The sequence below is a fragment of the Dromiciops gliroides genome, chromosome 3 (genome assembly GCF_019393635.1).
Source record: "Dromiciops gliroides isolate mDroGli1 chromosome 3, mDroGli1.pri, whole genome shotgun sequence".
Taxonomy (NCBI): domain Eukaryota; kingdom Metazoa; phylum Chordata; class Mammalia; order Microbiotheria; family Microbiotheriidae; genus Dromiciops; species Dromiciops gliroides.
In genome coordinates this window covers 520,630,933-520,775,111 of record NC_057863.1, presented here as the reverse complement: position 1 = coordinate 520,775,111, position 144,179 = coordinate 520,630,933, and the positions used below count along the sequence as shown (strand labels likewise).

At 35.3% G+C, this 144,179-nt stretch overlaps 1 protein-coding gene across 5 annotated transcripts; it reads left to right on the top strand.

Annotated features, from left to right (window-relative positions):
• The first annotated feature begins 67,078 nt into the window (after window positions 1–67,078).
• Window positions 67,079–143,547, top strand: PGR (progesterone receptor). Of its 5 annotated transcripts, XM_043995102.1 has the most exons (8): window positions 67,079–68,810; window positions 70,189–70,340; window positions 100,453–100,569; window positions 117,727–118,032; window positions 134,430–134,574; window positions 136,231–136,361; window positions 142,399–142,556; window positions 142,942–143,544. In XM_043995102.1, the coding sequence occupies exons 1-8, from the start codon at window positions 67,132–67,134 to the stop codon at window positions 143,095–143,097; spliced, it is 2,844 nt and encodes a 947-aa protein (XP_043851037.1). In that variant the 5' UTR covers window positions 67,079–67,131; the 3' UTR covers window positions 143,098–143,544. The 5 variants fall into 5 exon arrangements, with proteins under 5 accessions (XP_043851037.1, XP_043851038.1, XP_043851041.1 ...); XM_043995103.1 differs by lacking the exon at window positions 117,727–118,032 and having other exon boundaries at window positions 142,942–143,547; XM_043995106.1 differs by lacking the exons at window positions 134,430–134,574; window positions 142,942–143,544 and having other exon boundaries at window positions 136,235–136,361; window positions 142,399–142,538.
• Window positions 143,548–144,179: the final 632 nt, after the last annotated feature.

Below are 144,179 nucleotides of genomic sequence, written 5' to 3'. Positions count from 1 at the left end.
TTGTTTAGCCATTCCCCAGCTGAAGGGTATTCCCTCAATTTCCAATTCTTTGCCACAACAAAAAGAGCTGCTATAAATATTTTTTCTACATGTGGGTATTTTTCCCTTTTCTATCCTCAGGTCTAGTAGAGCTTATCAAGGGGATCATTAAGGTTCAGCTTGGCAAGTTTGGATGATTTGGGTCTGTCATTGCCAAAATCCTTTTTCCTAGTTCTTCTGAACCTCAGGGCAACTCCTTTTGTCAGCGTGCATCATTTCTCCCTCCAGGGACTCCCTCACCACCAAGGCCTCCCTTCTGCTCTGTTGCAAAGGACTTACCCAAACTCTTCATCACCATAACCATCTTGTCTCAGTCATTTTCTAGATGATCAACCTTAAATCAGTCTACCCTACAGTTACAACCTGGAGACTAGGTCTTTTGGAAAAGGCACCTACACAAGGATTCCCTACAGCCCAGATGGAAAGGTGCCTACCAAGTTCTGTTGACCAACCCTTCTACTGCAAATCTGAAGCTAAGTTGACAACTGGATATTCCTCTCACCTGAAGAGAAGCTCCAAATGGATCACCAGTGACCTGGAAAAAGAATCAGATAACAGCAGTGTAGATTACTTTCCCAAGATGCTGGAAGTAGCCTGAGAATCCTGTGTTTCATGCATCTCCCCCAAACAATCCCCTCACAAAGATTCCCCAGCTTACTTCCTGGACTTTAGGTTATTATGTAAAAAGTTTCATTTACATTAAGTAGTTTCTATTTAGAGTTAAGTTGTTTCTATTTAGAGTTAAGTTGTTTCTATTTAGAGTTAAGTAGTTTCTATACTTACCCCAAGAGCAGTCTCATAGCTCCCTTTGTCCTGTTACCTCATATAAACCCTGTCCCCATCTTTGGGTATTCCTAGCATCCTTGCTTTGTGATGCTCTAAGTTATAGGTCCTCTGCCCCAATTAAAGACCTTAATTCTCCTATATTGATTGTTTCATTAATTTTCAGGTTCACAGGGTGAATTAGCTAACATGTTGTGTGGCATTCAGGATCCAAAAAACATCTCAAAAGACTAAAACATTTAGCTAGATCTAACAAAATAAATGTAATAAGGACAAAGATAAAGGCAACTAGGTGGCTCCTGGGCCTGGAATCAGGAAGTCCTGAGTTTAAATCTAGCCTCAGACACTTACTAGCTATATAAGCCTGGACAAGGCACCAAAGTTGTTTGCTTTAATCCACTGGAAAATGAAATGGCAAACCACTACAGTATTTTTACACAGAAAACTTCATGGACATTATAGTCCATGGGGTTATGAAGAGTCAGTCACAATGAAACAATAATAACTTTTTTTTTGAATTGGGAAATAGAAAATAAATGGAAAGAATGTGAAGTTCCCACCCCCAGTGCCCATTTGTCAAAGACCCACTTTTTCTCTGTTTTGGGGAGTTGTAGATAATGAAGCAACAATTCTCTTTTTGGAAGGCAGCTAGGTCATACAGTGGATAGAGTTCCAGGCCTTGGGTCAGGAAGACTCATCTTCTTGAATTCAAATCTAGCCTCAGATACTTAGTAGCTGGGAAAGTCATTTAACCTTCTTTGCCTCAGTTCTTTATCTGTAAATGAACTAAAGAAGAAAATGGCAAAGTACTCTAGTATCTGTGAGGAAAATAATTATTAATAATGGATTCCTTTGGGGGACCCAGAGATCAGTTTCTCAGTCCTTTCTCCTCCCACCCCCCAATTCCTACTTCAAAAAGTACAGTTCTACTTTATCTGAGACAAACCCTAGGGAACAAAAGAAATGGATATGAATTCTTTTGTCTGGCCTGGTGAAGGACTGATGGGATCAAAAGGTACCTAGACTTTTCCTTAAGCAACTTGAGGAGGGTCTTTTGCATTCTCTTCTCTGAAGTCATCTGTAGAGTTCATTTTAATTTAGACCACTGTCATATGATGTCAAGGAATGGAACTGAATGATGCTAAATAATTAGCTTTGATCAATAAATAATGACCTGCCTCTATTGAAAAAGGATAAATACTCTGGGAAGACAGCAGGAGCCTCTCTTGGCTTTCTTTTTTAGGACAGCTTAGGTCTTGTAGGTCTTCTGAACTCTCTTGGGTCTCCTTGACACCATGTGCTCTCTCTCTGGAAGATAGCATAGGTCTTTGGACTATTCTCCTGATCATACTAACTGTCATGCTGACATTCTCTCCCTGCTTTCTCTGCCACATGGCGTGAGACCATGAGAAGTTAGGGAGACACATGGTCAATTCTTTACTGGTATACAATATTAACAAATTAAAATATGCTTTCCCCAAACTGGAATCTATAGCAATAGTAATTATTTTATAAAACACATATCCCTTCTAAGAAAACTCCAAATGGGGTCATGAAGAGTTGCATACAACTGAAACGATTAAATAACAAAATTTTACACTTAGGTTCAAAAAATCAATTCCATGAGTATAAAATGAGAAAACCTTTACCAGCTAGTAATACATCTAGGGATTTTAATAAAGTGCAAGCTCAATCTGAGTGAAAAGTGTGTTATAAAAGAAATAAAAGGTACTTAGATGATACTAAGTGAAACAAATCATCCAGGACTAGGTCAATGATAGTTCTGTTTTATTATGCCCTAGTTAGACCACACTTTGGAGAAGGTTGATCGGTTCCAGTCTCTACATTTTTAGAGAGGACAACAATAAACTAGAGACTATACAGAGGAAAGAGGTCAAATGAAATACTATTTGGTGATGCCATATGAAGATTGACTGAAAGAACCAAGGGTATTTAGTCTAGAAAAAAGGAGATTAAGATGTACAAAACAGTTGCCTTCAGGTATTAGAAAGGCTGCCAAATTGAACTTCTGCTTTGCCCCCGGGGGCAGAAGTAGATCAATGGGGCAAAATTTGAAGCATGCAGATTTAAACTTGATAGGAAGAAAAACAGCCTGAAAACTGGACATTTCCAGTAGTAGAATATCTACTTCTGGAGATAGGGAATCCAGTCTTATTAGAAATCCAAACAAATGCTAGTTGATACCTTGTATCATTTAATTTAGTGCCAATTTTTGTTTGAGTACAGGTTAAACTGGGTAGCCTTCTGTGTTTTTTCCATCTCCAAGATTCTGTGATTCTGTAACCTAACAAATTATAAATAATAGTGAATACTGTTCTTTGAATAAGTTACAATTTTACATTTCAGTGATTAAACCAAATTCTTTCAGGATAACAGAACATGCATTTCTATGGCTAATCCTTAGTATTTATCTTCCAAGTCATGTTTTTTTTTCTTTTTTTAAATTGGATTTCTACATTATTCAAAAATGTTTTTGACTTTTTTGCATGGATGTGATTAAGATTATGTATAAACTTCAAAAAAGATCAAAAGCAGGCATTTTCATTATAATTCTATCAGTGACTTGTGAGTCTCATTCTACCTATCAGGTACTTGGTAATGTCCAGGTTAAAATTATTTCATCTTCAACACATAAACATCAAGCTTTGCTTCTGTAAGAGATGTTATTAAATATGTTAAATTTCTTTCAGTGCTGTATTATTGCTTAAAGATGATAAATGGTCTCATGTTAAAACAAATTCCTGGAAATATAATGATCTTTTAAATTACATAACCTTTGGGTATTTGAATGAGCTATCTAAAACTGATTCCATGCCTAAAATATAGAAATTTTCTTTAATCATTTTGACCCGAACCTTTGGTTAAATCTATAAATTGTGGTTTACAATGACATAATAGTTAGAAATACCAGTCACAACCACAATGGAGATATAATGAGATTGATTGATACTGTCCCCTTGTTTTTAAAATAGGCAGGAGACTATAGTCTCAGTATTTTGACTTTGGATTAACTTAGATTTCTTTCATTCTCTGGTCCTGTTATAAACAGTTTCTGTTTAACCACATTTGTAATCCTGTGTTTAAAATTTTGTGACCAAATTCTATAGACCCAAGGATCTTTTTTACTCTTTTTTTTTTTTTTCTGGTGAGGCAATTGAGGGTTAAGTGATTTGCCCAGGATCACACAGCTAGTAAGTGTGAAGTGTCTGAGGCCACATTTGAACTCAGGTCCTTCTGAATACAGGGCTGGTGCTCTATCCACTGGGCCACCTAGCTGCCCCCAAAGATCTTTTTTAAGAATTGTGGGGAACAATTTTTAATTGGGGAGTGTTAGCTAAGCAGCTCGCTGCAATATTGGAGCAAGGAAGGAGACAGGCAGCCTCCCTCAAAACAGAACAGGATTTATTTTAACAAGAACGAACTTAAAAACAAACAAACCCACAAACTGGATCAATAGGATCAAGGGAAAGGAAATAAAATGGGGAAAGAGAAATTATATAACCTCAAAAGATACCACCACCCAGGAATCACCTGAGAATATGCAACAGACCTCCTGTCTTTCCAGCATCCAGCTAGAATGCCCAATTCTTCTCCCCCAATCCCAGAAAAAACCCACACAGCCCCAGCCAATGGGATGGCTGCTCTGACAGTCACAAGACTGCCCTCACTAGGCTTCCAATCATTATAATTTTGCCAGGCCCATGTAGGCGTCGGCGACTGGTGATGATGTGAGATGCCAGCGCCATGGCAACAGCTACAACCAGTGGGTGGAGCACCATGAGGTTTGTGGAGCCCCAGGCCAGTGCACGCTGAGGCATAAAAACCTCAAATAACAATTAATTCTTTACAGAATTAAAAATTGCACATTGGCATACTGAATTCCACTTTATAAATAGTTTTGCTGTAGAAAGATTAAACACAGATGTATGAAAATAACATTATACAATTGAAAACATAATTCTTCACAGTAACCTTAAAGCTCATATCATCATATATAGAGAGCTGTACTTGACCTTTGAGGTCATATAATCTAATTCCTTCATTTTCTTTTACAAATGTGGAAACAGAGGCCCAGAGAAGCTAAATTGTATGCCCAAAGTCACATAAATATGAAGTGGCATAGGTAGTATCCAAACCTAATGTCTTTGACTCAAAATCCATCACTTTTTCTACTTCATAATGTACAAGACACAAATACACTGTGCTAAATAGAGGGGAATTAATTTATTATTTTTTGTTCAATTAAGACTACTGACAAAAAGTCACAAAGACTTCCAGACTCCTAGTGTGCTCCTAGTATAGAAATGAAAGGAGCAGATAGGCAGACAAGTTCCATGTTACTCTGCCTCCTATCTAGGGGAACCGTTCCTACATAGAATATATAAGGCACTACGGTTCCATCAAGATATCATTGAAAAAGAACATTGGTTTTGGAAGCAGAGTACCTGGTTTCAAACCCTGCCTCAGATACTTAATATTTTCGCGTTTTTGAACAAGTCATTTAACTTCTCTGGGCCTGTTTATCTATAAAATCATGAGGTTAGATCAAAAAGTCTCTGACATCTCTTCAGACCTAGTTCTATGGGTGCTCAAATCTTCATGCCTGCTTCTCTGTTTGCAAACAAGATAGTTAATTCCTCTCATTAAAGATGATTATCTGTAACTATGTTACCTTCTAGCTTTATCATCTTCTATATCTTTGCTCTTCTATTTTAAACATCACATATTAATATACTGCTGATTTTTAAAAAAAATGTTGCCTCTAGGAGCAGTGAATTTACCTTCCTTTCATTTGTTATGTTACTTAATTAAAAATTTCTAAATTTCCACCTGCCAAATTATGTAAATTGCCTATGAACAACCTTCAAGTTAAAGACTGGAGTATTCCCACTTTGTCCAATGTATTTCTGGTATACAGCAAGGTTTTAGAATTAAGTGATACCTATTAGGGGGTCAGGTAAGGAGATGTCTATTGTGAGCTTTAAAGGCAGCTAGATGACTCATAAATAGTAGCCATAGGATAAAGTCAGAAAGGAATTAAAACTGACCAGCTTAAGGATGCCATAACTTGGAGACAATATTGCAACTGTTCTATGCACAGAAAAGGGGGGTGGGGTGGGGGGAGAAATAGGAAGAGACAGAGACAAAGACAAAGAGAGATGGAATAATACTTCCCAGAAGTTTAGAGTTAGATGTAAAATGTCTCACAACTGGAAACTGCACTTAACAAAAAATCCCTTGGTACAAAAGGCCTAATCTTTACAGAAGTACTTTCTATTAGAGTGCATGTTTGGGGGGTCAAGTTTTATTGATATTTGTGTTCATCAAATGCCTAATTTAGAACCTTAAAAATGGAAAACTATATTTTGGAGTATACCTATCAAGACATACACAGAAATTATATAAATATGACTATGATCTCTACAGAAATAAAAACAAATTATGGGAAAACTATATATTGCTCATGGATAGGCCATTCGAATATAATACAAATAACAATACCATCTAAATTAAAGTGCCATACTAAAGGAACTACCAAGGAATCATTCTATAGAGCTAGAACAATATAACAAAATGAATTAGGAAGTAGCTAAATAAATTATGGTATATGAATTTACATTCTCAATAAATTATGAAAGAAACAATTTCAATAAAAAAGACTTCTGAGATGATAGTTAAATAAGCAGAATCCATAGAATAATTTTTATAATACTATCAGCATTATAAATAACTTTGAAAAATTTAAGAACTTAAATCCATGAAAAGACTAAGTATGACTGCAGAGGACAGATGAAGAAGTATGATACTGACCTCCTGAGAGAGTGGTAAGGGACTCAAGTCATAGAATGAGACATACATATTTGGACATTTACCACAGGGGATTTGTTTTGCTTAAATATACTTATTTTTTAAAAATAATAAACATTTTTCTTTATAGTTTTGGGTTCCAATTTTTATCCCTCTTTCCTTCCCTCTCCTCCTCCCTCCCTGAGGTGGCAAACAATCAGATATGGGTTATACATGTAAGATCATGTAAAACATTACCATATTTGTAATGTTATATAAGAAAACTTGATTAGAAGAAAAAATGAAAGAAAGCGAACTCTGTTCTATCAATATCAGTTCTTTCTTTGGAGGTGGTTAGTATGTTTCATCAATAGTCCTTTTGGATTGTCTTGGATCATTGTATTGTTGTGAATAGTCAAGTCATTCACAGTTCTTCATCAAAAAATATTGCTGTCTTTGTGCACAATGTTCTCTTGGTTCTGCTCATTTCACAATACATCATTTCATACATGTCTTTCCAGGCCTTTCTGAAGTCATCCTGCTTGTAATTTCTTATAGCACAATAATATTCCATCACTATCATATACCACATTTTGCTTAACCATTCCCCAATTGATGGGCATTCCTTTCATTTCCAATTCTTTGCCACCACAAAAAGAACTGCTATGAATATTATTGTACAAATAAGTATTTTTCCCTTTTTGGGGATGTCCTTGGGATATAAACCTAGCAGTGGATCAAAGGGTATGCACAGTTCTATAGCCCTTTGGGCATAGTTCCAAATTGCTCTCCAGAATAGTTGGATCTTTTCACAATTCTACCAACAGTGGATTAACATCCCAGCTTTCCCACATTCCTTCCAATATCCAATATTTTCTGTTTTTGTTATATTTGCCATTCGGATAGGTGTGAGGTGATAACTTAGAGTTGCTTTAATTTGCAATTGTCTGATCAATAATGATCTAGAGCATTTTTTCACATGATTATAGATAGCTTTGATTTCATTGTCTGAAAACTGTTCATATCATTTGACCATTTATTAATTGGGGAATGACTTGTATTTTTATAAATTTGACTCAGTTCTACATATATTTGAGAAATGAGGCCTTTATCAGAGATATCTATTTTCAAAAATTCTTTCCCAATTTTCTACTTCCCTTGTAATCTTGGTTACATTAGTTTTGTTTGTGGGAAAGGTTTTTTTTAAAATTTTATATAATCAAAATTATCTATTTTACATTTAATTTTATTCTCTATGTCTTCTTTGGTCATAAATTCTTCCCCTGATGTTTATTTTACAGATAAACAATTTCATACTCCCTTAATTTGCTTACGGTATCATCCTTTATGTGTATATCATGTACTTTTGACCTTATTTTAATATATGGTGTGAGATGTTGGTCTATACCTAGTTTCTGCCCTATTGTTTTCCAATTTTCCCAGTCATTTTTGTCAAATAATGAGTTTTTGTTCCAAAAGTTTGGAACTTTAGGTTTATCATATACTAGACTACTATAGTCATATACAATACTGTAATTTCTATCTATTCTATTCCATTTATCTACCTCTCTATTTTTTAGGCAGTACCAGATTGTTTTGATAATTACTGCTTTATAATATAGTTTGAGATCTGGTACTGCTTCTTTTGTATTTTTTTCATTGATTCCCGATATCCTTGAACTTTTGTTTTTCCAGATGAATTTTGTTATTATTTTTTCTAGCTCTATAAAATATTTTTGATAGTTTGATTGATATAGCACTAAATAAATAAACTAACTCAGGTAGGATTGCCATTTTTATTATGTTGGCTCTCCCTACCCATGGGCAATTAATATTTTTCCAATTGTTAAATCTGACTTTATTTCTGTGAAAAGTGTTTTGTAGTTCTGGTCATATAGTTGCTGTGTTTGTCTTGGGAGGTAGACTCCCAAGTATTTTATATTGGCCTCAGTTATTTTAAATGGATTTTCTCATTCTATCTGTTGTTGCTGGACTTTATTGGTCATATATAGAAATGCTGATGATTTATGCACATTTATTTTGTATCCTGCAACTTTGATAAAGTTGTTAATAATTTCAAATAGTTTTTTAGTTGACTCTCAATGATTTTCTAAGTATAACATCATATCATCTACAAAGAGTGATAGTTTTGGTTCCTCATTACCTATTCTAATTCCTTTGATTTATTTTTCTTCTCTTATTGCTATAGTTATGATTTCTAATACAATATTAAATAATAGAGATGATAATGGGCATCCTTGCTTCACCCCCTATTGTATTGGGAAGGCTTTTCGGTTATCCCAATTACAGATAATGCTTGCTGATGGTTTTAGATAAATAATACTTATCATTTTAAGGTAAGCTCCTTTTATTTCTATGCTCTCTAGTGTTTTTAATAGGAATGGGTGCTGTATTTTGTCAAAGGCCTTTTCTGTATCTATTGATATAACCATACAGTTTCTGTAACTTTTGTTATTAACATGGTCAAATACACTGATAGTTTTCCTTATATTGAACCAGCTCTGCATTCCTAGTATAAATCCCACTTGGTCATAGTGTATGATCCTTGTGATATATTTCTGTAATCTTTTTGCTAGTATTTTATTAAAATTTTTACATCAATATTCATTAGGGAAATTGGTCTATAATTTTGTTTCTCTGTTTTGTCTCTTTCTGGTTTGGTTATCAGCACCATATTTGTCTCATAAAATGAATTTGGTAAGAGTCCACTTATTTTTTCAAGTAATTTATATAGTATTGGGATTAATTGTTCTTTAAATGTTGTGACTCCATCTGTTCCTGGGTGTTTTTTCCTTAGGAAGTTCATTGATGGCTTCTTCAATTTCTTTTTCTAAAGTTCTGTCATTTAAATAGTTTATTTCTTCTTCTGCTAATCTGGGTAATTTATTCTTTTTAGATATTCATCCATTTCATTTAGATTGTCAAATTTATTGGCATATAATTAGGCAAAATAGTTACTGATATTTGCCTTAATTTCCACTTCTTTGGTGGTAAGTTCTTCCCTTTCATTTTTGTTTATTTGTTTTTTTTTTGTTTTTTTGTTTTTTTGCAGGGTGATGAGGGTTAAGTGACTTGCCCAGGGTCACACAGCTAGTAAGTGTCAAGTGTCTGATGCCTGATTTGAACTCAGGTCCTCCTGAATCCAGGGCCAGTGCTTTATCTACTGTGCCACCTAGCTGCCCCTCCCTTTCATTTTTGATACTAGTAATTTGGTTTTCTTTCTTTTTTTGGATCAAATTAAGCAATGGTTTATCTATTTTATTGGTTTTTCATAAAACCAACTTCTAGTTTTATTTATTAACTCAATATTTTTCTTACTTTCAATTTTATTAATCTCTTCTTTGATTTTTAGGATTTCTAATTTGGTGTTTAATTAGGGATTTTTAATTTGTTCATTTTCTATTTTTTTTAGTTGCATGACCCAAAATTTTTTCTGTTTTTTCTCTATTTTATTGACATAAGCAGTTAGGCATATAAATTTTCCCTAAGAACTGCTTTGTCTATATCCCATAATTTTGATATGTTGTCTCATCATTGACATTTTCTTTAATGAAATCATTGAGGTTTTTTTTCTATGATTTGTGTTCTTTGGCCCACTTGTTTTTTAGGATCAGATTATTTAATTTCCAATTGCTTTTTAATCTCTCTTTTAATTGTTCATTATTGAATGTAATTTTTATTGTGTTATGGTCTGAAAAGGATGTGTTTACTATTTCTGCTTTTCTGCATGTCATTGTAAGGTTTTTATGCCCTGATATATGGTCAATTTTCATGTAGGTGCCATGTATTACTGAGAAGAAGGTATGTTTCTTTCTATTCACATTCAGTTTTCTCCAGAGATTTATCATATCTAACTTTTCAAGAATTGTATTCATTTTCTTAACTTCTTTCTTGTTTATTTTTTGGTTAGATTTGTTCAGTTCTGAGAGGGAAAGGTTAAGGTCCCACACTAGGATAGTGTTATTATCTATTTCCTCCGGTAACCCAATCAACTTCTTCAAAAATTTAGATGCTGTACCATTTGGTGCATATATGTTAAGTATTGATATGAATTCACTGTCTATGGTGTCTTTCAGCAAGACATAGTTTCCTTATTTATCTCTTTTAACTAGAGCTATTTTTGCTTTTGCTTTTTCTGAAATCATAATTGCTAATCCTGCTTACTTTACTTCAGCTGAAGCATAATAGAATCTATTCCAGCCCCTTATCTGTACCCTGTGTGTATCTCTCTGGTTTAAATGTGTTTCTTCCAAACAACATATTGTAGGATTTTGTTTTTTGATCCAGTCTGCTATCCACTTCCGTTTAATGGGTGAGTCCATTATGATGACTGTTTATTTCTCTCCATTCTATTTTTCACCTGTTTATCCCCCACACTCTAACCCCTCATCTTTTCCCTTCTCACAAGTGTTTTACTTATGATCACCATCTTCCCCAATATCCCCTCTCTTGTATTTGTCCCCTTTCCCCCTTCTATTGTCACCATCCCTTTTTAAACTTCCTTATAGTGTAAGATAGATTTCCATATCCAATTGAGTGTGTTATTCCATGTTTGAGCCAATTTTGATGAGAGTAAGGTTTAATGTTTGCCCATGCCCCCCATCTTCCCCTCCATTATGATAGTTCTTTTATGGCTCTTTGTGTGTGTGTTGGTGGGGACGATTCACCCCATTCAATTTCTACCCTCCTCTTTCCATGCAATTTCTTTGTTTTTGTTTTGTTTTGTTTTGTTTTGCAGGGCAATAGGGGTTAAGTGACTTGCCCAGGGTCACACAGCTAGTAAGTGTCAAGTGTCTGAGGCCAGATTTGAACTCAGGTCCTCCTGAATTCAGGGCCGGTGCTTTATCCACTGTGCCACCTAGCTGCCCCCATGCAATTTCTTTTTGCTCCTTTATTTTCTGGTGTGTTGTTCGATCAATGTCACCTTAAGACCACATCCTCTTTACATATCCTCCTAATTGCTCCAATAATTGTTCTCATAATAAAGTTATTAAGACTTACAAATATTATCTTATCATATAGAACTAGAAACGGTTTAACCTTATTAAATTTCTTGCAGTTTTTCTTATTTCTTTTTTAACTTTCTATATTTCTCTTGAGTGTTGTATTTGGAGGTCAAATTTTTTATTCAGCTCTGACCCTTTAATCAGAAATGCTTGAAAGGGGGCAGAGCCAAGATGGCGGAGAAGTTATGACTCCCCCAGCTCTCAACAAATCCATCCATTTACTCCCAAATAATGCCATAAAATAAAAAAAAAACCCAAAGCAGCCTAACTCATATAAGAACAGAGTGAAACTATTTTCCAGCCAGAAACAGCAACTGAAATCACCTGTTGATCAGGCTGAAAGAGGAGCTCAGCATGTAGCCTAGACCCACCCAGCAACATACACCTCCAACTCTTCAGAACCAGCAGCCTCTTCTGAGGCTCAGCTCAAGGACCAGTGAGGGGGTTCAGTGGTTTACTAGGGTGAAGTAGCTGTAGTCTCTCCTGGAGTTGGGGTGAAGTGCCCTGTGTGATAATTGGAGTGACGCCCCCTGCTGGAGAGATACTGTAGGAAAACTCCGTCATGAGGACAAGGCATCTGAGGGCAAGCCATGTGGCTTGGAAGGTCAGTTCCTTGGTGTCAGGAAGTGACGTTTGTTCGTGGTACTGTTGATCAAAGCTACCATCCAATTAGTTTGGAGCTGTGTGTGTGTGTGTATAGGATGTTTCCAGTTTTCACAGGAGGTTTGTGGGACAAAGAAAGGAAGTCTCTCTCTCTCTCTCCCTCACCAGGACTTCATGGGGAGTAGAGGTAGAAATGCTGGCTCCCTGAGATAGATAGATGTAGGCATCTAGGCATCTTTCTCTCTCCTCACCAAATTCTTATGCTCCTTAATAAATGCTTAAAATTCTAAACTCTTGCTAAAGCTTCTAATTCACTGGTGACCACTCATTAGATTTTTAGACAGTAAACCTAAGAGTTTAGCCACATTACAGACAGCAACCATTCACCTGGTTCTGAACCAGTGGGCTGAATCAAGTGGTAGTGGGCCAGTGAAGGAAGGGCACAGGCACACCCAGCTTCCAACAATAGAGAATCAGATTTCAATCAGACATCTACTTCAGGCTTGAGATGAGTTGGCAAAGAAAACAGTGGACACTAGACAGCTTCTTTGGAGGAGGGGTAGACCAGAAAACACCCTCAGAAGAAGATAATAACAAAGTCAAAGCTATGCCATCCAAAGCTTCCAAGAAAAATATGAATTGGTCTCAAACCTTGGAAGCTCTCAAAAGGGACTCTGAAGAGAAAGTAGGAGAGATAGAAGGAAGATTTAGAGAGGTGGAGGAAAGAATGGAAAGAGAAATGAGAGTGATGCAGGAGAGTCTTGAGAAAAAAGTCAATAGCTTGAAAAGTCAAATGGGAAAGGAGATAGAAAAACTCCCTGAAGAAAATAATTGGTTAAGAATTGGGATTGAACAAATGGAAGCTAGTGACTTTATGAGAAACAAAGACACAGTAAAGCAAATCCAATTGAATGAAAAAATAGAGGGCAATATGAAATATCTCCTTGGAAAAATAGCTGACCTGGAAAATAGATCCAGGAGAGATAATTAAAAAATCATTGGTCTACCTGAAAACCATTACCAAAATAAAAGCCTAGACATCATCTTCCAAGAAATGGTATGGGGAAATTGCCCTGATATTCTAGATGCAGAGGGTAAAATGGAAATTGAAAGAATCCACTGATCCCCTCCAGAAAGAGATCCCCAAAGCAAAAGTTCCAGGAATATTATAGCCAAATTCCAGAGCTCCCAGGTCAAGGAGAAAATATTACAAGCAGCTAGAAAAAAGGAATTCAAATACTGTGGAGCCACAGTCAGGATAACACAGGATTTAGCAGCTTCTACATTAAAGGACTGAAGGGCATGGAATATGATATTCCAGAAGGGAAAAGAACTGAGACTACAATTTAAAATAACCTACCCAGCAAAACTGAGTATAATATTTCAAGGGGGAAAATGTGACATCAATGAAAAAGAGTACTTTCAGATATTTCTGATGAAAAGAACTGAATTGAGCAGAAAATTTGACTTTTGAATACAAGACCCTAGAGAAACATAAAAAGGTAAACACGAAAAAGAAAGCATAAGGGACATTAAAAGGTTAAACTGTTTACATTATTACTTGAGAAGACAATACTTCCAAGTCATAAGAACTCTATCAGTATTACAGCTACTAATACAGGAATACACATAGAGAGAGGGCACAGGTGTGAATTGAATATGAAGGGATGATATCTGTAAAGAATTTGTCCGTGTTTTTTATGAGGCAGGCAGGATGGGGTGGCTTATGTCTGGGGCCGGATTTGTTCTTGGGGCCTCCTGGATCCAGAGCTGGTGCTTTGTCCACTGTATCATTAAGCAGACCCATGATGACATCTTTAAAATAAGGTTAAGGGGTAAGAGAAATTGACTGGAAGAAAGGGAAAGGGAGAGGTGGAAGGGTATAAAATAGTTCACATAAAAGAAACAAGAAAAAGCTTATGGAGTGGAGGGGGAAATGGGGAAGGAGTGGGGGAGTTAGTGAGCCTTACTTTCATCAAAATTGGTTCAAAGAGGGAATAACATAAACACTCAAGTGGGTACAGTAATATATTTTGCCCTGAGGGAAAGTGGGAGGGGAAGGGGAAAAGGGGGAGATGAAGGAAAGGAGAGCAGACTGGGGCAGGGGGCAATAAAAAGTAAAACACTTTTGAGGATGGATAGGGTGAAAGAAGATAGAAAATGAAGTAAATATCAAGGGGAGGGAATAGGATGGAGGGTAATACAGTTAGCAATAGTAACTGTGAAAGAAATGATGAGCAGGATGATATCAGAAGGATATATGAAAAATGCAAACCATCAATAGAGGAAGAACTGATGGTATTTGAATACAGACTGAAGTATAATTTTATTTGTTAGTTCCTCTTATCAAAGTTAATCTGTCTATTTTCTTTCACAACTTGACTAATGTGAAGATGCTTGGCATAACTACATATGTATGACTTATATTTAATTGCTTGATTCCATAGGGAGGGTTGAGGAGTTTTTTTTAAAAAAATCAATGTGAAGAAATGATGAGCAGGCAGATTTCAGAGAAATCTGTAAGGACTCACATGAACTGATGCTGAGTGAGATGATCAGAACCAGAACATTGTACACAGTATCAACAACATTGTACCTTGATCAACTGTGAAAGACTTAACTCTTCTCAGCAATACAGTGGCCCAAGATAGTTCCAAAGGACTCATGATGGAAAATGCTCTCCAAATCAAACAAACAAACAAACAAAACTGTGGAATCTAGATGCAGATTGAATCGTACTATTTCTACTTTTTTTGTTTTCCTTTTGTGAGGTTTTTCACTTTTTACTCTGATTCTTCTTTCACAGCACGGCCAATGTGTTTAGTGTGATTGTACATATATAACCTATATCAAATTGCTTGCTTTCTTGGGGAAGGAGAGGGGAGGGGAGGGAAGGGAGAGAGGAAAAAAAAATTGAAACCAGAAATCTTATAAAAACAAATTTTGAAAATTATCTCTACAAATAACTAGAAAAAATTTAAAAATTTTTCAAAAAAGAAAGAAATGCTTGAAAGTCCTCTATTTCATTGAATGTCCATTCCACCCCCGCTGAAAGAATATGTTCAGTTTTGCTGGGTAGGTGATTCTTGATTGTAAACTTTACTCCTTTGCTTTCTAGTGTAATATATGCAATTCTTTAATGTGGAAGTTGCCAAATCCTGTGTAATTCTGACTAGAGCTCCACATTATTGGTATTATTTCTTTTTGACTGCTTTTAATAGTTTATTTTTTGATCTGTGAGCTTTGAAATTTGGCTATGATGTTTTGAGGAGTTTTCATTTTGGGATCTCCTCAGGAAGAGATCAATGGATTCTTTCAATTTCTACTTTGCTCTTTGATTCTAATGTTTCAGGGCAGTTTTCTTTGATAATTTCTTTAAAGATAATGTCCAGGTTTTTTATTTGGTCATGGATTTCAGGTAGTCCAATAATTCTTATATTATTCCTCCTAGATCTATTTTCTAGGTCAATTGTTTTTCCAATGAGAAATTTCACATTTTCTTCTATTTTTTTTTACTTTTTAAATTTTGTTTTATTGCATCTTGATGTCTCATAGAGTCATTATTTTCTATTTGTTCAGTTTTAAATTTTAAAGAATTATTTTCTTCAGTGACCCTTTATACTTCCTTTTCCACTTGGCTAAATCTGGTTTTAGGGAGTTATTTTCCTCATTAAATTTTTGTATTTTTTTTCATGGTTCTCTCGCATTATTTTTATTTCTTTCCCCATTTTTTTCTACTTCTCTAATTTGATTTTTAAAGAGCTTTTTAAGCCCTCCCAGGAATTCTTTTTGGTCCTGAGACCAATTTGCAGTTTTCTTTGAAGCTTCATCTGTCTCCATTTTGTTATTATTGTACCCCTCTATGTTCATGCCTTGATTTTCTCTATCACCATAGTAACTATCAATAGTCAAGCTTTTTGTTGTTGTTGTTGGTTTTTTCGCTCATTTTTGTGCCTTTTATGTGCCTTGATGTTTTTATTCGAGTTGGGTTCTATTCCTAAACTGTCCCAAGGTTTGTGCTGAGGTTCTTGGTCTTATTTGTGGTTTTCACTGGACCTCAGGGCTTAGCTGCTTGTTTTTGCGGGGTTGCTAAAGGAGTGATCTTATTGTTGGTTGGCTCCAGAGATGGTACCTTGCTGCTGGGTTATTCTGTTAGCAGGGCCTCTCTGTTAGGAGGCCCTGGAAGAATAATTTTGTTTCCAATCTCCCCAAGTGTATGTGTTGGGGGGAGGGTCCTGCTGCTGGGTTGCTATGGTAACCAGTCACTCTGCCAGCAGGCTCTGGAAAGGTAATTTTGTTGCAATCTGCTGAGTTCCTGCTGCTGGTTTGCCCTGGAAACAGTCTCTCTGCTGGGAGGTCTCAGGAGCGGGAACTTTTTGTTGACCTGCACGGGCAGGGCTTCACTACTGATCAGAATTGAGGTCAAAGCCTCCATGGGGGTCGCTGCTAGCTGTTGGGTGCCTGTTGAGGGTCCCTGCTATCCTACCCAGATGGCTCACCTGCCCAAGGTTTGCAGGTGCGTGGAGCTTCATTGGTGGAATGCCCCAGGGTCAGAGCTGTGCTTCAGGGGCTCCCTTCTGTGAGCCCAAAAACTGCTGATGCTGCTCTCCTGGACCTCACTTCTCTCCCATCCAGGTAAGACAGACTTTTCCTGCCAAGCTGGTAGGCTGTTTCCCTGCTCCTGGGACATTTCAGAGGCAGTTTTATGTCAGCTTGGAGGGGAAATCTGGGAGAGCTTCAGTGGGTTGCTTCCTCACTTAGCCATCTTGGCACAGGAAGAAATATTTTATGATGGTTTTATTTTACTGTTTTCAGTTTCATAGAAGGGGAATAAAAGGCAGGGGAGAGGGAGGTATATAATGATAGGTTTACCAAAAAAAAAGGAAAAGTGATCACTGGGGCATTTTCTAAAAATTCACAGAAAAGCACAAAACCCAGAAGGAAACACAAATAATCAGGACAGTTTCAAAAACCATATGATGAATTCATTTTATATTCGTAAGAAAAAGTAAGCCATATTTAAGAAAGATTAGAGGTTTTATGAAATATCAATCTTTCTGTTCTACTTTTTACACATAAATGCTCACTGTATTTGATATTTGTTAAGTTCAGAATTTTTTTAAATGGGCATTCAAGTGAATATATAAAGTTGTTGAATGAATGAATGAATGTGTGAATAGATTCTTCCATAGAAAGCTGATTTATGTGCTCTATGTGAGACCTGCTTAATTATACAATATAATATATATATCACCAGGTGTCAGTGTCAGTGGCAACATGGAGATGGCAGCAGCAGCCAGTGAATTCCCTCAGGAATTCCCACCCTGGTACCCAGGACCCCTAAGTGACAGGGAGCCTAGAAAGGATAGGAATAAGATACAGAGATTTAAAATCATGATGTTAAAACAATCAAAACTAAAAGAAAAAAGAACCAAAATGTTATCTACCAATTGGAGTGTAAGTATATTAGTTCAGGCAATACCAATTTCAAGTATTGCAGCAGAACATTTTCTCCAAATTTATGGGGGTATGGTGGTCAGTGTGGAAAAGCCACCTTGCTTCCTGAAAAAGTTTTCACCATTTGCTTGTTACTTTATTGCTTTCTCTTTGAATCAGATATCATTGGGGACCTATGAGTACCAGAACTGCCAGGCATAAGAGGATTGACTGTAGGGTTATAAAGAAAAAAGTTTGGCTGATGGCAATGATTAGCAGTTAGTCTATATTCCCAAAGGGCCTTTTGAAAGCTTCTTTGATTACCAACATGGCTGCTAATGATCTATACCTACATTTTTTTTTTGGTGTGAGGCAATTGGGATTAAGTGACTTGCCCAGAGTCACACAGCTAGTAAGTGTTAAGTGTCTGAGGCTGGATTTGAACTCAGGTCCTCCTGAATCCAGGGCTGGTGCTCTATCCACTGCACCACCTAGCTGCCCCTATACCTACATTTTTAAGGGAGGCTTTTCAGAGATCACTACTATTGTGTCGTTATAGGTTGAGCTACCTACTTTCCTGAGAAGCCCCACTCTCTTTTTCAAATGAAATATATCTCAATAGTAAATCTGTTGTATCTCATCTCCTTTCTCTGCTATTTTGAATAGGCTGTTCCCCATGCTTAGATAAGTCTTTTAAAGTTTACAAATTGCAGAGATGCAGGTCTGCATTAATAGAGGGAATTCCCTCAAACTTGTAATGAACTCAAGTTTAGTACCTATCTTCAAAGTTAATTTTATAAAAATTAATCAATATAATATAATATACTCTTTGACTTATGGACTATTATTGATTATTGTTGATCTTTAAATAAAGTAGCTAACAAAATTCACATGCTTGTCAACTACATATTAATTAATAGCTAAAACAATTATTACTTATATCTGGAAATACATTGCTTTTTTAAATAAAGTATATTTCATCATATTGTTCTCACTAAAGGAAAAGGTTTAGTGAGAATAAAGTTTTGTGCCATTAATAAAACATTAAATGTTTTAGTTTTATTTATATCTTTTGACATATTTTGTTCATGTAACATTTTATAACAGTATGTTTGATTTAAAAATTTTTTTTTATTTTAAAAAATCTTTCTTTAGCTTTTCTGAGAATTCTTGTTAGGCTTGTATCCAATATTGATTTTTCTTTGAGGATTTTCTTGTAGATGTTTTCACTTTGTTATTTTCTGAGTTTGTGTCATGAACTTCCTTATCACCATCATCATGTTCTTTTTTTTTAAAATTGGTGTTATTTGCTCATTTACCCAGACTATTTCTTGACTTTCAACTTTATGTTAAATTTGGACTCTGTTCATTTTGGGGGTGGAAGTAGGAAGCACTGTCCCAAGCTTCAAGATCTTTCATCCTTCTGTTTTCACAACTACTTTTAGGGGATCTGTAAATTTTAAGTGCTTCCCTGTTGGTGTGATCTGGAGAAAGGTTTGGTTATGTCTCTTCTAGTCTGCTTTCTGGTTCTTTCCTAGAAAAGGTACCTGCTGCCTTGTGACCATAAGTGTTCCTCTCTGTCCTGGAACTGAGACCCAGAATTGCATCATTGGAAATTGAATTGACATTTAGCACCTGGTTCTATGCCCAATGTCAACAAAGAGGTCCTCTCTAATTTTTCTCTGACAAGTTGTCCAATCCCTTTAACATCTCTGAGTGGTGAATGCTCCTAAAATTCCTACTGTTTCTGGTGCCACCAACTTGAAGGCCCATAGCTGGTGTTGCCACTGTTCTGTACTCCAGAGCAGCCTCCACCCCAGTATCACAGACCTCTCCTGAGATTTTAAATATTCTTATGCTGGAAAAATGTCTCATCCCAAATTTTTGTTAGCTGTGCTTCCCCAGAATATGTTTTGATGCATTATTTTAAAGTTATTTGGAAGGAAATGTTGGGAGAGTTATGTTACAATATTCTCTCTACTTTGCCATCTTTTGCAAAGTACAACATTGAATTATTATTTCTTTGAACTTATAAAACATTATTATGGGAGGTTTATTTATTTTTTTTGATGATTTATGTGAGCTTATTTTCTATCCTGCAACTGCTGAAGTTGTTAATTGTTTCAACAAGTTTTTTTTTTAGATAAAAGTATTTTATTATTTTCCAGTTACATGTAGAGATAGTTTTCAGATTTTGTTTATAAAAGATTTCAAATTTCAAATTTTTCTCCCTCCTTCCCCTCCCTCCCCCACTCACCTAGACAGCCGGCAATCCGATATAGGTTATATATGTGTGTATATATATATATACACACACATAACAACATTAAACATCTTTCTGCATCAGTCATGGTATAAGAGAAGAATCAGAGCAATAAGGAAAACCCTCAAAATAGAAAAACAACAGCACCAAAAACAAAATAGTATGGTTCAATCAGCATCCATATTCCACAGGTTTTTTTTTCTGGATTTGGAGAGCCTTTTCCATCATGAGTGCCCTGGACCTTTCTTGTACCATTGTATAGGTGAGAAGAATCCAGTGTATCACAGTTGATCAACATATAATATTGATGATACTGTGTGGTTCTGCTCATCTCACTCATCATCAGTTCATGCGAGTCCTTCCAGGTTTCTCTGAACTCCTCCTGCTCATCGTTTCTTACAGTACAATAGAGTTCCATTACATTCATATACCACAACTTGTTCAGCCATTCCCCAACTGATGGGCAAACCCTCAATTTCCAATTCCTTGCCACTACAAAAAGAGCAGCTATAAATATTTCTGAACAAGTGGGTCCTTTTCCCTTTTCTATGATCTCCTTGGAAAAAAGACCCAAAAGTGGTAGTGCTGGGTCAGAGGGTATACCAGCTTTATAGCCCTTTGGGCATAATTCCAAATTGCTCTCCAGAATGGTTGGATCAGTTCACAGCTCCAGCAACAATACATTAGTGTTCCTATTTTTTCCACAGCTTCTCCAGCATTTATTATTTTCCTTTTTTGTCATTTTAGCCAATCTGATAGGTTCCAGGTGGTACCTCAGAGTTGTTTTACTTTGCATTTCTCTACTCAATAGTGATTTAGAGCATTTTTTCATATGGGAATAGATAGCTTTGATTTCTTCTTCAGAAAACTGTCTGTTCATATCCTTTGACCATTTCACAATTGGGGAATGACTTAGATTCTTATAAATTTGATTTAGTTCCCTATATATTTTAGAAATGAGGCCTTTATCAGAAGTACTGGCCAAAAAATTATTTCCCAGCTTTCTGCATCCCTTCTAATTTTGGATGCATTGCTTCTGTTAATTTAATGTAATCAAAATCATCCATTTTGCATTTCATAATATTCTCTATCTCTTCTTTGGTCATAAACTGTTCTCCTTTCCAAAGATCTGAAAGGTAGACTGTTCCTTCCTCTCCTAATTTACCTATGGTATCACCTCATGTCTAAATCATGTACCCATTTTGACTTTATTTTAGTATAAGGTGTAAGATGTTTGTCTATGCCTAATTTCTGCCATACTATCTTCCAGTTTTCCCAGCAGTTTTTGTCAAATACTGAGTTCCTATCCCAGAAACTGGAGTCTTTGGTTTTATCAAACACTATATTACTAATGTCATTTACTATTGTGTCTCCTGTGCCTAGCCTATTCCATTACCAGTACCAGATAGTTTTGATGACTGCCGCTTTATAGTAAAGCTCCAGATTTGGTACAGCTAAGCCACCTTCCTGTGTATTTTTTTTTTCATTATTTCCCTTGATATTCTTGACTTTTTGTTTTTCCAGGTGAATTTTGTTATTATTTTTTCTAACTCCATAAAATAATTTTTAGCTAGTTTAATGATTGGAATGATGCCACCTACTGGAGACTTGCTGTGGGAAGACTCCACCATGAGGAGGATGCCTCTGAGGGCAAGGCCATGCGGCTTTTCCTTGGAGTCAGGAAGTGACGTTTGCTCATGGGTACTGTCTATCAAGGTTACCAGCTAATCAACTTGAGGAGCCTCCCATTTTCTGGGAGGGGACAGAAAGGAGGAAGGAGGGCCTGCATGAAGAGCTCTGTCTCTTTTTGGGTTCCTGACTTCACCATGGTGGAAGAGAGAGAGAGAGAGAGAGAGAGAGAGAGAGAGAGAGAGAGAGAGAGAGAGAGAGAGAGAGAGAGAGAGAGAGAGAGAGACTCCAGAGGACTTCACAGGAAAATTGAGGAAAGATGGGATTGCCAGGCTGTTGGAACTCTGTTCTCAATCTTTCTCTTTCTATCTTTCAATAAACCCTTAAAAACCTAAACTCGTTTTATCAGTGATTTTAGTCAGTTTCCCCAAAAACTGGGGGAACAGATTAGAATCCACATTTAGAATTTTAAACTACACAGTAGTCTGATTGATATGGCACTGAATAAGTAAATTAATTTAGGTAGAATTGTCATTTTTACTATATTAGCTCTGTCTATCCATGAGCAATTGATATCTTTCCAATTATTTAGATCTGATTTGATTTGTGTGAAAAGTGTTTTGTAATTGTGTTCATAGAGTTCCTGGGGTTTGTCTTGGCAAGTAGACTCCCAAATATTTTATATTATCTACCATGGCTTTAAATGGAATTTCTCTTTCTATCTCTTGCTGCTGGACTTTGTTGGTCATGTATAGAAACGCTGATGATTTATGTGGATTTATTTTATATCCTGCTACTTTGCTAAAGTTGTTAATTGTTTCAAGTAATTTTTAAGTTGATTCTCTAGGATTCTCTAAGTATACCATCATATCATCGGCAAAGAGTTTTGTTTCCTCCTTGCCTATTCTAATTCCTTCAATTCCTTTTTCTTCTCTGATTGCTAACGCTAACATTTCTAGTACAATATTAGATAATAGAGGTGATAATGGATATCCCTGTTTCACCCCTGATCTTATTGGGAAGACCTCTAACTTATCTCCATTACATATAATGCTTGCTGATGGTTTTAGGTAGATACTGCTTATTATTTGAAGGAAAGCTCCACCTATTCCTAAGCTCTCTAGTGTTTTTTATTAGGAGTGGGTGCTGTATTTTGTCAAAAGCTTTCTCTGCATCTTTTGAGATAATCATATGATTTTGGTTAGTTTTCTTATTGATGTGGTTGATTATGTTAATAGTTTTCCTAATGTTGAACCAGCCTTGCATTCACCACCATATTTGTGTCATAAAACGAATGTGGTAGAACTCCTTCACCTATTTTTCCAAATAATTTGTATAATATTGGAATTAATTGTTCTTTAAATGTTTGGTAGAATTCACCTGTAAACCCATCTGGCCCTGGGGATTTTTTCTTAGGGAGTTCATTAATGGCTTGTTCAATTCCTTTTTCTAATATGGGCTTATTTAGGGATTTTATTTCCTCTTCAGTTAACCTGGGCAGTTTGTATTTTTGTAAATATTTATCCATTTCATTTATATTGTCAAATTTATTGGCATACAGTTGTGCAAAATAATTCCTAATTTTTGATTTAATTTCCACTTCATTGGTTGTGACATCACCCCTTTCATTTTTGATACTGGTAATTTGGTTTTCTTCTTTCTTTTTTTTAAATCAAATTTACCAATGGTTTATCTATTTGATTGGTTTTTTCATAAAACCAGCTCTTAGTTTTATTGATTAATTCTATAGTTTTCTTGCTTCCAATTTTATTAATTTTTCCTTTAATTTTCAGGATTTCTAGTTTAGTCTCTGATTGGGGATTTCTAATTTGTTCTTTTTCTAGCTTTTTAAGTTGCATGCCCAATTCATTGATCTCCTCTTTCTCTTTTTTATTCATGTAAGCAGTTAGAGCTATAAATTTTCTCCTAAGCACTGCTTTGTCTGCATCCCCTAGATTTTGGTATGTTGTCTCATTATTGTCCTTCTCTTGGATAAAGTTATTGATTGTTTCTATGATTTGTTGTTTGACCCATTCATTCTTTATAATGAAATTATTTAATTTCCAATTGATTTTCAGTCTACTTTTCCATGGCTCTTTCTTACATGTAATTTTTATTGTATCATGGTCTGAGAAGGATGCATTTACTATTTCTGCCTTTCTACATTTGACTATGATTTTTTTGTGCCCTAATACATGGTCAGTTTTTGAAAATGTGCCATGTACTTCTGAGAAAAAGGTATATTCCTTTTTATCTCCATTCAATTTTCTCCAGACATCTATCATGTCTAACTTTTCTAGTATTCTATTCACCTCTTTCACTTCTTTCTTATTTATTTTGTGGCTAGATTTATCTAACTCTGAGAGGGGAAGATTCAGATCCCGCACTAGTATAGTATTACTGTCTAATTCCTCTTGTAACTCGTTTAACTTCTCCTCTAAGAATTTGGATGCTATACCACTTGGTGCATACATATTTAATATTGATATTACTTTATTATCTTTAGTACCTTTTAGCAATATGTAGTTTCCTTCCTTATCTCTTTTAATGAGATCTATTTTTGCCTGTGCTTTTTCTGAGATAAGGATTGCTACCCCTGTTTTTTTTTTTTTACTTTAGCTGAAGCATAATATATTCTGCTCCAGCCTTTTACCTTTACTCTGTGTGTATCTCTCTACTTCAAATATATTTCCTGTAAACAGCATATTGTAGGATTCTGGCTTTTAATCCACTCTGCAATTCGCTTCCATTTTATAACAGAGTTCATCCCATTCACATTCATGGTTATTATTACTAACTGTCTATTCCCCTCCATTTTATTTACCCCCTTTGTACTTTTCACCCTATTCCTCCTCACCAATGTTTTGCTTCTTACCCCTGCCTCCCCCAATCTGCTCTCCCCTTTTATGACTCCCCTCCCTTTTCTTTACCCTTTTCTCCCTTGCTTTTGCCCTCCCTTCTATTAGTCCCCCTTCCCCTTTTACTTCCTAAAGAATAAGCTAAGTTTCTTTATCCAAATGAACATGTAACATGTATACATATACATATACATGTAACAAATAACATGTATATGAGATTTTTTAAAAATCTCATGTAAATATCTATATAAAACCAAAAGAATTCATTATATGCAATGGGGAAAAGGCAGCAGAAGCCTTTCCAACAAATAAAGGAATAATGTAATTAATCTTAAACCAACATGTTATACCTTATTATAAAATAAATTCAATATGTATATGTGACTTAAATATTAAAGATCATACAATAAAACTAGACTATAGCAATTTATTAAAGAAAACATTTTTTCAAATGAGTTGATTTTATATCAGTGATGCAAATTTGGTTCAACCTTAGAAAATCAACATAATCAAAACAGAAACAATCAAATTCAAATGATTACTTCAATAAATGCAGAGAAAAGCTTTCCAAATTACATTAACTTGTGCTTAAAACAACAGCAACAACAACAACTACAAAGGATACTAATGCTACAGGGAGGGATTTTTTTAATGTCATAAAAAGTATCTAGAAACAAAAGGAAGCATCATATACAATGAGGATACATAAGAGTCTTTACCAATAAATACAAGGGTATTCCAAACATTCCTACTGTCCTCAATATTATTTGATATAGTTCTAGAAATGCTATCAATACACATAAGAAAAGATATTAAAGACAAAAACATAAAGAGGAAACAAAAGTACCCCTATTTGCTGGTGGCATGATGCTTTACTAAGAATAATCTGGGAAATCATCAAAGAATCTAATTGAGACAATTGCTTCAGCAACATTGCAAGTTTCAAAATCAATCCTCCCAAATCAACAAGACAGCTATTTAATAAAAACGAAATCCAAGGAAATAAAAAAGAAATCTCGTACAAGATAACTACAACATGCATAAATCATATAAGGATCATTCTATTAAAACACAATATTTGCATTGGAATGAAGGAAAATAATACTTCCAAACCCCAAACTATGTCATAAAGAAGCAATCACCAAGATTATTTGATACTAGCAGAAGCAGTAGAACATTGTACACAGAATCAGCAACATTGTGTGTTGATCAACTGTGATAGACTTGATTCTTCTCAGCAATACAATGGTACAAGATAGTTCCAAAAGACTCATGATGGAAAAGAGTCTCCAAATGCAGAAAAAAAGAACTGTGGAATATGGATGCAGATTGAACCATACTATTTCTTTTGTTTTTGGTGCTGTTGGTTTTCTTTTTTGAGGTTTTTCCTTTTTGCTCTGATTGTTCTCTTATAACATGACTAATGCAGAAATATGTTTAATGTTATTGTACATATATAACCTATATCAGATTATTGCTGTCTTGGGAAGGGGGGAGGGAGAGGTGGGAGGGAGAAAAATTTGAAACTAGAAATCTTATATAAACAAATGATGAAAACTATTTCTACATGTAACTGGAAAATAATAAAATACTTTTATAATTAAAAAAATTTTTTAAGTATTTGATACTGCTTAAAAACAGAAAAGTAGCTCAATGTGACAAGGAATCAGAAATGGAAATCAAACATTTATTGTATTATAAGCTTGAGAACAAATTTCATAGGAAAGAACTCTATTTGATCAGATAGGGAAACTGTTGGGAAAACTGCAAACCAGTTTGGCAGAATTTGGACTTAAACTAATATCTTACACCATTGCCTCAATAAGTAAAAACAATAGATATGTGACTTTAATACTAAAGAACATTAAAAATGTAGAAGAGACCTGGATGAATTAATTTTCACAGTAATAGGTAGGAGGTGAATTTTTATTACATGAAATTCAAAAGGTTGTTAAAAAAAACCCAATGTATCTAGTATAAAGGAAGTAATTGAATGGGAAAAATATTTGAATCATATATCTCTGATATATGGTATCCTGTACATATAGACAACTAACAAAAATATGTAAAGGTGAGGTCAATTGATTAAGTCTATCAAATTAACCCAGCTTATCTCAAGTAACTAATAAAATGTTACACCTTGATACCTTAAGAAGGTGGAAATACACGCTAAATGAAGCAAAACAAAGGCATTCCAACAAAGTATGAAAATTGTTTGGTTAATTAAGATATATCTGATGGTCCATTGTTTGAGCTAAACTAGTGCTGTACAGTAAAAGTGTTCAGATTGGCTGAAGAAATTTAGTAACAGCTTATGGGTCTTCTATGAAATAGCAGACCACTGCAAAATCAAGAAATTGAGATTTTAGTGAACAGTATATGAGGGGAGAACATTTCAGGTAAATCTCCTGAGGAGTCACTTGAAGGGAGAAGAGAACATTTTAGCTACAGGCTTGATCTCTAACTCCATCCCTGTTTTGGCTGGAGAAATTCCTAAGTGCCAAAAGGTCCAGATGATTTTGTACTTCTCATTAACCCCTGAAGATGGCAACTACTAGAAGCAATACAGGAATGCAAATTCCTGGCTCCACAATGAACAACACAAAGAAGCTGTATCATGACTAAGGAAAAGTTCTTGAGCACCCCAGAAAGAGGAGAAATGGACTTCTAGGCAATAGTACTTATAAGTTACACTTTTCCCACATGTACTCTGAGTTTGAGCCCAATTTCCCTGGGCCCCATTTGCTCTTGTGAAAGAGTGAGTTACAGACTTTTGGTAGGAAATTTTTTTGTTGTTACCAATTGTTCTTACTATGCCACTTGAAGCCATATCCCTTTGATGTAGCACATAAATGTAATGGGGTATTACTGTATTTTAAGAAATTATGAACATGATGAATACAAGGAAACGTGGAAAGACTTACTGATTAGATGAGGCAGAGCAAATTAAGGAGAGCCAGGACAACAAATAAACAGTTACTGCGTCAACGTAAGTGGATAAAACAACCAGAAAACAACTAAATATGACTATTATCAAATTATAAAGAACAAGCTTGGTCACAAATGTAAAGAAAAGGAGATACCTTTCCCTACTTTTTTTCAGAGGCACAGTGTAAAACATATGTGTTGAGTATTTGATACAACATAAGATTTTACTTTTTAATATATTGATCAGGAGGGCAGCTAGGTGGCACAGTGGATAAAGCACTGGCTTTGGATTCAGGAAGACCTGAGTTCAAATCTGGCCTCAGAAACTTGACACTTACTAGTTGTGGGACCCTGGGCAAGTCATTTAAACCCTGTTTCCCTGCCAAAAAGAAAATATATATATATATATATATATATATATATATGTATGTGTGTATGTATGTATGTATATAATCAGTTTTGCTGATTTTTTCTCTGCCTCAGTTTTTTTCTTGTTTCTTCCTTCCCTCTTTCTCTTGCCTTCCTTTTTTCCTTTATTCTTATGCAAAATTCTTATGAGGGATGGCTCTCTGAAAGAAAAGATGAGGAAATATACGGGGGAAATCTGGATGATATAAAAACAAAAGATATTAATACAAATCTTCTTAAAGAAAATGAGAAATTTGTACCGGAGTGTATTTAAATTTTATATGAAAGAAAACATGCCAGCATGGCATAGTAGAAAATAAAAGGAAGGTTGAGATCCTATCTCATATTTAGTAACTATGTGTCCATGGACATAACACTTAATCTTTCTGTGTTTTATTCTTCATCAGTACCAAACTCATAAGGTAGTTGTTGAGATTAAATGAGAAAATGTATATAAAGTACTTTGCAAACTTTAAAACACTACACAAATGTCAGAGTTGTTTTTTTAATAGGATAGGATATTTGAAGTAATTTTTTAAAACAACTCTTTCAATAGAGGCTCACCCTCATCCCCTAGAAGGTGCTGGTCAACATCTAAAATATCCCAAGCTATTTTTTTAAAAATCTAGTTCTTATGGGAATCATACTAGTTATATAATGAGGATCAAATAATGAAAACTTGCAAAGCACATTAGCAGCATATTATACTTAGGAGAAGGCAAGGGAATAAGAATTTATATAACACTTGCTATGTGTCAAGCACTATGCTAAGTGCTTTTTTTACAAATATTATCTCATTTGAGGTTCTTGCTATTACGTCCATTTTTAAATTCAGGAAAAGTCAGGCACTTGTATCCACTGTGCCACTAACTGTTCCTAGCAGACTCTAGCGTGAGAACATGGATATTTTACAATTAATTGGAAAGGTGTTAGAGAATTTTTATTCTATTAATATAAAATGATACACAATCAGGACAATTAGTTCAAATCTGGCCTCAGGGGAGCAGCTAGGTGGCACAGTAGATAGAGCACTGGCCCTGGATGCAGGAAGAACTGAGTTCAAATCTGGCCTCAGACATTTGACACTTACTAGCTGTGTGACCCTGGGCAAGTCACTTAACCCCCACTGCCCCGCAAAAACAAAACCAAAAAACAAATCTGGCCTCAGACACTTACTAACTGTTAAACCCCAAGCAAGTCACTTGACCTCTCTTTACCTCAGTTTCCTCATCTGTAAAATGGGAATAATAATAGCACCTACCTCCCAAGATTGTTTATGAGAATCAAATGAGATAATAATTGTAAAGCACTTGGTACAGTGCTTGACACATAACAAGCACTTTATAAATGTTACCTATTATCATATAATTATTAGTAGCTTATGGATCTGTTATGTAATCATAATTCATAAGGCAATATTTCAATAGACCTATGATCTTTTTTTGGTGTGGATATTCCCTTCATCACTTGCAAATTGAAAACCATCCACCCCTTCTCATCCTTTGTGATTCTTGTCCATGTTCTTCTCTTCTTCCACAGAGGATCCTCCCAATGTGCTAGATAATTTCCTCTAGGTTTTTTAAATTTAAATTTAATGATATCATTTCAATCTGGTTGTGTTACAGAGTTTTTCTGGCATGTGACTGAAGGGTCCCTCTTAGATATACTAGCTCATTGTAAAGACCATCAACTTGCATGTCTGGCAGTAATATTTCCCCCATCTTTTGATAACTTTCCTTCCAAAGATACTGGTAAGACAATATCTAAGTGCTTTCAAGATAATTTTGTCCCAGAATGGACCACCCCCTTCTCCTGACTTCATTTTCTTAAATTTCACTTTATCTTTCATATAAAAGACAGTAAAGTTCATAGGGTCCAGATATGACAGGTTCCATTTTCATTGCTGACAAAAATCTATTACAGAAACAGAAAATTCTATTCTATTTTCCATTTTTTTATCCTCCTATAAATTTCAGCTTTCAATATTCTCAAAATAATTTGAGTCAGTTGGGTCTCAGACCTAGATTTCTGTAGACCTATGTTCGCTTTTGTTGCTATTCATTGCTTTATGAGATGCTGCTGCTCTTAATATTCTCTTGTCTTTCTTCTTTTACAAATGAGTTTTGGAGGGGTTTTTTTTGGGGGGGGGAGACAAGGAGGGTTAGGTGACTTGCCCAGGGTCACATAGCTAGTAAGTGTCAAATGTCTGAAGCTGTATTTGAACTCCAGTCCTCCTGAATACAAGGTCGGTGCTTTATCTGATGTGCCACCTAGCTACCCCTTACAAATGAATTTTTATTCTAATCTGACGTCCTTATCTGTCATTTCTCTCTACTTGGAAAGGAGATCAACTATTTGCTGACTAAGGTGGTTTCTTGATTCCTTTGTCCTTCCTGAGGTGACTTCTTTGCATTTTTTGAGCTTTTCAAGAAATGATGGCAATCATCATTTTTTACCTTTTCCATTTTCTATTTTTGACGTTTTACTTGAATAATTGTTCATAATGTGCTCTCATCTTTGTTCTTTCTTTTAATTTGATATTGACTTTGATTATTGCTGTATTTAATGATCTGACTAAACACAATTAATTTTGATGTGTTTCAGTTCTTCCAACAGTGTCATTTTCTGTGATATTATTTAGTGCTCATTATAACAAACACCTGAATTTCTTCTGGAAGAGACTTCTGAGTAGTCCACCTGCCATTAGTCTCGTTTCTTAAACTTGAGCTATACCACCTTCATGTCCACCTTTGAATTGAAGTCACTGAGTATCACAGTATGTTTGAGGGTCTTATTAAATTCTTCATTGAGTTACTCTAACTACAGTTTCCACAAAAGATGAGGATGTATAAATGAAATACAAATATTCTTTTGTTCATCTTCATCATGAGAGAACTTTAGAAACATATGTCATATAGGATGTATTGTTGCCTCTAATGAAGCTACATTTTCTTCTTTGTCTCTCTAAAGGAAACCTGTATTACTTCCATATGGCTACAACTTCCCTTTGTTTCTTGGTTTTGCTGATAAAAGAATAATATGAATGTTTGATTTGTTTTGATTTAGTAATTTATTCTCAATTATTTTATCAAGCAATGTAGGATCAAACAAATGAGAATATAGATAAATGACTAAGGGCCTGTGACTTATAGTCCCAGTAGTTATGAATGTGACATATGAGGAGGTTCACAGTTTGTCACTTTGTTCAACATTGCCTCAGCTTTAATGTGCATTTGTCACATAACTTTTGATCATAGAGTTTTAATTTAAATATGACTGGGAATATAGACCAAAACTTTAGTAATCTAGAAACATCCCCCATTCATCATTTTAAAATGCATATTTTTAAAAATATCATCACTTTGATTCCAAGAAAGAAATTGAGGTTATTTTATGAAGCCACTGTGTTGAATTTTAATCTGCTTCTTCAGAGTCATGATAAGTCAAACAATACAAATTACCTCTAAAATCAAGCAACTGGAAACTGTGGGATTAGTGTATAAAGAAAGAGACAAAGCAGTTATATAAACATGTGTCCAGACAGAAATAATTGCTTGTCAAATGGTAAAGTACAGAAAAGTTTGTTGTATATATAACATCTAGAATATACTCACATATTTGGCATCCAGAAAAATTAACATATTTTACTACGTTCTGTGTCATTATCCATTAAAAAATAATATCAGTAAAAAGACAAAGACAGCAAATAAAAGGAAATAAAATATCCCCCTATAAACATGACACTTCCTTATAGGTTACTACATCACTGGTGGAGAAAGAGTAGACACAGAGAATATGTGTGACCAAGGAAAGATGCACATATTCATATTCCCTGTGGTCCCAGAATATATACGAACAGAGAAAATCTATATGCACTGTACTATAAAACAGCTGAAAATACTCTGGTGATAATATGTCTGCTTTCTGCTGCTCTCTACTGGACATTGTCTTTGCTGTCCTTTAAGTGTATCGTCTATGCTGAGTAATACATATCTATGCATTAGGAATGGCATTTCCAATATTCAGTGGACATTACTTTGTTTCTCCTGGTGTTTCTTGTTGCTAAACTGATATTTGCTACTTAGCTTCAGGCTACCCATAGATTCTCTGCTCTTTAGTTAGGTATGGAAATCAGAAAGCCTCTCCCTGGCATGGCTGAATACTTTTAGTTCATAACAACTGGGACTATAAGCCAACACATCTGGACAACCAATTCTAGCCAGCGTGTCCCAGACTAAGATTAAATCAATTCTTTTGACAGTTTTTACCTGATGGTAACTTGAAGTTCATTGTGCCAGACAGCTATCTAATTTAAGGTTAGAAAATTCCTCATAAATACACTTTAAACTTCTGATTATGTATCCTATACCTCCAAAACTCATTTTTAGGAATCTACCAAAAAATTAAAAAAAAAAAAGAAACCACAAATGTAAAGTGGAATCTGGCACTACAAAGTTCACCTATCCCCCAAGATCCTCCCAATCATCATGTAAATGAGAGTGAGCAGAAATTAAAGCTACCTGAAGGTGGTAAGGTCATTCCCTCCACCCTGATTTACATCCCTACCTTTCTTAAGTATATCCCCGAGAAACAAATCTCCTTTAGCTTTTATACTGTGTATTTCCAGTTACCTCTCATTTAAACACAATAAATCAAAGAACACAATAAAGGAAAGGAATAAGACAAACATTTTCCTAGTGCTGGAAAACCACAAAAATAAAATAGGGAAAGATTATTGAAAGAAGTAGAAATTAAAATAAGATTTAAATGACAGGAAGAAAATAAGTTGGCAGAATAAAGGATAATATTTCATCATCATCATCACCATTATCCCACTTCACATTTTTATGCTTTGCAATTTTCATAGGAATTTTACATCCATTGTCCTATTTGAATCAAAAAACAAGAAGATGGTTTGAGGACATGAGAGATGCCTAGAAAAGGTAGAGATGCAGAGCTAAAGAAAAGAGAGAAGATTCCACAGAGCTTTGAAGAAATTTTATAAAAGTTGAGGAGGAGGAAAGAACAAGTAATTTTACTTTTAAGTCCTGCAAAATTTCTCTCATCTTAGCCTGTAAATCCTTTTTTCTTTCTTCCCTTTTTTACCTTATTGGAGGCAGAGGAGGGAGAAGGCATAGAAAAAACCTAGTCTTGGGTCTGCCAAGCAACCACTTTCTATTGGCAAGGTCCTTTGCTCACCACCATCCATAAAACACATGAATTCCCTGAGAATGGGTAGGAAGACAGTTGCTATTTCGAATATTGGTGCAGGAAATAGAGACATTACAGAGGGATTTAGTATATTAACTTCCAAAACAACATTAGTTGTGGCAGTGTCTGTAAAGGGCATGGATTATTTGGAAGAAGGAACATAGATGAAAAATATTGAGGGAAAAAGTCATAAACTTTCCATAAAATATTAGAAAATCATCATTATTAACATATGCCTTATTAGTCTTCATAAGAGATGACAAAATTAATCTTGGCTGTACTTCCAAAAAGATCTCTCTGAAAAGAAAACTATATATATATACATACACATACATACATGTGTGTATATGTATATATAAATATATGTATAGTGTGTATGTATATATACATGTATATTTACACACACCACATATACATATATTGTGTAAATGCATATATGAATTTATATACTTTATGAGTATTTTTGTATTATATATATATAATTTTATATCTTTTATACCCCTAGATGTATATGTATGCTGTATGTAGATGTATGCAGTTGTTAAGGGCTAAAATTCTAGCTAGTCTGTCTAAAATATCCAATGAGTGGTCGCCAATAAATTATAAGCTTTAGCAAGAGTTAGACTTTTAAGCATTTATTAAGGAGAATAAGAATTTGGTAAAGAGAGAGAGAAAGGCCTAGATTCCTATCTATTAAAGGGAGAGCACATTTCTAGCTCCCTTCTCCGCCAGCGTCCTCAGGAAAGAGCCCCAGAGTCAGCGCCAGTCTCTTCCTTCCTCCTCCCACTAGTCCGCGTCACTTCCTCCCACCAAAGAAAAGACTCCTGGTCTTGCCCTCAAAGACCTTCGCTTCATGGGCAGAACTCTTCTACAGTAAGTATCCAGCAGGTGGCGTCATTCCAATCGTTACACAGTATATATGTGAGGTACTAGATAGAGAACTAGATTTTGAAAGACCTGTTCTAGAACCCGTTAAATTCTGGGCTCACACAGACTGGGTCATTTTTAGTAAGCTGAATCAAAAAAGATTATTTTTCTCTTTGGCTCATTTGTCCCCATCTCAGAAGGAAATACCTAACCATAAATTGTATCTGTATTTCCAAAAGTGGTTTCCATTTCTAATACAAGTGACCAAGTTTTAAAAAATGTGACAGGACAACCATTAAATTATCCACCAGAAAATACAATAATGCAAAGGAGTTACAACAGTCCCAAAACAGATATATCATATACATGAAATAACTGGAGTACTTTACAAGCTCCTTTCAGAAAGAAAGTAAACTTTGGATTATCTTCAGGACAATACCTTGGCATTCTAATAGATCAGTAGCTCTCCCACAGGGTCCTACAAACGACTTTCAAGTATTATAGTACCTCCTGTGGTTTGTCTCCTTTTCTAGAAAGTAAATACTTTTGGGCTACTGGAAGGCAATTTTTTTCTCATATCTATACCACCATCAGTAACAGTGAGGTGAAAGGGGTGGGTAGCAAGTTCCTTATGTGTTGTCATAACTTTAAACCCTATTTCATATTTAACTATAGGAGCCACACGAACCATCTTCTATTTAGGAAATCCTCTTCTTTCTCTAGAGGGTAAAATCAGAAAACATTTGACCTTGTGGTTACTATGGAAGGAATCTTTATGTCTAGGGCTACCCAAGAAATCTGGCTAGATTCTGGAGTCATACTACTGAAAAAATAAAATTTGTCTTCTCTACTACATAGGTTGGCGTTCAGGAACATTATCCATGAAATCCCCTATCAGATTGACTAGCCAAGCATATCTGCTACTGCTATGTGCTTTTGTAAAAAAAACAACAACAAAAAACAAACAAACAAACAAAAACTATTATAAATGCCCTATTTTCTGCCTTTTTTTGCACTGGGATAAGTAGATTATCCTATCTCCAGTTACTGACCTGTACTAGGAAAAGGAACCTGGAAGGTATAGAGTGTCCCGGAACATGAGGCCAAAATTTTCCTCTTTAAGAAATATATGTAGTCATATATTTCACCATTAGCTTCTACTCTAAGTCACCAGAAGTTGTTTCTAGATATCGTGAGTAGTAGGATTTAGGGGAGAGAAATTTTTTTTACATCTACTACACTTGGGAAGAAAGTCACATGTAAAAAGAAAGTGGACCAATCATGCTGATCATGTAATGAGAACAAAAGATAGGAAATGAACAATTCATTTGCTTCAAAAACACCCATAAATGTGGAGACCTAGAGCAAGATTCACAGGACCTTGGACAGAGTCAGTAACTGGCAGCTAGGTATAGTGGATGGAGAGCCTCGAGTCAAGAAGACCTGAGTTCAAATCCAGTCTCTGACAGTAACTGTGTGTTATTGGGGAAGGCATTTAACTGTTTGCCTTAGATTTCTCAACTGTAAATTAGGAATAATAATAGCACCCATTTCAAAAGATTGTTGTAAGAACCAAATGAGATATTTGTAAATGCACTTAGCAGTGTCTGGCACATAGGAGGCTCTATATAAAATGTAGTCATCATTGTCATCATCATTATCATCATTCTTTTTTTTCTTTATCTTAACTATTTCCCTCCATCCTATTTACTTCCAATGATATTTACTCTATTTTCTATCTTATTTTACCATATTCCTCCTCAAAAGTGTTTCACTACTGACTGCCCCTTCCCCTGTTCTACCCTCCCTTCATTCACCCTTCCCTCCTTATCCTCTTCCCCTCCTACTTTCCTGTAGGGTTAAATAGATTACTCCTCCCAATTGGGTGTGTATGTTATTCCATCCTTGAGCCCACTCTGATGAGGTTAAGGTCTTTGAGCTAATTCTGTTTTCTTAAATTTTTCTTCCTCCCTCCCTCCTCAACTCTCCCTATAAAATCAAGCAATTCAATATATGTCATACATGTGCTGTTATGCAGAACATCTTCACCTTCCTCAAAAGTGTTTTGCTTTTTACAGCTCCCTCCCCCCAACTTCCCTTCCCTCCTTCCCCTTTTCTCCCCCTCCCCCTGCCTTATCTCCTTCCCCACCTACTTTTCCACAGAGCAAAAATATATTACCATACCCACTTGAGTAAGTCTGTTATTCCCACTTTGAGACAATTCTGATGATAGTAAAGTTCACTCACTGCCCTATTCCTTCCCCCTCTTTCCCTCTTCTTCATAAGCTTTTTTCTTATTTCCTTCATGTGAGCTACCTCTCCAAAGTTTACTTCTCCCCTTCTCCCTTCCCCCTCCCCCAGTCTATTCCTCCTACCCCTCAATCCTATTTTAAAGATGTCATCATGGGTTAGCTAGGTGGCACAGTGGACAAAGCACCAGCCCTGGACCCAGGAGGCCCCAAGCCCAAATCTGGCCCCAGACATAAGACACCCCACACTGTTTGTCCCACAAAGAACAAGGATAATAAAAAAATGAAAACTTTACAGATATCATCCCTTCATATCCAGTTCAGACCTGTGTCCTCTGTGTATTCCTTACTGAGAAAATTCTTATGAATTGGAAGTATTATCTTCTCATGTAAGAATGTAAACAGTTTAACCTCTTAATGGCCCTTATGGTTTCTTTTTCCTGTTTACCTTTTTATGCTTCTCCAGGGTCTTGTATTTAAAAGTCAAATTTTCTATTCAGTTCAGGTCTTTTCATCACAAATGCCTGAAAGTCCTCTTTTTCATTGGAGTCCCATTTTTTCCTCTGAAAGATTATATACTGTTTGCTGGGTTCTTGATTGTTGGCTGTAGTCCCATGTGAGATTTAAAATTGGATATGAGCATTAAACTCCCCTTTAACCTTTCCCTTATATATCTCCAGACCAGTAAGAGAAAGAAACCTCCGAGCTTTAGTTAGAAATGGATTACTTAGCTTTTATTGTTTGGGAATTAATTAGCCAACAAACAAGGTGAAGCTGATTAGAGAAATAGGAAAGTAGAAATACAAATAAATAGTCTTAGATCTAAGCTTAGTCTATATTCCGTATAGAACTCACCAAAAACCCAAGGCCACCTCTGAGGCTGAGAACCGCGTCAAGCACATGCTATTTACAGAGGACCAGGCCGATCACCAAGGACCATGCTATCGAACCTGAGTCAGCGTGTGTGCGCAGAGCAAGCAAGTGAGGGAGGAGAGAAAAAGGGCACCACTTCCGTTCTCTCCTTGCCTTTAAGCTCGCACCCCGGAAGTGGAGTGCTTAGCAGACGCATGGGTGGTTTGTCACAGTCTCCTACCTGAAAGGGTGGTCCTTCAAAAACTGGCATCCTTCAGTTATCGCTAACCAACTGTTAAAAGCTTTCACTTTTTACCACACCCAGTTCCTTTGCCCTCTGGAATATCATATTCCATGCTCTCCAGTCCTTTAATGTAGATGCTGCTAGATCTTGTTTTATCCTTATTGGAGCTCCACTGCATTTGAATTCCTTTTTTTCTAGCTGCTTGCAATATTTTCTCCTTGACCTGGGAGCTCTGGAATTTGGCTATAATATTCCTGGGAGGTTTTCCTTTTGGGATCTCTTTCAGGAGGTGATGGGTGGCTTCTTTCAATTTCTATTTTCCCTTCTGCTTCTAGAATATCAGGGCAATTTTCCCTTACAATTTCTTGGAAGATGATGTCTAGGCTCTCATTTTGGTGCTGGTTTTCAGGTAGTCCAATGACTTTCAAATTATCTCTCCTGGATTTATTTTCCAGGTCAGGTGTCTTTCCAAGGAGATATTTCACATTGCCCTCTATTTTTTCATTCAATTGGATTTGCTTTAATGTGTCTTGGTTTCTCATAAGGTCACTAGCTTCCATTTGTTCAATCCTAATTCTTAGGCAATTATTTTCTTCAGACAGCTTTTTTATCTCCTTTTCCATTTGACTTTTCAAGCTGTTGACTTTTTTCTCATGAGTTTCCTGCATTGCTCTCATGTCTCTTTCCATTCTTTCCTCCCTCTCTTTAAATCTTCCTTCTATCTCTCCTACTTTCTCTTCAAAGTTCCTTTTGAGAGCTTCCATGGCCTGAGACCAGTTCATATTTTTCTTGGAAGCTTTGAGGTTATTGTCCTCTTCTAAGGGTGCACCTTGATCTTCCTTGTCACTGAAGAAACTTTCTATAGTTCTGAACTTTCTTTGCTTGTTCATCTTGCTGTCTTTTACTTGGCTTTTAACTCCCCACTGGGGGGCCCTGCTTCTATGCTACACTACTATTTCCAGCTTCAGAAGGTCCCAGGTGTTTTGGTTTGAAGGAGGGCAGGTTTTTCTCTTGCCTGGCCTGTTCTTTAGTCTGAAGATATCCTTATGCCTACTTACTAAACAACCAACCAGCAAAGATTTCTGTGGTGTGGTTCTTAGCTTCAATGAGGCACTACTCCCCCACTTGGGCCTCCCGTCACTCAGGATTTCTTCCTGGTTTCCTGTTGGGCAGGGACAGCCAAATTCCTCCCTGGGTCCCACTGACACCCCTGAACTTTACCCCCAGGCCAGCCATTCAGCCCTCTCACCTGACTGCAAGCTCAGTTCCAGAAGACACTGGTGCTACAACAGATTCGGAGACTCGGGGGTTAAATTCCTCTGGTGTGACATGCCTGGGGTCTCTGTTGGCACAATCACGGGGTTGGACTTTACTGGTAGCTCAGCACAGCCCCCTTTAATCATCTATGGCTGGAAAATAATCTCAGTCCATATTTTTGTGGGTTTTTCTGCTCCTGGGGTCCTTTTATTGCTGTTTTGGGGGTAATTATATCAAGAGCTCTGTGCATTTAATATCTTTCCTCTGCCATCTTGGTTCTGCCCCCATCATCATTTTTAATGGGAGAACAGGAACAAGAGTTTCTTGGGATGAAAATGTTTCGGTTGTGATCTGCATCACTAGAAATATCCATGTCCATAGATAACAGATTTATGGGTATATTGAAGAATTTATTATTCACCTCTTATAGTTATTAAGTTGAAATGAATAGCATTTTTTGTGAGGCAATTGGGGTTAAGTGACTTGCCCAGGGTCCCACAACTAGTAAGTGTTAAGTGTCTGAGGCCAGATTTGAACTCAGGTACTCCTGACTCCAGGGCCAGTGCTCTATCCCTGCACCATCTAGCTGACCCAAAATGAATAGCACTTTAAAATAGCAATTAATATATAAGAAAATGATACAAATTATTTAGACAAACTAAAACAAGCTGAAAATATTTTGTTTTACTTGATTTATAGATGCCTAATTTTTTTTGTTTTGGAAGCAGTGTGGCATAGTGGATTAATAAAAAAAAAGACTATGGAATTTAGAGGACTTAGGTTGCAGTTCTGCCTCTGACACATATGATTCCAGTGATCCTTGATAAATAACAACTTCTCAGAACTCAAAAAATCTTTTTAAAAACATAAGTTACCCAACGGATGGGTATTTTGCTTATAGGTGAGCCTAAGTTAACCATGTGAATCAGAGCAGGTGTTACCTAAACTGATGAAATTATAGATCTCAAAGCCAGAATATTTTGTTGGCACTTTTCATGTTAATTATAAAAAATTAAAATCTTCCCCAAACTATTTTAGATAAACCTTTATATCACCTGAAAAATTTTGTTAGTATTTATTTCATTTCTTAGAATTCCCATATTTCTACAAATATTAATATCAAACCACTACTCCCATAAAATTCATATCCAATCAAATCAAAATATCATGATGAACAATATAATACAATTCTTTACAAATTTACTTATAAATAATTGAAGGTAATAATGATTGAGATACTTGTAGGTGTGATAAAGTAATGTTAAATGACCATAATGGAGCATCAGTTTAGATAAGACCAGGGAAGAGCTATGAACAAAATAAGAGTATTGTATATTATATATTTTGCTTAATGGTCAAGAAGTAATTAGCACTGTCTTGGAAATATAAGTATGCTGATTATGGAATGGAAAAAGATTGATAAATTCAAAAGAAAGACAAGTTCTTATTTTTCCTGACAATTTGTAAGCTTTATAATTTTTGAAAATATTACATATGGGAACTAATTTAAAACATATTTAGAAAGTATTATACTACTTCCAAATAAAAAAGGAAATAAAATCTTTTATCTGATCTTTATAAAAAGTCAAATACACATGAATTACAATACATTTTGCATCTTACTGCCTCATGAAATAAGAATTCAAACAATAAAATTGTTTATTAAGGATCTATCATATTAGGTACTAGTGATACAAAAATGAATAAGAGGGGCGGCTAGGTGGTACAGTGGATAGAGCACCGGCCCTGGAGTCAGGAGTACCTGAGTTCAAATCCGGCCTCAGATACTTAACACTTACTAGCTGTGTGACCCTGGGCAAGTCACTTAACCCCAATTGCCTCACTAAAAAAACAAAACAAAAAACAAAACAAAACAAAAATGAATAAGACAAAGTCACTGCATTAAAGTAATTTAAAATCTAGTAGGAGAGATAATACAGACACAAATAACTATGATACAAATTGGATTACTGTAAAGAATAATGTGCCATGAAACAACCAAAAAAAGAGACTGATTACTTTCATCAGGAGTAAAGCTAAGAAGGCTTCATGGACTTTGGAGGTGGGAAGTATTTCAATAGGTATAGAGAGGACTGAGAATATATTCTAGCTGTAAAGGAATAGATGAGCTAGAAAGAAAAGGATAAGTTCAGGAAACTATGAGTATTCTAATATGGTTGGAACACAAAGTATGTGAAAAGCTAGATTGGAGAATTCCAGTGCAAAGATTGTGTAGTGAGGGAGAAACTCCTTGAAGTCCTGCCAAATTCTGCTCCAAACAACTCGACAACCACCTCAAAACTCATTTAGGAGTGGGTAAGTAGTTTATCAGCCCTATAGGAAAAGTCTGTCTCATTGAAGTGTGAGGGGAGTGAGAGCAGCTGCAGCCAGCTTCACAGCAGGGAGCCAGCAGCCAGGCTCCTACCCCTAGGGCAATACACCATCAATGTCCCTCCTTCCTGAAAACCAGCAGCCCCAGAGGGAAACCAGTGATTTTTAAAGCAAAGCAAGGTCCCCCACCCCAGCAACCCTACCCTCAGCACAGGCCCCCTTTGCTAAACAATAATGAGGCCTTGTCTCTGAGGCAGCCCAGCAGCAAGATCTCTCTCTCTCAGAGCCAGCCAGGAGAGGGGTCCTGTTTCCATTGCAACTCAGCAGCAAGGCCATATCTCTGGGGCAGGCCAGCAGCTAAACCCCCCATCCAGGGGAAGCCAACAGGGATGTCTCACCCCCAGTAGAAGTAAGCAGCCCCACCTCCCCCTTCCACTGCAAGCCAGCATCCAGGCCCTGAAGCCCAGTGAAAGCTAGCAGCAAGATCCTTGGAACAGTGAAGGAACAGAGCCCAACTTCCACATCAAAATACCAAATCACAAACTAGGCAGAAAAAAAAGTTAGCAAAAAAACCCCAAAACAAAACAAAAAAACCCCCAAACCCCCAAACCACACACACATACACACACAAACACACACAGAAAGAACTTGAATATAGAAAGTTACTATGGTGACAGGAAAGATCAAAGTACAAATTTAAAAGAGAACAACAGTGTCAAAATGGCCACATGTGAAGCCTCAAAAAATGTGATTCAGTCTCAGGTCCAAAAAGAACTCCCACAAGAGCTTTAAAAGAATTTTTCAAAGCAAATTAGATAAATAGAAGAAAATTATGAAAAGAGTGAGCAGCTAGGTGGTGCATAGGATAAAGCACTGGCCCTGTCTTCAAGAGGACCTGAGTTCAAATCTGGCCTCAGACACTTGACATTTACTAGCTGTGTGACCTTGGGCAAGTCACTTAACCTTCATTGCCCTGAGAAAAAAAAGAAAAGAAATGGAAGTAATACAAGGGGTCAATAGCATGGGAAAAGATATATAAACAAAGAAAAAACTCCTTAAAAAATAGGATTGGCCAAATGGAAAAGGAGATATGGAAGCTCACTGAAGAAAACAATTCCTTACAAACTAGAATTGGGCAAGTGGAAGTTAATGATACCATGATAAATCAAGTTACAATAAAACAAAATCAAAAGAAGAAAAAAGAGAAGAAAATGTGAAATTTCTTATTGGAAAAACAACCAATCTGGAAAATAGAATCAGGAAAGATAATTTAAGAATCACTGGACTACCTGAAAATTATTTTTAAAAAGCCTGGACAACATCTTTCAAAAATTATTAAGGAAAATCGGCCCAATATCCTAGAACCAGAGGGCAAAATAGAAATCAAAAGAATTCACCAGTCACCATTTGAAAGAAATCCCAAAAGGAAAACTTCCAGGAACATTATAGCCAAATTCTAGACCTCCCAGGTTAAGAAGATAGTGATACAAACAGCTAAAAAGAATTAATTAAAATATTATGGAGCTACAAAAAGGATTACATAGGATTCAACAGTTTCTCTATTAAAGAACCACAGGGTTTGGAATATGATATTTTGGAAAGCAAAAAATTAGGAATACAACCAAGATTCACATACACAGCAAAACTGAGTATAATGCTTCAGGAGGAAAATGGTCATTTAACAAAATAGATTACTTTTAAGAGTTCATAATTACAAAGCCAAAGCTGAATTTTTTAAAAAAATCTTCAAATATAAGATTCAAGAGAAACAGAAAAAGTTAAAAAAAGAAACAAGAAAGAGAAAACATAAGAGATTCAACAAGGTCAAGCTGTTTATATCATTATATGGCAAGATAATATTTCTAACTTTTTTTTTAATTAATTTTTTTATTTTTTACTGAGGCAATTGGGGTTAAGTGGCTTGCCCAGGGTCACACAGCTAGGAAGTGTTAAGTGTCTGAGGCTGGATTTGAACTCAGGTACTCCTGACTCCAGGGCCAGTGCTCTATCCATTGTACCACCTAACTGCCCCTTATTTAAAAAAAATTTTTTTTTAATATTTCTAACTTTTAAGAACTTTATTCCTATAAGGTCAATTAGGAGTACACATAGACAGAAAGTACAAATATAAGTTGACTTTGATGGGATGATACCAAAAAAAAAGTGAAAATGAAGATTGCATGGGGAGAAGTGTGTGGGGAAATAGAACAGAGTAAGTTATCTAACATAAAATAGGTGTGAAAGAGCTTTTATAATGGAGGGGAAGAAGACAGGGTGGCAGGCAAAGATTGAACATTACTCTAATTATAATTGGCTCTAAGAGCAAACATCATACACACTCATTTGGATATAGAAATCTACCTTACCTTACAAGGTAGTAAAAAGGGACAAAGGTAAGAGAACGGGGGCTGATAGAAGAAAGAATGGATTGGGGGAGGAGGAGATTAGAAGTAAAACACTTGTGAGGAGGAAAAGGGTAAAGGTAAAAGAGAGAGAAGGATAAACAAGGGGAAAATGGTATGGACAGAAATAAACAGTTATCATAACTATAAATGTGAATGGGATGAACTCACACATAAAACAGAAAGTGATAACAGAATTAATTAAAAACCAGAATCCTACAATATGATGTTTACAAGAAACATGTATGAAACACATAGAAATATGTAGAGTAAAGGCAAAGGGCTGGAGCAGAATGTATTACACTTTAGCTAAAGCAAAAAAATAAATAAATAAAGGAGGGGTAGCAATCATAATCTCAGACAAAGCAAAAGCATAAATAGACCTAATTAAAAGAGATGGGGCAACTAGGTGGCACAGTGGATAGAACACCGGCCCTGGATTCATGAGGACCTGAGTTCAGATCTGGCCTCAGACACTTGACACTTACTAGCTGTGTGACCCTGGGCAAGTCACTTAACCCTCATTGCCCTGCCCCCCCCCCAAAAAAAAAAGAGAGAAAGAGAGAGAGAGATAAGCAGGGAAACTATATCATGATGAATGGTACTATAGACATTGAGGAAATGTTAATACTAAACATATGTACACCAAATAGTATAGAACCTAAATTTTTAAAGAAGTTGAATGAGTTGAAGGAAAAAATAGACAATAAATCTATACTTGTTGGGTCCTTGACTTCACACTCAGAACAAGATTAATCTAACAAAAAATACACAAGAAGGAAGTTAAAGAAGTGAATGGAATTCCGGAAAAAGTTAGATATGATAGATCTCTGAAAAAAATTCAATGGGAATAGAAAGTACTATATACTTTTCTTAGCAGTACATGGTACCTACACAAAAACTAACCATGTATTAGGTCATAAAAACCTCACACGCAAATGCAAAAAAACAGAAACATTAAAATTAATTAGAAACTAAATAATCTAATCCTAAAAATAAGTGTATTTTTTGTTTTATTTTATACATTTTCCCCTGTTATTTAAGTCTTCTTATACAGAATTACCATTATGGCAATGTTTTATATAATTGCACATGTATAACCTATATCTGACTGTTTACTGCCTCAGGGGAGAGGTAGTGGAGAAGGGGAGGGATAGAATTTGGAACTCAAAACTTTAAATAAAATTGTTTATTTAAAAAAATAAAACAAAAAGAAAGTTTTATTTCCTTGTTGCCTATTCTGATTCTTTAACTTTCCTTTTCCTCTTTTATTTCTATGGGTACCTTTTTAGTACAATATTGAATAATATTGGTGATAATGGATATCTTTGTTTCTGATGTTGTTGAGAATATTTCTAGCTTATCCCAATTACAGATAATGCTTGATCACTTTAAATAATTAGTATTCATCATTTTAAGGAAAATCCATTCATATCTATGCTTTCAAGTGTTCTTCATAGGAATAAGTATTGTATTTTGTCAAAAGCTTTTTTCTGCACCTATTGAGATAACCTCATGTTTTTTGTTGCTTTTTTTATAGATACAATCTATTCTGTTAATAGTTTTCCTTACATTGAACCAGCCCTGAAATCCTGATATAAATATCACTTGATCATAATATATAATCTTTGTGGTATATTAATTTAACTTCCCAGCTAAAACTTTATTGAGGATTTTTGCATCAATATTCATTAGTGAAATTGTTCTGGGATTCTCTTTCCCTGTTATAAGTACGATATTTCTTTTAAAACAGGAGTTTGGAAGTACTTTTTCTTTGCTTATTATTCCCCAAAATTTATTTAATCTTGGAATTAGTTCATCTTTAAATTGCTTTTTTTAAAAAAAGAATTCACTTGAAAATCCATCTAGTCCTGATGCATCTTTTTCTTAGGAACCTCATTTATGTCACATCCAGATTCTTTTTCTAAAATATTTAGATAACCTATTTTGTCTTCTGTTAATTTGAGCAGTTTATATTTTTGTATGTATAATTCCATTTCACTTAATTTTAAAATTTATTGAATATAATTGAACAAAACAACTCCTAATAATTTGTTAGTGGCATATTAACCCTTTTCATTTTTGGTACTAGTGATTTTTTTTCTCTTTTGCTATATTGGTTCATTATTTTATTTTTTCATAAAATCAACTCCCAATTTTATTTATTAATTGAATGCTTTTCTTATGTTAAATTTTATAAATCTCATCTTTATTCATCAAGATTTCTAATTTGGTCTTTAATTAGGGATTTAAAATTTTTTCTAGCTCTAAAAAATGCATACCTAATTCATTAACATACTCTTTATTTTGTTGAGATAAGTCTCTAAAAATATAAAATTTCTTCTGATTATTGCTTTTACCGCATCCCATAAGTTTGGGTATGTTGCTTCATTATCATCATTCCCTTTAATAAAATTATTTCTTTTTATGACATTATTTAACACATTCTTTAAGATTAGGTTATTTAGTCTCAAATTAGTTTTTAATCCATCTTTCCATGGTCCTTTATTGAATGTAATATTTATTTTGTTGCTTTGGGATCTGAAAAGGATGCATTTAATATTTCTGCTTTTCTGCATTTGACTATAAAGTTTATATGTCTTATTATATGGTCAATTTTTATAAAGGTGTCAATACCACCAAGAAAAAGCTGCATTCATTTCTATTTATATTCTATCTCCAGATGTCTCTCATACCTAGCTTGTCTATGCTTCTATTAATTGCTTTGGTTTCTTTTTTTATTTTGTTAGATTTAACTAATTCTGAGAAGGGAAAGTTGAAATCCCTCACTATTTTGGTTTTGCTATCTATTTGCACCAGTATTTATTTACTATTTCCATTATAAATTTGGATGCTATAGCATTTGGTCCATGTATTTTAGTATTGATTTTACTTTATTATCTATGATACTTTTAAAAATAATGTAGTTTCTCTGCGTATCCCTTTTTATTAAATCTATTTTAGATTTCTCTTTGTGATCATAATTGCATAATAAATTGTACTCCAGTCATTTCTTTTTACTCTATATATTTCTCTCATTTATAAATATATTTCTTGTAAACAACATATTATTGTGTACTGGGGGGTTTTGTCCATGGTGCTATCCATTTCCATTTGGGAGTTAATTCATTCTATTCACATTTAAAGTTATATTTATTAGTTGTGTATTTCCTTTCATCCTACTCTTCCTCCTCCTCCCCCTTCCTCCTCCCTCCTCCTCCTCCTTCTCCTTCTTCTTCTTCTTGTTCCCCTTCCTTCTCCCTTTCCTTCATACCTGCTTAGATATCATATTTATTTCTGACCACTGCCTCCCTAGTCCAAACACCCTTACAAGAGTTCTTCCCTTATTCTATCCTTTTGCCTTCCTGTTAAGATTTTTATACCCAATCATATATATATGGTATTCCCTCTTTAACCCACGTTTGATTAGAATAAGGTTCCTGGGTTACTTGCCCTCTACCCCATCATCCTCTCCACTGTAACAGTTCCTCCATTCATGCCTCCTTTGTATAAAATAATTTCCTCCATTTGACTCCCCCTTATCCAATTTAGTTTTAGTATTATCCCATCATATTCAACTCAACCCCAAGTCCTCTATCCATGTATATTATTTTAACTACCATAGTAATGATAATATCCTTCAGTTTTAAACATCATTTTTCCATATGGGTTACATTCCCATAACCTTATTAAGTTCCTTATGATTAGTCTTTCATGTTTCTTTTTTGTGTTTCTCCTGATACTTGTATTTGTAAGTCAAATTTTCTGTTCAGTTCTGATGTTTTCCTCAAGAAATCCTGAAAGTCATTTATTTAATTTATGAAATATTCATTTTTCCCTAGGAAGATTATACCCAGTTTCGCTGAGTAGGGTATTCTTGGTTGCAAACCCAGCTCCATTGCTCTTCAAAATATCATGGTTCATGCCCTTCCATCTTTTAATATAAAAGCTGTATTTTGTATTATCCTGACACTAGCTCCACAATATTTGAATTGTTTCTAATTCTTTGTAATATTTTCTTCTTTACTAAGAAGCTTTGAAACTTAGATGTTTTATAATTTTAGGATCTCTTTCAGATGGAGATTGGTGGATGTTTTTATTTCAATTTAACTCTAGTTCTAAAATTTCAGGCAATTTTCCTTAATAATTTCTTGAAATGTTGTATCAAGTCCTTTTAGGTTGCCCAACAATTCTTATATTATCTCTCCTCAATCTGTTTTCCAGGTAAGTTATTATTTTTTTTTTGGGTGAGGCAATTGGGGTTAAGTGACTTGCCCAGGGTCACACAGCTAGTAAATGTTAAGTGTCTGAGGTCAGATTTGAACTCAGGTCCTCCTGAATCAGTTATTTTTTAATGAGATATTTTATGCTCTCCTATTTTTTTCATTCTTTTGATGTTTTATTATTTCTTGATGTTTTATAAGCCATTAGCTTCCCCTTGCCCAATTCTATTTTTGAATCACCTTTTCTATTAAGTTATTATATCTCTTTTTGGTTGACTTTTCATAATTTTGTGGAGTATCATTTATTTTCTTAATTTTTTTTCTCTACCTCTCAACTTGGACAAGTTATTTTACCTTTGGGATTCAGTTTCCTTATCTATAAAGTAAAGCAGCTGACCAAAGTGATCTCTAAAGTTTCTTCCTGAACATTATTCACAGTAACAGCAGCCCAACTGTGGATGCCTTAGCTCTTATTTGACTTTTAAAGTCCTTTTTAAGCTTTTCTAATAATTCTTTTGGGACTTGTGGCCATTTACATTTTTTTGCTGAACCTTTACAAGTAGATGTTTTAACTTCATTGTCTTCTCCTCAGTTTGAACCCTGATCTTCTCTATCACCATAGCACCTGTCTATGGTCAAGGTCTTTGTTGTTTATTCACTTTTAAGGAGCTATTTCTTGTTTGTTAACTTTATATTAGCATTGGGCTGTGCTCCTTGCATGTAGGGCTAATGCCTCAGACTTCAGGGTTTTCAGGCTGTTACTTTCAAAGCTCTACATGGGATTTTAGATTTTTGGTTTTTCCAATGTGATATAATCCAAGACCAAGTGCGGTCAATGCTCCTTTGGCTCATGTCTTGGTCTATGAGTGATCTCAGGTACTCCTTTTTACCCATGAACCTTGACCAGTCCTTCTTCCATGACAAATGCTCTTGTTCCCTACCATCCCTCCTGCTACTTCAAGTGTCACTTTATCCTTCTGCCCTGGAATCAAAATAAGGGACACCACTCTCCTGGGAGTGAAAACAAACAGGAAAGCCTCCATATGGCTGCACCCACTGGCGTGTGCTCCTTTTTACCTGGAAATGTATCAACAAGCCTGGGCTGCACATCTAGTGCAAACCAAGGGTCACTGGCATTTTCCCCTGATTAGCCACTAGACTCCCATACTATTTGTGAGGCAAAAGTTCCCAAAGCTGAGGCTTCCACCAACATAGATGCCCCCAGGATTTGCTATTTGTTGACTCTTTCTGCATTTTATTCCCAGTCAGACCACCTTGCAGGTAGATTACATTTTTCCTAACATCCTCCCAAGTTATCTTAGGCTGGGTGAAATACTTTACTCCAACTTTTTATTATTTCTGCCACTCTAAAATTGTTAAGTTATTGGGGGGGAAGAAAAAAAAAGTTATTTGGGGGGAAGATTTGAGAGGGCTAAGTAATTTTCTGCCTTATTCTACCACCTTCCCATAATTCCCCAATCATCCTTTTTTTTGGGGGGGGGAGCAATAAGGGTTAAGTGACTTGTCCAGGGTCACACAGCTAGTAAGTGTCAAGTGTCTGAGGCCAGATTTGAACTCAGGTCCTCCTGAATCCAGGGCCAGTGCTTTATGCACTGTGCCACCTAGCTCTCCCTCACCAATCATTCTTTAAAATGAAATTATTTAGTTTCCAGTTAATTTTAATCTGTATTTCCACAGACCTTCATTGAACACAATTTTTTACATTATGGTCTAGAAAGGATGCATTTAATATTTCTGCTTTTCTGCATTTCGTTGTAAGGTTTTTATGCCCTAATAAATGGTTGTTGTTTTTTGTTAAGATACCATATACAGGTAAGAAAAAGGTATGCTCCTTTAATTCACTTTCAATTTCTCCAGAGTTTTATCATATCTAACTTGTTTAAAGATTATATTCATCTCCTTAACTTTTTTCTTATTTTATTAGATTTATCTAGTTCTGAGAAGAGAAAGTTTAGGTCCCCCACTACTATAGTTTTACTATCTATTTCCTCCTGTAACCTATTTAACTTTTCCTTTAATAATTTAGATGCTATGTCATTTAGTGCACATATGTTTAGTTTTTATATTACTCCATTGTCTATGGTACCTTTTAGCAAAATGTAGTTTCCCTGATTACCTCTTTTAATTAGGTTTACTTTTGCTTTTGCTTTATCTAAGATCATGATTGTTTCTGCTACTTTTTTTTTTACCTCAGCTGAAGCATAATAGATTCTGCTCTAATCCTTTATTTTTATTCTATGTGTGTCTCACTACTTCAAATATGTGTCTTGTAACCATTTTGTTAGATTCTGGTTTCTAACTGATTCTATATGCTTCTGCTTTATGGACATATTTACCCCCATTCACATTCAGTTATAATTATTGTGTATTTCCCTCCATTCTATTGTTCCCATTTATCACTCTTTTTACCATGTCCCTTCTCAAAAATGTTTTGTGTCTGACCACTGCCTCCCTTAATCTGCCTTTCCTTCTATCAGCCTCTCTCCCTTTCTCTTATCCCCTTCCCTTACTACTTCCTTGTAGGATAAGAGATATTTCTATACTCAATCAAATGTGTATATTATTCCCTCTTTGAGTCAATTCTGATGAGAGTAAGGTTCAAGCATTGTCCACCATCCTCCCATTTCCCCCTCCATCATAAAAGCTCTTCCTTGCATACTTTTTTATTTATTTAGAATTTTATTTTCCCCAATTACAGTTAAAAACAATTTCAATATTCATTTTTAAAACTTTGTGCTCCAAATTCTCTTCCTCCTTCCCCACCCCGCTTAAGAATACAAGCAATTCAATATAAGTTATACATGTGTAGTCGTGCCAAACATTTCCCTATTAGTCAGGTTGTGAAAGAAAACAGAGAAAGAAAACCTCAAGAGAAATAAACAAAATAAATTATGCTTCAATCTGTATTCAGGCACCATCAATTTTTCTCTGGAGATGGTTCACATTTTTCATCATAAGTCCTTCAGAGTTTTCTTGGATCATTGTACAGCTGAGAATACTTAAGTCATTCACAGCTGATCATCTTACACTATTGCTGCTTCTTTGTATACAATACATATTACTTTGCATTAGCTCATGTAAGTCTTTCCAGGTTTTTCTGAGCACATCATTTCTTATAGAACAGTAGTGTTCCATCATAACCTTATCGTATGATTTGTTCAACCATTCCCTGAATGATGAAAATCTCCTCAGTTTTGAATTCTTTGCACCAGAAAAGGGCTGTGATAAATGTTTTTTTTTTTTTTATACATATAGGTCCTTTAACTGTTTTTTTTTTTAATTTCTTTTTGGATACTCACCCGGTAGTGGTATTACTAGACCAAAGAGTATGCATGGTTTTATAGCCCTTTGGCCAAAGTTCCAAATTTCTCTACAGAATGTTGGAATTAGTTTACATCTCCATCTTCACGATGGAAGTTAGAGATCAGGCTGGAGGTAAATACAGCATGAGATAGGAGGGATTTGGCCAAATGGGAGATCTTGCTTCACTACTTGTACCTCCAAAAAGTAGAGACTAGGCAGAAAAAGGGCACAGCAAGAAAAGTATATTCAACCTTCACAGGAGGTAAGAGTTCGAACCCCACCAAATTTCCTCTTCCCTCAAAGGACAGATACAGCAAGAGAAGAAAAGTCTGAAGTCAAAGGGTAAGTTTGCATCTATTTGCACTGCAGGTTTTCCACATTCCATTTAGAAGAGCAAGCTTGCAACAGGAGGTGGAAGTTGTTTTATGATAGCACATAGGGAAATAGTTGTTTTGGGGTAGGGGGAAATCCCTTTAGTCACATAGAAGATGCCCATTTTGGCTCCTTAGCGTGTTTCTTCAGGGAACATGCTATACCTAGCAGGAGACAGAAGGTACAAGATGCATGGTCAGAGGAACTTTTGACCCCTCTTCTTGCCTGAGGAAGCTGACAAAAAAGCAGTAGCCGAAAGTGGTAGACTCCATGCACAGGATAAATCTTTTGGGACAAATAGAAGACATCTATCTCTGCCCCATGGCATTTTCCCTCAGGGAAAATGCTGTACACAGCAGAAAGAAGGTACATGGCTGGAGGCAAAAAGAATTCTTGACTCTTCTTCTCTCTTGCCAGGAGACTGGCAAGGTAGCTGAAATGTTACTTCCCTATAGAGGGTAGTCTCTTTCCCCTCTCTAATTTGTTTATGATATTACCTTTTATATTTATGTCAGGTTTCTATTCTGAGCTTATTGTGGTTTGTAGTATGTAATGTTGGGTTCAATCTAATTTCTGCCAAACTGTTGTACAGTTTTCCCAACAGGTTTAGTCAAATCAGGAATTCTTAAGAATAGGTTTATAAAGCACTATGCTATGATGTTTACTTGTATTTAAGATATAACTACAAAATCTGTTCCATTGATCAGATTTTCTATTTTTCAACCAATAACAGTTTTGATGAGCACTGCTTTGTAGTACAGTTTAAGCATTTGTAATTCTGACACAATTCCGACATTATTTGTTGTTGTTTCATTACTCCTCAACATTCTGGACCTTTTCCTCCATATGTATTTTGTTACAATTTTTTCTAGTTTTATAAAATAAGCATTTGGCCATTTCTTTGGTATGGAAATCAACAAATTACTTTAGGTACTATTGCCATTTTAATAGCAAAGTGCTACCATAAGCAATCAATATTTCTCCAAAATAGCAAAATTTGAGAGCTCATCAGAGACCACCTAGTACAAACCATACAGACACATAAAAATCCCCACTATAAAATACCCAACAAGTGATCTGCAAGCCTCTGTTTGAAGGTTTCCCAGGAGGAGAACCCACTTCAAGTCAAATAGCATTTATTCAATGTTTACTATGTGTAACATTGAGCAAAAAATTCAATCCTTACCTCCAATACACTTCCATTCTAACTGGAAAAGACAACACACAAAACGAAGCTGAAAAGTGTTGGGGAGGAGTAGTAAGGGAAATGTTACACACATAGGGGCATGGTGGTGAAGTGTGGAGAGTCAGAAGCAGAACCAGAGCAGGAATGAAGGCTCTCTGGCCTGAGCCCTTCTTCAAAATGAAGAAACTCAACAATGAGAAAGGGGGTGCTGCAAAGGCAGAAGAGTATCTCAGAATGCTAAGGCAACAGAAGATAAGGATCTTTCAGGATAAGAAGACAGAGACATGATGGTAAAATCTGAAGTCAGAAACAAAGATAGGAGAGGAATTCACCATCTCAAAATAGGCCTACCATTCTACTTTTTGACAGCTCTAATTACTAGGAAGATTTCCTGACATCAAGCTTAATATGGCTACTTACAATTTCTACCCATTGCTTCTGGTTCTTTTCTCTCATATCTAGTCGAACAAATCTAATCCCTCCTCCAAATAGCCATTTAAATGCTTAAAGAAAGCTATCCTGTTCTCTGAATCTTAATCTTTTCCAGATTAAAACTACCCTGTTGATTGAAGTGATCCTCTATAGCCTGCAATTAAATTTCACTCTCCTGGATACTGTCTGGCTTATTAATGTCCTTCTGAAACTGATGTTAAAAGATGAATAAATTATTACAAATGAGATTCTCAGATGAGAGATTTCAGTAGCACTCTCTCATCTCCCTAGTCCTAGAAATTACACCTCTCTAAAAAAAAAAGTGCAAGATCACATTAGCTTTTTTGGCTACCAAATAGCACAGCTGATTCAAATTGAGCTTGCAGTTCATTAAAGTATTTTCAGAATGATTGCTAAGTATGGTCCCATTTTGTATTATGAAACTGGTTTTGTACCCAAATATAAGACATATCAACAATATTGAATTTAATCTTATTTGATTCCCTGAAGTTCTAGTCTTTTAAGATCCTTTTGGATACTGGTTTTGTCATACACTGTTATTTATCATTACCAGCTTGATGGCATATGTAAATTCGATAAATATGCCATCTATGACTTTATCCAAATCTATAATAAAAATTAAAGATTACAAAACCAAGGACAGGTTCCTGGAGTCACTTCACCATAGATATCCTCTCGCACTGACAGTTCTTAATTCACCTGATTGGATTATAAACTAATTCATATTTCTCTGTCTTCTCAAAAAGATGAGGAGATACTTGCTCAAAAGCTTTACTAAAACCTAAGAAAACTATATCCACATGATTCCTATAATACTAGTAATCTTGTAAAAATATTAATGAGAATAGGAAATGAATATCCTGTTCTCAAAACAAACATGCTTGCTCTTTGTAATCACTGCTTGCCTATTTTAATGTTTTCAGATCACCTATTTAACTAAATTTTAATAGAATTTTTCTATTTCTTTCCAATTTGGCTTTATTGATAATATATAAAAAAGGCTTATGATTCTTTTCAGTTTTTTACATACTACTACTTTACTAAAGTTATCAATTGTTTCAATTAATTTTTAAATTGAATTTCAAGGTTTATTTGGGTGAATAATTATATTACCTGAAAAATGATTTTTTTCTCTTTGCATACGCATTTTTTATCTTATGCAAATAGTATTTTCAGAAATAACTGAAACAATAGTGATGACAATTAATGTTCCCACTGATGTTAACAAAAAGACCTCTAGGAGTTCTCATTTACAGATAATACTAGATATTGACTATTCTATTAAAGAAAGTTTCATTATTCCTAACTGTTGGGGTTTTAAGTTTAACATTGATTGTAAATGGATGGATTTTTCTATTTTTTCTTCTTTTTATTGAAAAATACTGGAATTTTGTTTTTGTTAATATATTGTTTATGCTTTTCCTAATATTGAACTAAACATAAATCCCTAGTATAAATCCAATGTGGTCATAGTCTATAACCTTTTTAACGTGTTGCTAGAGCCCTATCACTAATTTAATATTCAATATTTTTATAGCTATCTCTAACAAATAGTCTTTTATTTTTTTCTGCTTTCTGTCTCTCCAGTTTGAATATCAAGATCACAGCTGTTTCATAGGATTTTATAGCATTTCTGCTTTGTGTAACTCTGCAAAGATTTTATGTAACATTGGAGTTAGTTTTTGCACATTTCATAGAATTTGCTAGCAAATGTATCTGGGCTTGTTTTTTGTTTTGTTTTGTTTGTTTTTGTTTTTGTTGTTGTTGTTGTTGTTGTTGAAGAGTTCCTTAATGGCACATTCCTTTTCTTTTCCTGGGGTTGGATTATTTAAATTTTCTACTTCTTCTGTTAATCTGGATTAAAAAAAACATTTTTTATAGAGCTCCATCAATTTCATTTTTTCTTGGATTTTTATTCTTCCAATTTTTCCCTCAAGATTTTCATGCTTTGCTTCTTTTCTTCTAATTATTCTTGTGACCTTGTGACCAAGTCATTCTTTATCTGAAGCTTTACTTGTAGTCATTGTGGGACTACTCTCTTCAGGCATGTTGCATTCTTCATGATCAAGCTTCTGGAATCATGGTTAGCTACTGAATTGATAGTTTTTTTTTTTAAATCATCCAAAGGGGTATGCTATTTACAATGCTGTTGTTATAGCATAAATTATTATCCTGATTTTGCTCATTTCCATCTGCATCATTTCATACAATCCTGTTTTTTCATTTCTTATGGTGAAATATTTGTTACATTCCTATGCCAAAACTTCTCCAACTAGTTTTCTGTGTGTGGGGTGTGTGTGTGTGTGTGTGTGTGTGTGTGTGCGTGCGTGTGTGTGTGTGTGTGTGTGTGTGTGCTCACGTGTGTGTGTGTGTGTGTGTGTGTGTGTTTGGGGGGGGTAGGGAGTGAAAGTGGGAGGTGCATTGTTCCAAATTATTTTCCAGAATGTCTGAACTAATTCACAGTACATTGGTGTCATTTCCTCCACAGCTTATCCAACAATTGTCATTTTCATTTTTTGTCAGTTTCACCAATCTGATATGAGTGTGAGGTACAACTTCAAAGTTGTTTTAATTTGCATTTCTCTAAAAAATAGTGATTTGGAGGACTTTTGTGTGTGACTTTTGATAATTTTATTTTTTTCCCTTGAAATTTGCCTGTTCTTTTCCTTGTGAGAGCTTTTCCTTTGGGAGTTCATTTATGGCTTAATTTCTTTTTCTAGGATTGGTTTATTTAAGTTGTCTGTTGCTTCTTCTATTAATCCAGATGTGGAACTATCTTTCCATTTAAGTTGTTGGTTTTATGGGGATATAGTTGGGCAAAATAGTATTTAATAATTTCCTTTATTTCCCACTTGTTGTGAATTTTCTTTTTTCTTTTTTGATACTGGTAACTTGGTCTTCTTTTTTTTTAATTAAATTATGTAATGGTTTACCTATTTTATTAGTTTTAACAGTCTCTGGATTGATATAATAAATATGATTTGGGGAGTTAAATTTTTTTAATTGATTTAATTTCTTCCTTGAAGTCAAGAATTTCTGTTTTAGTGGGGTTTTTTGTTCCATTTTGTTATTTCTAGTGTTTTAAATTGAATGCCCAATTCATCCATTTGTGTATGTGTGTGTCAATTGTTTAGAGATATGATTGTTTCCCTAAACACTGCTTTGGTCACATCTCACAAATTTTTTTGCTATACTGCCTCATTGCTGTAATTTTGAAATTATACATACATACATACATATGTAATTTAACCATACCATTATGATTTAGTCTCCAATTAATTTTAAATTAAGATGAAACTTAAACTTAAAACTCCAATGGCCCTTTATAAATTAAACCTTTTATTGCATTGTGATCAGTAAAGGAAATGTTTAATATTTCTGCTTTTCTGCATTTGTGAGATGTTTTATGTTGTGATGCATGGTCAAATTTTTAAGGTTATATGCACCTCTGATCAATATGTGTTCTTCACATTCCCATTGAATAGCTGAAGATCAATCATATGTAACTTTTCTATAACAACATTCAGGTATTTAGTATCTTTCTTTTTGTTATATTTGTCTAAGAATGAATGGGACATCTTATTTATAATTATAACCTATGATCATCATTTACTATGAAAAAATAGTATCTTGTTTAAAAAAAACTATCTTGTTTAGCTTTTCCTTTGTTTAGGAACTTTGCCATTTAGGAGCTTTGCCATCAATACATTAGGTATTGATATTGAGTATTGTGTTCTTTAAAGATCACAGGAGTAACTCAAGCAAGAGAGCTACAAACGTTCAGGAGGCACTATACAGTTTGGACTAAGATACAATCTAGTTTGAACATTACCTCTTGGTCTTTCAAAGTTCCAGACATGAGTTTGGGACTAGGCAATATAGTTGCAGACTTAACCCTGGATGGAGTTCCAGTAGACAATTGGCATCCCCATTCAATCAACAAGCTAGAAAGTTCTGCAGGTTCTGAACAACAGAACTGCTGGCTTATTTCTGGTCAGAGTTTGGAGGTTAAATCTAAGCTCCTGTTCAGGTTAAAGTATCAGTGCTGTTGGTCCACCTATTTCACAGTTCCTGCTTGGTCTTCTGCTTGTGGGCAGAATTTGTGATTCTGGGCTGGAATATTGATAAACTATGATTATTTCTTTTTAGATTTCCCAACCACTACTCTAGTGTGACCTTCTTAAATATTTTAGAACAGTCATGGGGAGACTTGGGCCTTACCAGTTCCTCTGACTCAAAAATCCTGGCTGGTTTCCTGTTAAAGTAGTTTGATACTGAGAAGATTAGAAGAACAGAGAGGGGACTGACAAGATTAGAAGAACAGAGAGGAGGCTGACAAGATTAAGGGAACTGAGAAGGATGCAGGGGAAGGCTACAGGACTAGGAGCAAGGGAGAGGCCGGAGGTTAAGAGGTTGGAGAGGAAGGGACAGAAAGGGGCTACAAGGAGGGAACAGAGACTAGAGACGCTAGAAGGAGGCTAGAAGATTAAGAGGAAAGTTAGAAGAAAGTAACTGAGCAGTGAAAGTAGAACACACCCTAAGGCAAGAGGCGGCTATGGCCTTTATTGTATTAACAAAGCTCCAGGCCCAGCAGGTGGAAAGAGATGAGCCGAACTCAGTAAGGTTGTACATTTTATTTCCCTGTATTCTTAATTTTAAATAGTAACTCATAAATAAACTCTGCTTTGATAATTTAGTTAAGAGGCTTCTTAATCTTTTGCTTATCGATTTGGGAGCAGTGTGGAGAAATTTTTAAACGGCCCATATTAAGTTAATAGCAGTCAGATAGCCAAATAGTCAACAGTCCCAGATTAGTCCTCCAGTCAGATTAGTCCCCCCAGATTAGGCCAGCAAGTCATTTAAAATATTCTTACAATACTAATTTGTAATATCCCTTTCCTTCCATCATCTTCCTTATGCCTTACATCCCTCTAGGATTCTCTGGAATCTAGTCCCAAGAGTACTAATTATTGATAAAATTCTAACTGTAGGGTGCAGTGAGAATTATTCTATAAACCTATTGGAGGAAAAGGAGTAGATCTGGTGACTTCTTTTTGATGTCATACAACTGTCCCTTTGAATTTATGAACACCTGATCTAACTTCCCTAGGTTATATTTTCCCAGATTCTTGGTCATCTATGAGGTAGATTTGTGATGCATGACCCTTGACCTCCTAAGGTGCCCAAATCTGTCCTCACCCTAGGGCATCCTTGCATCATGAAAGACAGGTTGGCACAGAATGCTGAACTTGAGAATTATGTAGACTTTGTCTCAAATTCTATCTCAGATACTTGTTTTGTCAATTCATTTGACCTCAGGCACTCATCTTTAAAATGGAGTTTAACCAGAAGGCCTCTAAGGTCTACCTGAGGTAGACGCTAAAGAGCTAAAAACCCTAAGGATAGCAACTGTTAAAGAGCAAAGAGAATTCAGAGGAAATAGGCAGTTCCCATTTGATAATCCCACTGATCAGTTAAATGCTAATGCTTTGGGACTCAGTCTTCGTAAAGTATCAGGAGATGGAAATTGCCTTTTTAGGGCTTTAGCAGACCAGCTAGAAGGTTACTGTAGGAATCATCTCAGACATAGACACTAGAGATGATCCAAATTTAGAATCAGATCAGCAGAAACTGCTCCCCCTGCAGGAAACTATAGAACATACCCAAAAAGGAGCACCAATTCAAGTCAGAAAATATAGCCCCTTTAAACCAAGTGACTTGAGCGCATGGAAATCAATCATCCCTAGTTTTGAGAAAAATCCAAACACTGTAATTTCACAGTTAAGGACTATATTTAATATATACAACTCCTACTGCCATTAAAATTGGTGAAAAAGACTCATGGATTCATTGCTCTCATGTAAGGATATAAAGGAGAGAATGTAATGGAATTTATTAATTTGATCATTGACAAACCAGAAGCTTCTTCCATTTACTAGTCTGGGAAATAAATTAAGGGAAAGGTTAAAGAGAGGATATTTATGATCTAATATCCAATTTTAAATCTCACTCAACATCTATGACCCTTGATTCATACTGTTACCTGATTTTTCTCTGTTAGCTCACTATGTCTATCTTCTACTCCTCCCCTGGGCACTTCCCCTCTATTTCAGTCCTTCCTCTCCTACAACAAAATGGAAGGAAATGTTAATCTTCTCATTCAGCTCTCCATTTGAGTTCTCACAAATCATTACACAGGGCTCCCTTATTCACCCTGTCCTCTTCTCAATGAAAAGGCATTCCTTTGAATCATATTACCACATATAGTATTCATGATGAAATGAGAATTTTTTGCCTTGAAATATTTACTTTCTACCTATTTACTCCTAAGATTCTTTAATTCATTGATTGGGGCAGCTAGGGGGCACAGTGAATAAAGCACCAGCCTAGGATTCAGGAGGACCTGAATTCAAATCCGGCCTCAGATACTTGAGACATACTAGCTGTGTGACCCCGGGCAAGTCACAACTCTCATTGCCCCATCAAAAAAAATCGATACTGTTTTTGCCTTTTCACAGCCACTCAATCTTATTTTATTAATTTTTTTTTTGGTGATGCTATTGGGGTTAAGTGACTTACCCAGGGTCACACAGCTAGTAAGTGTCAAGGGTCCAAGGCGGGATTTGAACTCAGATACTCCTGACTCCAGGACCGGTGCTTTATCTACTGTGCCATCTAGCTGCCTCTTATTAAATGTTTTAATGAAAGAAAATCAAACAAGCAGAAATCCATATATCTATATCTATATATATGAAAATAAGCATTTGATTTTTATAATCTTTATTACTATTTGACAGGATTTAACTCCTTGCTCTTTTGTCCACTTCATCTTCATTTCCTTGCTCTCCTGTTTTGTTTTGTTTTGTTTTGTTTTGTTTTGTTTTGTTTTGTTTTGTTTTGTTTTGTTTTTTAAGCAACGACTTAAATTCTTCCCTTTTATTTAACATCCAGTTATCTACTTTCATGTTTAGGCTTAGCTTTACAGGACTTTTTTTCCCCTTTAGCTGATACCTTATACCATATACCAAAATAAGTTCCACATGGATACATGACCAAAATATACAAGGCCACATCATAAAAAGGGCAACTAGGTGGACTGCCAGGCCTGGAGTCAAGAAGACTCATTTTCCTGAGTTCAAATATGGATTCATACATTTACCAGCTGTGTCACCCTGAGCAAATCACTTAACCTCATTTCCTTCAGTTTCTTCATGTGCAAAATGAGCTGGAGAAAGAAATGGCAAACCACTCCAAAATCTTTGCAAAGAAAACCCAGAATGGGGTTATGAAGAGTCAGACACAACTGAACATAGTTGAACATTATTTTAAAAATAGACAAAAGGGGGCAGCTAGGTGGCGCTATGGATAGAGCACCAGCCCTGGATCCAGGAGGACCTGAGTTCAAATCCCACCTTGGACCCTTGACACTTACTAGCTGTGTGACCGTGGGCAAGTCACTTAACCCCAATTGCCTTACCCCCCCCCAAAAAAAGGAAGACATTTTCTTTTAGATGTACATATAGGGAAGAGTTCATGGTTAAACAAGTGACAAAGATCAGACAAAATGTAGTTTTGAAGATATAAAACTTTTTTCTTTTTTTTGTGAGGCATATGGGGTTAAGTGACTTGCCCAGGGTCACACAGCTAGTAAGTGTTAGGTGTCTGAGGTCGGATTTGAACTCAGGTACTCCTGACTCCAGGGCAGGTACTCTATCCACTGCGCCATCTAGCTGTCCCAAAGATACAAAACTTTAAAAAGTTGTGCAAACAAATCTAATGTAGTATAGTGAGGTGGCATAGCAGATAGAGTGCTAGGCCTGGAATCAGGAAGATCTGAATTTATATTCTACCTCAGACACCTACTAGCTATATAACCCATTTGTCTCAGTTTCTTCAAATGAAAAATGAGATGAATAATAGCACCTATTTCCAAGGGTTATTGTGAGAATCAAGCACCTGTCTCCTAAAGTTATTGTGACGATCAAATGAGATAAGAATTGTAAAGTGCTTAGCAAAGTGCCTGGCACATAATAGGCATAATATAAATGTTAGCTATTATTATTAGAAGTAGTAGTCGAAATGAAAAGAGATTGGTAATAGTGGGGGGGGGGATCTTTGCAGCAAATTTTTCTGTTAGAGATCTCTTATTCAAAACATATACAGAACTGATACAAATTTAGAAGACTAAAAGCCATCTCGCAGTTGAAAAATGGTCAAAGGATTTGAGCAGGAAGTTTGCAAAGGACGAAATGAAACAAATATGAAAAAATGAACTAAATCACCAGTAATTAGAGAAATGCAAATCAAAGCAACTTTGAGGTTCTTTCTCACATCTATCATATCCTAAAAATTTATGAGAGGGAAATTATTTATACATGGTAGAGTGGCTGTGAGAAAATAGGCCACTAGTGCACTGCTGGAGATGTTAATTGGGTGAGCCATTGTAGAAGCAATTTGGACCTATGTCTCAAAACTTACTAAGTGCGCAAAACCTTTGACCCAGCTACTAGGCCTATATCCTCAAAGAAATCAAAGAACAGGGAAAATAATGTACAAATGCTTTTATAGCAACCTTTTTGTGGTAGCCATAAATTAGAAACACAGGAAAATCCTTTTGTAAATAAGTTATATGAATGTAATGGATTATTATTATGCCATAAAAAGAATGAAATGGACAGCTACAAAGGAAACTGGGAAGACCTCCATGAAATGAAGCATAGTTAAGTAAGCACAACTAGGAGAATAATTTATATAGTGATATCTTTAGAACTATAATCACCAAAACAATAGACCACATATCAAAAGAATGAAAATGAAAAACAGGCCACTCACCTCATGACATAAAGATAATGAACTCATTAAAATGAAGAGAGATAAACATTTTCAGACATGGCCAATGTAGGAATTTGTTTTGCTGAACTATGTAACTATATATTAAAAGCTTTATTTTCCAGAAGTTTTTTTTCTCATTTGTTCAATGGGAACAGCAATTGGGAGGATCAGATTAATTTTAAAGATTTAATTTTTTAAAAAAATTAAACTATCTTCATGTGTAATATTTTAACTCAATGAATATATAAATAAAATGTTCAAAAGAATTTTAATAGCTTCTTTTTTTACTAAGTTAAACTTAAGCCCTTTGATCTTGTTGCTTTTTAAAATTTGTTCAATTTTCTCCTTCTTTGCATTTTTGTGTTCAAGAGCTTCAAAGATATCATGAAAATTAAAGTCATATATAGTCATATATATATATACCAAAAGGAGTTTGTGGATTTGAACTAACATATTTGCTCAACCAACTATGTCTACAAAAGTGAAATATAATTACTATAAAGTAGGCACAAAATAGCAACTTTTCATTGAATTTTACTTAATCAATGACTTAGAAAAAAGAATTAAATGAGCCCTAGAATAACAATTTACATAAACACTGTGCCCTAGAATATATGTCAAGCAATGTAAGTCAATGTGTAATCTAGCAGCTATTTGTGTTAGCATTAAAAATAATATATCTTTGGGAATGTTGCAAAGTTTTTAGAAATTTTTATCTTTCAGGAGTATCATATCCATCTTATCTTGATGTATTATAGCAATATATTTGTGTGTATCACTAATAAGTGTGGAAAATGTCAGAATATGCTTTTACAAATGAAACATTTTTTAAAATACCAATACTAAACAATGACAAAATAGACAAGATATAACCTCATAGACCTTCAAAATGCCTTTATTTTCCTGTATTTTGAAAGGTTAAATATTTTATATTAATATGCCCTGGTCCTTTTTATACTTGATGAACCTATGTTTTGCAGTCTTGAATATATAGTTATATGGCCCTGAATTTGGAGTCAGAAGACCAGGATTCAAATCATAGTTTTACTAATACTTATTACCTGTGTGATCTGAGGGAAGTCACTTAAAAGTTGATGGGCTTGTTTCTTCATCCTCAAAGTTAAAGGTTTGGACTAAATGATCTCTAAAGTCTCTTCTAATTTCAAATTCTGTTTTCCTATGCTTTATAACATTGGTGCCAAACTCAAATAGAAACCAGACCCCTGCTCTCCAAATAATAACTTAGAAAAACCCCATTGAATATTATGTTGTAATTTTATTTATTTTGTTAATATTTCCAAGTTACATTTGAATCTGGTTCTGGCCTACAGGGAAGTTTAACACATCTTCTTTACATCATTGTCATCATGTACATCAAAAGCTCAATTATGATTAACTTACTGAGTGATTACACTATCAGTGATACTACAAATCTTTCTTAATTTCTTTTTAACTCATATTTGGCAAAGTGGGTGCTCATGCACTGATTATAATTACCAACTACTTTTACTTGCTCTAGGCCAACTTCCTGACAGCTGATTTATTGCCTGGAACACTTAGTTGTGCTTCATATGGCTCATTTTATCTAAGCAGAACTCTAGTCTTGCTTCATTCTACCCCAGGCTATCTTCCCCTAGAACCATTGCCCTTTCCCAACCACAATTTCCAGTTCTGGAGCCATAAACAAATTAATTCTGCCACTGTGACTACATAGGGCCTTTCAATCTACTCATCATTTGGTTGCACTCACTCCATTCCTCTAATTTTCCAAACCAAATGATCTCTTCCAGTTCATTATTCCCCTATATGTATTGTCTTCCCCTATTACAATATACATTCCTTGAGAGAAGAGACTGCTTTGCTTTTGTATCCATATACCTAGTACTTGTTACAGCATTTGCACGTTTACATATTTACTAAGCATAGAAAGTGCTTACTGCTTTTTTCATTCATTCATTCATTCATTCATTCAAAGTAATAGCAATACCACTAATGCTCACTTATGCCTTCAATTACATTGGAAAGATCTGATATGTGATTCTTTGATTAGAATATGTTGTCAGTGTCAGATTCATAAATTTTTTTGAACACAGATTTTCTCCAAATGAATAGTTTCTCAATGCAGGAACTTTTTCTGGAATATCTCTGATTTCTGGCTTTTCTTGAATACCTCTAATGATAATGAGCTTGCTATCTTACATGTAGATTATTAACACTGATTGTCAGCTCCACTTGTTACAAAGTATTGTTACCTTGAGTCAAAATCTTCCTTCCTGTAACTTGCTACCCATCGATCCTAGTTTTAGTCAACAGAGCATTACAGAATAAGATTACTCCTCCTCCATGATTATTATTCATCTATTTGAAAACATAATTATATCTCACTTTAAACTCATAAAGTACATATATAAACACAAAGACATTAGTAATGGCTTTTAAATTTCTGGTCCCTGGGCTAAACAAGCATGGTTTCTTTAAACTTTCCTCATAGGGCTATTTTCAGCCTTGTTGATTTCTTTAGTCATGTCTTGATGAGTTTTTTCCAAATGCTAAGAATTGTTCTATGGTATGATGGAAAGAAGACTTGCTTAAGTAATCATGTCATCTTCCTCATTCTACCTTATATTATTAGTTATTTGTGAATATATCTTACCTCTCCCTATCCCCCGCCTTAGACTGTAAACTAGAAGCAACTAGGCATCACAGAAGATAAGAGTGCTAGGCCTGGAATTAGGAAGACCAAACACTAGCTATATGACCCTGGGCAAGTCACTAACTTCTGTCTGCTTCAGTTTCTTCAATTATAAAACGGGACACCTATCTCTCAGGGTTGTTGTGAAGATCAAATGAAATATTTGTAAAGCTCTTAGCACTGTGCTTGAAACATAGTAGGTATTTAATAAATGCTTCTTTCCTTCCCTAAACTCCTCGAAGCCAAAACCCTTTATATTCTCTAACATACCTAGCAGTTATAGGTCCTAAAGACTGATAAATTGATATAGTCAAGAAAGAGGTGTTTAGCCTATTTGAAAACATGGATAAAGGAAAGGAAATAACCTCTGGGTATCAAAAAATTCATGCAGTCTAGATGAGGTTATAGTGGTATGGACTTTTAAAACATTAAGAACATTAATATACACAATTGAGTGTAAGATAATGTTGACACTAGGATCTGTATCTCATTTTTGATGGTTAGGAGAAGACCTTCAGTCTAGTCCCTACTTTCCTATTAACTTGTTGAATGTCCTTTAATTCTTTGGGGAGTCACCTTACCTTTTGGGATCTTCCTGTTCATTCATCTATAAAAAAAAGAGGAGGATGGATTGCTTGATCACTGAAGTCTTTTCAAGTTACAAAATGACATGAACTTAGAGATGATTTGATGTAGCACTCTAGTCCCTGGGGCCCAGCAGAAGTTTTAAATGTTAGCAGGGCATAGGTGATAGTCTGCACAAAGAATCAAGGTTAAAAAATAGAATTTCATTTACAGGGAGACCAATTTGGTTGTAAAGTTAAGATCGTGCATAAAGGGTGGAAAGGAAGGTCGCCTCCATATTACCAAAGGCTTTAAAAGTCAAACAATAGTTTGTATTTTATCCTGGAAGGGAGAAACAATAACTGAAGAGTGACATAGTCAGATCTGTACTGAGATCAACTGAGCACTTGTGTGGCCAAAGGATGAGAGAGAGAAGAGACAGAAAGTTGAGAGTCCAATTAGGAAGCTATTGTAATACAATCCAATGATGATGTGGGCTTGAAATATAAGGTATGTGAATGGAGCAAAAGAGGGGTTTTAAAACATAGATTGTAGAGGTAAGAGGAAATACAGCTTGAGAACTGAATGGATTTGTGGATCAAGGCAAAGGTAAAAGCCCAGCATGGCAGAGCAAAGATTGGACATAAAGATACAATCAATCTCCTGAAAGTACAGACTGAAATTTGAGAATGTATTAATTAGGGACAGAAAAATAGAAGCATGACAACTATTATTTAAACTTCCTGTGCAAAATTGAATGAAAATAATGATTCCTTACAAATACATTGCTTTATAATTAACAAAGGAATTTCTCTAGAATTCCCCTTTGAAATGAATAGTTTGTGTCATAATCCCAATATTAAAAATGAGCAAACCGAGGCTAAGAGAGAAGATACCATTATTTAGCTTCCACTTCCAAGTTCCATTGCCACTTCCTCTTCCTCTTCTGTAGCAGAGAATGAGCACTGGGGAGAGGATAGCGTGCTGCTGCAGATAAAGGGGATCTGGAAATGGTCTACCTTTTTAGAAACTTTGATTTGGGTGGGGGAGGAAATTATTTTTGAAATTTAAGACAATGAGCCCTCAATTAAGAACATTAAAGTTTTCTGTCCAGTACTGTAAATCCTTAATATATTACTCTATAAATTTCAACTATTTGTGTCTATATCATAGTGGTATAATTTCTGAGATTGCAGAGAAACTGTTGCATCTGACAGTATTTATTTTTGTTCTGATTTGTTAGGAAAGGAGAAATTCTTATTTGTTCAGCACATCTGACCAGATAGCTGTACAAATTCTATCCTTTACACGTAGTAATTTGCTCATCCGATTCTTCTAGGTGAAGATAATACCTCCAGTTTCCCACGCTCTGGCAGCTGTCTGGGTAGGAATGGAGAGACTGTGAGCTCTCCCATAATTGGCCAGGGGGAAGGGCCTTAGGCGGGGCCAGATAGAGGGAGACCGGTGGTTGCAAGGGATCGGAAGACTGGAGCTACTCCAGATTGATATGATTCCAGCTTTTTTCTACACAGAGTGAGAGAACTCCAGTACAGTGCAGCATATACTCCAGTATATATGTGCTGTTAAGAAGGATTTCAACTGAGAAGCGGCGAACACAATTCCGTGAAGCGCCTACTATTACTAGCTGCAAAGACTGCGGCTTTTCCGAGTTTAGAGCGGGGAGGTCTCTTCTGCTCTTAATTCAGACACTGAGGGGGCGGAGGAGAACATTTCTTTAAATCCTCTGGGCTATCCTGCTGCAGCCAGATTTGACTCGTAATAGAGCTTGATGTACGAAAGGAAGCTGGGAGAAAGAGACGGAGTCCTATCTTGGGTTTAGTGGCTTTGGTTTGGATGGACTTTGCAACCGAGGAAGGGAGACCTCCTCAAGGGAGTCTAAAGATTTGCCCAGGCTCTATGCTAGGGTTGTGACTGGCAAAAAGAGGAGCCTCCTGAGTTCTCTCCGCTGGAGCCACATTAACAAAAAGATATACCCACAATTATTCTCTCGTCCACCCCTGCTCCCAAATCTACAAACCTGGGAAAAACTTCCAGCCTCCACCCCTTCCCAGAGGATGGAGGATCAGTGTAGAGTGAACAGCTTCCGCCCTTTTTAAGCCTAGGAGATTGACCATCCCCTGAGCTTAGCCAAAGTGAGCTTTTTTTTTTCCCTCCCCTTCCTCTCGGACATCTCCCCCCACCCCACCCCACCCCACCCCCGCCCTTCTCTTCTCTATTCCCTCCTCCCTGCGGGCGAGGGCGGAGGAGAGGAGGGGGTGTCCCGGTAGTCATGACAGATCCAAAGGCAAAGGATCCTCGGACTCCCCACGTGGCGGATGGTGCACCTTCCCCCTCCCCGGTTGAATCCCCCCTTTTGGGTCATTCGGACCCTGACCCTTTCAGATCGGTCCAGACCTCGGAAACCTCGCCGGTGGTCACGGCGCTCCCCATATCCTTGGACGGATTGCTCTTCACTAGAAGCAGCGACGAAGAGGAGTCTCCAGACGGAAAGGGCGAAGGCGAGCAGGCGCTACCCGAGGTGGACGGCGCATATCCCGTAGCAGGATCAAGTGGGAGAGGCGGAGGAGGAATAAGAAGCAGCGCCCGACCCCCAGATAAGGACAGCGGGCTGCTGGACAGTGTCCTGGACACGCTGCTGGCGCCCCCGGGTCCAGGACACGGTCACGCCAGCCCCCCCGCCTGCGTCGTCACCCCCTGGTGCCTCTTTGGCACCGAGATCCCTGAAGACCCTGGGGCCGCCCCCTCATCCCAGGGGGCGCTGCTGCCGCTCATGAACCGGCTGCTGGGCAAAGAGGGAGAAGTCTCAGGTGCTACAGCCACGCACAAGGTCCCGCCGCGGGGGGCGCCCCCATCTCGGCCGCTGCTGGCGACCAGTCCCCAGTGGCCGGAGGCCGCCGCTAAGCCGCCGCTGCCTCCGCGGGACGAAGATGGGGCGGAGAGCTCGGTGGGGAACCTTCCCAAGGGCAGGTCCAGGGCCTTAGCAGGCGGCGGAGTTGGGACGACGGTGGCTACGGCCCCGGCTCTCCCGCCCGCGGGAAGCGTCCCCCCAGTGACAAGGGACGATCCCCGCTTCTCCGCTCCCAGAGCCGGCCCCGCGGCCGAGCAGGAGCAGTCTACGGCCCCAGGGCGCTCCCCGCTGGCCACCTCCTTGATGGAAGTCATCCACCTGCCCATCTTGCCGATCAACCCAGCCTTCCTGGCGGCCCGCACCAGGCACCTGCTGGAGGTGGAGGGCTACGAAGGAGGCGCCGGAGCCTTCGCGCAGCCCCGGGACTCGCCGGCTTCCTCGTCCACCCCTGGAGCGGGTGGTGACTTCCCCGACTGCGCCTTCCAGCCAGACGCTGATCCTAAGGAAGATGCATACCCGCTGTATGGCGACTTCCAGCCGCCGGCACTGAAGATCAAGGAGGAGGAGGAAGGTGGGGACAGCGCAGCCCGCTCCCCACGCTCTTACCCGGTGCCTGGACCCAACCCGGCCGTCGGGCCAGACCACGCGCTGGGACCCCAGCTGCCTCCGCCCCCGCCGCCGCCCCCGCCGCGGGCGCCCTTGTCAAGACCCGGGGACTTGTCGGCAGCTCCGGCCAGCGCCCCAGCCAGCGCCTCCTCCTCCTCCTCGTCCTCGTCGTCCTCGTCGTCCTCCTCTTCCTCTTCCTCATCCGCAGCCGCCGCAGCCTCACTCTCCACCCTCGAGTGCATCCTTTACAAAGCTGAGTCGGCGCCGCCTCAGCCCGGCCCCTTCGGGCCCCTTCACTGCAAAGGGCCGAGCGGGGCCGGCTGCCTCCTGTCGCGGGACAGCCTGCCCTCCACCTCGGCCTCGGCCGCCGCCGGCGCCGCCTCAGCCCTCTACCAGCCACTCGGGCTGAACGGGCTCCCGCAGCTGGGCTACCAGGCGGCTGTTCTGAAGGAGGGTTTGCCGCAGGTCTACCCTCCCTATCTGAACTATCTGAGGTGAGTGGGGCAGGGGAGGTGCGGACTGCCGGGCTGGAGGCCTGCCTGCGGTAACGTTCTGAATCCGGGTCCCGGGAAGGGGTGGGGGGAGGGCCAAAGTGCGGGGACGGGAGCGGGAGGCATTTAGGAGGATGGGGATTTAACCCTCATGGAATGTTCTGAGAAGACAACCGTCGTAAAGGTTGCGCCTCACGCCTCACTACTTGACCTTATTACAAGTGAGGGTGTAAGAGCTGTTCTTGAGAATGGGCCTGGGGGAGAGAGGGAAGAGCAAATCACATTTTTTTTTCTTTCTCTTTCCCTCATTCCTTTCCTCCCCACCTGACATTTGGAGGTTAGACTCCGGAGGTTAGACGCGCAGGAAGGCGCTGTGGGTACCTGGGGACCTCGAAAGCCCTTGGTAAAACTTTAGAGCTCAGCTAGAAGCTTCGGGCCAGCACCGCCTCTCGAAAAATATGCGCGTCACTCTTTCTGGGTCAGATCTGAGTGCTGCGGGAGGAAGCGGCTAGGGTGATTTGAGGAAAAGAAATGAGATTGCGGGGGCTGTTATAGTTTTCGTTCTTGGCTTAAACTTGGGAATTTTCAGTTTTCACTTAGAGTCAAGTTAGTGTGGCGTGAAGAGCAGCATGCCAGAAACGAAAGAAGAAAAATGTGATGCGAAATTAGCACTTACTTTTCCAAGATCCTAAAAAATAAAATTACCTTTCTTTAAGATAAACTTTCATATCAGGCATCTGCATGGCAGTTAACGCACTGCTACACCCTCATCCTGCCTCGGAAGTGCCAACTAGGAGCATATTTATACTTGTCGAACAAAATCAGGAAGATTCTCAGTTAAATGAGCCCTGAAAGTGGTGGGCTCCATTAAAAGCGATACATTTTTTATCAGTTGTTTGGTTAGACAGGTGCAAGTGTGTATATATATACAAGAGGCTATTCCTCATTCCCTTTAAGTATTCTATAAGTAAACATCTAGTTGTCCCAGGTTAAAGGAAAGAGCACATTTCAAAGGAGAGATTTAAATATTTTACCCGTCATTAAAAAAAAAAAATCGGGCTAGCACTGCAGTTGACTGCTTCTAACTTCAAAATTGACTAGCAAATAATTCATTTTGCCTTCCCCAAGCATCATGTCTTCACTCATTTGTTAACCTAACTGGGTGCTACTGATTGGCTAAAAAGTTTGTGTCTGTGAAGAATGTTAAAAGTTAATAGTCTATTTATAAAGTTTATAAAGACAAGCTATTTCAGATTAAATTTTGATTTCGAATCATTGGACTTTTGTTCTCTTTTAAAAAAAAAACACTATTCAGTGGTTTGAAAAAAGAGTTCATTATTGAATATTAAAAAGACCATCATACTTTTTATTTAATTCGAAGGCCAGATACAGAAGCCAGCCAGAGTCCTCAATATGGCTTTGAATCATTACCTCAGAAGATTTGTTTAATCTGTGGGGATGAAGCTTCTGGTTGTCACTATGGAGTCCTCACCTGTGGAAGCTGTAAGGTCTTCTTTAAAAGAGCAATGGAAGGTAGGATTGTTTACATTTTGTTATTATTCTAATGTAAATGGAGCCAATCTATTAATTTCAAACTTCTAGTTATACTTAGCTCTTGCCTCTAAGAAGTGAAAATCCATATTAAAATATTTTGTGTACTTTTTAGACATTTAGTCTTTACCATTTATAAATAAGACCTACTAAAAGTTATATACTTTTCAAGCTACTTAACTGATACTTTGAATATTGTAAATAAGGCATTATTGTGCTGGTAGAGTTATTAAATAATTAAAATTTAAGTTTAGCAGTTCAAAGAAAACATTTTATTTCATTCATCAAATTTTTCTGTTAAGTACTTACAATTAAATTTCTGATGAATAGAATAAAAATTTAAATGTGCTAATAGGATCCTATGTCATTCAATATTTTAAAATAAGATAAAGTATTAATTGCCAAGGTGGACTTCATCAATTATTTTCTATTTTGCTTTCTTATTACATTAATGTTCTGCCCTTTTCTATTACATTTGCATGATAAAATCATATTCTGAACACCTTGAAAATTGTTTCCTTTTTATTATGTGAGGTACTTTCCTTTGCTATAATCTTAAGCATATTATTTCAAATTAGGACAAATTTGGATACTTTGCCAAGAAATGTCATTTATAGAGAAGTTTTCCTATAAATAATGTATGCTATTTTGTAGTAGTGGACTTAAAAAACTTTTCAAGTTCATTGAACTAGTTACCATTTGGGAATATATACCATGAAATTCTCAAGTAGACTTTTAGTGAAAACATTTTAAGTTCTCTTTGCACTTGTACCCTAGGCAGTCAAGAATATTTATATTTAAAAGTAAGATATTTTTACAGCTGACAATATCTATGGTAATACATCCTTTTTTATGTGCTCATACCCAATCTTGGAATCTCCATAATGGAGTGGAGTGACTCTAAGTCAGATAACTCAAGAGAGTTATTCCTAAGAGTTCTGAGTTCTGCTCCTTTGCTTTCTGATCTCTTGAATGCAAGAATCTTGGCTCTAAAGACTTCATGAAAAGAGGAAAGTAGAATATAGTAACTTCTTGATGCTTTCAAATGGATTGAAACATATTTCTTCCCAGAGGTCTATTGATTTTTTAAAATACATTTAATCAAAAAGTACATGGTGGATGTCAAACAAGAATTGAATATTTGAAATTTTGCAAAATAATATTTAATTAATTTAATTTAATTAATTAAATTTAATTTAATTTAAAGAAAATCCTTAATTACGTACGTTCAAGCTCTTGATGTATAAAAAGTGCCTTGGAAAATAACAGCAACTAAGTACTAGAAAGCCTAATATTCCATAATAATAATATTTATCAAAATTTAACAAAGAAATATTTGTATAAGAACTAGTTCACTTGTGGTAATTTACCATTATTTCCCAACTTTTAAAAGTGCATTTATAGGTTAGATTCTCTTGGAGTTTTAGCAATATTTTCCTCACCTTTCTTTATGAATAAAAGTCTCAGATTATTAGGGTCTGGAGTTGCCCCCCTTCAATAAAATAATCATTAGTGGAAGAGGATGCTTATTGAGAAGTAAGAATATCTGAGAAGTTTGAAGTATCATTTTTCATTAATGCTAAGTATCACCTGTTTATTTCCATTTGTCTTCCCTTTCATTCCTGCTTTCCTTGTCTTTCACTTCCTTTTCTATTATTTTTTAACCTTCTTGTTCTATTATTTATATACCTATACTTTTGCCTTTGCTCATTCCCTTAATCAGATCAGTCACCCTAGTCCTGGGTTATATCCCGTTTTCTGTATTCCCATTTTCAAAATCTTTGTGTTGTTAAAGAAAGTCATAAAATTATATTGACTAAGTTCACAATAAATTCATACTACTTAATCCACCTCTAGTCTTTCCCTCATAATACATTTTATGTACAGTGACAGGCTAATCTTCCTATTGTACAACTTTGAAAAATGATTCCCCTTTGAAAACCTTCACTAGCTGCCAATCTCTTAAGAATTTTAAGGTCATATATATATATATACAAGGAAGATCATAGATCTATAACAGAAAGAGACCTTAGAGATCATCTATAATCCCATGAAAACATATTTATATGAAAGATTTAATAATTATATAGTACAGAATCTCATTGTCAAAGGGGTAAAATCAGTATGCTAGAATGGTAGAAAAAACTTCAAGTGGCAATTGGTTTGAGAAATAGTATTTAGATAGAAAAAAACATAAAAGATGGATTTTGAGGGTAGGCTTATCTTGAGCAAAAGTGGTAGACTGAGCCAGATGTGTTCAAGGGACTGTGAGGAGAATTACTCTGGCTAGAGCAGAAGGCTTATGTTGGGGATAAATGAACACTAAAGACTAGTCTTTGAGTGAGTACCCTGTATATGCATCAAGGGTATCCTTGATGACAGAATGAAAAAAGAAACAAGCAAACTTTCCTAGATAGAAGAGAGAGATTGAAGGGAAGGTCAGTTAAGAGGTTATTATCCCAGTCCAGTCCAAGCAAGATGTGGTAAGAGCCTAAGATATAGTCAGGGTGGTGGCATTGGAAGTGGAGAGATGATTCTGAGGTAAAATCAGGATTTGGCAATGGTTTTGAGGGATAAGCAAGAGGGAAGTGTCAAGGATGAGTGGGATTTGAACTTGGGTAACTTGTCCTAGTATAAGCCTCAGCATTTGGAACACTACCTGGTCCATAACAGACAATATATACTTGTTGAATGGATATACATATTAATAAATGGATGGAGTTTGGTGGCACCATAAAACAAAAGAAGGGAAGCTGAGAAAGGGGGTAGATTAGAGGGAGAGAGGATGAAAAAATGTTGAATTTGAAATTCCATTGAGATATGCAATTGTAAACACTGAACAGGAAGTTGAAGGTGCAGAACTGGAATTTAAGAAAAAAGATGAGTACTGAATATAGAGATTTAGGAGTCATCTGCATAGTAATGATAATTGAACCAGTAGAATCAGTCAACCAACAAACATTTATTATTACTATTTTCTAGAAACTGCTAATTATTGGGATACAAAGCAGAACCAAAATAAAAAAGTAGTCGTTGTCCTCAAGGAATTTATATTCTAATGGAGGAGATGACCTATGAAGATACATACAGAATAGATAGAAAATAAACTTATTGGAGTAAAGGTAGTAGCAGATGGAGGGAACCAGGAAGGATTTCCTACAGAAGGTAGTACTTGACCTGAGTCCTGAAGGTAGCTAGGAATAATAAAAAGCAGTGATGATGTGGGCAGGCATGAAAGGACAGAACCAGAGCAAAAGCAGTGGAGTCCATGAAATGAGTTTTGAAGAAAGAATTTTGATGAGGGAGCTCACAGTGGATAAACCTCAGTTTTCTCAGGACAGAAGAATGCAAAGAGAGGAAGAGACTGGCAGGAGTTAGACTTTGATTAAATTGAACTAAAAAATGTATTAAGTTCTGTCTGTGTAAGGCATTCTGTTTTAGGTGCTGGGAAAATAGACAAAATATCTTTTATTTCATCAACATGTAGAAACATTGTGCAGAAACAGCCTTCACCAAGGAAGGTGCAACCAGGTTATGATTTAGCAGCGAATTCCTAGGTAGTTGCACATGGAGGTTAAGTGACTTACTTTCACTTCTTGTCTTCAAGCTCAGCAATCTATTCCATAGTGTTTTCTGTAGAGATACAAAGAATAGAAAATTTCTGACCCCAAGAAGCTTATTTTCTAAGGGTTATAGATGGGAGAAGATAGCATATACATAGATACATTGATAAGGGAGGGTAATTTGAAGAGGATAAAACCATGAAATGGAGGCATTGGGTAAGGCTTTAGGTAAAATATTGGTTGAGCAAGTGATACTCAAAGAAGTATAATAAAAGGATTTCAGTTCAACACTAACAATTTTCAGTGACCTGGGCCCCATCATTTTATAATTTTCTTTGACAATTTTGACTGACTTAGGAATAGGGGTAAAAAAGGAGAATGCAAGGGGTGGCACACATTGTATGATTGACAGGACATGAAAAGGGAAGCACTAATAAAAGAGAAGAACTTCAGAGTAGAGGACAGTAACTTAATCTGCTTAATCTATATTAGGTGAATATTATGAAAAAAGTAAATTAAAGATAGAGCAGGAATTATGAAGTAGGAAAACATAAAAGAATTGAAGGATCATGGCTTTTAGTGAAGACCAAAAAATATTTAAGATAAGTAAGTAAGAGAGGTAAGAACATTGTGTGAATGGATAGATTTTAGTTTCATGATTCAAGATTGCAAAGAGCCATATTTAGATTTGATGTAGTAAATAACATCTGTATAATTTTTGTTCAGTCATTTTAGTCATGTTCAACTTTTTATGACCCCATTTTGTGGTTTTCTTGGCAAAGATATTGGAGTAATTTCCATTTCCTTCTGTAGCTCATTTTACAGATGAGGAACTGAGGCAAACAGGATTAAGTGACTTTCCCAGGGTCTGAGTGGCTGAGGCTGGATTTGAACTCATGAAGATGAATCTTCCTAACTTCAGGCCACACACTCTATCTGTATAATTAGAGCTATCCAAATGTGGAATAAGCTTCCTTGGAAAATAGTAGATTCCGGGGGCAGCTAGATGGTACAGTGGATAGAGCACTGGCCCTGGAGTCAGGAGGACCTGAGTTCAAATCTGACCTCAGACACTTTTAACACTTACTAGCTGTGTGACCCTAGGAAAGTCACTTAACCCCTATTACCTCACCAAAAAAAAAAGAAAGAAAGAAAGAAAGAAAGAAAGAAGAATAGAAGGAAAGAAAGAAAGAAAATAACAGATTCCCCTTCACTGGAGGTCTTCAAAGGCTGCATGACCCTTTGTCAGTTGTGTCATCGTGGGGATTCTTTAAGGGTTTGCGTTAAAGTTAAAGGTGAGGGATAAGGTACTAGATAACCAGTGAGGTCACTTCTAACTCTGAAATTCTGTGATTCTGTGATTGCTCTGGTATATGGAACAATATTAGATTAACATGAGGACTATGATGGGAGACCACTTTGAGTGGTTGGCTGAAGAGACCAGAATTAGAGCTCATAGGAGTTCAGAGTGATGAACTTCAAATAGTCATCAATGCCAATCCTGAAGTCATCATGAATGAAAGCAGAGTTTGGAGTTGGAGAAAAGAACTGTGAGCCAGTTACTGGGTAGAAAGTGGGAAAGTGAACTGGAAGTCAGTGGTTGATAGCTGTAAAGATCTAGACAGGATGACACCCTCGAATGGAATAAAGTTCAAAGAAAATTTTCTTAGTTAATAAGTGTGGTACAGGGAGAGTTTGGAAATATCAAAGAGCATAAAATAACCCAAATCTTAATACTAGTGATATATGTTTTAGGGAGCAGTAACCAGTATTTAAAGGTGAGCCAAGGGATATGTAGTGATTATATAAAAATCAAATTTCAGTAATCACCTGAAAATAGAAGCAGTGTGAAAGAAAAGATAATAAAGAGGAATATGTTCAAAGTAGAAAAGTGGTTTCAGAGAGCACACTAGATAAAAAGGATAGAAAAGTATAGAGACTGGTTAGAGGTAGAACTGAGCCAACTAGGGATAGGGATGAAAGTAAAAGGAGAGATAACCGGTTCATAGAGATTTGGTATAGACAGATAGACTATGTATCATGGGGTTTAGAAAAGCAAAAAGTAGAAATTTTTCTGCCTTAAAAGGAGTACAAAGTAAGGACAAACTTTTAGACTAACCTGCCCCATCAATCTTGTTAAGGTACTTTAATAAATTTTTCTCTCAAATTGTAGTCCCCTCAGTTGCTTGCTCCTAAAGAAGAGGACATAGAGTTTTGGGGTTTTTTTATGGGGCAATAAGGGTTAAGTGACTTTCCCAGGGTCACACAGTTAGTAAGTGTCAAGTGTCTGAGGCCGGATTTGAACTCAAGTCCTCCTGAAGCTAGGGCTGGTGCTTCATCCACTGTGCCACCTAGCTGCCCCCAGAGGAGTTACAGTCTTATGCTGGTTGTAGATTATTATTATTATTATTAGACTTTGAGCTCCTTGTGAGAAGGAAGTCTTTTTGCCTTTCTTTATATTTCTAGTAATTAGCACAGTACCTAGCACACAGTAGGCACTTAAAAATGCTTCTTGACTTAAATTGAAGATACTGATTTAAGATCGAGTTTATGCAACATGAGTCCCCTCAACCCTACTCCTTTTTCCCCACAACATCCAGCATCACCAACTAATGTTTCCTTCTTCCTATTGGTCACAAAAGATGAAGTATGTCTGTTCTTCACCAAGGCTAATCCCTTTAACTGTGCCCTTGACTGATTTCCTTCCTCCTTCCTCCAGGACCTTGTTCTAATAATCATTTCCTCTTTTTATCATCAGTTTTTCCCTCTCCTAGCTTCTCATCTGCCTACAAATATCCTCAGCTCTATCCAACACTAAAAAAAACACTTTGTTTTAACATTAAAAAGGCTACCCTTGAATATTGAACCTCCATCTAGATGCTGTCCTATCTCTTTCCTTTCCACGCCAAACTTCTTGAAAAAAATTTCTTCGCCCCATACCTTCACTTTCTTGACACCCACATCTTGCAATATGGCTTCTAATACTTCTGAAACTGCTTTCAAAGGTCAGAAAACTAAATCCAATGACCTTTTGTTTAGTCCTCATCTTTTCTGACCTTCCTGTACTCTATCGTATGTTTTATTTTCATTTTTAATTCATTTATTACCTTGCACAAGAGAAATAGCTGATAAACCCAAAAGAAACACTTTTACTTTTACATGGTAGTTAAAAAGTAATCGAAATAGCACGACACTTTCAGTGAAAGTAACATTTCTAATTACAAATCATAATGCATGTTAGAATTTCTATGGTAAATTGGAGAAGCCTTAGGCAAAAGCACTTTCTCGGGAATAATATAGTGCTTCTTCAGTCTACACAAAGACTAAAATTTAATTTACAGTTGATTTGTATATGTTGAGACAATGTTACAATGCAATATTCTATATAATTTTTAATGTATACTTAAAGAGCTAATCAGGATCAGGATTTTTACTATTTTTTAAATGAAGTTGTCTAAAAAGCACTTTTGCTGAGAGATGTTTATCAAAGTTGTTGTAAGATTCTACACAACTTGGGAAATATCTGTTTTCATATTAAATTTTTGTAGGAAGGGATTTAAAAAAAAAACCTTTTTTTTTTTTTTTGAGGCACTGAGGTTAAGTGACTTGCCCAGGAACATACAGCTAGCAAGTATCTGAGGGTGGATTTGAATTCATGCCCTCCTGACTCCAGGACCAGTGTTCTATCCAATCTGTCATTTATTGCATGCTGAACAACCTAAACTACCATATTCTATCTTCTCTCTTGGATTAAGGATAATTACATTGTCCTGATTATCTTCTTGTCTCTGTAACAATCCTTACCCTGTCTCTTTCACTGACTCATCGTCTCTTCCTAATGCCTGAGGATGGTTCTCCTCAAGTTTTATTCTTAGGCTTCATTATTTTCTTTCCCATGGCAATTGAAATTAGGTAACTCTCAAATATTTACTCCTCACTTCTTTTTTTTAGGAGGGGTGGGGTGAGGCAATTGGCGTTAAGTGACTTGCCCAGGGTCACACAGCTAGTAAGTATCAAGTGTCTGAGACCGAATTTGAACTCAGGTCCTCCTGACTCCAGGGCCAGTGCTGCTTACTCCTCACTTCTTAGCTCAACATGTCCATATTGCTCACAAGACTTCCCCTGTATGTCCCTTTAAATATCTTAGGTTTAACATGTCTAAAACTGAACTTATTATCTTTTTCCCTAAACTTCTCATTCCATGTATAATTTCACCAGTTTTCAGTGACAGACATCTAGCCTTCCTCATAAAGGCAAATAACAGAAGTCAAACCCAAAAGTGTGGTATAGACTTATAAAACTGAGGCTGATGAAGAAAGCAAAGAATGGCAACAACAAAAAAGAGTTGAGGGTTTTGTTTCTTATATTCCTGGCAATAGAATAAAGATAAGACAATTATGTCCTCCTCAATTCTTAATATGGTTCTCTTTTCTTTGTCAAGGTTAGTGGTCTTTGAATTGAAAAGACAAAACACACATAACTAATAGAAAGTTAAACCCAAGATGAGTAAGAACATGGTAAGAGAGCATCTTAAATGCTCTTGATATGTTCGGGTTACCTGATGCCAATTAGCACTGTCTGCAGACTGAAAGAACTAACAGATGTGATTGCTTGATTCTTGTTAGTTGTCCTTGAAAGCTTTTGGAGAGTGAGAGAAGTGCTACAAGATTATGCAGATGTCCTGATTCTTTTTTTAAAGTGGGGGGAGGGGAACGGAATGTATTCTGCCAAATATAGATCAATAAACTTGACCAGTTAATTCCTAGTAAAATTCTAGAACATCATCAAGGAGATGGTTAGTTTACATCTAATAAAGGAAAAGGTAATCATAAAGGGCCAGCATAGATTGATCAAGAACATGTCATGTCAGCAAACCATATTATCTTTTTTGTTAAGGATATTAGATTGATAGTTCAGGGGAATGCAGTATGCATACTTTACTTATATTTTAGAAAGTATTTGGCAGTCACTCATGTTATTCTTGTGGGAAAGATGAAGAGATGTAAGCTAGACAATAGTACAATTCAGTGGTTTCAAAACTGGTTGAGTGGCAATACCCAAAATGCAGTCATTAATGGTTTGCTGTCAGCCTGGAAGGAAGCCAGTGGAGCACTTCAGGGATTTGTCCTGGGCCCTATATTGTTTAACATTTCTATTGATGCCTTGGATAAAGGCTTATCAAATTTTCAGATGATATAAAACTAGGAAGAATAGTAGCTAATGATACTAATAATAATGATAGTCTAGAGATAAAAAGAATAAGAAATAATAGTATCTGATCTGAACTTTACAACGAGCCAAAGGTGTAATAGCCACAGCTATTATTATTTTTACGGATGGGAGAATTAAAGTTGAAAGAGTTTGAGACTTGCTTAGAGTCACACAGCTGGTAAATTTCTGAAGCAAGATCCAAGAGCCAGGTCTAACAACTCTATCCACTGTTCCATCTTGGTGGAGGAAGCAGGATCCCAAAAGAACAATTCAGGTTGGAAAATTCACAAGTACAAGATAGGTGTGGGGGAGTTATAGTCAGCAGTTCATTTGAAAAAAGTTCTGTAGATTTTACTGAACACTGAGCTCAGTATGAGCCAACAATATGATATGATAGCCAAGACAATTATTTAAATGAGGTTTCATTAAGAGAGGCATAATATCTGGAAATAATCAGATGATAGTTCTCCTAGACTTTAGCCTGATCACTTTGTATCTGTTAGTATTTTCTCCAAGTCTTGGTGCTACACTTTAAGAAGGACTTTTAAAGCTGGAGAGCATCTAGAAGGAATGCCTCTGGGATGGTAACATCTAATTCACATCATACAAAAAAATCAGTTGAAAGAATTGAGGTGGTTTAGCCTGGAAAACAAAAGATTTAGGGAAAACATGTCAACTATCTCAGTTATTTGAATGACTACTACATGGAAGAGGAACTTCTCAGTTGTCTCAGAAAGCAGAACTAGAAGCAATGGGTAGATAGAAGTTTCAGATACAAATTTAGACTTAGTTTGAGGAAAACCTTCCAAACATTTAGTAGTATCAAAAATGCAATAAGCTCTTTCAAGAGTTGGTGGGTTCCCCTGTGTTAGATGTCTTCATCAAGGCCTGAATGACCTGTTGTCAAGTCTGTACTAGGTTCAAGAGATGAGAATCAGATAAGCACAGGAGTCCTGGGAATGGCAGCACCTTCCAGACCATTAGTCCTGCTTTTTGCACAGCACTCATAGCCATTATCCTGGGAAGCAATCCCAGACATTCCCACACAAGGAAGATAAACTATCCTAGGCACCATGTGCCAGGCAAGTCAAACCACTACCACCACCTTGACCACCAAAACCTCTCAGATCCTAATGGAATCAGCCCAGGATGATGAACCCCAAAGCCTTGGAAATAGCATTGTTCTGGGAAGTAACCACAATGGAGGTGAAGTTAAGCAATTCTCCTGCAACTGCTACAGCCATAGCTATTGAAGACCCATAAAAGAAAGTTCTTGATACCAAAGCCCTTGGCATCATCAAATGGTTCAACAGAGACAACTGAATGGTACAATGAATAGATGATTGTGGCTAAACTCATAAAGATCTAAATTAAAATCCCATAAATTTGCTAGTTTTGTGAGCCTGGTCAAGTCACTTAACTTCTGTCTGCCTCAGTTTCCTCAACTCAACATATAATTCTCAAGGTTCTTGTGATGATCAAATGAGATAATAATTGTAGTGCACTTAGAAGAGTGCTTGGCACATAATAGGTAAGTGTTTATCAAGTACTTGTTTCTTTATTTCAATACCAGAAACTGATATGATTTTATCAGTGAAAATATCATTAAATAGGAGGCATTAAACATCTACTTTACTAGTGAACCAAAAAGACCATGGAACTTTTCCATTTGGCAATAAACTGAAATCCTACATATGTGTTGTTTCCCTTATTAAAATGTGACCTCCTTAAGAGCAGAAACTATCTTACTTTTTCATCTGTATTTTCAGTACTTAACACAGTTCTTTGTATGTAAAGACAGTTAATAAATGCTTTATTCTTTCAGTCATTCAAGACTTCTGAGGTCCTTTCTAATTGTGAGATTCTGCAATAGAAAATTTGTTCAGTAATTCAGTGTATAAGTGAGAGCAAGCTAATATTCACCTTATTATTGAAATGCTCTAAGGACTTTTATCTTCCATTGCTGACAATTTGTTAGTATTTCACTTTCCTTAGCATAGAAAAGTTTACATTTTTCCTTCATACTTCTCAACATTAGAGAATCAAACCCTTAATGAATATCCATGAAGTATGTTTGTGTTTAAGTTAAAATATGAAGTAGCTAGAGTTTTAAGATAATAAATGTAAAGCATTTCACAAAAAATATGTTTAGTAATATTTAGTAATTATATAATTAAATATACAATGGAAGAAAACAATGGCGATAATTATCAATGTAACTAATGTATCTTTCAGTAAATAGCATTTAATAAAATCCATGTGGAATTTACTAATTGATAGATTTCTGAGGTTGATATAATTTATGATATGTATGCAATTTATAGTAACTAGATAAAGTTTCATCCTATGTCTCCCCCAAGAAAGGCCAAGAATGATTCTTATTTATAAACTACCAATATTTGTCTTATTCTGTTATTTTTCATAATTTCTTTGTGTAAAATACTATAATAGTTATTTAACTTCTCTTTTGTCTTATCTGGTTGGTATAAGGGGCTAAAATTCTAGCTAGTCTATCTAAAATATCTAATGAGTGGTCGCCAATAAATTAAAAGCTTTAGCAAGAGTTAGACTTTTTTTTTAAGTGAGGCAATTGGGGTTAAGTGACTTGCCCAGGGTCACACAGCTACTAAGTGTTAAGTGTCTGAGGCCGGATTTGAACTCAGGTACTCCTGACTCCAGGGCTAGTGCTCTATCCACTGCGCCACCTAGCTGCCCCAAAAGTTAGACTTTTAAGCATTTATTAAGGAGAATAAGAATTTTGTGAAGAGAAAGACCTAGATTCATCTATCTATTAAAGGGAGAGAGCATTCCTAGCTCCACTCTCTGCCAGAGTCCACATGAAAGAGAGCGAGTCAGAACGCCAGTTTCCCCCTTCTTCCTCCCACAAGCCAACTTCACTTCCTGACGCCAAAGAAAAGACGCATGGTCATGCCTTCAGACACCTTCTCCTCATGGTGGAGCTTTTCTATAGTAAGTCTCCAGCAGGTGGCGTCATTCTAATCGTTACATTGGTATAGTAGAAGAAGCCCGAAATTTAGAGTTGAAATACCTGCAAAACCCAGTTCTGACACTCAGTACATATATATTGACTATGGGCAAGTAATTTGTCTTCTCTGAATCTCAGATTTTTCATCCATACAATTAAGGGCTTGGATTAGATGACCTTTAAAGTCCTTTCCAGCTAGTTTTATGATCTTTTGGTCTTAATTAGAACTCTCAGCTCAAAATCCATGATCCCATAAACATCCCGGGGGGAAACTGGTCAACTGGTCAACTTTTGTGATAGAATCATATTTCAAAGGAATTATCAGGTTATTCAGTTGAGCCAAATTCAAAATAATTTAATTCAAATTATATCACTATGCTGGATATTGTGAAGGTTTTAAAAATATTTATATCTTCTTGTTACCCTTGAAGAATCCCTTGGGGAGATAAGACTCACATCAAGTAATTATAAAATTCTAAAATTCTACATTCAGTATATTAACTATGATATAACTCTACTCAGCCTTTTTTAATTTAAAAATTTTAAGAAATAATTGCTTGATAAATTTCAAAAACACTCCTTAGATTTATATCTCAAAGTAATTGGTTTCTTTAATATGAGCAACATTTCTAAATCAAGAGATTCAGGCTAGTTTCTGAAAGCTCATCTGCAATTTTAATTAATATTCTTTTAGTGATTCATGATTATATTTTTAAATAGCACACTTAGAAAGCACTATTCTCACGATCTCCCCCCACACACACACCCAGGGCAATGAGGGTTAAGTGACTTGCCCAGGGTAGCACAGCTAGTAAGTGTCAAGTGTCTGAGACCAGATTTGAACTCAGGTCTGAATCCAGAGCAAGTTCTTTTATCCATTTCACCACCTAGCTGCCCCCATTCTCACAAATGTTGTAACTCATTTATATAATTACTTTCCCCACAATAATTCTTTGAGGTAGATAGTACAGTATCATCATTACCATTTTTAGGTGAAAGAATTGAGGTACAAGGAGGTTAAAGTTATTTGCCTAGAAGCATGCTGCTAATTAGTACCAGGTATGGGCAGGTAAGTGGTGCAGTAGATAAAGCATCAGGCTTTGAGTCAGGAAGAGCTGAGCTCAAATTCAGCCTCAGATATTTACTAGTGTGTGACCGTGAGCAAGTCACCTCACTCTTCTTCTGCTTCTTTATCTGTAAAATGAGCTAGAGAAGGAAATGGCAAGCCACTCCAGTATCTTTGCCAAGAAAACCCCAAATGGGGGTCACAAAGAGTTGTCCATAAATGAAATGACTGAACAATAACAGCAACTTAGTACCAGATCTGTAAATCAAAGTCATTGTCAACCTTCAACAGCAATGTCTTTTCCACCGAATCACAATTCCTTTAGGTCTAGCATAATTCCTCACAAATTTAGGTAATAAATAATGATTGAATGAATGGATATATGTGTGTGTATGTATATGTATATATGTGTGTGTGTATATATATTAGATAATGTTATTCAATGACTGCCATCCTGAAGTTTTTTATATAGACTTTAACTTACTATAATCATGCTTCTGAAAGATTGCTGCTGATACTTCATGTTTTCTCCTATTTTAGGATACTATCGTAGGGTATTCTCATCAAGAAAATTTACATCCCCTCTCTGACTTGACAGATGGTCTTTCTGAATATCTGTAGGCCAGTTCACCCTGTAGCCAACTGGTGATGAATGAGCCTTTCTGAACTTAACCAGTAGTCTGTTGCTGGAATCATACTTTGAGTCTCTTTAAATCAATTGAACTTGGGAATACTTGTGCTTTATTGGAAAGCCTTCAAGAGCCATGGGTCACTTCTACAAAAAAATGAACCTTCAGAGTAGAACATTAGTGGATAATGATATGATTGTTATTTAAATTATCAGGGACTAGGCTGGATTTTCTAAAATATTACTGAATTATATATTAATGGCTATTGCATCATTTTTGGTAGAAAGCTTTTATTATTGATTAATATCACATATTATTAAAGTATTGACCAGATGTCTCCGTAACTTCCCCATTAGTCATAGGCTTACAGGCCTAAACAGTTACATACCCAGGGTATTAAGCCAAGAGGAGAGGGACAGTGGAGAATAAAAGACTCCAGGGAAAAAGAGAGGAAGCCCTCCTGGGTCCAGTCTTTTTCCTCTTTTCGATAGTCTGCTCCTTACAAACTGATCAAAGCTAATTGGCTAGCATCATTCAGTTCCATTGCTTGATGTGACTTGATCATGGTCCATATTAAAATGAGCTCTACCATGAGGACATCAGGGTCTAAAGGGAGCAACCCACTGAGGGGCAAAGTCAAAATCCAGATAGGTGTGGCTTAATCCCCTCAATTCACTGAGCTAGTCCAAGAGTCTATTCTCCATTTTGATAGTTCCTCCCTGAACAGGATTAGAATTTGAAAGAGATTAGAACTTTCTCAAAAACTGGGTGTTCTGAAGTGGGAGGTAGAAAGGCTAAACATTGGATCACTAAGAAATTCCTTATTAATAATTCTTTCCTGGGGGCAGCTAGATGGCACAGTGGATAAAGCACTGGCCCTGGATTCAGGAGGATCTGAGTTCAAATCCAACCACTTACTAGTTTTGTGACCCTGGGCAAGTCACTTAACCCCCATTGCCCTGCCCCCCCCCAAAATGATAATTTTCTCAAAAAGCTTTAGAGTAGAACTTTATTAGACAATGATATGAATGTACTTATACTGTAACTACAAAAAGTAAGAGATATTTTAAAATAGGGAAATAAATATAGAGACATACTTGGGAGAAACACCAAAGCAAAATAAAACCAGTAGTTAATTTTTTTTTTAATCCAGTTCTGTGAGTTTATTGGTGTGTAGAATTCCAAGTATGGAAACTCCCTACCAATAATGTAGTTAGGTATCCATAACTTATAACCTTAGGAAGTTGCCTAAGGTTGTCAGTGGTCACATAGACATTACATGTCACATGAAGGACTTGAACCCAGATTTTCTGACTCAAATGCTACCCTATCCACTATGATCAATCCCTCAAAAACATTTATTAAGCATTCCCTGTGTTCAGGAACTGAATTAAGCTCCGGGGGTTTCAAACACAAAAATGAAACAACACTTCTCCTAGAGGAGTTTGTGTTCTATCTGGCAAAAGAACACACAAAACAAATACAAGTGGGAGTGAGCCAAAGCACTTGCAGCAGCTAGCCATAGGGGCCAGAACAGGAAAGGGCTAACATAAGATATGGAAGCTGAAGCTAAGCACTGAAAGAAGCTAGGGATTCTAAGAGGCACAGATGAGGAGGGAATGGATTCCTGGCTTATGTAAAAAAATGAAGACCAGGAGATGGAATGTATTGTGTGAAATACAAGAAAGCCAGTCTAGTTGGAACATAGAGTAAAAAGGAGAGTAGTAGCCAGCATAGTACAGTGGAAAGAATACTGGTTCTAGAATCAAAAGACTTAGATTCAGATGCTACCTCAGATGTTCATTACTTGTGTGATCTTACGTAAGACATCTAACCTCTTTGGGCCTCAGTTTCCCCCTCTGGCAAACCTCTGAGATCTCTTCTAGCTCTACATTTAATACTTTTAAAGGAGTCATTTCCATTTTATTCTAGAGGCAATAAGGAATCACTAGAGCCTCTAACAATGGATTGAAAAGAGGAAAAACAGGGAAAGAAATTAAGAAGTTCCCTCTCAGAATCTATCCATATTACATGAAGTTTGTAATAGTTTATGCTTATAATTGTACATGAAGATTATCTATAATTGTTTTTAAATTTTAAAATTGTCTAGAATATCTGAGAATATTGTGGTTCTCTAGGTATTAAATGATAAGTTGATATAGGTATTACAATGTGGCGTATATTTTAACTCACCTTCTGACTTCTAACAGTTGTTTATGCCATATTATGTTTTCCCTTACTCTATTAGTAATTTAATGCGTTTTTTCTGATAAGGATACAATAAAGAAGACAATAGGCTTTCTATCAGAAACCTGACCTTAATTTTGGGTGAGGGAAACTAACCTCTAGATACAAATCATGCCACTTTTTCTATATCAGGAAGTTTTTCCCTTAAACTAAGTCAGAATCTGCAACTTCTACCTACTGTTTCTAGTTCTGCCCTCTAAAGCCAAGCAGAATTTGATCAGTTCCCTTCCTCATCTTTGACACTAATTTGTAGTCCTTCTTCCTGGATACTCTGCTACTTGGTTTCTTTAATAATGCTCTCTCTGGGGCAGCTAGGTGGCGCAGTGGATCAAGCACCGGCCCTGGAGTCAGGAGTACCTGAGTTCAAATCCAGCCTCAGACACTTAACACTTAGTAGCTGTGTGACCCTGGGCAAGTCACTTAACCCCAATTTCCTCACTAAAATAAATAAATAAATAAAATAATGCTCTCTCTGGAGGCAGCTAGGTGGTACAGTAGATAAAGCACTGGCCCTGAACTGAGGAGGACCTGAGTTCAAATCTAGCCTCAGACACTTGACACTTACTAGCTATGTGGCCCTGGGCAAGTCACTTAACCCTCATTGCCCCACCAAAATAATGATGATGGTGATGCTGCTGCTGCTCTCTTGGTTCCCCATCATAAACTCTTCTACCAAATTATTAGCCATCTTCTCCACTTCTTAGATGGAGTATCCCTCAAATTTTAATAATTGTATGATGAGTAGAAATTATAATTGAACTGAGAACTAATAAGATTAGAAAAAGAGAGGGGGTGGAATAAAAGAGGGTACAAGACAGAGACCTAGAGTACACCCATAGGGAGATATGGATGATCCAAAATAGACTGAGAAATAATGGTGAGACATGGAGGAAAACCAAGAGAACACTGTCACAGAGACCAAGGGATGAGATAATGTTTAGGAAGAACATGTGGTCAATTGTATCAACAACTTCAGAGACATCAAGTAGAATGAATGCTTTAAAAAAAGTCTGTTGGACTGAACAGTTAAGATATTGTTGGTATTCTTGGAGAAATTAATTTCATGCATTTATTTATCATAATCTGAGGGTATGGATTTTATTGTTGGCACCTTACTAGAGTTTTGTTTCCTATTAATTTCTGGGCATATCTATAGCCATTATTATCTGTGATATCTAGGTTAGCTGTGTTATGTGTGTGTGTGTGTGTGTGTGTGTGTGTATACATATATACATACACACACACACATGCACACATATCTATGTTTGGTTTAATTTGTAAGTTGTTTTCTCTTTCCTTTTACTGTTTAAAGTCTTTTTATTACATTTATAAGACTTCAAGACTTGCCAGGAATGTTTAGGTACAATCCATCACTGTCTAAGAGTCCATCATTCTTATATTTTATGTCTTGCTCTAGAATCCAAAATCTATTCTAAAAATACCACTTTAACCCACAATTCTCTTTCCAAATCTGTCTCTCTTCTGAAGGTTGTACCTTCATTTTTCAGCAATAATGGGGGAAAAAACACTTATTCCCCTCAGGTCTTCATTTTCTTGCCTAAGGCTTCATAGTTCTTGGTAATGCTTTTTAGATTTTATCAGTATCAGTGCATGAATGAATAACCAGAAGTAGATAGCATCTGTTCTGTTGAAAATATGAGATTACCAAATTTCCAACAAAATTATATTTCTTGTTGCTCTTGAATATAGAGAAACCCAAACAATTTGTGAGTTATTTTTTCCATTTAGTTTTAATTTTCTTTGGTCTTCTGGTTTCTTGTACAAAGAGAATTTATATAATTCAGATTTTTCAACAACATAATCTTTTGTTGGTCACCTGGATATGGTTTTACATTTGCATTATTAATATCTGAGTTAAAGTTTATCCATGAAAACTGCATGATTTTGGTACTCTAGGCCCCTTCTTCCATTACTCTTGCCATCATTATTGCAAAAGCAAAAGACTTGGAGGTCATTTTGCATTTTTTTCTTGTTTTATAGGTTTCCATGGCCAAATCATTCATCAAATTGCCAATATAATGATGAAGAACCTTTGTTTATTTAGCTAGGCTGATCTTCAAAAGCTCACATAGTCTAGTGCTAAAACTGTACTTAAAGTCATCAAACCTACCAGAGCTTATTCTGCTGGCATAGCCTTTGTGAATTGAGGGTCACCTCCAGGACAAGATGAAGCATCAGAGGAGGATTTAAATTAAGATTTGTACACAGTCTAAACAGTTTAATTCTTAATGTATTTTTACACCTTTCATATCCCAGTGTCTCTTTAAGGACAGATGACTATTTTGTATTTTTAGTCTTTGCATGAGTCACCATGAAAAAAAATTCATAACCTTTTTGACAAACTTGTGATGATGGATCTCTCCATATTTCGCTAGGCTGATGCTCATAGAACAAATGAATTCTATAATATAGTCTGTATTAAAAATTATTCCCATTTTATAATTTGTTAGGCTTGTTTTTATCTAGCAGAAACTTTGGAAACCTGGTGCTGACCTTCAGACAAAATGGCATCAGAGTAAAAGTTTTGTGGAGGAGGAAGTTAATCTATCCTTATTAAATTTCATCTTATTGGATAAAAGATTTAGCTATGAATTATTTAAGCACATTTTTTTTAAGGGAAAAGGAGAGATGGAATTAAGATGGCAGAGTGAGAGTAACCATTAGAATCTAGCTCACCCACCACTACACACACACACACACACACACACACACACACACACACACACACACACACACACTCCTCTACAAAGATATAGAGAATATATCAGAATAAACTTTAATCAGGAAAACCAATAAAACATCACAGAGAGTAGTTTTTCCAGCCTAGGGAGGCTTAAAGAGATGGACCAGGGGCTTTTCAGATACTGGGAAGGATATCTGGTCAAAAGTATACAAGGTGCAGAGAAGAATTTTAGAGCCCAGGGACTGAGAAAGGGCTGAGACAAGGTGACAGAACCGGAAGCATAAGGCAGAAATAGATTCCAGGGAATCCCTGATTAAGACTACATACAGAGGGGCAGCTAGGTGGTGCAGTGGATAGAGCACCGGTCCTGGAGTCAGGAGTACCTGAGTTCAAATCCGGCCTCAGACATTTAACACTTACTAGCTGTGTGACCCTGGGCAAGTCATTTAACCCCAATTGCCTCAATAAAAATAAAATAAAATAAAATAAAATAAAGACTACATACAGGACAAGTACCATCTGGAAGCCCTGTCTCCCATTACCCAATTCTAAGTCTTAGATCCAGGTCAGAGAAGAATGGTTTTGAGTGTGGGCCCTAGCTATTTACTGAGCCTGGAACAAGTTCTGGGAATCTGAGCACTGTATCCAAGATGAAAGGGGAGCCAGCAATTCAGTTTCTCTGAAAATGCAGAGCCTAGCATTAGGTACAATAGCTACTTAGTCAAGCAACAGTTAACCCCAACCAAAAATAATCCCATTGAACCAAAGCTGGGTCAGGAACCTAGATCAGGAGGGCAATGAATAGACTTCCTCTCAATCACACCAGTTTGGAGAATATGAAAACTCGCAGGCCCTTAACAACTAGTAAAAGAGCAGCAGAAGGATGTAAGAGGGCAAAAGCATGGGCCCGACATTCCCCTTCCCATCCTTCCCTAAAGTATACAGAGTACATGACTAATAAACTCCAGGGGCTGGAAACGTGAGCAAACAAAGAATTTAACAATAAAGACCTATTATGGTGGCAGAGAATCTCAAGACACTTAGAAGAGAATGACTCCAAAAAAATCTACAAGCAGTGTTAAAGAAAAAAATGAAGTTTGGACACAAGTTCAATAAGAATTCCTAAAAGAGTGAAAGAAGGAACTAAAAGATAATTTTAAAAACCAAAGGAGAACAATAAAGAATGAAAAACAAAGGCAACTGCTAGGGAATAAAGCTAAGAAAACAGAACATCTTGAGGGAAAGGGTACAAAGCCTTACAGAAGAAAATAACTCCTTGAATATTAGAATTGATCAAGTGGATGATAATAAGAAGAAGACCAAGAAACAATAAAAATAAAGTCAAAAGATTGAAAAAATAAAAATGTGAAGTGTCTCATAGGAAAAATAACTGGGAAAATAGATCAAGGAGAGATCATTTAAAAAGAATTGGACTACCTAAAAGCCATGAACAAAAAAACAGCCTAGACATCATACTTAAAGAAATCATAAAGGAAAACTGTCCAGGCATCTTAGAACAAAAGCACAAAGTAAAAGTTTCAAGAACCTACCAGTTACCTCCTGTCAGAGATTCCAAAATGAAAATGTGTAGGAATATTATAACCAAAATCCAGAGCTCCAAGGAAAAGAAAAAAATACTGTAAGCAGCCATTTAAAAAAAAATCAAGTATCAAGGAACCATTATCAGGATCACACAAAATTTATCAGCAACCAATATAAAAGAATAGAGATACTGGAATACATTCCAAAAAGTGAAAGCTTACAAGCAAGAATAACCAACCCAGAAAAACTTATCATAATCCTAAAGGGTAAAAATAAACCTTCAATAAAATAGATGACTTCTAATCATTCCTTATGAAAAGCACTGAACTGAGTAGAAAACTTTATCCACAAACATAGAACTTGGGAGAAGACTAAAAAGGTAAACATGAGGAGAATAGAAATCATAAGTGACTAAACAATGTTATACTGTTTATATTCTTTATATGGGGACATGATACTAACTTCTTAGAACCTTATAATCTTTAGGAGTAATAGTTAATAATCTTTATATACAAAATAGTTAATAAACCTTATATACAAACATACAACTTGAGAAGAATAAAAAAGTAAGCATGAAGAGGAGAGAGATCATAAGTGACTAAACTATGTTATACTGTTTATATTTTTTATATGGTGAGATGATATTAACTTCTTAGAACCTTATACTCTCTAGGAGTAATAGTTAATAATCAACAAGTATTAAACACCTACCACGTACATGGTACTGTGCTAAGCACTGGAGATGCAAATGTGAAAAAAGATGTTCTCTGCCCTCATAGATGGAGTCTAGTCTAATTAGACTTAATGCCTTGATGTATATGAATGATCTCAAAAGAACAATGGAATGGAAAGGGAAGAGAAATGAATTGTGAAAGTGGGAAAGGCAGAGGAAGAATGCCTTGGAAAAGGATGTTGCATGCAAGCTCTGAGTAAGCACAATTTTCATTTCAGCAAACATTAAGTTCTTACTGTATGCAGGCCACTGATTCCAGGTGCTTTAAGGAGCTTACAATTCACTAGGACATACAACATGTAAACAGAAAATAAATATAAGGCAATTTGATGATATTTAGAGCACTAACAACTTGTGAGGGTAGGAAAACAAAAACTGAGAAGGGCTACACATACTAGATAGCACTTGTAGAAATAAGGATGGAATGTACTCCAGAAGCATGGGGCAGCTTGTGCAAAAAGTGTGGAGATAATGGGGAATGTGCTGAGTTCAAGACCAAGTTGGCCAAAACATCGAATACATGAAGGAGAAAAAGAAGAGATAGATCTGAGCCAGATTGTAGGGGGCTTTAAATGCCAAAGTGAGATGTTATTTATTTTACTTAGCTATTTATTTCATCATAAAAAGGTAATAGGGGGCAGCTAGGTGGCACAGTGGATAGAGCACTGGCCCTGGATTCAGGAAGACCTGAGTTCAAATCCAGCCTCAGACACTTAACACTTACTAGCTGTGTGACTAGCAAGTCACTTAACCCCAATTGCCTCACTTAAAAAAAAAAAAGTAATAGGGAGTAACTAAAGATATTTAGTCAGGAGACTGGTATGTCAGACCTATGACTTAGAAATATTATTTTGGCACTTTCATTGAAGATGGATTGGAGAAAGGAGAGATGGAGCAATTAGAAGGCTATTATAACAGTCCAGGTGAGAGGTCATAGATTCCCAAATTAGGGTAGTAGCTATTATAAAAAAGGGGGGAAAATGTGAATAGTGATAAAATCACCAGAACTTAACAATTGACTAGATTTAGGGAATGAAGGCGAATGAAGACAGATTACTCTGGGATAGATTATTTACACAATTGGAAGGATTGATATTTCTTCTGATAGAAAAAAGTTCATAGGTTGGGAAGGTTAAAGGGGAAAAAATAAATTCTTTTATGGACATATTGAGTTTGAGATGTCAGTAGGTCTTTGAGGTAACAAATTGGCAGTATCCAAGAATGGCAAATAAAATGGTTAGATTAAAATCATGCTTTATGACAATTAATTAAAGTAGTTGGGATTATTTAACTCAAAGAAGAGAAGACTTAGGCAGATTTATGATAGCGTTCAAATATTTAAATAATATTAGCTCCCCATCTCAACCCATCTTATAGGTAGAGAGTAGAATTAGGACTAATAAATAGAAGTTACAGGGAGGCAAATTTCAGCTCATCATGTGGAAAAAACTAATACATTTTCTGAAAATTGAATGTCTTGGATGAATAATCTAAGATCAACATCACAACATGTTTGTTTAAGTGATAATCAGGGGTTTTTGAAGTTGGATTAATACTTCAAATGCAAGCTAAATTAGATGAACCTTAAAGTCACTTCTAACTCTTAAGTTATGATTCTATGACAATGACAATGTTAGAGAAGTAATGTAAGGAAGAGGACTAATGACTCATAATGGTAAAAAAAAATTGTTTTATTGTGATCCTCTTCATTTACATCCATTGAAAATAGTGTCTGCAGGACATTTTTATATATAAGGACATTTTTCTTCATTTTAGTGACATTTGGAAATGCATATTTCATTTGATAGTATTTTCAAATTAAAGCAGATTTTTCTGGCCCCCAAAGCTTATTTTGTAGTGTAGTATTTCTGTTTTTAGTAGTTCTTTTTTGCATTTTGTCAAGGGATGGGTTGGGAAACTATACATAGTATTAAGACAAAGCATGTTTGGGTGTACATGTGTATATGTATTTATCTGCTAGTATACACATATTTTTTACTGATATTCCCTAATAGTAGACTATATACAACTTTCCAGCTCTAAATAACTCACCTCATTGCTAAGTTTGAATAGGTGATTTGAGCACAAAAGATCAGCTTAATAGGAATTCTGTTATAATTTACACAGGTTACATATGTAGGAAATTATTAAAACATGGTGTAATATTATTAATTCAGATAAATTTAAATTCTTACTCCCAACCTTTTAAAATAAAATCCTGGCTTTCATTGACCCTGCTTCTATATCTCCTTCTCACTGTTTAGCTCTTGCCTTCACAAGTGGCTTTTTGGGGTGACCCAGTCTCTTAGAGCTGTGACCCTGTTCTGGTTGCAAGCAAAAACAAGGTACAGTACAGAAAATTTTTCCTGAAGTATTGTCAGTTCTCACAATAGCTTCTGGTGTTCTCATTTTCCTTTCTGAGACATGGTTCAAAGGTGCTACATAAAAATGATATCATTTGAAGTATTATGATATAGTGGAAAGAATGCTGGCTTTGGAGGCAGTAGATAGCTAGTTTTTAATTCTTCCTCGTATACTTATTAGATGTATCATTTTGGGCAAGTCACTTAATTTCTTTCAGCCTTATTTCCACATCTTTAAATGGGGATAACAATATCTGTTGTATATATTATTGTGAGGACAAAGTGAAATAAGCTACATGAAGTCTTTTATAAAATTTTAAAGTTCCATATCAATGTCAACAATCATTGTTATTATCATAAACTTGTAGGATCCCAAAAACAATCCACCAAGAGTTTCTCAAGCCCATACTTTGAGATTTTGAAAGATCTGTGATTTCATTAGCATGAGAGTATTCCTTTAACTAAAACAAATCATAACCTCGCTGAAAAATTCATCACTTGATGCAAACACCTCTTCACACTGAGCAGGTTGAGCATTGTACAACAGGCATCATCTGATCCATACTTAAAGTCTTTTTATCTTGATAAGATCTGCTAAAGCTTCAGCTCTGTTGTTATAATTGTAGAGAACCCATGATCAACTCCATGGCACAATGAAGAAAAAAAAAAGTACTAAGTGTAGTTCTCAATTACATGCGTTAAAACATACATAACCAAAAAAAAAAACCTTTCACTGACAATCATTTTTTCTGTTTTTTCCTCTTTCTTCTCTATTTTTTTCATATATTCATTTCTCTTGGCACTTGTCTATATTTCTTCCTGCTTTCCAAAAGGAAGCAAGGGAAGTGGTTAACTTGTATTAAGTCCCAAGGAGTTCATTCTCTTGTACTGATATTGAGAAACTGGTTGCTAGGAGCCACAACTACTGCAGATTTTCAGTATTTGGGAAGTATCTGGTCCTCATTTGTCTGTGAGAGATTTTAATTCAGTTACATATTGAATATTTTTTAAGTTTTGGTTGTAGATTAAAGTGATTATGTTGATAAGCAAATAAATAATCTAATCATAGTATTGATATGGAATTTTATTGTGGGATATGATCTTTTTAAACAATATTGATACTTTAAAATTCTTTAGTTAAAATTTTAAATAAGTAACACATGTTGAATTAATATTTAAGAAATTCTCATTAACATTTTATAACATGTCTATCCTTTCATTGAAAATTAGGCTAAAATATTCCAGGGATAATTACATTTTTAAAAGATATGTTTTTAGGGGTAAGTGGCCAAAATATAAATGTGGTTGAACTTAATGACTGGATGTAACTAGTGGCAAATTCCTTGTAAAGAACAGAACTAGCTTAAAAAGGTAAAAATAACAGTCATGGAAAACAATTGAGAAGAGTAATTATATGGTAAATGGACTTAAAATTTCAAAGTATTTCTTTTAAAATATATATAGGGAGAGATGTAGAGCAAACTTCATTTTGGCATTGAGTATACCTATAACTAAAAAATGGTGATTAATGGAATGTAAATAAGACTGCTTCATTATTCAATTCTCTTCCTCTTACTTCTGAGAGTACATAACAAATGCATAAAGAAAATAAGTAAATAAAGCTGTAGTAAATTTTAGACATTATTTCCTTTTTCCTAAAGCATACCTGCTACCTACCCACTATGAAGACTCCTACTGAGCTGAAGGTGAGGCAATTTTGCCTATGTCAAGGGGAAGTATCTATGAAGAGACACCCCTTCCACAAAGTACACTGTAAAAAAATCTATCTGTATCAGGTTAATGAGTCAGTCAATGCAAAATACTTTTTTCTTTTAAGTGAAATCTGTGCAAAAGTGAGAGAGGCAGAATGACAGTAAATAAAGAGCTAGCCCTAGAACCTGGTTACAGATTCAGCCTTTCATATAGCCTGTCTATTCATTGCTCAGTGCAGTTCTAACTTGCAACAGAAATGCCAGGTTGCATTGAAAGAAAGACTTTCTTTACCTCAGAGTTCTCTAAGCCAATGAAATCACAGGTCCAACTTCAATCCTGTGCATTAATAATTCAATCAGCAGCAGCATTTAAAAAATGAAATAAATCTGGACATGACTGAGATTCCTTGAAATCTAAGTGTTTTTCAGTAGAGTGTTTAGTGAAGAGAATTGATATGATTTAGAGTTGTACCCCATATGAGTTATAGTTTACACATACAGGCCTTCAACATTGGCTACATGTTCACTCTCATCTCTGTTAAAATTTCAGTTTCTGTCAACTGTCAGAGATTCGAAGAAGCAGCAATACATAAGTGGCCTGATTGGCAACCATTAAGGAAATTAATCTTTCTGTTCCTATGCTTATTTCATATTGGCTTCCTTATTTTATTTTTCATGGGTTTGGGTGAAGTTTTCACTGATAAGAGAGTCTCTATTACACCATGACAAGGTGATTGAAATATGGAAGCCTCTTTATGTCCTATTCTCTTACTACTTTATCAATTTGCGTCCGTCAGGCCCAGTGGGGTGTGTGTGTGTATGTGTGTGTGTATTATGTGTGTGTTTCTCCCTTCTGGGTACATTATTAAGTAGGAGAAAGCTGCTACAGGAAGTTAGATGATGTTCACTAGGAACAAAAAGTTATATATCATGTTTTTCTACAAAATTACAAATTTATTAAAGTAACTAATCATAATGTTAATAATTGAAAATTATATAAATGTTAATGTCATAGGATTAAGAGCTATAAGACATTATGTTAACCATTCATTCAGGTATTTAATAAGCATCTATTTTTAGGATTTAATGAAATTGAAATACAGGTATAATTAGGTACCTTACCAGTATCATTTTCTATCTATTATTGCTTAATTTTATCTTGCCTTTACTTCTTCAAGCTTTAAGTGGAAGTCATTTGTTCAGAATTTTTAAACTTAAGTCAAAGCACTTTTAGCTTCCCTCATACAAGTGGGTTTGTGCAAAAGCCCAAAAGCTTCCCTCCTACCATCAATAGTCACCAAACACAAGATAGTACTAATTGTGTCTATAATTTATCAGAAGATAGGAGTTAGTTTACTTTCTTGGGGTCTTTTTTCTCACAGGTAGCAGAAATGGAAGAAAACAGTATGAAGCTCTGTTCTGCATGAAGCAATTTGATCAACTATCAGAAGTTTTTCTCCATTTGAACCACTTTTCAATATTTTTCTCTTTTAAAAGACCTCATTCTTATTTCCACTCATGTATATATATATATATATATATATATATATATATATATGTGTGTGTGTGTGTGTGTGTGTGTGTGTGTGTGTGTATAATATACACATACATATGTGTGTATCTATTAGATAGATACACATAACATTTTGCTTATACTTATAATTCTTTCCTTTATTAATTGCTTCTAACTCATAGAAATAGATAGAAGTTACTTTGTTAATGAATTTGTAGTGCTTTTCATTTCCAAAGTATACTAAAGAATACCATGGACATAACTTATTTACCCTTAAATACCCTTAAAGCAGGTTAAAATGTAATTGAGAAATATTTAACAAAATAAATTAAAATATAGTAAAACACAAATAATATTAATATATTGCTTTCTAATTCAATATGCATTAGAAGAATCCTTACATATGGTTTAGTGGCCCCTGTCTCTGCTTGAATTTAACACCATTGTATTTGAGTATTACTTTTAAAGTCAAATTTAAATAGAACATGCTGAAGAATGTAAATTGGTTCTTTACACTGCTCTTACCACTTGCATAATAAACGAAACGAATTAATTCTAACTACAAAATGCACTGTGCACTTTCTTGCTCCATAATGCTCCATAAATGATAAAAATAAATTTTTATAAAGTTGCATATATTTCATTTTCCCCCTGTGCTTTATTTTTTTAAATAAAAATTTCATTTGACCTGCTCACATCAATACTTCAAAAATCTGTAATTTATCAATGTGGTACTCTCTCTACTGATATATAGATATATATATACACATGCATAATATATAACATATTTTATTTATATATATGTATATACACACATACACACATATATACATATATGACTATATATATATATATATATATATATAGTATCATTTTCTTGCCATAGAAGAGGGTATTTATAGTGACTAAATTATAAAAAAAAAATCATCATCTATTAGTCAGTGCTCTAGGAATAAGTCTTTCTGAATTTGGCTAATCTGGTCTATAGATTATAGACACAAAGTATGTCAGTAGACCCATATGGGAAGTCTTACTAGATTTGTAGGAATTGCCAGAGTTTATGCTCCACTCACATAACTTTAAAAAATCCAACATCACTTTCACTGTATATAGATTTGAGAGACTTCAGAGTAAGATATTACTGAAATTAATTTGACATAAAAAGGCACATTGTAGTTTGTTGAATTAAATTAATCAATTTAGTAAAAGAAAACAATGTAGTAGGAAAAGCTTTGAACTTAAATCAAATGAATTAGGTTCTTGTCCTAACTTTACCATTCACTAGTTGTGTGACTTGAGACCAGTCATATAAATTCTGGGTCATAAGATCCCCACAAGCAAAATGAGGTTGCCAGACTATTTAATGCATAGTTAAATATTCATCTCAACTTGTCTCACTTTTAAATTACCACCATGGACATGGAGAGAAGAGTTTTCAATTTTCTTCCTGGTTTAATATTGCCAGACTTATGATTGGCTCATTATAAGCTGAGGAAAACATGACATTTTTAGACTTTCTCTGCGGAGGTGGGGGGGAAACAGTGTCTCAGAGAAAAAGGGATTAGGAAATCAAGAGAGCTATGACAATTTCTCTAGCTGTTCAGCCAGAAGGAACAATTCTCCCATTCCTTGCCCTGCCCTTTTCTAGGTCTTCATGACCCAGAAGCAGATAGGTGCAGCAGATGCATTTCTTTGTTCTTTTGGCATAAATGCACGTTTTTATATTAGGAGGTTAATACTCCTATTATATATGTAAGAGGAAGAGCTTAATATGCTGTGTTTTTATATTTCTAATATTTGGGACCTATTTCTCCCTTAGGGAAAAGGCAAGTTCTTGTAAAAACACTATTATAATTCTATTTTTACAGATTTGCATAAAAGAAAAAGAATCCTTTTTCACTCTATATACACACACTTTGTTGTTGCTTAGTCATTTTCAGTCCTGTCTGATTCTTTGTGACCCCCTTTGAGGGTTTTTTTTCAGATACTGAAGTGGTTTGCCAATATCCTTCTTCAGCTCATTTTTCAGATGAGAAAATGTGGTAAACAGGGTTAAGCGACTTGCCCAAGATCACACAACTAGTAAGTGTTTAAGGTTTGTGGTCTTCCTGGCTCCAGGCCTGGCAATATATCCATTGCACCACCTAGCTGCTCCTATGCACACACTACAACAATGCTAATAATAGCTCAGGCTATGGAGTGTCTTGCCTTTTATAAGCCCATTGCTTACAATAGTCCAGTGAGGTAGGTAGTACAAATACCTTTATGCTTGTTTTACAAATAAAGTTAAATAACTGGAATCCAATTCTTTTAGTTTCCACTCTTGTGGTCTTTACATTACACCATGTTACTTCTTGTGTAGAATAGTACTGCAACTTGTCTGCACAATGCAAGGTGTAAATATCCCAACAGGGCCACCTGGTATGAAGGTAAGAAAAGGTATTTGCCCATTTTCTGAAGTCTAGAGTCACTTCTACACTGCTCTCCAACCTCTAGCATTAGACTCATACAAAGAAGTGGGTTTGTTTACTCTTTAACTGACCCTTATGTTTCATAATGGGTGGAATTTCAGGAATATATAAACCAGAGCATTTGTTGTGGGCTACTTGCTAAAAAATATGCTTAAAGAATGAATAGCCAAAAGCTTTTTTATGAACTTTGGAAAGCTGGAGAATGCTCCTCTTATAATTATCTACCTCATTTACCAACTTACCTCTGACTAAGCATCTGCTGACGTTGCCTGCTGAATGGCAGAGATTCCTTTGAAGCCAATAGTTTTGTGTCTAGCCTTTCACTTTTTAAATTAAACATTCATTGAAGGTATCTCCCAACATGCAGTATATTTGCTGGTGAAAGAATCTGAGAACCAAACTTGTTAAATAGACTATTTTACATTCTGTTCTAGATTATTTAGCTCTGAGAAAGGGTCTAAGTGATAGACTTAGTTGGTTTCTATGTTCCTTGCCATTTGAAGACTCTTTGTATACTTATTTCCATGTTTGTTATTGCTGTAGATGATTTAGATTATTAGAAATATGACCACAGGATAAGTTGGGCACATTACTGTCTACTTAGGAAAATGGAAATAAAGCAAGTGCCACTTCAGTTAACCCAGAATTTCTAGGACTTGTAAAGGAATGCTAAGCGCATGTCATTAAAAAGAATCTTTAAAAATGGTCAAAGGAATTTTGAAGAAGCATTGTGATTGATGATATGTCAATAATCAGTGAAACCCAAATTTGAAAGCTTTATTCTTATTGGTCCTAGAAATGGAGGAATATCAAAAGCACAGCAACCATTCCGCTGGAGAAAGATGATGATAAATTGCAATTTTAACAAAAAGTAATGACAGTGGTAGAAGAAAAGTTGAGATTAATACAAATAGGAACAATTTTAAGATTGTATCTGGGGCATAGTACCTCCTAAGTCTAGGTCCTATACTTACATGGATGGTTATGTATGATGTTCATAATGATGACCATGAGGCCTATTATGTGATCCTTAATGATATTTTTTTTGTCTTCTATGTTGAAGAAGGAAAAAAACTGAATATGATTTTAAAACATTTTTTAGAAAAGAAGTTAATATGGGTACAGTGGTCACAAAGTTAACTTTTAAGTACTGGAAAGTTAAGTTAACCAGAGTATTGTATCCTGCAAGATTCTGGTTGAGTTGTTTCTGTAGTTTAATACAGAGATATCAAAACCAAAGTGCAAGCTATTATTGTTATTGAAAAAATGTTTTTAAATTATTTAAACCTCTATTATTTTATAAAATTTTAAAATGTTTTTGAAATATCAAAAATAATTTTATTTCTTTTTTCAGGACAGCATAATTATTTATGTGCTGGGAGAAATGACTGCATTGTTGATAAAATTCGTAGAAAAAACTGTCCAGCGTGTCGTCTAAGAAAATGTTGTCAGGCTGGCATGGTCCTTGGAGGTAAAATTGTTATTTTTCTTTATCAGTAGTTATAGCATTTAGAAATGAAACTGAATCAGAAAGTCTTCTCTTCTTGCATAGCATCTGTTCATGATTTGTTTTGTTGCCTGGATCACTTTTTATGTCATTAACCAAATAAATCCCCATAAAACTAATAATTGCATAAAATTTTTTAGCATTTTACAATCTATACAGTTAATTGAAGATCTGTTGGGGCTCTCAGGGACCAGCCAGTACAACTCATTGCTGACTTAGAATCCTTTCTACAAGAACTGTCAAGTGCATTAACTTTTGTTTGAAGACCTTAAGGTGTGTGTGTTGAGGGCGGGGGGGGGGGGGGGAGGGCAGTATTATCACCTAAGTTATCTCATTCCCTTTTTAGAAGCTGTAATAGAAGTTTTTCAGCTTCTACACATTGTTCGTTCATAGTCCCGTTTCTGGTGCTAAGCCAACAAGCCTAATTCCTTTATGTGTAAGAACCCTTCAAATACTTGAAGAAAATTATTATGCTTATTACGTTTCTTCTCTTCTTCAGCACAACTATCCCCAATACCTTTAACTGTCTTTCATATGGTGTGTCCTTTAGTCAGGTAGGTGGTACAGTGGATTAACTCTGTGTGGGCCTGGAATCATGAAGACCTGAATGTAAATAAAGTCTCAGACACTATTTTTATGACCCTGCACAAGTCATTTAATCTCTGTCTGCCTCAGTTTCCTTAACTGTAACATGAAGGTAACAATAGTATCTATCTCCCAGGGTTGTTGTGAGGAGCAAGTGAGATAATATTTGTAGTGTTTAGCTCAGTGCCTGGTACATAGTGCTTAAAAAATGCTTGTTTCCTTCCTTCCTTCTTTCCTTCCTTCCTTCCTTCCTTCCTTCCTTCCTTCCTTCCTTCCTTCCTTCCTTCCTTCCTTCCTTCCTTCCTTCCTTCCTTCCTTCCTTCCTTCCTTTCTTCCTTCCTCCCTCCTTCCCCTTCTCTACAACTTCCTCCCTGTATACTAGTTATCCTTTTCTGGAAATACCTCAGCTTTTTTTTATATATAATTCTAAAATATGATGTTCAGAATTTAAAAGTTTTTCAGATGTGACCTTAATAGAGCAGACTGTAATAGATCTATTACCTCTTTCTTTCTGGGTCCTATGTTTGGTTTGTTTTTGCTTATGTAAATATTTTTGGATCCAAACTGTCATCTAATATACTATCAATCCTTCCAACATTCATATCATCTGCAATTTGAAAAGCATGTATCTTTGCCATCTAAAGTAATTGCTTTTTTTTTTAAATGAACACCAGAAAGCCAAGCATAGTTTGCAGAGGTAAAATACATTAAGACATGTTTCCAAGTTATCATTGACAACTCACCAGATTCATTCATTTGATCTCTTCCAAATCCAACTAATCACACTACTAACTATTCTTTATTTCTCCATTTTGTTCATAATGTGTATCATAACGCTGTCAAAGGCTTTAGTTAAGTCTAAGTGTACCATGTCTTCAGCATTCTGTTGATATACTAGTCTAGACCAGGGGGTAGTCAAACTATGGCCTGAAGGCAAATTTGGCCAGTTTCCTATTTTTGTAGGTTTTATTTTGAAATGTAAAAACTGTTCTTAGTTTTCCAGACTGCCATACAAAAACAGATGGCAGTCCAGTTGTTTGCCCTGATGTAGACAAAAACCAGATGGCTAAGTGAATTGGTGAGTGTGAGAAATGCCTGTTTGAAAACTCCCTCCACAGTCTTTCTGTGACATTGTGGATAAATGATAGGGATTTATTCTTGAGGTCTGTAGAAGTTAAACCACTTCACCCAGGGCCACCAACTAGAGGCTTGATTTGATCCCAAGTCTTCTGTTCCTAAGTCCTTCATTCTATCCACTATGTACAGTATTTCTTCCGAATTTCCATACACTGTCAAAAATGGATATTGTTTAAGTTAGTTTGGCTTAATCTATTCTGGATGAAGTCTTTTGGTCTTTTAGTAAGAATTTCTTCTCATTCTAAGTGCTCTTTAATAACCTCCTTTATAATATGTTCTCACATTTTGCTAGGAATAGAAAAGAAACTCAGTGGTTTAAAGTTTGAAGAATCCATCTTCTACTCTTTTGAAAATTGGCATATTTAATCCTTATGCAGTGCTGTGACACTTTTTCCATTTAAAAATCACTGAAATTGAGTCAGCATTCTTACCTATTTGTTCTACTCTAGAATGTAGTTCAACCAGGCCTGATGACTCAAATTCATTGAGGGAAATCAAGTGCTGTCTTAGAATAGCATGATAAATTAGAATTAGAAGGGACCTCTCTTGTCTTACAGCTGAACAAACTGAGGTCCAAAAGGGATGGCAAGTGGGAAATCTCAATTTATGCTAGGGCTGGGAGCTCTAACTTTTCTTGGATTTCTATTACATCCCACCCAATCCAAAAAATATTCATCTTGGAAGAGAAAAAAAAAAGAAATTAGAATTTAATTATTCAGTCTTCTCACCATTACCTTTTGTTATATCATCCATCCCACACAAAGCAGTCCTGTGCTGCCTTTTTTACTCCCCATTCACCCAACATTGCTATAATAAAGAAGAGGCCTTTTATTGTGTCTAGGATTCATCATCAGCCTTAGTTTATTATGACTTTATAATTCCTGACTTGATTCTTAAATTCCATGCTTCTCTCTTTTGTATTTAATTTACTTACCATTGTTTTCATTATGTGTATGTATGTATATATATGTATGTATGTATATGTATATATGTATACACACATGTGTACGTGTGTATACATTATATATTATATGTACTCATTCTGTTGTATATTCTATAATTTTATACATAAGCATATGTATGTATATATGTATATATGTTTGTGTGTACATATACATACATATATATAAATATATTTAAACTCTGAATTGGTACAATCACTTCAATCTCCCCATAGCTTCCTTTTCTCATTTTCATTGAAATAATTTCTAGTTGTATTTTAAGAATTTAATTCTTAAGGGCCTCCCATGCTTCTTACACTAGGTTCTCCATTGAAATCATTAAGAGCCTGCTTTTCCTTTCCCTGAACACTTTGGAACTTGCACTCCCAAAATCTAGGGTACATATCAGATTATACTGGTTTTTTCCTCCTTCCTTAAGAGTGTTCATTTGACTTTGAGATTCCTTTGTCAGCAGGTCTTCCTTTTTTAAAAATAAGAAACCATTATATTCTTTACAGTTTTGTCCAACCCTTTGTGAACCCATTTCAGGTTTTCTTGGTAGAGATCCTGAACTAGCTTACCATTTCCTTCTCCAGCTCATTTTACAGAAGAAGAAACTGAAGCAAACCGGGTTAAGTGATTTGCCCAGGGTCACACAGCTTGTGTCTGAGGCCAGATTTGAACTCAGGAAGATGAATCTTCCTGATTCTACGCTCAACACCCTATCCACTGTGCCAACTAGCTGTCCACTACACTCCCTGCCTCCACTTTTATGTAGCACAATCTTCTTTCCTTCTCTTCTGAATCCCTTACCCTTAAAATAACAATAGTGATTTATTGTAGAATCTTTCCTCTACTTTCTTGGACACTAAGTTCTCTTCTAGAGAGGTATTTAATTCTTAGGAAAGAACTGGTCTGAGTTAGATGATCTGGATTGTAGTTCTAACATTGTCTTATCAAGCTGTGTTGATGTTGGTCAAGTCAATTTGCATTGTTGTTTCATTTTTCTGGTTATTAAAAATATAAAGTTAAATAGTCATTGCTGATTAAGCAGTATAAATCTGTATTTTCACTTGTCATTAACTCTATGAAACACAATGTGCTCTTAATGGAACTAGCAGAGAATAAGAAAGTCAGGAGAAAAAGTCTTAATATATGTATATAATATTAGTTTCCCACTAGTCAATGAAATATAATATTTGAAAACTTATTTCTGTATCCCTTAGTTTCTCAGGCTTTCATTGGGTTGTTGCAAAAATCATAGAAAACATAGTGAAAGCATATTAAGATACGGAAAAACTTCCCATATTGCATGTTTCACTGTAACAGCATTCCAATACTTGAAAAAACCCTCAGAAACTGAAGAAAAGTTTTTGGGAGTAATGGTAGTGAACACAGCAGTTGAGATTTGACTATCATATAGACAAATTGACTTCTACAGTAATTGAATTCCTTCTTCATATGCTTATAAGATATAAAATAATGAGATTGGCTCCATATTTCCTACTGTGAATCTGTTGCTACTACTATTGCTTTCTTGCAATTGACCCATTGAAAGGAAATTTTGCTCAGTTTCCAGCTGTTGCCACTTCAGAGGGTAAAAGAATAGCTTACAGAATTGGACCATGTAGTGATCCACAAAGTGATCACTAAGTTAAACAGTTCTATCGATATAAGAATCTATAGTATTATATCATTCTCTTCTCACTTTCATTTTTATGTAGTATACTATAGTTCCTTCACCACCAATAGGATAACATATAAGCTATCCATTACTTCCATTAGGAGAGAGTTTCATTGTCAGTTCTAGTGATTTTGTTTTAAAAGTGCATAGATATAATTTTCCTGAAAGAAAAAGAAGTATAAATGTGTATCTATATCAAACACATATGATATACATTTATGTGTTCAAAACCTGACTATGACATTTATTCCCTGTATCATTTGGATAATCATTTAATCTCCCTGAGTATCATTTTACAAATAAGGGTGTTGGACCAGATGACCTTCCATTTCTAAATCTATGCTCCTTTGATCTTGGCTTGAGGACTGGTCTGGCCATTTATAAACTTTATGACCCTGAACAAGTTATTTACTCTGTTAATAGCCTCATTTTTCTCACTGGTAAATTAAGGAATGTAATACCTGTACTACCATATTCTCATAGCTGTTCTGAGTATAAATTGTTAGTTTGTAGTTATCTTGGATCATGTATTGCTGAGAAGAGCTATCTATCATAATTGATCATCACACAGTGTTGCTGTTACTGGGTACAATGTTCTCCTGGTTCTGCTCACTTCACTCAGCATCAGTCCACTTAAGTCTTTCCAGGTTTTTCTGAAATCTGCCTGATCATCTTTTTTTTTCTTTTCTTTTTTTTTTTTTGGCGGGGGGGGGGGGTGAGGCAATTGGGATTAAGTGACTTGCCCAGGGTCATACAGCTAGTAAGTGTCAAGTGTCTGAGGCCAGATTTGAACTCAGGTCCTCCTGAATCCAGGGCCGGTGCTCTATCCACTGCACCCCCTAGCTGCCCCCCTGCTCATTATTTCTTACAACACAATAGTATTCCACTACATTCATATATCACAACTGCCCAATTGATGGGCATTCCCTAGATTTCCAATTCTTTGCCACCACAAAAAGAGCTTCTATAAATATTTTTGTACATGTGGGTCTTTTTCCCTTTTCTAAGATCTCTTTGGGATACAAACCTAGTAGTGGTATTACTGGGTCAAAGGGTATACGCAGTCCCATAGCCCTTTGGGAATGGTTCCAAATTTCTCCTGAGAATGGTTGGATCTGTTCACAACTCCACCAACAATGCATTAGTGTTCCAATTTTTCCACAGCTTCTCCAACATTTATTATTTTCCTTTTTTGTCATATTAGCCAATCTGATAGGTGTGAGGTAATACCTCAGAGTTGTTTTAATTTGCATTTCTCTAATCAATAGTGATTTAGAGTATTTTTTCATATGGCAATAGTCAAAGATACTTTTTAGCTTTCTGTGATTTAGAGATAAATAAGTAGATAGATTAGATATATAAACATACATACTTAAATACATTTACTTATTTGTATTTATATATAAATCTATAATATCATGTAGCTATATGATATAGTACTATAATATATGATTCAACTAGTAACTGCTATTGAATCATACTGAAGAGAAACATCAACATTGGCAGGGATTTTTAGTAAAAAGCTTCATGGAAGGACTGGTTCCTTAGAAACAGGTAGGATTGGGAAGGCTATTCTGGTCAAGAGGAATAGCATAAGAGCCACCATGGCTGGCTGTTTACCCTTGCCTGGAATTCTCTCCTTCCTCATCTATGCTTCTTGGCTATCCTGGCTTTCTTCCTATCTCAACTAAAATTCTACTTTATATAAGAACCCTTTCCTGATCCCCTTTAATGCTGGACTACTTTACAACTGTTTACATGAAAAAGATCTGTGGGTTTTAGTGGACTATAGGTACAATAAAAGTTGCAACAAGAAAAAAAAGCTAATGTGATTTCAGATTACGTTATGGGAATATATTGTCTATAATAAAGGAGGTATAGTTCTACAGCCTGATGCCTTGATCAACACACAAGCCATATTTGACCTCTAGCTACTTGCTTCTAGGCCAGGGATTCTTAAATTTTTTTGTATGTGTCATTGACCTCCTTGGTAGCCTATGCATTCTTTTTCAGAATGTTTTTAAATACATAAAATAAAATATTTAGAATTACAAAGGAAAATAATTTTATTCAAGTACAGTTATCAAGATATTTTTAAAATAAGTTCATGAACATCAGGCTAAGAACCTCTGGACTATTACTCTTCTCTTGAGTAGGAATATCATGAAAATTTAAAGTAAATATTGGATGACCATTCTCATCGGCAACAGTCTTAAAAAAATTCTGAAAAGATAGTGAAAATATATTCATCTTTGGCATTTGTTATAGATTGCACAAATCTATCATAAGATATGAAAGAGAGAATACTGATAGGCTCAACCATAGATTTTATAAAATTCTTCCATGGAAAATGACACTGGGAAATCAGAAGCAATATGTTTTGGCAAACAGCCCTGGAAACAGAATTTATATTAACAAAACTACAGTAAGGTTTCAACTTCATAAATACTTAAATTTTTTTTCTTATTTGCTTTAGTGGCAATGATTTGATTATAAGAAATATGTCCTAGATTCTCCTTTGCAATGAATCACTTTCCTTATCGTTAGCAGGTTACATTGAACTTTTATATCCTGCTCATAGTAGTTTAAAACTCAGGAATGTCCTGTGGAATAGTGATTTATAATATACTTAAATTTAGAGAGCATGCTTTTTAAAAAGATTATGTATACTTTATGATACATGATAGCATTTCATATTAATGAAATTCTTGTATTTGCAAAAGAAATGCTAAGCTGAGTTTTGCAGTCTTTTAAAGGTTCAGTTAAGTTCAACAAACATCAAATGATAAAGGGCTGATTAAACATGAAATTATTTTTTTTAATTGAGTGTTGTTTTATAGAAATTTTTCCTTGTAGACAACAACATTTCCAATTTTTAAAAAAATACATCGAGCCAAAATACTCCACCCTTCCTTCCACTCCAAGATTCCCTTGGCAAGGAGATTAAAGACAACCTCATTGGCCTTCTGGGGAGAAGGAAAAGGGGGTGAGGTGTTATGAAATAGGAAATGTATTTATCTTCCCTATTCTCAAATTTAGAGCAACCTTAAGCAAAAACTCAACTGAATGAAATCCAAATGATACATAACTGTAGACACTGAACAGAAGAAAGTAAAACAAGAAACTTATATTTTAAAAGTAAGTTTGTTAACTTCTCTGTAAAATCCCGTGAAGGGTTTTATATGTGTATATATCTGTTTTGCATATGATGACCTAAACCTATTTAGATTGGTCCAAGGTATCTGTGGGGCAGTTAAATGGCACAATAGATAGAATGCCAGACTTGAAGTCATGAAGACTCATCTTCCTGAGTCCAAATCTGGCTTCACACACTTATTAGCTGTGTGACCCTAGGCAAGTCACTTAACCCTGCTTGCTTCAGTTTCTCATCTGCAGAATGAGCTGGAAAAAGACATGGCAAACGACTTCAGTATCTCTGCCAGGAAAACCTCAAACGGTGTCATGAAGAGATGGACGTGACTAAAAAACAAATGAACAATGACAACAAAGAGGTGGCTATAGTCGTTCCAGATATTTGATTCCCCATAAAGATGATGTGATTTTCCAGAGGAGAGAAGCTAAAAATATAACCAGGCTATCTAGAAATTCTTTGCATAGTAGTGCCTCAGGTTTAAGATGGTCTCAGGATTTGAATCAATGACCACTTCCTCAATCCAACTGATACAGTGATTAAATTTATATCCTTCTTTGAAGTTCACACACTTTCCTCAGAATAACTTTGTGAAGTGCATAAGCATTATTATCTTCATTTTTAAAATAAGTTAAATGAGGCTTAGAGAAGATAAATAACTTACCCATAGTCATATAGCTAATAAGTGAAAGTGCCAGGATGCAATACCTGGTCTTTTGATTCAAAATCTTAATCTTGATCCACTATTTCATAGCTAATGATCGGAAGTGGCCAAAATCAAACTCATTATCCTTCTCCAAAAATTCAACCCTCTTCTCAACTTCCCTATTACTATAAAGGGCACGACAGTCCCTTCAGTCACCTAGACTTACAACTTTGGTGTAAACAACTTCTTACTAACATTCACCCCACATTTCTACTCTGAGTCACATCTTTTCATCTCTACTTTCATAACAGTTCTTAAATAGATCCCCTCTTGCCCCTCACATATTCACCACCATGGTACAGAACCTCATCATCTCATGCCTGGACTATGGCAATTGCCTTCTGGTTGGTCTTTCTGCCTCAAGATTTTTCCCCTTCATGCCCATATTACATTCATCCTACACTGTAAGTATTCTTCATAAAGCAGAATTTCACTTCCCTATTTAATATACTCCAGTGGCTCCCTGCTACCTACAGGACCAAATATAAAATCATGTGTTTAACTTTTAAAGGCCTTCACAACCTGGCTTTTTCCTGGCTTTCTAGCATGGAGAAAATGAAGAAAGTAAAAAAAAAAAAAGTATGGTTCAATTTGCACTCAGAGTTTATCAGCTCTCTCTCTGGAGGTGGATAGCATTTCTTTTCATCATGAGTCCTTTGGAATTGTCTTGGTTCATTGTATTGATTAGAGTAGATAACTCGTTCAAAGTTGATCGTCAATATAATATTGCTATCACTTCATATAATGTTCTGGTTCTCCTCACACAGCTAGTAAGTGTTAAGTGTCTGAGGCCAGATTTGAACTCAGGTACTCCTGACTCCAGGGCCGGTGCTCTATCCACTGCGCCACCTAGCTGCCCCCATTGTTTTTCTAATAATGAATCAGCCTTGCATTCCTGGTATAAATCCCATCTAGTCATAGTATATAATCTTTGTGATATATTGTTATAATCTCCTTGCTAGTATTTTATTTACAATACTGCATCAATATTCATTAAGGAAATTGGCCTATAGTTTGCTTTCTCTGTCCTCCCCTCCCCCCGCCCCCACCTGGTTTAGGTATCAAATTCATATCATGTCATGAAAGGAATTAAGTAGGATACCTTTACCTATTTTTTCAAATAATTCATATAGTATTGGAATTAATTGTTCTTTAAATGTTTGATAAAATTCATTTATAAAGCCATCTGTTCCTGGGGATTTTTTCTTAGGGAACTAATTGATGGCTTGTTCAATTTCTTTTTTTTAAACATAAGGTTATTTAAGTCTTCTATTTTCTCTTCTGCTAATCTGAGCAATTTGTATTTTTGTAAATATTCTTCCATTTCACTGGAAAAGTCTGTTTTACTGTCATATCATTGGGCAAAATACCTCCTAATAATTATTTTAATTTCTTTTCTTTCTTTTTTTTTTTTTTTTTTTTTTGGTGAGGCAGTTGGGGTTGTGATTTGCCCAGGGTCACACAGCTAGTTAGTGTTAAGTGTCTGAGGCCAGATTTGAACTCAGGTGCCACCTAGGTGTCCCATAATTATTTTTAATTTCATCTTATCTGGTGGTACATTCAGTCTTTTTATTTCAGCTACAGATAATTTGGTTTTCTTCTTTTTTTAAATTAAATTAACCAATGGTTCATTTATTTTATTGTGCTTTTCATAAAACTAGCTCCTGGTTTTATTTATTCATTCAATGTTTTTTTTACTTTCCATTTTATTAATCACTTTGATTTTCAGGATTTCCATTTTGATGCTTGATTTGGAATTTTTGATTTGTCTTTTTCTAGTTTCTTTGCCCAATTTCCTGCACAATTCATTGATCTGTTCTTTCACTTTTTTATTGGTGTATAAACTGAGAGAAATAAATTTCCCCCTAAATACTGCTTTGGCTGCATCCCACAAATTTTGGTGTGTTTCTCCTTGTTTTCATTCATTTAATGATATTATTGATTGTTTCTATGGTTTCTTCTTTGATTTACTCATTCTTTAGGATTAGATTATTTAGTTTCCAATTAATTGTTAATCCATACTTCCAAAACTCTTTATTGAATATAATTTTATCTCATTATAATTTGAAACAGTTCATTTAATATTTCTATTTTTCTGCATTTTATTTTGAGGCTTTTATATCCTAATACATAGGCAGTTTTTGTGTGTGAAGGTGCCATGTATGGCTAAGAGAAAGGTATGCTTCTTTTTATCCTCATTCAGTTTTCTTCAGAGGTCTATTATATTTATTTTTTCTAAGATTTTATTTATCTTCTTACCTTCTTTATTATTTACTTTATGGTTAGATTTATTTAGTTCTGAGAGGGGAAAAAGTTGAGGTCCTTCACTAGTATTATTTTTTGTCTATTTCCTCCTGTAACTGTTTTAACTTTTCATTTAAGAATTTGGATGGTTTTGTGCATATTGATTTTACTTCATTAAATATGCTACCTTTTAACAAAATTTATTATCTCTTAATTAAATCTATTTTTTATTTTGCATTGTCCAGAGATTATGGTTGCTATCTATGCTTATTTTATTTCTTCAGTTTTTTTTTTTCACTTGACTCACATGTGTGTCTTCTATCCATGTAGACTCCTTCTAACTACCCTAATATTGATTAAGTTCTTAGTAGTTACATGTATCATCTTCCCATATTGGAATGTCAACAGTTTTACCTTATTGAGTTCCTTATGATTTTTCTTTCATGTTTACATTTTTATGCTTCACTTGACAATATGTGGTTCCTTTATGCATAGTTTCCCTATATTTATCCTATGAATTTTTATTTTTGTATTGTCTACTAGCATTCTTTAAATCTTTGCCATGTTTGGATTCACCTGGTATATATTATTTTTTTCTGGCTTCTCATTTTTGTTCTGTGTGTGTCTTTATTTTTTTAATTGTGTTTCTGGGATATAGTGGATTATTATTTTGTTTTATTAGGCATATGAAGATACAAGTTCAGTACACACATATATAAAGCACTTTGCCAACTTTAAAGTCCTATATAAGTGCTGATCATTATTATTATTGTTATTATTATTAGCTGTTGGCTTCATCTGTAATAATTATCTCTCACATATTTCTTTTGAGACTTTGAGGTTGGAAACAATGACAAAAACCAACTACTTCATCATCTTGCTGGTCATGTTGTACGCACATATTATAGCGGCTACTGTAAATGGATAATGAACTGTGCCTAGAGTTGAATAGGAGGAAGGAAGCAGGCCAGATCCCATTTGGGAAGTTTAGCAGTTATTCCAATGATTACAATCTTCTTCCTGTAGCAAAATTCCATCTTTTTAGCAACAATATCCTGAAGATGATGCTATATGACTGTAATCAGATTACAGTATATTACCAATGAATATTTATATTTAAGAAGTGGTATAAAAGACATCATCCAGTATGTTTAGGACCAAAAAATGGCCATACACAAAGATAGTCAAACCATTGGTCTTACCATCACCAACAAAGTTATCATTTCATATTGAAGAATTCTGAAATCCCCTTATATGACCATGATCTATTAGATTTTCACCTCTCCCCCTGCCTTCCCTCACTAAACCAACTCTGTATCCACACTGTGACCTTCAGCCTCTCAGCCTCTCAATTTCCTCCAAGGCCATCACCCTTGCACTAGTTACTCTCTCCTTTTTTCCCCACATTGGCCCCTTGGTGAACCAATTCAACTCTATACTGTTCTCTTCTCTTGAGTTCCTCTCCCCCTTATCATATCATTAATTGCTTCCTGCCAAGTCTCAGCCTTGGATTACTCTCATCATCTGCCACCCTCACCCCTACACGTATGCTGCTGAATGAAGGGGGAGAAAATCACAGAATTATTTTGACCAAGTCCATTAAAATTTATTTTACACAATCTCTACTGGTTCCTCACTGCTGCAGATAACCCTTTCATTATCAAATTTCCATCCTTTTCTACACAGTAGCTTTTCCAAATTACTTCATCCCCCCTCAAATATCCCATGGCTCCCTTCTTACTGTCCTAGCTAAGAATATAGCCTCATATTTTATAGAAAAAAAATGAGGCTAGTCACCATGAGCTCTCTCTTCTCCATTATTTCATATCATTCAGATCCATCCATCAATCAATAAACATTTATTAAGCAACTAATATGTGTCAAGAACTGTGCAATGTACCAAGTGTAAAAAAAGAGGCAAAAGACAATCCCTGCCCTTAAGAAGCTTAGAACCTAATGGAGAAAAGAATGCAAACAAACATATACAAAAAATCTATATAAAAGAATAAATTGGAAATAATTGACAGAGGGAAGGCACTAAAATTAAGAGAGATTGTGACAGATTCCAGTAAAAAACAGGGTTTTTGTTGAGACTTAAAGGAAGTCAAGAAGGTCAACTGGCCAAGCAAAGGAGGGAGAACATTATGGGCCTGGGGGACAGCCAGAAAAAAATGCCTGGAAATGTTCAGATGCTTTCTGCCACTATGTCTTCCTTTACCTTATTGCTTACCAAGGCAAACCTCTCCATGCTCTTGGCTAGTTTTCAGCAAACTTTTTCTATAAAGGGCCAGATAGTAAATATTTCAGCATTTGCAGGCTGAGGCAAAACTGAGGATAATATTTAGGTACTTATATAATGAGAGAAAGGAATCCATAAAAATTTTATTGACAAAATTTAAAATATTATAATAATTGGCACAGTGGATAAAGCATTGGTCCTGGAGTCAGGAACACCTGAGTTCAAATCCAGCTTCAGACAATTACTAGCTGTGCGACCCTAGGCAAATTCACTTAACCCTATTTGCCTCAGTTACCTCATCTGCTAAATGAGTTGGAGAAGGAAATGGCAAACTACTCCAGTATCTTTGCCAAGAAAACCCCAAATGGGGTCACAAAAAGTTAGACATAACTAAACAACAACAAATAAGAAGAAAATAACTTTTGAAGGATAAGATTTCACTTAGTCGAGGTTAAAAGTTAGTGTTTCAGGGGCAGCTAGGTGGCACAATGGATAGAGCACCGACCCTGGATTCAGGAGGACCTGAGTTCAAATCCAGCCTCAGACACTTGACACTTACTAGCTGTGTGACCCTGGGCAAGTCTTTAACCCCAATTGCCTCACCAAAAAAAAAAAAAGTTGGTGTTTCCTTGTCAAAATTAATTACAAATGTTCACCTATTCATGCTGATCTGTAATGGGTTTTTTTATATTTTATGTTTGAAAATGTCTTTTTACCCAGATAGGTACTGTCAGATTCTGATATCAATTCACAAGCATGTGATTTTAACTGAGCATATTCACTTCGAAGGCATTTATGTTGTTTTTCTTTTAATATTTGCCTTTTAGTATGTCATTATATTGAAGAGTAAATAAAATTGAAGGTTAAGTGAAAGTTCTTCAGTTCCATAGTTAAATGGATTTTGACATATGGAAATTTCTTTTACACTTGTTTCAAGGTCCAAAAAATGTTCCTCAAATGATAGTTTCAACTCAGAAAATATATGCACTACAAATTTATGTGGAAAGGGGATCTTGCTTCTTGTTTTAACTTTTTTTAAAGCAACTTGACATTACTTGTGAGTCAAACAATGTTAGTAGTCATCTAATTGATTTTACCGTATACATTTCATCTATAACTGATGTTTTGCTTTGTGATTGATTTTAGGTTGAAGAAACATTATCCAGTTTGCAACAAAAGCTAATTTCCATAGCCATTCAATGTTTAATGATGATGGTTGAAAGCTGTTCAGAAAAATTTCAATCTTAGCCTTGAGCTCAAAAAATCATAATAAATCTTTTTCTATTTTCTTGTTTTGACATGATAGCTATGCGCTCATAATTAAAAAATAACATGTTGTGATACAGCAATATATGGGGCACTTGAAACACTGTCAAGATATAACCATTGCTGCAATTTATAGTACTAATCAGCAACAGTACTAAACTATGAGAGCACCACATGAGACACCATTCCTCGAACATCTAAATGAATGAGCATGACTGTGTTCTAATAAAACTATATTTTAAATAAAAAAAACATTTTTAGCTTTGGGGCTGTGCAAAAACAGGCAGCTGGCTGAGTTTGGGTTTTATTTATTATGCAGCAAATGTCTTAACAATGCAGTGGTTTAAAATACAAATAATTTCTTCTTTAAATCCTGTACACGTAACACATTTAAAAAAAAATAGGGGCAGCTAGCTGGTGCAGTAGATAGAGCACTGGCACTGAGTTCAGGAGGACCTGAGTTCAAATCTGGCCTCAGACACTTGACACTTACTAGCTGTGTGACCCTGGGCAAGTCACTTGACCCTTATTGCCCCCTCAAAAGTAAGTAAGTAAATAAATAAATAAATGCTCCCCATTCATTCCCAATAACAGTAACATCAATAATGGCCCTAACCCTTTAAGGAAATGCATTTAAATACTTTGTTTTAGTAGCAAGAAGATACAATGTATTTTCACCATTCCTCTTTGGCAATGTAATTTAATGCTAGTTTTAACTCAAGAGTTATACCACTGTATAGCAGTAAATTATACTGAAATAAAATGTGGTATGCCATAGCATAAATATCCTTTTTTCAAAAAAATAATCTTCCCCTCTGAGCAAATTTTTAAAAAAATAAAAGAAAATCTTCAATACATAGATTTATAGTTCATAACAAATTCCCAACATTACCTATGTCCAAAAATGTGTCTCTTTCTGCCTTTGAAGTTCATCACCTCTTTATCAGAATGTGAATGCCATGTTTCACATTTATTTTTTTGAATTCATGGTTTATAATTGCATTGATCAGAATTCCAAAGTCAAAGTTGTTTTTCTCCATTATATTGTTATTGAATAATTTGTTCTCCATTTTCTCCTTACTATAGCTTTGTATCAGTTCATACAGGTCTTCCCAGTTTTCCCTGAAACTTCCTGTTTTATCACTTATGTCATAATAATATTCTATTACATAATTGGCTATTTCAGGAAGGGAAGGATTTTCCCTGTCTTCTCAAACTCTGATTAGTTGATCATACAGTCCTTGGGGTTAGGCCTTAGCCCTCCCACATGAGGTACATTTCTCACTTTGAAGACCATTGCTTTAGTAAATTCATCATTATGTAGAATTATCTACTTTGATGTTTTAGCCTCCTACTAGACTATAAGTTATTTAAAGTTAGTAACCCTGTTTTAACTAATTTTTTATCCCTCCCAGAAAATATTCTATTATAATAGATGATATGTTTGAAGTATTATATCTTATAATATTTATCCTTTCTTCTAATGCTCTATTGATTTTGGCTTTACCCTAAGCAGTTAATATCTCCCTACACATAGCCAATTCTGTTTCTTTAAGATGTAATTTGTTTCACTTTTATGATACGGTTTGGTGCTTACCATGTCTAATGAGTCTTCTAACTTTCTTCTTGAAGCAAGTTCAGGCTTCTAAATAATCTACAAGTTTGCTGTCTCTTTTATTTCTTAATTCCAAACCAATTTTCCAAAATATAATTTCCTATAATTACTTTTACTTACCTTTGCAGCAGATCAAGTATCAAGATATTCATTGTCATAATATGTAGGCTATTAATAAGTTCTTCAAAGAATTTCTTTATTTCTTCATCCCCTGCAGAAGTTATGGTATAAACAGGTACTGTAACCTGATGCTCTCCTTACCAATGTTCATCAGGAAAAGGCCTACAAGCAGAGATGACCAAAGTCCCATAAAATGATGGTTCTTGTACTTAAGCACATAAAGAAATGAATTCCTCTAATGCTTATTATTTCCTCTCTTCTAGTTCCATGCTTGGCAAAAATGTAAATAAGTCTGTCTTCAGTTATCCAGTAGTATACTATCCTGTTGATCAATGGGAAAAGATCTCACATTTAGAATACTAATAGTTAAAGTAATATTTTTTAGATAATCTGACTTTTCCTCCTTTTCTCCTCCTCAGCCACCATCATGGCAAAAATAGAAGGACTTCCACAGAACTGAGCTATTTTATATTTGTATCTGTTTCATCTAATGGCGAGTCTGATGGTGATGAGAATCTCCAAACTTAATTAGACTTTAGTGTATTTTGGGTACCATACTTAAAATGTGTTCAGTTTAATCAGACCTGACAAGTTTATGCTCCCCAGTCCAGCCTTGGAGCAGGCTGAGTCATTTCCATTCCATCACCAAATACTACCACTTCTGATGGTATATTAATTAAATTTTAAAAGTTTTAAATTTTTTGAATTTGTGCCTAGCATGGTACCTTCACACAGTAGGTGCTTAATTGTTTCTTGTTTAATTGGGTTGAAGTTATGTCTTACATCAGGATATGTTAAAACTACATGTTCTGAGGGACAAATGCCTCTATAATACATGATAAACTTTGAGAGGAAGCTGCCTTTCTTTCAAGAGTATAGATTGACCTCATCCTGCTAGATTACTGGGCCCAAACTAGTAGGATTAAATTTAAGTGTTAAATGTAAAATCCTGTGGTTAGGCTCAAAACAATCAACCTTACAAATATAGAATTGGAAAAATATGGCAAAATAACAATTATCCTGAAAAGGATTCTTGGATTTTAGTATCAATATGTGAGAGAATGGCCAAAAGTGACGATATAATCTTAGGTTATGTTGAAAGGCATTGTGTAAATGAAGGTTCCCCCCTCCATACTTGTCCTGGTCAAATCATATCTTGATTTTTGTATTCAGTTTAAGTAAATGCTGTTTGGGAAGGAAAAGAGGGTAAAATGGAAGAGAGAGGAGAAAAAAGTAAGCAGGAAGAACAATATTACTGTGGAAAAAATAGAAAAGGTGATAACCCACCTAAAATCTATAATCTTCTATTTCTATGAACTCAAAAAATTACCCTGTACCACGCCATTTTTATACTTGGATATTTCTTGATATGTTGTATTTTATATGGATTCAGCTAATTACACTTTTAAACTTATGTGTGTGTTTCTTTTTAGGTCGAAAATTTAAAAAGTTCAATAAAGTCAGAGTTATGAGAGCATTAGATGCTGTTGCTCTCCCACAGCCAGTTGGCCTTCCAAATGAAAACCAGGCTCTAACACAGAGAATCACCTTTTCACCAAATCCAGAAGTTCAGTTGATTCCCCCACTGATCAACCTGTTACTGAGCATTGAGCCAGATGTTATCTATGCAGGATATGACAACACAAAACCTGAAACATCCAGTTCTTTGCTGACCAGTCTAAATCAACTAGCTGAGAGGCAACTCCTTTCTGTAGTCAAGTGGTCTAAATCACTGCCAGGTAAAAACAATTTATATATGATGAAAAATAATCTAAAATTTACTGTGCCTGTTATAATAAGAGACTGTTAAATAAAAGTTGATGCAATAAACTTCATACTCAGATAACAAATGATAAATTTCAGTCAGTTAACAAAGAAATATTTATTGACTATGTGCCTAGTACTGTGCTGGGTATCACAAGGAATGTAAGAGAATGATAAAAGACCATCCTTGTCTATGAGTTGCTAGCTATCCTGCTGGATGGTCAAGAATTATATGTCTCAAACAAGTAGAGAGTAGTACCAGGTACCTTACAGCCACAAGTCAAGAGGTAGCCTTTATAGTTCTACATTTGAATCTAGTAGAAATTCAGGAAAGGAAAAGACCGATATGATCAATGTGAATTGATTATAGCTGTAACATATAATTCCAATTCATCATGAGTTCAAATTCCACTAGGTAAAAGTAATTGAAAATGTTTTAAATATTTTTGCTTGCAAAACAAATTAAAAGTTTTTACAATGTACTAGGGGCTTTTAAAAACCAGTAAAGAGGGGGCGGCTAGGTGGCACAGTGGATAAAGCACTGGCCCTGGATTCAGGAGTACCTGAGTTCAAATCCAGCCTCAGACCCTTGACACTTACCAGCTATGTGACCCTGGGCAAGTCACTTAACCCCCATTGCCCCGCCAAAAAAACCCCAAAACCCTATAAAGAAATAAAATCAATGAAGAAAAAAATGATTTCCTTAAATAAAGCAGTTTTAAAAACTCTATGAGTCTCTTAACAACTATGGTTTCAGCCAGATATGTGTCTAGACAAAGAACAAAATAGTCCATTAGCTGCCAGTATCCTGTACCAGGTTAAATCATCATAACAAAAGTATAAGTGGTTAACTTAAAAGTTTATGCTTAATACCCCTACAGAATCCCAAAGGAACATAGTTGCTGAGAGAATCATGGCAGAGGCAGAAAATTTCTCCTGCTTTATTTTGGAGTACATGACAGAAAGAAAACACAATTCAGTTGTGCTGCTTTTATACCCATGCATAGAAAAGGAAAAAAAAAACAAAACCTTTTCTCACTTTCCTCTTCTTTCCAAATATATCCACATAGCAACAAAATCTTTATAAACCTTTAAGCAAACCTGCCTTTCCTATGCCTTATGCTTTATGCCTAGCCCCAAGAAACTTTATTTTTTTAAAATATATTTTAGTCTAACAACATTATTCTCAAGTATTATCCTCCATCAACAGATATAGATCATTAGACCAGAATTCACCAAATGATGTTACTTAAAACCTTATTTTCTGCACAATGTGAATTAAGGGTACTGTTAGAAAGTTTCTGTGCTGGTGATATTTTTCGTACACATTTTTAAAAGTAAAATTATATATCTGTAAAAAAAAGATTTGCATATATAAACTTTGATTTTCCCTATTTTCTCTCATGTCTTCCTGACCCCATTATCCCAGGAGAATTTCACACCCCCAAACTCCCTGGATCAGAATTTATTAACTCTGACAGTATATTTAAAGGCCCAAAGTGTTCCAGGGACATATTAATTTGGAAAATGCTGGATTACATGAATTATTAATAAAATTTCAAGAGAATATCAAGCATAAAGAAAAGTGGCATATAGTTATATAAAATTATTTTTAAACGCTTATGGATTTTATTCTCATTTGTAAAACAATGGTTTGAACATATTCAAGGAACAAAGATTAATGAAATTCAGTATTCTAATAGAGGTGAAATATTGTCTGGCTGTTTATAGTCTGATTAAAGTCAAAATTCCTGCATTCCCACTAGTTAGATTCTTCTTGAGGAGCTTGGCAGGAAAACTATACTCTTCAGTTTCCCCACTTGAAAAGTAAGAATGATAAATACCTTAAATATTTGTAGATTGTTTTTGAACCCATCAATGACATAGGTAACTGTGGTTAGTTTATTTTAAAAAGCAATGGAAATCAAAGGTCCCAAATTCTAATGCTTACTTGCACTAATTAGCATCAGACCTTGGACGAATTATTTAACCTCTCAAGGCCTTACTTTTTGATCTTTTAAATGATGTACTGTAGATATGTTAATTTAGCAAAATTTATACTTACCACAATACTAGTGAAATTTGTGTGAAAAATAATTTTCTATTATTTACAAATAGGTGCTTATATTTTTGTCTTTCTCATATTTTTATTGTTGAGGATATGTTTATTTTGTTGACATATTTCATCGCTTTTGTTTCACTATTTACTTTTTGAATAATAAACAAGCATAAACCTTAATTTTCAAGTCAAATTTAATAAAATAATTTGTGCATGTTTAAACTCCAGTGAAAATCTGAAGTATGTTTTTTGAAGTTAAAACAGTTATAGATAGACTACCAAAACTAATGTAACCCCAAGAAGTGAGAAAATTATTACGTATACATTTTCACCATGATTAATTTCTAACAAATTTTATTTTAAAGTCTTATTATGATATGTGGGAAAACCAATGTTTGGCATGTCCCAGTGACTAGACCCTTATGCTATTAACTAAAAAAAGTATTCGACCCCACCCTTAAATATTGTTTAAACAGCAAAATTAAATTTACCAGCATATTCTGTAGTTTGTAGTTTACAAATTCTGTTTAGAATGAAATAGAAATAAAAATAAGGAGATGTAGCAATGCAGAGTTCTACATTTTAACTGCATTAAATTTTTAATGAAAACATTTTCTGCCTATTTTTAAAAACTTTTCACAATTTTGCTTTGAAAAGCTGATATTTCTAACTGTTGAATTATAATACTATACTTAGTTTCTTTGTGAGGAAATGGGAGCAACCAAAATTTTCCCAGAAATTCAAGTCAATATGTTACAATATCTTTGGGTCAAAGTAACTTTGTTTTAAAATGTAATTTGACTTCCCAGTTGAGACTGATACTGATGCCAGGTACTAAAACGTTGTATAAACTGAGTTACTAGCATCTTAAATGAGGTCACATGAAATACCAAAAAGTTATGATGAAATTAATGTTCAGTTATTGGCAACCTATGTATGTATGTGTGCATGCATGTGTATATGTGTATACAGACATATTTGTATGTGTGCCTATGTGTGTATGTATGTATAAATTCATGTATATGGATGTATAGAAATATAGATAGAAAACCATAAAGCCAACTCTTCTTTACTCAGAACGATTGAAGAAAGCCTTGGCGTGGCCATACCATGTGACAATGATCCATAGCATTTTTTAAGCAGTACAAAGTTATACTAATTCTTTAAAACTCAGTAGATAATAACACAATTACCATATAGTACAAAAATGATAGAGAGAACTTTTCTTATTGCACAAGAAATGAAGAAAATATCAGAGACTTGTTATTTTGGAAATTAATAATTATAGAACTGAAAAATTATATATGCTATTAGCATAATATTTGACTTTTTATCTGTTGTCCCTTTTTTGGTCTTCCTTCTGGTATACAAAGTGAATAAAACAGTAAAATAGCTGAAGTAGGGTGATCAACTTGGCTATACTTTAATGTTGTTTGGGGTGTGTGTGTGTGTGTGTGTGTGTGTTTGGTGGTGTAGAGGAAATATAGCAGATAATAGCTTTTTAGATCCAATGGTAAGGCTTGCAAAGTTTTTTATATCCATTATCTGATTTGTTCCTTACAACAGACTCATGGGGTAGGTACTTACAGGTATTATTATCTGCATTTGCTGTTGAGAAAATTGAAGGTAAAGTAAGTAATCCAAGATCATATAGCTTGTAAGTATGAGAGTTGTGGTTTGTACTGAGGGTTCACAAGACTAAGTCCAACATACTTTCCATTATACTATATTACCTTAACATGGAGAGGAAAACTATTAAAGAGAACCTTCTCAGCATAGAACTCAAAGATGTTTTTCAGAAACAATTGTGTAAGAATATGTGTAATTTTCATTGTTTTAGTCAGTTTCAAAGTCTTATTGAATTAGTTGATCAGATTCAATAGCTTAGAAAGGAAAGGTCCAGAAATAGCATGGAAATAAATTTTTAGTCTTACCTACAGCATTTACTACCTTCATCTAAAATGCCACAGATAGGCCTAGTCCTGAGAAACACCAGGCAGTAGAACAGTCTTATCCTAGTGAATAGCCTCACCTGACATTATTATAATGATTATGTGTGGATTACAATTTTTGACAGGCTGACCCCTTTAATAAGCAACCTGAAATATAGGCAGCATGCTCCAGTATGCCATTTAAAGGAAGTTATGTCACATTCAAACTGTCTCATTCTTGTGGTCATTCTCAAAGATTTCCAGCCATGCAAGTCAAGCCCAGTTCCCCTTCCCCAGAATGCATTGGGGTGATACACATAGACAAGTCTTAAAAGAGGTAAGCACATGAAATTACCAAGCTTGTTTATTGAGTGAGTACACTAGAGGAAATTGAGAATGTTCGCCCTAACAACTGGTTGGAGTTTCGAAAATACTATATTTGAAATCTTGTCATATCTGGTGAGCTATTTAAGCTGAATATCATCTTTATACACTCTTTAAAGGTTTTTTTTTTCTTTTGTTTGCATTGGTCAATGAGATGAGTTACAAAGATTTGCCAGGTTATTGTCCTTAAATACTACTGTAACTAATAAGAGAGTTTGGTCATATGTGAAATGACTCAAATTGGTGGATAGTTTGCCTATCATTGAGGTCCTCTTTCTCTGGTGATTATCTGAAGTTAAATCAAAATGGGGGTGCAGGGAAATCCACTTATTTTCTGTTATCTCAGTTCTTATCATCTCTAGTTGGCCATTTTTATATTGAAGGATTTCTCCAGGCACTGGAACCATTTTGTGTCAGTTCAGCAATTCAATTCACCAAACATAAAGCTACTATGTGCTGTACATTATGAGAGATATAAAATTTGTATAAGACATAATTTGAGTCTTTATCATGTATATGGGCTGGTTAGGAGTATATGACACATACATAAATAACTATGGTACAAAATAATATATAATATGCACAACCAAGAGGCCCAAAGTTCAATGTTAAGTCTGAGGAAGAGTCATTATCTACTTACATGAAGCTGAGAAATGAAGAGGATTCTTAGGAAGGCATATTAACAAAGAAAACATTTGACCTGGTCTTTAAAGAACAGATAGGAATTCAATTAACATATCAGGGAAAGATGTATTCCAAATAGGAATTTATGTGAGCAAAAGCATAGAGCCAGGAAAGTGAGCAATGCCCCCAAGGGGAATTGAGTAGTACAATTTGGCAGAAGCTTATGCTATAGAGAGATAAATAGTATAAGGTAAAATTGAACAAGTAGATGTTAAGGTTGGGAATGTTGGGAGAAGGTAAATAGCTATTCAGGAAAGACATAGCGTTCCTGCAAGTGTCTACAAATATTAATTATCCCCCTTGGGCTATTTAAAGAGTGTGGTCCCTGGATGCGTTTGTGATAAAAGTTAATGAATGGCATGGAACTGTAGGGAGGTGGACTGAAAGGAAAGAAATTAAGAACAGAGCATGGAATACTTGAGTACATGCAGTTTGGTTATTGACTATTTGGACATGAAGTATGTGGAAAAAAGGTGTTCAACTGTAGAACTTTAGAGCTAATATTTGTTGAGAGTTTATGAGGTACATATTTACAAAACTAAGTCCATGTTGGATATTGGGAGAACGGGTCCTAGGACCAGGCAAGGACAGGTGCCCCTTATGCAAATAAATGGCTAGAGAGGATGGGGATCTTGACTGTCAATGCTGATCCTTGCTGAGTGATTTCAACATTTTTGTTGCTATGATGGCCAAGCCCATAGTACTAGCAGATGTAGCTATATGATTGACTTGTTCTGAGCTGCTAGTAGTCTCCACATGAAAAAAGAGAACACTTAGGATTCAAGAGTTAAGATATGTAGAAGAACATTTGAGGAGGTATTTATCAGTAGGGTCAGATCAAATTTCCCAAATTCTGAGTTAGAAAAGACCTCAGAAACTAGTACATCCATACCAGAATAAGAATGCTTCTAACAACCTACCTAACAAATGGTGAGACAGCAGCTTTTGCTTGAAGGTCTCCTGTGAGAGAGAACCTACTAACTTTTGCAGTAGATCATTCCACTTTTGGATAATTCAAATTGTTATACATTTTTCCCACATATGAAGCCTGAACTTGCCACTTTGAAAATGGTTGTTGTAGGGATCCTTGAATATCAGGTAAAGACAAAAGAGTTTGAATTGTATTCAGCAGTCAATAGGGAGTCAATGAAGGGTTTTGAGTAGGTTAGCAATGTCACCAGATCTCTGCATAAGGAAGCCATATAGAAAAAAGTGTAAAGAATGTATTGGAGGGGGCAGCTAGGTGGCGCAGTGGATAGAGCACCGGCCCTGGAGTCAGGAGTACCTGAGTTCAAATCCGGCCTCGGACACTTAACACTTACTGGCTGTGTGACCCTGGGCAAGTCACTTAACCCCAATTGCCTCACTTAAAAAAAATAAAGTTAAAAAAAAAAGAATGTATTGGAAGAGTAGAAAGCAGAGACAAGAGGATTTTTTAGGCCTATGCCTCAAAGTGAGGTATTATTATAATTATCATGATTATCATGGTTGTCTAGGCGGTGTTGCTCAGTGGGTAGAACACTGGATTTGAAATTAGAGATCTTTAAATTGAATCTAGAACCTAGTTTTATCATCCATAAAATGAGGAGCTTGGACTAAATAAATAATCTTTAAAATCATTTCCAGCTTTAAAATCCTGGAATCTTGTAATCAACAATAAATGACATAGAGATATAAGGTTTGAAAAACATTTTTAACTACTCAAAGGAGCCCTTTACAAAGAGTACTATATTATTCACATTGTACTGATGCGGGAGGTGATGTCATGACTTGCAGTGAATTTGAACCTCAAGGGAGGGAGGACTGTGCAAAGTCACCAGCCTTACTCTCTCCTCCAGAGCCATCTAGTTCCAGTGGCAAGATATACATCAGAACAACTAGAGATGGCCCTGGCAGTTTGAGGCAGTCAGGGTTAAGTGACTTGCCCAGAGTCACACAGCTAGTGATGAGGCAGCATTTGAACTAAGCTTATATGAATAGACAGAATTTCAAAAGCTGACAGAGAAGAGGACATTCCATATAGAATAATGATAAAGAGCTTGGAGGTGAGGAAACATATAGTGTGCTTGGAAAATAGAGGTCCTGCTTAAGCACAGAGGAATAATAAAAGGATAAGACTGGTAATTAGATCAAGGAAAAATTATAAAGGGCTTCCCATTCAACCTAGATTTTTAATATTTAGTAAATTAAATTCAATAAAATTTAGTAAGTACCTATAATGTTCAGGTACTGGAGATTATGAATCATCTACTAGCAATAAATTGAACCTACTACATCACCAAAAGAAAGGCCTGTTAGATAAATGTATAAAACCTAAAGAGTGAGAGGAAAAATTTTGAGGAAGTCTGAATAAAAGAATTTGTTATAAAATAGCTGGTGAATAGTTCCCTTATTTTTAAGGGACACAGAAAACCGGAGTTTGTGTGGCAATGGGGAATCCCCCCCCCCAGATATTGAATAGATTATTGAAAATTCCTACTATATTCTAGAGAATGAGAGTGTTTCTCTTCTCTGCCCTTGAAAATCTTTGTAGGACCCTGAAATAAAATGCTAAAGCAAGAAAGACATGCTTTAAAAAGAAGACATCTAGTTACCCCCTAAATGAAGTGGGACTAGCAACTTGGAAGAGGAGAAGAAGGAGGCAAAGGAAGAGGAGGAAAAGGAGCAAGGAACTGAAAAAATTAATATTCTATACCCACCCCTGAACTGTTTGTTTTGAGCTCTCAATTGCTGTCATGTATTCTTCTTCATTGAATATTTCCACTTAACCTGTCATTGCAGATTAGTTGATTTTCAAAACTCACACCTATCTTCCCACCAAATCTTTGGGGCATTTCTATTTGAGAAGGCTTTGTAACTGGAAGCTATTTATGCTGGGGGCACATCACTTAACTGCTAGGATTAAGACAGATGGGATAAAATGGACACTATAATCACATAATTACCAAGGATCTTTTTTCACATCTGGAAAGTGAAAAATAACCCCCCCCCATACACACATTAAAAAACAACTTCTGGAAAAGTGATCTAGCTTAACTTTTATCCAACTCAACCAGTATAGTTTTTCCTGTTATGCATTATTAACCTGCTAGCTTCATAGACATTCTTATATCAACATTTTTCTCTCTCTTTCTCCATAGATATTTTTCCTTTAGTTAATTATAACACTCACTTCTTTAGTTCAAAAAAATACCCTCAGGGTGGTCCACAGGTAGGACACAGGTTCTAATCTAGCACAACAACTATATGACACTAAACAAATCACTTAATTCTTCTGTATCTCAGTTTCTTCAACTCTAAAGGAAGATTATATAACCTCTACATATATTGCAAGGTTATTGTGAAGACAAAATGAAATAATGTTTATGAAATCTTATTGGTAAATCATCAAAAGCATCATTGGTCTCTTTCCCATTGGGAAAGTCAACCAGGTAGATAGTATGTGAGTCCCTTTGCCCTACCAAAGTACACGGATCCAAAGTGTTTGAGAGCTGCTTCTTTATCCAGAATCTGCATTCTCCTAAATTATCCCCAGCCTGATTAATACTTCAGTAGGAACCTGTAATTTGGTTCATCTCTAGTATATATTTTACATCAACCTATCTTCTTTCTTGGCTTCATTTTTAATTACAAGATAGATATGATACTACATAACTTAATATCAATTTATACTGGTGTATATGTATATATGTAACACTTCTGGGCAACTCCCGCTCATGGTTTTGGTCTCAAGAAATTGACCACTACCTTGAGGTTCAAAGACACCCTATGGATGCCCTCTTCTAAGGTAATAGCTCCCCAGCTTCTACCAGTGTACTTCCCATTAATAGTCATGCCAGTAGACATAATTAGCTCAAAACATATGCATTCACTAAGAAGGCATAATAATAGCAGTAGCTGCAAAACATTCCCACAATAAACCCAGAATACAGTGTCACACAAATGCACAGATTTGTCCATGGAAAGAAACTACAGTGATAGTGAGATATGCATGGAGGAATACATGTGGCCAAGTGCAAACCCTTGATGTTCTTTCTATCCTTGTGGAGTCTTAACAAAGTTCCCTCCCAGGTGAATCATTTCTGTTGGGCTGTTTGCTTAGCCAGGCTCCCAGGTTATGCTTAGTTGTGTAGCCTGACTCTCAATTGCTAGGACTAGCTCTCCTGAGTCCATAATAAGCAATTGGGTTTGCTGGTAGAGACAAATGCTTAAATGTGACATAACCAAGAAATAGTATCTCCTCATTCTGTTTTCTTTTGATACTTTAATTGATCCATAATCTCTTAAACATTGATATTTCCTCTAATGGGTAAGGTCACAACACATCTAGTTTCTCATCTATTCTTTTTTTCCCTCTTATAAATATTCCAAAAGTAGAAGTCAAATATCCTGGAAACTTTATTATAGTCTAAAGAAATACAAAGGCTGTCCATTTATCTCTAAATTTGGGCTACATAACCAGTCTACCTCCTTTTCTTATATCCTTATGTTATGCCACTTCTGGTATACAATTAGTTATTACTATTATGCCACACATAGTATAGTGTATAAACAGCCATACTCCTTAAATAGGAATTAAGAAGATCTTCATTTAAGTTCTAGCTCTAACATGACCTTGGGCAAATCACAATTTCTCAGTTCTCCAGGACTTTCTGAAAAGCCAAGTAACGGGTGAGCTGCATTGGTAGAGAGGGTTTTTTTTTTTAATTGGGAGTTCTCTGTGCTGATGAAAGTCCAGAGTCTTTCTTCCCACCCCACCCCCCAAAAAGCACAGCCTTTCCACACCCACCATGCACCTCTTCATTGTGTATTTGATGACTTTTTAAATTCTTTGGAGATTGTGCTATTTCCTTATTCCCAGGCATTAATAGATTATTTAAGACTTCATTTTTGATGAAGATAGGAAAGAGAACAGAGCAGTTTTTGCAAAGATTATTCAATAACAAACCACATTTTTACGGTTATACAATTGACTAAAGCACAGAGAATTCTACATTCCCCCTTTATATAGTGTTTATTGACAAAATAATTTAATTGGTTTGGTAGAGAATAATGCCATTTTAAAATTTTTCCAGCAAAGCATCCTCCATATAGATATTAAAATCATGAGGCATTCATTGAAATATATAACTGCAGCAACAAACTGTTAAAAAAAACACCTCATTAATATCAAGTAAGATAAAAATGTCTATTCATAGATGTTTTTGCCTCAGAAATTAAGAATATCTGATGGAGTCCAAATGAAAAAGTTGTTCCATATATAAGATGAGGTTCTGTCCTGCAAATTCTCCAGTATGTAGATTCTATTTAAAGTATTTCATCAAGTCTTAGAAAATTGTAAGAACTATGAAGACATCTATAATCACTTGAAAAAGCTGGACCTTGAAGGTCAGCTAGGTGGCTCAGTGGATAAAGTACTGGCCCTGGATGCAGGAGGACCTGAGTTCAAATCACTTAACCTTCATTGCCCCGCAAAAAAAAAAAAAGCTGGACCTCACCATCCATAGAGGAAAAGCCATGTGAATGAAGAATCTTATGATTCCGAATAATACAAAATTGATTGGACAACCTGTAGTACTTTTACATAAAACAAATCTTGGACAGACATAGAAGATTTTAATCCTGGACCCTAAATTTAAAAAGAGAAAGAAAATACTTTGAATTGCAGTTTTTTCAGGAAATATATGTTTATACACACACACACACACACACACACACACGTATATAGATATCCTGCAACATATACATATATTTACAGAAAAACCATCTTTTATATTTATTTTATTTTTCCTGCATTTATATGTACTATTTTTCCTGTATATAGTATATACACACATATACTATTTAAATGATCTCAAGCTTCCCTTTGAAACTGATGCTTGTTTTTTTGAAACATATATTTGGAACACTGACTCTCTTAAAGCTACCAAGTTAGCATAATGCTTAGGACTGTTACGTTGCACTATTGATTTATCAAAATCACAATTCACTGAAGGTCTCAAATCCTTTTCTTATGATTTTAACCACATCTTGTTCTTGAGAAGTTGACTTATTTTTAAACACAAGTGTAGGATTTTACATTTCTCCATTAAATTTCACTTGACCTTTTAATTATATCAGACTTTTAAAAAATGGATTTTGGTAATTCAACCAGTCCATAATACACCAAACTTTATTGGCATGTCTCTTAATGCTCATGTCTCTCCATTTCATCTTCTCCCATTTCTCTTCTGGGGCTTGCCAGTTATCACAAGAAAAATTATCTTATCTCTTTATGTCTTCACTCTTTTCTCATTCCTTTTGTGACCCAATTATTTAAACCAAGCATAGATGATAGGCATGAATCATGCTAGTGATACACCTGCATCAAAGAAAAGGAAAAGGCAAAAAGTTGTGCAATGGAACAAGATATAACCACTGAAATCAACTTCCATAACTTGGGAGCATATTTCTTAGTTCTAACGTCTCAACTTAATGATTTTCTTTCTACTTGTCACAATATGCCATTTGTAGTATTCTTGTACCTTTCTACCATGATAACAGTACGAGAAAAAGGGGAAAAATTTCTTATAGTATTTGGTCCAAAGTTCATTCCTTAAAATTAAAATTAACCTGAAAAGACATTAGGAAGAGAGAAATGAAGAGGTAAGTCAAAGAAGAGTATTTGAGAAAGAAAACTTTTAGCTGGAATTTAATGAGCAATTAATTATACTTACCTCTTCAACCTTCTAGAATAGGAATTCTTAATCTTTTTTGTGTTTTTGAACCCTTTTCAGTTTGTGGAAGTCTATGGACCCCTTCTCAAATAATTAGATGCTAAAGGTCATTTAGGGTTTATTGAAAATAAAGATGTAATTTTTTCCATCAAAAGTTCACAGACCCCCTGAAATCTATCCCTAAACTACAAAAGAACACCTATTAAAGAACTAATTTCTATTCCTTTAATTAAACCTGCTCTTCCTTAAGAACAAATTTAAAAACATTTTACTCAATTTTACTATTTTTCTCTTTTGTTTCATTTGCATTGTGTTCTATTTTTTATTATAAATGTACATGTTCTTTAAGCTATTTTGTGGATTAAACATGGGTTAAATAGGTATTTTCAAGCTTCCCTAGGAATTTCTGTCAAAATATGCCCTCAATTCTAATGAATTTGCTAATAAACTTTTGAAGTACAATTGCATAAGCTGAGAATATCCTATAAGCATATAGTTTTATTTTTCTTAATAATTTTCCAGTGTATTTTGTTAAATCAGATGTTTTTCTAGAAAATGTATCATTTCATGTACTTTATCAAAAATCACAAGTAATTGCCATTGATTATTGAGTATTTTTTATTTCTGTGGTTTTTATGTGGAATGGTCAAATACATTGATGTAAAATGAATAACAGAATTATAGAACCATTCTTTTTTTTCTAATTCCTTGGTTCCATATCTATTTTCTTTACTGTCTTCACCTTTCTGAAATTATGCATTTTGATTGTCCATACCACTCTTCTTATCTCATTCTTTGTCTAATTTCCTTGAATTAAAATTTAACAAAAATGTAATCTAAGGTATGTATTCCAATTCCTTTGTAATAGATATTTTCTTCCAAATAAAATTTTTGAAATAACTATGGAAAAAGTGCCCTTTAGTCCCTGATGAAAGTTCCTTAAAATTATTATTTAAAAAGATGAAGTATTCAAATAAAGCTGATAGAAATGACAGAGAAGCTTAATTGAAATATGTTAGAACTTAATATATGCTTTTCTTACCTTTTTCAGAAATATTTTTCCCAAAGAAAATTTTTTGTTACTGCCTTAGATTTCTGAATGTCATCTCTCTATCTTTCATGGACTTTTTTCCCCACACATTTTGATGATTACATATATACTTTGGGGTTTTTGTGCTTATTTTATTTGTTTTGTTATTGTTTTTATTCATTTATGACAGTAGCAAGAGCCAAAATTGTGATAATAATATTATCTGTTATCATTATGGTTACTATGATTATTATAATTACTATTATTTAAAATCTACTACTTCTTTATTGGAGCTTAGGTGCTGCTTTAATGTGTAGCAATTGAACATCCTATGAGAGTCCCCACCACTTTTCACTAATTGGTCAGTTACTCATATATCAAGATACTCTTTTCATGTCCAGAACTTAGCCTATAATGGTTTCCCAGAAACGGTCCACGGGTAAATAGATAATCCAAAAAACACTTCTCCTAGCTGAACAGTATTTACGCCACTGGTAACAATAGTCCATATTTTCTCATATATACTATATGATCCTTAACCTATGGCCAAAATTTTCATGACACAAAAAGTACTGCAGTCCAACCACCACCACCACCACCACCACCATCATCCCCAAGGTTAACAGACACTGCATTTCTTCACAAAGTTAGGTGGCATCATGACATTTTATATTCTTGTGACTAAAAAAATAGAAATAAGATGGGGAAAACCTAGAAGTCACAAGTCGAGAATTGTACCTTTTAAAGATTTTTTCTGTAATCTTTGAAATTGGACACCTTTTAATAGTGCTATATCAGAAATTAACAGATCACATTACTTATAAGGAAAAGGTATTTTTTTCTACTCATGGTTAAACACTTAGCAGTCATCAATCACCTCTTTACATGGAGTCTTTTCATTTTGACGATCATTCCAAATGTACTGTTTACCTGATCATTATCTTCAGGGGAATATGATCTCAATGTTCCTTTCTTTGTGTAGGCATATAATAATATATGATTTTATAGTTAAGGGCGAAATATATTATTGTATTTTAAATGTTGAAGTCAATTTAACACTACCCAATTTATCACTTGTAAACACTGTAAAAGGGAAAGTAATTGTAGTAGTAATTATACTATGCAATTGTGCAGATAAGATGATAAATCTTGATAATTTGGCAATCTTTGATATTTAAGTGACTTCAAAAAATTTTAACTTTGCTGTTGTGTAAAAAGTTATTCTTATTTTAGATCAGGTAACCAAAAAGTCCACAAAAAATTTAAAATCAATAAAGAGTAGAATGTGTATACTAAGGGATATAGCTATAGTAATTGAATGATTTTTAAATTATACTCATTACCATTTAAAAGAGCAAATAAGGTACCTTAATGCAAGAAAACTAAAATATATGTTAAATGCCAGGTAACATATTTGAAAATTATGAAAGTGTTTCCCAATGGAAGCATTCTTATGCTTTATTAAAATTACTGACAGTAACTAGAGGCATTTTGGAAAGTAATGAATTTGTACCCAGTGGTATCAACAGACATGCTATTTTTAATAGTCTTCTTATTCAAATCTTACTTCATATAATTCTTGTGCTTTCCATATGATACAATACATAAACCAACAATAAGGAAAATAGTATGGTAAAGCAGAAAAAGCACTGGTTGTGGAGTCAGAGTCCCTGAATTCAAATCTTAAACCAGTTTCTTCTGCACTGTGTAATATTGGAAAAGTGACTTGATCTATGGAGGCCTTAGTTTTGTGAAAATCCATGATGCAAAAATCCAGACTTTCAAAACAAATAAAATGGTGCATATCCACTCAAAAAAATTAAAACTTTTAAGCATCAGCTTCCCTCTAGTGTTATAAAATTTTATTTTATTTCTTAAACGTGTCTATCATATAAAGTATGTTCCGTCAAGGAAACATTTTGTTTCTTGAGGAACAACAGGGGGGACTGTAACGATTGGAATGATGCCACCTGCTGGATACTTACTGTAGAAGAGTTCTGCCCATGAAGCGAAGGTCTTTGAGGGCAAGACCAGGAGCCTTTTCTTTGGCGGGAGGAAGTGACGCGGACTAGTGGGAGGAGGAAGGAAGAGACTGGCGCTGACTCTGGGGCTCTTTCCTCTGGACTCTGGTGGAGAGCGGAGCTAGAAATGTGCTCTCCCTTTAATAGATAGGAATCTAGGCCTTTTTCTCTCTCTTTACCAAATTCTTATTCTCCTTAATAAATGCTTAAAAGTCTAACTCTTGCTAAAGTTTATAATTTATTGGCGACCACTCATTAGATATTTTAGACAGTTTAGCTAGAATTTTAACCCTTAACAAGTAAGATATGCCTACAGGAAAAATCTCAAACTGGTTGGTTACATATAAATAGATGTGGTATATACCATATGAAGGGCAACTATGCAGTGCAGTGCAGAGGGCCATGCCTGGAGTCAGGAAGACTCTTCTTCCTGAATTCAAATCTGCCCTCAGACACTTACAATTGGTGTGACTTAACCCTCTTTGCCTCATCTATCAAATGAGCTGAATAAGGAAATGGCAAACCATTCCAGTATCTTTGTCAGGAAAAACCCTAAATTGGGTCATGAAGAGTGGAACATGACTAAAAAACAACTGAACAATAACTGCCATATATGAACACAGAATAAATGCTCTTACTTGGGTTTGAGTGCAGTGTAAAGGAAGGAAGTCAAAGAAGTTGTCAATTCTATGAAATGCTAGGAAGTTTTTTGTTTTGGTTGTTGTTGTTTTGTTTTGTTTTGTTTTTAGTTTGAGGAAATTTCTCCCTCTGCTAACTCTTTTGAACTTTTTTCTTTACATGTCAAATTCTTCCTTTCTGTGCTGGATCAAAAGACATGTTAAAAGAGATTCAGGGGGCAGCTAGGTGGCACAGTGGATAGAGCACCGGCTCTGAATTCAGGAGGACCTGAATTCAAATCCGGCCTCAGACACTTGACACTTACTAGCTGTGTGACCCTGGGCAAGTCACTTAACCCCAACTGCCTCACCAAAAAGAGAGAGAGATTCAGGACTTCTTCTTGTATGCCCCTTCTCTAGAAATGGGAGTATGGGAGTCCTTTGAAATTTAGGGGCAGGTACCATTATCGCTTTCCCAGAGTTCACTTCCCAACTTGAGATCTCAAACCTCATCAGGAAATGGAATTTTTTGCTCTATTGACCAATAGTAGCTTTCATCTTGTTAGTAGCAGGTTTTTAATTTTCTAAAATTTTTGAGCAATACTTGGAACAGATCACTTATAAATAGATTTGAACATTGAGTTTGAATAAAGTAGCTGTAATATATAGTAGCTTCAGAAGGTATGTCAATTAACTTACAGAAATGCAAAATCTCAATGACCAACTTAAAATTATTTCTATCATTTCTGTGTTTATTTTTCAATTGAGTTTATTAGCAATTAGTATTCGGTATTGTAATACAATAGTTTATGAAATTAGATTGGTGATGTTTTACTACTATACCATTCACATAACTAGATAAGAATTCAAATTTTAATTCTTCTTAATGAAATTTTTTTGGCCTATTTTAATTTTGCATTTGATTTTTAGGATTCCGTAACTTACATATTGATGATCAGATAACCCTCATCCAATATTCCTGGATGAGTCTAATGGTGTTTGGACTGGGGTGGAGATCATATAAGCATGTCAATGGTCAAATGTTGTATTTTGCACCTGATCTGATACTTAATGAGTAAGTATAGCAACATGCTTATTAAGAGTTTTTTGAAATGATTAAAGTTTCATTTTACTCAATAATTCTTCAAAGTAGAACATGCTGCTGCGTAATAATGATTTTGCTGATAGTCAGCTATCACAAAAATAAAAGAATGCTCTTCAAAAAGATAATTTGAAAAGCATGTCATTTATTTATATTATGATAACCAAGATTTCTCCTATTCATCTATGTCTGATTTTAAGCAATTTTCTCAATTAAAATATTTTAAATGTAATTTGAAATATTAAAGACATAAATCTAGTTGTAATAGTATTATTATTTAAAGTTAATAAGAGAAAACCAGTAGTTTGTCTTTTAAAAAGTTAAAATATAATTCAACATGAAAATAAATACTTTTCTACTAGAAAGATTAGACTCCCCAAAAATGATAGAGAATAAACTAAGTTAGCAATATATACATTTCTGTAATGATCCTTATATCTAGCATGAAGAAAAATCTTGTCACAAAATAATTTTATTAAAATAAATTATAATTGTTCCTTTAATCCTGCTTATCTCATTTGTCCTAATAATGACCTTTCAAAGTAAAAATTCTTAATGTTTATATAGGTTTGAAAAGTACTTTACATACCTTATCTTATTTGAACTTCACAACACTATGAGATAGGTACTATTATTGTGCCCATTTTATTGATGAGGAAACTGAATGTGAGAGAAGTTAAGTTATTTTACCTAGGATTACGTAGCTAGGAAGTATCTATATCAGGATTCAAACTCAAGTCTTCCTAACTACAAGTCAAGCACTATATTATTTAGGTATCAAAAATAATGTTAAAAATCTAAAGTAAAATACCGTACATTTCATAATTTTTATTTGATCTTATAAATTATTTTAAACATATTAACCTGTGCCAATTTAATTTTCTGTACCCTCTCACCATTATGCAGTTACCCAAAGTTATTTATTTTTTTTATTATTTAAAATATTTTTCAACGAAGTTATTTTTAAGGCTAATTTTTGTAAAATGAATGTTTTCCATCAAATTAATAGCATTACAAACTCTGATATACATGACCATTGCAAGTGGGAATTGTAGGCTCCATCTTGAAAATTATTCTATGTAAAAAATTATCAATTTCATGACTCTACTTCTAGGAACTCTACTTCCTTATTGTGCCCCCACATCATATGAATTTTTCCTATTCCTGAGCATCACTTGCTTCTTTATTCACAGTTCTTGAAATTTTATTCCCGTTCTCTTTTGGTCTGTGTATTTAAAATTATGATTCGATAGAACATGTAACAAATACCTTTTTGTAATTCTTCCTGTCCACCTGACTACCTTTGCAAAAACTGTTCTTCTGCACTTACATTTCCAACTTTCTAATAATATTTACCCCAATCTGAAAACCCTTTATTATTAAAACTTTAAGTAACATAAAACACATTATGTACCTGCTTTGTGAAACACATTTTTGTTGAACTAAAATTCAAAATCTTCAATGTATTTGTAAGTGAAAGGACCTTATATGCAAAAATGGACAAAGTTGTGTTATCACATTCTCTGATAATATTATGACATAATGTTATAATTGTCCGAGATACTGTATTGTTTTTTGTTGTTATTTTATTTATTTGTTTGTTTTTGTTTGTTTTTGTGATGGTGCAAGACAGCGAATGAAAGAATCATCGTTCTATTCCTTATGCCTTACCATGTGGCAGATCCCACAGGAGTTTGTCAAGCTTCAAGTTACTCAAGAAGAATTCCTCTGTATGAAAGTATTATTGCTTCTTAATACAAGTAAGTAATTAACTGTTTTCTTCCGGTTCATTATTAAAATTTGAAATAATATAAGGCTTATTTGATGCATAGAAATCATTTATAGTATTTTTAAAAGATAAAAAGTGCCCAGTAATATGAACATTACTTTCACAATTTTAATTCAGTTCAATAAACATGTATTAAATTCAGACCAGGCATTGTGCAAGGCACTGAAGAAACAGACAAAAAAAATATAAAGTTTCTACCTTTAAGGGATTTCTAGAATATCAAAAAGAAGCAACATTTTTACAAATACAAGGTAATTGGTGTTGTTGGGAAGGGAGTATAGAGAGAATTCACTCACAGCTGGGAAATTCTAATACAAGAAGTTACATTTGAGTTGCACCTTGAAGAAATTTTAGAGATTTCACAAGGGAGATCATTCAGGTCATGGAGAATAGTCTGTGAAAATGAATGGAATAGGCAAAGCCAAGATGAGAGAGCAGCAAGAAGCAGTATAGTAAGCTCCCCACCACTCCACACCCTGCCAAAAAACAAACAAACAAACAAAAAAACCTCCAAACAGGTCTAAATAAAATACTGGACTGAATACTAATGAGGAAATTGAAGGAAAAGTTAGAAGTCATTTTTCTGGTGCCATTAAGCATAAGAGACAAACCCAGAAGCCTGTGAACACTAGAGGCAGGGTCTGGTCAAGAGTTCACCAAGTAAATAGCATTCATGTCCAGGAATAGGCTATGCACCAGGGCAAGAGGAGGTCCCTGAGTTTCTAAGGACACAACAGGAACAGGTGCCAAATGGCAGTGTTGTTGGCCACTGTCCAGTTCTGTAGTACAGGGCTAACTGAGGAAGGTCCTATACCGACCAATGGCATTCTTGACTAAGGATCAGTCACAGACCCTAGAATGCATGTGGAGTGAGGAGCAAGTTCAGAAATAACCACAATGGTGTGCTTCAGATCCCAGGAGCAGAGAGCTAGGCCTCAGTTCCAACTTCTAAAGCCTGCAGAGGAATAACTAAGGTAGGAATCCCAGTCCAAAGAGAAGCATGCAGTTCTGACACTGAGCTACGAGAATTTCCTAGATGATTGATGGTGTCTGAGGGAAGCATCAGTCTACTGTTGCTTAGACAAGTTTGGAATTACTGAAAACTTACATAATGTTAGGCTGACCTGTCTCTAAGATCCTTCAATAGCATGACACTTAACTTACCTACCCCCAAAGCTGCACCAGAACCAGCCCAGAAGTTCTCATAACCCAGCACTAACATCAAAGTTGAAGTCAGAAAGTAGGCTGGAAGAATGAGCAAATAAACAAATATTCCACTGTAAAACAAAACAAAACAAAACAAACAAAACCAAAACCCAAAACAAACAAAAAACCCTAGGATAATAACAGGGATGCTCAAGATACAAACCTAGAAGACAATAACTCCAAAAGATCTACAAGCAAAGCCTCAAAGAAAAACACAACTTGGGTATAGATTGAACCAGAATTCCTATAAGAAGTGAAGTAAGATTTGTTGGGGTTTTTTTTAAGTTAAGATGTTTTTATAAATGAAATGTGACTGCTAGAGGAAAATAATTAGAAAGAAATGAGAACTATGGAAGAAAGAATTAGAAAAGGAATTAATAGCTTAGCACAAAAGTTATAAAACCTTGCCCATGCAACAAATTCCCTGAAAATTAGGAAAGACTAAATAGAATCCAATGACTCCATGAGATAACAAGAAATATTTTTAAAAATTTTTAAAAATCTGAATAGATAGGGAGAAATGTTAACTAACATGGAAAACAAATCAAAGAGGGAAAAAAATAAGAATAATCTAATTATCTCTTCACCATGACCCAAAACAGAACCTAGGCATTTTATTTCAAGAAATCTTAAAATTACTCAGATCTCTTAGTACCAGAGGTCAAAGTAGAAATAGAAAAATCCACTAGGTATTCTACTGAAAGTGGTAACCAATTAAAACTTCCAGAAATATTTAACCCAAGTCCAGAACATTCAAACAAGAATATTGCAAGTAGCCAGAAAGAAAGAATTCAAATACCAAGGAAGCACAGTCAGCATCACACACTATTTAGTAACCACCACACACAAAGGAGCAGAGAGTTTAGCATATGATATTCCTGAAGGAAAGACTTAGAGATGAGAATAACTAACCCAGAAAAATTGAGTATAATTCTACATGAAAAAAAATGTATCTTTAATAAAATAGAGGACTTCTGAACATTAATTCTAAAAATACCAAAGCTGCCCTTCATTCAGCAGGAAAATAGGAGGAATAGGGAAAAGGGAAAAGGGAGAAGAGATTAAGGGATAAATTACTCCTAAGAAAAACCGACTCTAACAATGTAAAAAAAGATCCTTTAAATTATTAATTAAAATATTTAAAGCTCTCTTTGAGGTGGCAGAGGTGGTGCCCATAAATTGAGGGATGGTTCAATTACTTATGGCATATAAATGTGATGGAATAATATTGTGTTGTAACAAATGATGAAGGGAATGTTTTCAGAGAAACCTGGGAGGACTTGTTTGAACTAATGCAGAATAAAGTAAGCAGAACCAGGAATACAATTTATATAATGGCAATAATACGGTAAGTACAAACCCCTCTGAAGTATTTAGGGACTCTGATAAGTATAATGACCAACTGCAATTCCAGAGGAATGCTGATGAATCATGCTACCCACCTCCTGATAGAGTTGTGAAAGACTCAGAGTGCAGAACCATATGGGATTTTTGGGACATGGCTAAATATGACCAATATGGAAATTTGTTGCTTGACTTTACATGTTTGTAGCAGGGGTTTTTTTTTCCTTTTAGTTCTCATTTGAGGGGGTAGGAATGATAGAAAGCAGATTTTTGCTTATTAATTTTTTAATGAAAAAACATATATGTAAAAAGGTAAGGTGTCTTGTTGAAAAGAACAAGAGACCATTATCAATGATCTTAGGGTACCTGAGATGGAATAAAATATAAAAAGGCTAGAAAAAGGGAAAGGCCTATGAAGAACCTTAAAAGTCGAACTGAGGATTTTATTTTCAATACTAGAGGAAATAAGATACCACTGAGTACATTGAGCAGGGGATAACATGGTCAGACCTGCACTTTAGAAAGATCACTTTAAAGGCCAGAGGAGTTCATATTTTATCATAAAGGCAAGGAGGAGCTACCAAAACATCTTGAAATGGAAATTGACATGGTCTGATCTGTGCTTTAGGAATAATAGATTGGTAGTTGTATGGAAGATGGATTAGAGAAGGCAGTACCTACTGGAGGCCTAGAACCAATTAGAAGGTTATTAAAGTATTTAAGGCAAGAGGAACTGAATGAAACATTCCCTCTTCTCAGGAGAGAGGTGGTGGATGATGGATGTATAATGCTATATGTGCTGTTAGACATGGTTGATGTGTCAGTTTGTTTCACTTAACTGTTTTTCTTTGTTACACGGGAGAGTTCTCTGGAGTTAAGGATTATTGGGAAGTGACTGCTGTAAAACAAAACAAAAATCCTTTTTCCTCAAAAAAGAAACTATTTCCAAGACCAAAAAGAAAGTCTTCAATGTCTCCTTATCATTTCTAGGATAAAATACAAACTCTTCAGCCTTGCATTTAAAGCTTTCCACAGGCTAGCTCCAATTTATTTCTTCAGATTCATTCCATAATACTCATATTCATAATACTCAATCATAATTCAATTCACAGTACTTCTCTTCATTTACTGTACTCTTCAAATTGGCATAATAATTTTTCCTTGAACTTGACATTCAATCTCCTGTCTCTTAGCCCTTATGCCTTCAAACAGGCCTTCCATGATCCCTTAACAACTAGTGCTAACAACTAGTCCCTCCTAAAATCACCTTGTTTTATGTATATGTATATGTGTGTGTGTGTGTATGTACCCCAGCAAATGTAAACTCCTTAAAAAAGGAACTTTCATTTTATTCTTTATATGCCCAATACAAGGCAAAGCATCTTGTATGTAGTCAGCACACAGTGACAGGAATTTATTAAGTGTTGACTATGAAATAGGTACTATGCTCTTCCCTCAAGGAGCTTGCATTCTAATGAGAGAAGAAAACACATAAAAGAAGAGTTGATAGGGAGTAGGAAACCATGTGGGGAACTTGGTAGCTAAGATTATAGAACGGGGGATAGCTGGTCTGCAGGCCTTCCCTAAAATGGAATTTCTGAGAAAGTCACCAATTGGAGAAAGTCCAGAAGGACTGCAGTTAGAAGGCAGCTAAGGTATGATAACATAGTGCAGATCATCAGGGATGGCTGGTCAAGTGAATTGAATTAATTGAATTCAAATAGATAAAGGCCTTAAACTTACATGATTGCCATAGAAATAAGAAAGAGGAGCCAGACATGAAAGATGTTGAGTTTGTAAAGGCTGATCAGAATACACTTAGTTACCAAATGGTGATTTTTTTTTATGGCCTTGGAAGCTTATAAGTACTGTATATTAGGCATAAAGCAGGTTTCAATATGTATTTTAATTAAGATTGTTAAGCAATGAACACACCAAAGAAATAAAGGGTCATTTGAGATACTGAAGTAATCAATACCCATTTTTCACCCAATGTTTTATTCATCTGACTATCATTTTTGACCTCACAATTTCTAGCTTGATACTGTTAGGGTTTGAAGCTTAGATTGGGAGGCAGCAGTTGAGGAGTAGAGTGGAATGACTATAATATATTTGTGACAAAGAGATGAGATAACAGTTTAGACGTACTGTCACTTCCATGACCACCATAAAGACAATTCTACGAGAAATTATTCCAGACATTATGAACCTCTCTATTGTGGGTATCTACGTCACTTCTTAAAGGGCTTTTCTCTGCCTTAGTGGTAATTTACTTATTGCCATTAAGATTATGAAATCTTTGAGCTGGATCAGTGTGTTTTTCATAAACAAAAAGCATATTTTTAAAAACTAGAAGTTCTTCCTTTGATAGATAAAATATAAAAAATGATTTCTTATAAGTACATATAATATAGTATCATTTTATTTTATATTTTAAATCTTTCACTTAATAAAAAATTGATAGGTAACCTAATATAGATACTATAAAATGGCATGTCAATAATGCTAAGTGTTGAGTAGTTAACTATTATTTTCCTATAATTATTATGAGGATCAATATTATTTTCCATTTTTCAGATAAGGATATGCATTTGCCTAAATCTAGCTATTTAGCTTTATTTACAAAGGACAATATTTTAGTACATCCTGATTGACACCAGAAACTTGCCTCTAATTGTATGTTTAATGAATATATTCCACATATGTTATACAAGTCAAAATGTTAGCAGTTTATAAAACTAAATAATCTATATTAAGCTTCAGTAGCCAGCTAGGCAGCACAGTGGATAGAATAACAAGTCTGGAGTCAGGAAGAAATCTTCCTGAGTTCAAAACTGGCCTCAGGTACTGAATAGGTGTGTGACACTGGGCAGGTTACAACACTGTTTGCCTTAGTTTCCTCATCCATGAAATGAACTGGAGAAAGAAATGGCAAACCATTCTATCCCTACCACAAAAACCCCAAGTGATGTAGCAATGAATCTGACACCACTGAAAACAACCAAACAACAACAACATTAAGCTTTAATTGCTGTATTAACATAAGACCAAATATTAAAATATTTGTAATCATGCATAGGATTAACTGGTTAATTTTTTGTCTATCCTTTTATTCCAATGTTTATCAGCATATACATGGAGTATATGCTGATAAAATTAGATCTTAAGAAGTGATCTTTTGTAACAAAGCTGATCCTTTAAAATTGGGAATTTGAAGTTATGTGAACTTTCTCTCACTTACCTGGTTGGTCCAATGAACCAAAGGAAGTGTGCAAATGTCTTCACATTGCCATGTAACAGTCTTCAGTATTTAATTGGAAAAATCAATAGCTAAACATCCTCAGAAAAGCAAATAATGACTAGATTATTCAGGGATTAATTATCCCTGTGTCAAAAAAATGTCTAATATGCTATTTTTCCAAGAAATATTACCAACAATAATAATTCTCTTCTTTTAGTTCCATTGGAAGGGCTGAGAAGTCAGAACCAGTTTGATGAGATGAGATCAAGTTACATTAGAGAACTCATCAAAGCCATTGGTTTGAGGCAGAAAGGAGTTGTGGCTAGCTCACAGCGTTTCTACCAGCTTACAAGATTTATGGATTCCCTGCATGATGTAAGTGTTTTCCTTTTCACATTACCAGTAAGTGACTGCGTCTCTGTTTTTTAATTATTCAAGCTTAATTTAATTTTGCATGATTCTTTCAAAGCCTCTATGTATAAATATTGCAAAAAGTATAGTTATACTATGTTTATGTAAGCTTATGCTATTTATTTGTCATAGGCATGATCAAAATAGTCTTTTAAAAATCTTTATGAAAATAATCACATACTGTAGAGGACATTTTCCTTTCTTACTCTGAAAGCAATTATAGTACTACATGTTCTTTAATTATTCTTGATTGGTAATAGTATGTTGTTTTAAAAAAAGTAGCTGCTATATTTGAATATGTTGTGTCTTTTTTCTTACCTGTTTTTTAACCATTTGTCAAACAAAACAGCTTGTGAAACAGCTCCATCTCTACTGCTTGAACACATTTATCCAGTCCCGAGCACTGAGTGTTGAATTTCCAGAAATGATGTCTGAAGTTATTGCTGCACAGTTACCCAAAATCCTTGCAGGAATGGTGAAACCTCTTCTCTTTCATAAAAAGTGAATGTTGATTTTTTTTCTTCTTAAAAAATGGATTACATTTTGTGGAATTTCTGTTTTGGTCAAGATTTTGGTGTCTTAAAATTTTTAAATATTCTCCTAAACGCCTTACACTTGTAATAAAACATGCAGAGTAAATTTAAGAGAGATATTGTGGAACACAAATGAGCTTCTTTATAAAACATAATGAGCATTTTGTAAGTGTTTTGTGTACTCATATTTTCTTTAAAATTTTGCAAAATTGGAGAAGTACTTAATGAATGTTAAACTGAATTTAATATGCATTTTATTTCATAGAATTTAAAGAGAACTTTACCCCCATTACATCTAACAAACCAACTTAAAAAACAAATGTACAGAAAATAAAATGTTCATTGCACACTTTGCTTCTATTTAGCTCTTTTTAATTTCTCCTCCTTGCCTACTACTTGTGCAGAAACTGTTGTTTTAGCTTAGTGTTTCTCAAGCTGAAGAGCTATAAACCCTGATGATCTTATAAATAAATATATACATACACACACGTAAATACACACATATAACAAAACTATTTGGTCCTAACTAGATGTTTGGTGGAATGATATGTATGAATTTTTAGCTTTCCCCCCCCACAATGCCTGAACTCTTACTCTCTATTTTTACCCTTTCCTATGGTTCTGCCTTTCTTCTTATCATGCCACATCACTATTATAATCCATCACTGTCTTGTCTATCTGATCCTCCTCCTCTCAGAGGCTTCCCAAAGCAAAATAAAGCATTTACATGATTCTTATTGTCACCTTCTCAAAAGCTCCCAAATTTTGAGCGCCACTGATCTTATATCTTAAACATAATCCTTTATAAATGAATAAAACAATGCATTAAAATAGAGTAACTAGGGGCAGCTAGGTGGTGCAGTGAATAAAGCACTATTATAATCCGTCACTGTCTTGTCTATCTGATCCTCCTCCTCTCAGAGGCTTCCCAAAGCAAAATAAAGCATTTACATTATTCTTATTGTCACCTTCTCAAAAGCTCCCAAATGATCTTATATCTTAAACATAATCCTTTATAAATGAATAGAACAATGCATTAAAATAGAGTAACTAG

Bases quoted from the DNA above. Each gene is read 5' to 3' on its own strand.
- PGR (XM_043995102.1), top strand. From the start codon at position 67,132: ATGACAGATCCAAAGGCAAAGGATCCTCGGACTCCCCACGTGGCGGAT. The intron at 136,362-142,398 runs GTAAGTAATTAA...CTCTTCTTTTAG, and splicing joins ATTATTGCTTCTTAATACAA to TTCCATTGGAAGGGCTGAGA. The intron at 142,557-142,941 runs GTAAGTGTTTTC...CAAACAAAACAG, and splicing joins TTATGGATTCCCTGCATGAT to CTTGTGAAACAGCTCCATCT.